Source organism: Oncorhynchus nerka, linkage group LG2 (genome assembly GCF_034236695.1).
Source record: "Oncorhynchus nerka isolate Pitt River linkage group LG2, Oner_Uvic_2.0, whole genome shotgun sequence".
NCBI lineage: Eukaryota > Metazoa > Chordata > Actinopteri > Salmoniformes > Salmonidae > Oncorhynchus > Oncorhynchus nerka.
The window spans coordinates 41857028-42001206 of NC_088397.1; the positions used below are offsets into that span (position 1 = coordinate 41857028).

Genomic DNA, 144179 nt, shown 5'->3' on the forward strand with positions numbered 1-144179 from the left:
CATTCGGGACAGGTGAGAGGGGAGGACGGGCTCTGTGCTGTAATCCTCTGTGTACCTGGGTGGTTTATACCTGCTCTACTGGAAGAAGGCTAGAAATACTGTCTTTCCCTCTCACTAGGAATCTCGCTCTCTCTCTTTCTCGCTCTCAATCTTTCTCCCTCTCTTTCAATCTCTCTCTCTCTTTCTGCTCCTCTGTCTCTCTCCTCTCTCCAGATCTTTATCTCCCATGCACACTTTTGCTCTAGGCCCTCTCCTATTCTCGCTATACACCAAGTCACTTGGCTCTGTCATAACCTCACATGGTCTCTCCTATCATTGCTATGCAGACGACACACAATTAATCTTCTCCTTTCCCCCTTCTGATGACCAGGTGGCGAATCGCATCTCTGCATGTCTGGCAGACATATCAGTGTGGATGACGGATCACCACCTCAAGCTGAACCTCGGCAAGACGGAGCTGCTCTTCCTCCCGGGGAAGGACTGCCCGTTCCATGATCTCGCCATCACGGTTGACAACTCCATTGTGTCCTCCTCCCAGAGCGCTAAGAACCTTGGCGTGATCCTGGACAACACCCTGTCGTTCTCAACTAACATCAAGGCGGTGGCCCGTTCTTGTAGGTTCATGCTCTACAACATCCGCAGAGTACGACCCTGCCTCACACAGGAAGCAGCGCAGGTCCTAATCCAGGCACTTGTCATCTCCGTCTGGATTACTGCAACTCGCTGTTGGCTGGGCTCCCTGCCTGTGCCATTAAACCCCTACAACTCATCCAGAACGCCGCAGCCCGTCTGGTGTTCAACCTTCCCAAGTTCTCTCACGTCACCCCGCTCCTCCGCTCTCTCCACTGGCTTCCAGTTGAAGCTCGCATCCGCTACAAGACCATGGTGCTTGCCTACGGAGCTGTGAGGGGAACGGCACCTCAGTACCTCCAGGCTCTGATCAGGCCCTACACCCAAACAAGGGCACTGCGTTCATCCACCTCTGGCCTGCTCGCCTCCCTACCACTGAGGAAGTACAGTTCCCGCGCAGCCCAGTCAAAACTGTTCGCTGCTCTGGCCCCCCAATGGTGGAACAAACTCCCTCACGACGCCAGGACAGCGGAGTCAATCACCACCTTCCGGAGACACCTGAAACCCCACCTCTTTCAGGAATACCTAGGATAGGATAAAGTAATCCTTCTCACCCCCCTTAAAAGATTTAGATGCACTATTGTAAAGTGGCTGTTCCACTGGATGTCTTAAGGTGAATGCACCAATTTGTAAGTCGCTCTGGATAAGAGCGTCTGCTAAATGACTTAAATGTAAAATGTAAATGTGTGTCTTGTACACTATTTCAAATATTGTACTAGGGTAAATGGGATTCTGTAAATGAACTGATCCTACCATTGTTCCCTATGTTGTAGGAGAGAGGCATTGCTCTGTCTGTCTGTCTGTCGTGTGTGTGTGTGTGTGTGTGTGTGTGTGTGTGTGTGTGTGTGTGTGTGTGTGTGTGTGTGTGTGTGTGTGTGTGTGTGTGTGTGTGTGTGTGTGTGTGTGTGTGTGTGTGTGTGTGTGTGCGTGTGCGTGTGCATGCATGCTTATGTTGTGTGGGATGTGTAGCTGAGATAGTGTTTATGTAATTAGTGATGTGCCAGATTGGTCTGTCCTGTCTGTGTGATTTACTGCTGCTATCTACCTGCTACTGTTGTTCCTCTCGACTTCACTGGTAGTCTACACAAAAACAAGGCACTCTAAATGCTGACTGTACTGCCTACTACTCTGGAGTCCACACTGGAGGACCACTCCGGTCCACGCTGCCACTCCAGTCCACGCTGGAAACAAGTGTTTTGTTGTATATGTTTTTTACCCAAATAAATTCAATTCACACTGGGAGTCCACACACATACAAGACATCCTGAACACTGTATGTGCCTGTTTCTAAGCAAACACAGTAAGCAGTTAACAGCTAGCACATGGCCCAATAATACAGTATGATGTCATAATTGGCCTACGATAGAGGGTTACTGAAACTGAGACAAGAGTTGGAATTGCATTCCCTTTCATCGTTCCCTTTCATCATTCTTGAATAGCTATGCAGTTTGGGAGTGGTGACTGAGGACTAAGGGGGAGGGGCTAAATTATGTGGAGATTATATAGCAAATGGTTCTCATTCTCCCCGAGCATGTTCCTTCATTAGCCCTAACCACGCAGCGCTAAGCAGCGCAGTGTGTCGTGTGGAGCAGAGAGGGACCAGAGTAGAGCAGGAGTGGCTGTACTAAGTGGTACAGAGCTCATCAGCAGTTGGGTGAAATTCAACTGCCACTTTCAATGTTGATCACATATTGCAACTCGCAGCAACCCGCAACCCCGCAAGGCCGTAGTCTCGCACCGCGTCTGGGAAAGAGATGAAATGAAAGAAGAAGAGACATTTGTTTGTAATCCTACAAAGCAACACGGCAGAGAGAGATAGAATAAATAAATGCATAGTTGTATTGCAAATTGAGACTACGAGAAATGAGAAATAGGCCCAGGCCAGGGTTGCGAAACATAAATAACTCCAACTGTCATTTGGAATATAACTTTGAAGTCAAATCAGGGTTGATAGAAAAATGTTCTGTCACTCTGTCTGTCACTACTACATTTTGAGTCTACTTTAGTATTCCAATAGAGCTTCTCCATAGATATTTGAAGACAAATCAGGATTGATAGAAGAATTCTGTTACATAAGACTGCCACTGAAGTGTCTGTCACCGAATTGTCTGTCACTTCATCACATTATCATGGAGAGTGAAGTTGTGAAGACGTATTAGGATGATGTGAGTGATATAGCCTATTTGAGCAAATGCCTAAATTATGTTAAGTGAAGTTCATCTTCTTTTCCTTTCTTGTGCAACAATAGGCCTCTCTATTGACTGGTATCAGTCACATGGTGTACAGTAATCGCCAAGGAGACCTGACACTGCCATCTCACTTTTCTTGTCTTTACTTAAAAAAAAAAAGAAGTTAAATACTGCCAACATTTTAGGTGCTAAAAAGTTCAAAGCTTGTATTGGTTTGTTGTTTTTCTCACGGTATTGGAGGGTATGCGCTATGCAGCTGTACCGTCATCTACCCTATTACAGTTTTTTACGATTGCTTACACACTAAAATTGAACTTTTCCCACAATTAGCAAAACCTTACACTCAAGGAGCAAAACACAAGGCTAGATTTGCACAACTGTAAGCACATTGTCAGCTTCACACTATTTGCAAAAAATTACACACAGTGATTTGCAAAACACTAAACACACTTGTATACATCAGACACAGAAGTATATCATGATGTCACTTCCTTGCAATTCCAAAGCACTGACTATCAAATTACCACACCTATGAGCCAATCTGTTAAACACAGCCATCAGGTGCACAAACACATGATTGCTAAATTGTAGACACACCAATCAGGTTTAAGCACTATAAAAATGCAGCAGGTAGGTTCACCTGCCTTCAACCACAATGGAAGTCAGAAGAAGAGTGAGGGTGAGAGGAGGAGTACACAGAGGAGGAGGAGGAGGAGGAGGAGAAGGAGGTAGAGGAGGAGAAGGAGGTAGAGGAAGAGGAAGAGGCAGAGGCAGAGCCAGAGGTCGAGGAAGACCTGAAGCAGGAGGAGAACGTGCACAAAGAAGAAGAGGACCAAACTTATCAAATGACATTCGTGCAACACTAGTGGACCATGTTGTGAACCACGGATTGACGCTGAGGGAGGCTGGACTGAGAGTTCAGCCTAATCTTAGCAGATATACAGCGGCATCTGTCATAAGGACTTTTCGACAGGAAAACAGGTAGATCTGTCTACAGTTACAGTAATCAGCCGCTTATTGTCTGCACCATATCAGCACTTGTGATACCCCTTCCTGTGACATTGTACAGTAAGTTACATGTATTATTCTCTACACAGGATTGAGGGTCGGGAACGAAAAGGAGGAAGGGGGCCCATATTCCCGGAAGAACAAGAGCGAGGGATAATAAACATGGTTTTGGCCAATAATGCTATCAGGCTCAGAGAACTACAAGCCAACATTATCGGTGACCATGCCATTTTCAATAATGTCCATCAGGTCTCTGTCAACACTGGCACGCATCCTGAAAAGACATCAGGTTCAAATGAAACAACTTTATCGAGTGCCTTTTGAGCGGAATTCAGAGGGTCAAACGGCTGCGGCATGAGTATGTGGAGGTTTGTAATTGTTCACTTTAGCACTGATGTTGCATACTGCACACCTTTTTTTTACATTGACTGTATACTAGACCTGAACTACACAATCTTGTCTTTCACTGTATTTCAGGGAGTTTTGCAGATGGATGCTGAGGAAATCCTGCATGAATTCATATATATTGATGAGGCAGGGTTCAACCTCACAAAAGCAAGAAGGAGAGGCAGAAATATCATTGGCCACAGGGCTATAATCAATGTCCCAGGGCAACGTGGGGGTAACATCACCCTTTGCGCTGCCATTTCACAGCATGGGGTTGTCCTCCGTCATGCCAAAATGGGCCCTTACAACACACCTCACATTCTCGCATTTTTGGACCGATTGCTCCACATCTTCACAGCAGGTAATGAAATGCACCAGATGCAATACACGGTCATCTGGGACAATGCGTCATTCCACCTCTCTGCTTTGGTCCAGAACTGGTTTCAACACCATCCACAGTTGACAGTACTATACCTTCCACCATGCTCTCCGTTTCTAAACCCTATCGAAGAGTTTTTCTCTGCATGGCGGTTGAAGTTTTATCTCCAGCCCCAAGCTTAGGTACCCCTCATTCAGGCCATGGAGGTTTACGATCTCCAGCCCCAGGCTTAGGTACCCCTCATTCAGGCCATGGAGGTTTACGATCTCCAGCCCCAAGCTTAGGTACCCCTCATTCAGGCCATGGAGGTTTACGATCTCCAGCCCCAGGCTTAGGTACCCCTCATTCAGGCCATGGAGGTTTACGATCTCCAGCCCCAGGCTTAGGTACCCCTCATTCAGGCCATGGAGGTTTACGATCTCCAGCCCCAGGCTTAGGTACCCCTCATTCAGGCCATGGAGGTTTACGATCTCCAGCCCCAGGCTTAGGTACCCCTCATTCAGGCCATGGAGGTTTACGACCTCCAGCCCCACGCTTAGGTACCCCTCATTCAGGCCATGGAGGTTTACAATCTCCAGCCCCAGGCTTAGGTACCCCTCATTCAGGCCATGGAGGTTTACGATCTCCAGCCCCAGGCTTAGGTACCCCTCATTCAGGCCATGGAGGTTTACGATCTCCAGCCCCAGGCTTAGGTACCCCTCATTCAGGCCATGGAGGTTTACGATCTCCAGCCCCATGCTTAGGTACCCCTCATTCAAGCCATGGAGGTTTACGATCTCCAGCCCCAGGCTTAGGTACCCCTCATTCAGGCCATGGAGGTTTACGATCTCCAGCCCCATGCTTAGGTACCCCTCATTCAGGCCATGGAGGTTTACGATCTCCAGCCCCATGCTTAGGTACCCCTCATTCAAGCCATGGAGGTTTACGATCTCCAGCCCCAGGCTTAGGTACCCCTCATTCAGGCCATGGAGGTTTACGATCTCCAGCCCCAGGCTTAGGTACCCCTCATTCAGGCCATGGAGGTTTACGATCTCCAGCCCCAGGCTTAGGTACCCCTCATTCAGGCCATGGAGGTTTACGATCTCCAGCCCCAGGCTTAGGTACCCCTCATTCAGGCCATGGAGGTCGCCTGTGACCAAGTCCCGCGTTGTCTTGCTAATGACGATATTGCTTGTGATGTTGATGAAATTCTCTGGCCAGATCCAGCTAGGCGAAGAGATAATGTATAGTATGTTTACTGTAGTATTTTCTGTACAATTTTCTTCAGATTTTTTTGTTATTTACTGTAATTGTAACCTGTACTGGATAGTATTTTACGTTTGTCTGCTTGCTGAGCTAACAGGGACATGTTTTGTTGTGATTTTCCATGTTGACTGATTTGGGTATATAAAGAGAAATAAATGATATTTTCCTGTCTGCAGCATTGGTCTTGTGTAGTGTTTATAGTTGCACTTTCTCTGTACTTCATTTACAGTACTCTAATCACTGACAATTAGACTTGCTAAAAGTGTTTTAGGTTAGTAACAGCAGTGTGTAACTGGTTCATATGAAATGTGTGTTTCGTATGGTAACAAAATATTATTTTTATGAAGTCGTGTATAGTTTTGACAAAAGTGTTCCATTTGGCAAATGATCTGAAGTGTTGTGCTACATTGGTGTAGGGTGGTGCTAATTGTGTGTAGTGTTTTGACAAACCGGGCCCTGTTTTCAAAATTGTGCTTAAACAATTGAAAAAAACTAACAAATGGCATGTTTCCTTCACCAGGTGGCAGTAAAGAGCCACATTGTCAGTACGGGGAGATGCACTGGCCTTTCACGCTCCATAGTCAAGCAAGCAACAGATCCAACAAAATACACTTTTGGCCTACAATTTCAGAAATGAAATCATTTCTATCAGTCTGTCACTCCCCTCTCCATCTAAGAGTTGCTCTCCATGCACCCCTGCTCCTCCCATGCTAGCTCAAACTCTGGCCCCCACTGTCTCTGACATGGCACTCCAATTCCCTTTCCCAGTGCACTGCTTTTGAAAAGTAGTGCACTGTGTATGTGGTGCACTACGTATGGAAACGAGTGCCACGTCGGACGAGTTGAGTTCATCGACATGCTGTGCACTTTGGCCAGGGGTAACCTGGCTGGGGGTTGACACATACTGCATCATGCCGTGCCGTGAGGCTGAGCCATGTTCTCCATCACAGTCACTAAGGAACAGTAAGACAGGCCGTAAGTGCTTTACATACACCAAAGACCCGTATCAATATTGTAAAATTAGAAAGTGGCTTCAGGTCTGTAAGGGCCTGTGTGTGTGTTGGTTTGTGTGTGTGTGTGTGTGTTAACAGACAGACATGGATGGTAAAACTGCAAATAGCTTGACTGTAAATGAAGAGAGATCTGAGGTCACCATGCCCTATACCCATTGAACATTAATATTTCAAAATTGTTTACAGAGAATGGAGTTTTGAATCATCCTCTCAGGGTGATGTGGAGTTCCTTCCTGTATTTACCACAGCTTTTAAAGCAACACTACCGACTGCAAGCCGAGATACTGCTAATTTTGTATAGCCTTCTCTACATATTAGTTAATTGCGAACAAAGATAAATAATCAGTCAAATCTGTCCTAAAATTGAACATTTCTTGATATGTTATAGTTTTTTTTTGAAGATTGAGGTGCCAAATTGCATTTCAGAAGGTGGCAAATTTAGTTAGACAAAAAACACTTTGTTCTCCCTCTTTTTCATGAGATAACTGTACATGATCAATAACACTAGAAAGAGAAATTGAGAAAGACAGAAAGAATGAAAGGGATGGGCTGTTGTGCATAAGACAGACAGCAGGCCAAGGTGATGGCGAACAAGGAACAAGGAAATAAAGGAATAACAAGGAAATAAAGGAATAACAAGGAAATAAAGGAATAACAAGGAAATAAAGGGATAACAAGGAAATAAAGGAATAACAATGAAATAAAGGAATAACAAGGAAATAAAGGAATAACAAGGAAATAAAGGGATAACAAGGAAATAAAGGAATAACAAGGAAATAAAGGAATAACAAGGAAATAAAGGGATAACAAGGAAATAAAGGAATAAAGGTTGAAGGGACAAAAGGGAAAGAAAATTCTCTCACCTCACATTTTCTACTCAAACTAATGATCTCATAGTAGCCTAAAGTATAAATGTTTATATAAATGTTAACATTAGCCCTACTGGCTTGCTTGCTTTATTATTTCCATGTGTAATTGTAAGTGTGTCATTTCAATAAAAGCTATAGTTTACAGACATGCAGAGTGGCCTAGTGTCAAGCAGGACTAAGGTCTGAGATAATTAGAATATCGTGGTCTGCTGACTGCAAACATCGAGAAAACGAATGTGCACAACCTAACAATCATCTCGGCCATAACCTCCCATGATGACTAACTAGTGTGAACCAAGATCCTCTTCCAGTATTTGGGGGGTGCAATTCAAACTAAATAAATGTGTAAATGATATAATAAAACGTTTGAAACATTAAAGGAGAACTGCACACTCTAGGAGCTCAGATGCAATAATTGAATAACTTAACCGCCATCGTTTCGACAAACATATATATATATATATATATATATATATATATATATATATATATATATATATATACCCCGATGAAGACAGCTTGTCTGTCGAAACGTTGGTTATTCAATTATTGCATCTGAGCTCCTAGAGTGTGCGGCTCTCCTTTAATAGTTCAAGTGTTCTTTCGCCTCCAGATTTATGCCAACTTTTACCGACAGTTCTGTGAATATATTTGTAAAAAGCACACACCAGTTCAGTTGGCTACACAAGGCTGGTATTTTGTATTTGCATACAGGTGAGGGAGAAGTAAAACGTTAGGCTACCTGTCGAATCGAGAGAGAAGGAGAGAGAGAGAGAGAGAGAGAGAGAGAGAGAGAGAGAGAGAGAGAGAGAGAGAGAGAGAAGGAGAGAGAGGAGAGAGAGAAAGAGAGAGAGAGCAAACAAACCAACGGCATTTTCTCTCTAGCTTTGAGTGGAACAGAAGATGCTCTCGTGATCTTCACTCTCGTAGCCTATGCGTTCTCTTCTTGCGAAGGTGACTTTGCCTCTGCACGCAAACTTCCCGACTTCCGTCAGCATCCATCCTTCTAAACTATGGATATGCATTACACTAACGAAACGGACCGGAGAAGCTAAGCCTGCAACTAGTTGTTCGTGTCGAAAACACTGTAAAAGACTGATAAATACCGAAACTGATAATATCGAAACTTTTTGTGATTTTTTTGTGTGTGCGCTCCCTGCCTGCTGTTGCTGCTGTGTGTATGTTAAACCAAGGAGGCTCGTAGTGTCAGGGTGGTCCGCAACGGAAGGTGTGCTGCGATGAAGGTACTCGGTTGGACCATTGTGATCCTCTCCCAGTGGATTTTACGAAAGGTAAGCGAGTCGGATAACGGCTGGTTAGGCTACTGAACCTTAACGTATTGAATTAACAGAAAGTTGTTGCACCGTTCTCACTAATGTTCTTGTAAAATGTCAAACATGTTGTCTGTAAATGGTGTTTATCAAAAGACTTTCAGAAGGTAATGGACCCCATCACCACGAGAACATTTTCAAATACATTCATAGACGAGTAACGTTTAGCCAATAGAGATGTTAGGTCGGGCTCATCTCTAAAATCTACCAAAGAGGATAACCTACTATTTGACATTCCACCTGTGTGACCTGCCAGTCCAGCTACTACGTGAGAAGCGATGAGATGTCCAGATACATAAGCGCGCTTTTCAACCCCACTTTTTTTTCAAGTTTTTTTTTTTTTTTGACAGTTGCTTGTATCTCATGACGAAGCAGCATATGTTTCCGAGGATAGTGTTTTTAACAGTTCGGGAGAATGGTGAGCTTCTCTGGAATGGAAGAGCGAGCGCATTACTTTTCCGCACACACCCTGCCACGCGCGGAGGCTCGCTTGGCCGATTTTCAACCGTAAAGCAGCATGCAGACAAACAGCTCCAGATCCTTACTGGCTCACAGCCCCGCGCTTCGCTGACTCAATTATTCCGTCTGAGCGTTTCCCTTCCCCCCACTTAAGCATCCCGCCATTATCTATTTATCTATTTGCGCTGGCAGCAACTTCCTTCAAATTTCTTCAGAAGTTAAAAATGCCTTGGGCTTGTTTTATCTTCACATCGTTTTACTAAGCAAATAGTTTGTGTGTTTATTATAGTTGGAATTTACTGTGTGTGTGTGTGTGTGTGTGTGTGTGTGTGTGTGTGTGTGTGTGTACGTGTGTGTGCGCGTGTGTGTGTGTGTGTGTGTGTGTATAGAGGCAGTATAGAATGTACTGCGTGAAAATTCTTGGAACTTGGGAGGAGTAGTTGTTTTTTATTGTGGACTGAACAAACGTGTTGTTTGCCACCTTGATCCATAAATACCGTTCAATCCTAGGTCATAGGAATGGTCTACATGTGATCAACCATCAAACCCACTCATTCATATAGAGGGGCAATGTTTTTGAAGAAAGGTACAATGGAAGGTTTGGTTAGAAGTGCTTGTGGATTAGTAGTAAGGGTCACACCTCAAGTCTCTCAAGTTCACCATGTGATCTGCATCATAGGAAGGGTCATGACTCATGACCTATGCACCAACCTTACTATAAAACCTTTTAGGAAAACAAACCCCTCTCAACCAGATAAGACATACAGTGCATCACGCAAACAGGCCTGCATTTCTTTTGGTGTGCAGGTATGAAAATATGCATTTCGGTGACCTTGTGAATATTGAAATGCCACACCTCAAATTCTCTTATTATTCTAACATTATTTGTAATATTGATGTCAGTATATTTTACATTATATTACCCTAATTCTCATGATTGTGTTTGTTTATCATCACATGAAAACATGTATCAGAGACAAAAAGAACAGACTCACTCAAACGTTAGTAGCCATGGCGACAGCTCAGTAGCTTTTTAGCTATTTTTAAAACGACTTAAAAGCAGCCATGAAGTGTAAAACAAGTCTTTCTTTTTAGTCTGGAATCCAACAGAATAAATTGTTTCAAAGTGACAAACCTTAGTGTTACTAGGGCTGTGAGAAGAGGCTGAGGCGATCATTTTCAGCAGTTTGTGTGTGTGCGTGTGTGCGCCTGCCCGTCTGTCTGTCTGCCTACGTCCCTGTGTGTATCTGTGTTTGTTCGTGTGTGTGTGGGTATGTGTGTGCTTACAGACAAGTTTACAGTTGACTTTTCAGACATGTTGGGGATGTTAAAAACACCCTGTCATCTGGCAGATTGAGGTTACGCCAACTATTGTGACAGATGACACTTAGTTCTTTTGAGGATTTGAAAACAAACGGAAACATTTTACTGGTCATAAATTATACCTGTATTCTGCTCTCACATCAGCGTAAACTCAACTGCCACTGTATTGGTTTCACTTAATGTTGGAGTTAAAACCATAATGTAATAATGTGTCTTGAAACACTATTCCAATACATGTCTTCAGGACATTTATAGTATAGAGAGAACATTAAGTAATTGCTAGGTTGAAATCAAGTTATTATTATAAGCCTATGGGCATGTAGATTAGGGGGAGAGAGAGAGAGAGAGAGAGAGAGAGAGAGAGAGAGAGAGAGAGAGAGAGAGAGAGAGAGAGAGAGAGAGAGGGGACCGGAAAGAAGCAGAATATGTGTGAAAAAGAGATTGTTTAGACTCCAGGCACTACGCAGCGTTGAAGAGGGATGATCACACATTTTCATGGTGGATGTAAAATGGCCCATCGCCGTTAGCTGATATGGAATTATGTTTTAGTCATATTTTTATGAGTAGTATTAAAATCGGATTATTATTATTACATTTTGATGACCATTTTATGTTACATAGCCTATCTAATATTGTATACACTGACAAAAAATATAAATTCAACATGTAAAGTGTGGGTCCTATGTTTCATGAGTTGAAATAAAAGATCCCAGAAATATTCCATACACACAAAAACCTCATTTCTTTCAAATGTTGTGCACAAATTTGTTTACATCACTTTTAGTGAACATTTCTTCTTTGCCAAGAAAATCCATCCACATGAAAGGTGTGGCTTATCAAGAAGCTGATTAAATAGCATGGTAATTGCACAGGTGCACCTTGTGCTGCGTACAATAATATATTATTGTACCACTCTAAAATGTGCAGTCACACAACACAATGACACAGATGTCTCAAGTTTTGAGGGAGCATGCAATTGGCATGCTGACTGCAGGAATGTCCAATAAAGCTTTTGTCAAAGAAGTGAATGTGAATTACCATAAGCCGCTTCCAACGTCGTTTTTAGAGAATTTGGCATTACGTCCGAACCGACCTCACAACAGCACGCCACGTGTAACCACGCCAGCCCAGAACCTCCACATCCAGTTTCTTCACCTGTGGGATCATCTGAGACCAGCCACCAGCCACAGACAGCTGATGGAACTGAATCAAATCAAATCCAATCAAATTGTATTTGTCACATGCGCCTAAATACAACCTTACAGTGAAATGCTTACTTACAAACTCTTAACCTATAATGCTTTAAGAAGTTTTACGAATAAATAAGTGTTAAGTAAAATATAGATAAGTAAAAAATGTAAAATAAAAGTTGGAGACTAGTCAGGATCAAGGGAAAGATGAACAGTGAAAAGTGCTGCTCCAGAGCGCTCAGGACCTCAGCCTGGGGCCAAGTTTTACTTTCCAACAGGTCAACGACCCTAAGCACACAGCCAAGACAATGCAGGAGTGGCTTCGGGAAAAGTCTCTGAAGGTCCTTCAGGGGCCCAGCCAGAGCCCGGACTTGAACCCTGTCGAACATCTCTGGAGAGACCTGAAAATAGCTGTGCAGCGACACTCCCCATCCAACCTGACAGAGCTTGAGATGATCTGCAGAGAAGAATGGGAGAAACACCCCAATTTCAGGTGTGCCAAGCTTGTAGTGTCATACCCAAGAAAACTTGAGGCTGTAATCGCTGCAAAAGGTGCTTCAACAAAGTCCTGAGTAAAGGGTCTGAATATTTACAGTATGTAAATGTGATATTTCAGTTGATTTATTTTTATACATTTATACAAAAGTCAAGGGATCTGAATATTTTCCAAATGCACTGTATTTAAAAAATATATATATTTTCCTTTATAATTTTCCCAAAACCCTACCACCCCTCCATAAATTGGAATACAGTAACGGAAAACAACACGTAGACTTCTACTTCCAGGTTATGCATACTTTATATTTATGGACACAGTATATTTGACAAGAGTCCTTTTTTTTGTTTTTAGTCCCATCTTTCAGCTACCCTCAATCCCTCCCATCTATCTGAAGACCATCCAGTTTTCATTTGTATTTGCCATATATTTTTCAACTGTGCTGTTTCACAAAAGTTCTGAACCTATATACATTTTACGGACACATTGTATTTTGTAGTCCCACCATTCAACTCCACTCAACCCATCCCATCTATCTCTGAACACCATCTAGTTTTGATTTCTATTTGCCATGTATTTTCCAGCTGTGCTGTGATGTTTCACAAAAGTTCTGAACCTTTCTAGTCTCATAGTTTCTACAGATTGTAAATTAAAGATAAACATGTTTGCTATAAGTATAATTATACTATTGATTGATTGAATATTACTTTTCAAATCACCCAGCAGTGCTATTTGCAGAGTTAGCTCCAGGCATACGTTGCAATTCTTTAGCCATTCCTGGACCTGTAACCAAAAACAAGCTACATATGGACAGGACCAAAGCAAATGATCTAATGATTCTCTCACAGCAAAATTTTCAGAGCTGGGATGGTTGCAATAATTTTTTATATTAATTTGAATAGAATAACTCTAGGTTTTGAATCCGGCTTCGTTTTGTGTATCAGTTCCATGTGCCATGGAATCGGTAGATCGAAAATCTCTTCCCAACTATTTTGCAGTTGCAAAGCGTAGTCTGGCTTTTTTTATGGCGGTTTTGGAGCAGTGGCTTCTTCCTTGCTGAGCGGCCTTTCAGGTTATGTCGAAATAGGAATCGTTTTACTGTGGATATAGATACTTTTGTACCGGTTTCCTCCAGCATCGTTACAAGGTACTTTGCTGTTGTTCTGGGAATGATTTGCACTTTTCACACCAAAGTACGTTCATCTCTAGGAGACAGAATGCATCTTCTTCTTGAGCGGTATGATGGCTGCGTGGTCCCATGGCGTTTATACTTGCGTACTATTGTTTGTACAGATGAACGTGGTACCTTCAGGCGTTTGGAAATTGCTCCCAAGGAGGTCTTGGCTGATTTATTTTGATTTTCCCATGATGTCAAGCAAAGAGGCACTGAGTTTGAAGGTCGGTCTTGAAATACATCCACAGGTACACCTCCAATTGACTGGAATTATGTCAATTAGCCTATCATAAGCTTCTAAAGCCATGACATCATTTTCTGGAATTTCCCAAGCTGTTTAAAGGCACAGTCAACCTAGTGTATGCAAACTTCTGACCCACTGGAATTGTAATACAGTGAATTATAAGTGAAATAATCTGTCTGTAAACAATTGTTGGAAAAATTACTTGTGTCATGCACAAAGTATATATCCTAACCCACATGTCAAAACTATAGTTTGTTAACAAGAAATTTGTGGAGTGGTTGAAAAACGAGTTTTAATGACTCCAACCAAAGTGTATGTAAACTTCCGACTTCAACTGTCCACCAGTCCTATTAATTATATAGTTTACAAAGATTATCCTTCTTTTTTTTTCTCCAAACATCATGTGTTTTCTTAATCTATAATATTTGTTGATGTCCGGCTTCATTTTGTCATGTAAAAGTTGTATTTTTGGTGGATTAAACTGAAATTGCAACCAACTTTCTAATAGCGATATTTTGGAGATAATTTTATTTTCAAATAACCGAAAGTGAGAGGTTGTAATCTGAATAAAGATAAAAAGGCCATTCTTGAACATGGTGTGAGACATCCTTACTAATCTGCTAGAGAAACAGTTTGGATTTAAGTCTAACCTTTTTATGACTGAAGCTTTAGTGAGAGGTCTAATGCTTAAATATTGAATAATTTCTGCCCTCTGATTTCATATTCATTATATAAATAGGACTTAAAAAACATTTTTGTCTAGCTTACCGTTCCAAATCAAATTGAATATTTTTTGCGAATAGAATTTAAAAAACAAGGTGTAGGAAAGGCAATAAGCAAATAGGTAACAAGGGGTGTGGCTAAAGAGTTAATCAGTGTGATTTTTGCGCAAATAGACAGGTGTTTTCCTTTCCATGGTAGCAAGATTTGATCTATTTTTGCTAACTTTCTATTAAAATGTATTGTAGTGATATAATGTCTTTCTTTTGGGATATGAACACCGATTATGTCCACTTCCCTGTCAGACTTTTTTATTGGTAAACTACACGGTAATGTAAAAATATATATTTTTTATGATCAATGCAAAATAAAATACACTTATCATGATTTGGTTGTAAGAATTACCTAGATCCTCTTTGAGGCTGTGGAGGATCCAAATTGTGGATTTAAAAGAAAACATGAATCATCAGGGTACAGTGACACCTTTGTTTTTAAGCCCTGAATTTCTAGCCCCATGATATTATTGTTGGATCTGATATTAATAGCTAACATTTCTATGGCCATATTAAATAGATATGCCAATAGTGGACAACCTTGTTTTACTTCTCTTGACAGTTTAATACTTTCTAAGAAGTAGCCATTATTTACTATTTCACTATACATAACTTTAAACCATTGTATAAGAGATTCTCCAGAATTGAAATTCCAGGCATTTATATATAAATTCTAGTCGTACTTTATCAAAAGCCTTTTCAAAGTCAGCTACAGTATGAATCCCGGGCCTGGTTTCCCAGATTTTTCATAGTGTTCTATTGTTTCCAGTAATTGTTTTATATTATCTCCAATGTATCGTCCATAAAAAAACATGTCTGATTAGGATGAAGTCTGAGGTCCTGAGCACTCTAGAGCAGGTTTTCATCAAGGATCTCTCTGTACTTTGCTCCGTTCATCTTTCCCTCGACCCTGACTAGTCGCCCAGTCCCTGCCACTGAAAAAATATCCCCACAGTATGATGCTGCCTCCACCATGCTTCACTGTAGGGATGGTGCCAGGTTTCCTCCAGACGTGATGCTTGGCATTCAGGCCAAAGAGTTTCATCAGACCAGAGAATCTTGTTTCTCATGGTCTTTTGGCAAACTCCAAGCAGGCTATCATGTGCCTTTTACTGAGGACTGACTTCTGTCTGGCCACTGTACTATGAAGGCCTGATTGGTGCAGAGATGGTTGTCAATCTGAAAGGTTCTTCCATCTCCACAGAGGAACTCTGGAGCTCTGGAGCTCTGTCAAAGTGACCATCTGGTTCTTGGTCACCTCCCTGACCAAGGCCCTTCTCCCCCGATTGCTCAGTTAGGCCGGGCGACCAGCTCTTGGAAGAGTCTTGGTAGTTCCAAAATTCTTCCATTTAAGAGGAGGCTACTGTTCTTGGGGACCTTCAATGCTGCTGAAATGTTTTGGTACCCTGCCCCAGATCTGTCCCTCAACACAATCCTGTCTCGGAGCTCTACGGACAATTCCTTCGACCTCATGGCTTGGTTTTTGCCCTGACATGCACTGTCAACTGTGGGACCTTATATGACAGGTGTGTGCCCTTCCAAATCATGTCCAATCAATAGAATTTACTATAGGCGGACTCCAATCAAGATCATCTCAAGGATGATAAATGGAAACAGGATGCACCTGAGCTCAATTTCGAGTCTCATAGCAAAGGGTCTGAATACTTATGTAAATAAGGTATTTATTTTTATTTTTATATATATACATTTGCTCACATTTCTAAAAACCTGTTTTCACTTTGTCATTATTGGGTATTGTGTGTAGATTGATGAGGGGAAAAACATTTAGTCCATTTTAGAATAAGACTGTAACGTAGCCTGTTTATTGGGGAGTTTCTCCCATTCTTCTCATACTTTTCAAATGCATTGAATGTTATGTCGGAAAAAGTAAGTAATAAATTATTTTGTTGTGGTTAAAAACAAGTAGGTCATCCAATAGACTTTGATACATTATTTGATGGTCCGACCCCATTCTGTCCCCTATCAATACTTTTTATGACATAAGAATGTATTCAAGACAATTAGCTTGATTGAGCTTTCGCCATGTATATCTCACTAGGTCAGGATATTTAAGCCTCCATACTTGTTCCAATATATCCATGATATTCGTGATTTCCTTAAGTGCACGAAGTTTGTAGGGATTTCCTTTACGGTCCATTGAGGTATTTAAAACCATATTGTAGTCTCCCACCATAGTAACAGAGTCTTGTATTTAATTCTTTCTCGCATCTATCTACGTGCTCCCACCTTTTTCCTTCACTTGTGGACTTCAGTGCAGTTTAGCAGTTATACCGGCTGGCCCCGTTGGCAATACATTTATAAAACCAAAAGCTTCCCTTGACTTGGAAGAGTTACAGTTTTGGATAGCCATAGCCAGCTAGCTAACATAACATCCCTCTCTGTTTGAGCCGGGTGTTTGAGTAGGCTAAACTAGCTAGCTGCAGTCAATGCTAGCTAAGTAAGTGAATGTGAAATCTATGAAATCTCTCTCTCATCTCCTTAATTTTGGAAGAAATGTATTTGTTAAAAACTGTTAAACTATTGTCTTTCTCTCTCTTTGAGTCAACTACTCACCACATTTTATGCACTGCAGTGCTAGCTAGCTGTAGTTTATGCTTTCAGTACTTGATTCATTCTCAGGTCCTTTGATTGGGTGCATATGTCAGTTCAATGCGTGTATACAACTACAGCTTGCCCACTCCATAGAAAGCTCCTATATCCGCACTGATTGGTGAAGTAATGTAATGTTGATCTAAATGTAAAACAAATAATAATAATTCAGAGGTTTAAAAAGGAACAGAAAGGAACGATATAAACCGTTACTTGTTTTGAGATTAAACGGTTCAGAACTTTATTTTGCTGGTCAGAACAATGGAACAGAACGAAAAAAAATAATGCTTCTGTTCAGAACCAAACAATTGGAAAGTAATTTTGGTTCCAACCTCTCCTTCTGAAGCATGTGCTCATTCTATTGTCAGTCAGAAACCTGAGCCAGCCACTAGAGTAGAACTGTTCCTCTCCCTGCCAGGTCATATGGCTCTCTCTGAGGGGGAGAGAGGGCAGGGTAGAAGGGGAAGGGTGTGTGTGTGTGTGTTTGTGTGTGTGTGTGTGTGTGTGTGTGTGTGTGTGTGTGTGTGTGTGTGTGTGTGTGTGTGTGTGTGTGTGTGTGTGTGTGTGTGTGATTACGTTAGTGTGTGTGGTGGTGGTGGTGGTGGTTGGTAGGTAGGTATGAGTGTATGACTGGCAGCCCAGAATCATCCACAATAGGTCCCCTAATCTGTCAAATTATATTCTATGTTCACTAACCCATAATCTGTCGTGTAATCTGTTGCATGATGAAAAAAGCAATCACATTACTGGTATACCAGACGAGTAAGTATCTATCTATGCCTAGTGTATATTTATCATGGCTACTGTATTCCCTCTGAAACAGCATTAATTCCCATTGGCCAGATCAAACTATAGCCACCAGGATTTTTATTTTATTTTTTACATTTGGCCTACCTACAATTATTAATTTCCGTCCCAATTAAGTTTTTGACATTTGTATCAACATTTAGGCTATGACAAACTCCTGGTTTTATATTACTCATTGCAGACTACCAAAGACCTTTCTTACAACGAGTACAAAATACCTTGGCCATGGTGCTAAATATTTTCTGTGGTTTTCTTTTGGATTGTCTAGAGATACAACCAGGAGGTTATCAATAATTTCAGACATGCCAGAATGTTCTATTCATTGATCTCAAGGCCTCCTTCAGACCTCTGGCTGGTTGGACACACACAGCCTTAGCATTGTGGATTCATTGTAGTGTAGCAAGCAAATACGTGTGTTGTTGTTTGTACATAAAACATTTTTTTTTAACTTAAACCAATTTCCATTAAGATCAAGAACACTGCAAACATATTTCTCATTCAGACTGGAAGTACAACATGTAGAAGTTGCCCCTGAGATGCATGTGGACTTCTCATTTTACCCTACCCCCAATCTAAGCCTCAACCATTGACCATTAATCAGCAATAATTAATTTACTGTCCAGCAGAAAATGTCCTATGGAATTGTATCACAACCAACTTTTACCAGTGCTCTGGTTCGACCTCTCCTCTCTTCTTTTCTCTTCTCCTTTCCTCAAACTCAACTCTTCTCTCCACCCACTTATTATCTCTCTCCTGTCTTATCCTTCTCTCCTCTCGTTTCTTCCTTTTCTCACCTCTCCTCTGTCTTTTCTTCCCCTCTCCTCTTCTCTCCCCCTGCCTCCCCTCCGCTCCTACCTTCCTCCCTAACCCTCATATTTCTTCCCTCCCTTCCCCTTCTACCCTGCCCTCTCTCCCCCACCCCTCCTGCCTCCCCCACCTCCCCTCCCTCTCTGCCAGTGCTCTGGTTCCTCCTGGGGAGTCCTGGTCTACTTCTTCTTCACTTCTTTAAAAAAAACTAGCCCCATCTGTTCAGGCTCTCTGCTGGTGGGCCATGGTTGTTAAATTAGATGGCTTCTGATCCATCCATCTATCTGGCCTGATCTGGACACTCCTCACAACTCTCTCCCCTACGTCCACAGGGGGGCACACCTCAGGTCATTAACTATCAGACACTATGGTTGGACTACGGATCGGATGGTGAGGGGAGGAGGGGCTGCCATCATTACTGGTGGTGTTAATGGTTGCTCTCTGTGATCTTATTCGGTATCTCCTCTCCCCACCCTACTGCCTTCCTGCCTCCCAGTAGGGTGGGGAGAGGAGAGGCAGAACGAGAGCACTGGGCTCCAGATCAGACCTCAGCCTGTTTGGATTGGCCAGGTCTGGGTGTATGGTGCCCTACAGTACATGGTCCCAGCCTGCTCTGGAGCTGACCATAGCCAGCTGCTGCCCTACTCCTCCAGGACGCCCTTCTCTCTCTGCCCAGCCCGAGGCTGGGTCCAGCGGGGAGGGGTCTCCTCTGTACTGGGGCCAGCCTGGTAGTGGTGAAGGTGTGGTGGTGGAGGGGTGCTTCCAGGACTAGTCTCCGCCAGAGAGGCCAACAAATGCTGATGCCAAGATGACGTAAGGATGCCTGAAACCTGCCGTGTCTAGCTAGTCTACTCTGGCCCCATGTGTGGTGTAGCTAGCACATGCCTGGCATTTCAATTCACTCACAAAGCCCACACAGACACACAGGCCTGATAACAGTCCAGATCACCGACGACGACGATGAAACAGCTTTTAGGGAGGATGTCAGAGACCTGGCAGTGTGGTGTCAGGACAACAACTTCTCCCTCAATGTGGGCAAGGCAAACAAGCTTATCGTTGACTACAGGACACGGAGGGCTGAACACATCCCCATTGAAATCGACGCAGCTGTAGTGGAGTAGGTCGAGAGCTTCAAGTTCCTCGGTGTCCACGTCGCTAAGGACCTATCATGGTCCAAACACGCCAACACAGTTGTGAAGAAGGCACAACAAAGTTCTACAGCTGCACCAATGAGAGCATGTTGACTGGCTGCATCACCGCAGAGTATGGCAACTGCACGGCATCTGAACGCAAGGCGCTACAGAGGGTGCGTACGGCCCAGGTGGTGTCAGAGGAAGGCCCTAGAAATTGTTAAAGAATCCAGCCACCCGGCAAACGGTACTGGAGCGCCTAGTCTGGGACCAAAGGCTCCTAAACAGCTTTTACCCCCAAATCATAAGACCGCAGAACAGTTAATCAAATGCCTACCCGGACTATTTACATTGAACCCCTTTATTATTTACATTTTTATTTGCACTGAATCTCTTGCAATGGCTCTATGCACACTCACTAGACTCTAGCCACACACTCACACATACTACACTGACACTCCAACACACACACACACACACACACACACACACACACACACACACACACACACACACACACACACACACACACACACACACACACACACACACACACACACACACACACACACACTCTCACACACAGTCACTCTTCGACACTCTTCACACACACTGCTTGTACTATGTTTATTATATATCCTGATTGCCTAGTCACTTTTACCCCTACCTACATGTACATACTGTATTACCTCAATTACCTTGTACCCCTGCACATTGAATTGACTTCAAATCATCTAATCAAATCAAAGGTCACATACACATGGTTAGCAGATGTAAATGCGAGTGTAGCAAAATGCTTGTGCTATTATAGCCTTGCTATTGTTATTTTATTGTGTTACTATTTCCTTCTTTTATATATATATATATATATATATATTTCTCACTTTTTAAATCTGCATTGTTGGGTGAGTAAGCATTTCACGGTAAAGTCCACGCCTGTTGTATACGGTGCGTGTAACCAATAAAATTTGATTTGATTTGACACACACATTCCTTGCTCAATGGATGGGTGACTGAGCATCACAATGGCATTGTGTTTGTGTAATTATTCGGCATACAACTGCTCCCCGGAAAGAAAAAATGTCAGGAGAAAAAATTCAGACTAGATGATAATGTCTAAAAAGGAATCAATTTCAGAATATCCTTGGCAATACACTCATCCCAAGTAAAAATCTGTGTGACAGATACAGCTATATATCACCACGCAACCAGCAGAGCACACTGGAAATGAATAGGCCAAAAGAGAAATATATTACAGACGCTAAGGCATGGAAAGCCATGGAAAATGAGGAAACGCTCGCATATACTGTGCCTCTGTTGTCAGGGTGCGAGGGGGGTAGACAAAGAGTGTATTTATTACACTGCAATTACCATTGAGGTATCACAGGCGTAATGGCAGTGGAGAAAATGAACACTTTGCGGGAACCGATAAAGGGGACATTATAGCAGGGTTTGTCATGCCCTGTGAGCCTCTCTTCCTGGTGGTCCACTATCCATCACAACCACCATACCACATCTGCCTTTAGAATGCACCTGCAGAGAGAGAGGAGGAGAGAGGGAGGGAGGCAGATGGAGGGAGAGGGGAGAGAGAAATAGATAGGAAGAAAAAGAAAGAGGGAGAGTGTCCCCACAATACAGAAGAGAAGAGTGAGGACTATAAGAGGCATCCTCATCATCATCATCACTTATGTTAACTCTGTGTGGTGAGTCTGCCTTCGTCGTAGTGGTGTCTCTTTTAAGTGCCTCTTTGCATGTATCTAATAATGCCGAAAGAGGGGAGTTTATTGTCTTTAGCAGATGAAGTGGTCAGCCCTACTTTAGATTGGGAGTGTAGTGTGTAGGGTGTTCAGCAGATAAAGTGGTCATCCCTACTTTAGATTGGGAGTGTAGGGTGTTCAGCAGATGAAGAGGTCAGCCCTACTTTAGATTGGGAGTGTAGTGTGTAGGATGTTCAGCAGATGAAGTGGTCAGCCCTACTTTAGATTGGGAGTGTAGTGTGTAGGGTGTTCAGCAGATGAAGGGGTCAGCCCTACTTTAGATTGCTCTGATGCTCCAGTTAGAGAGGTCCCCAGTCGTGGCTGAGATGTGAAATGTGAGCAGTGAATAAATGTGTTCCCCTCTATAGCTCTGAGGAAGGCTATGAAATAGATCACATCATAAGGGACGGAAGGACTGGTTGGCACTGATCGTCTTAGCACCACTCTTGTTGGTTTTTATCTTAGTTACTTGTACAGTGCCTTCAGAAAATATTCAACCTTCTTGACTTTTTCAACATTTTGTTGTGTTACAAGATGGGATTCAAATTGATTTAATTGAAATTTTTCATCAAAGATTTACTAAAAATACTTCCTAAGGTCGAAGTGGAAGGAAAATAATATATTTTTTATTGTTTTTATAGAAAATATAACACAAATATATGTTAATTAATAGATAAGTGTTCATATTCAACCCCCTGAGATCATATATGTTAGAATCACCTTTGGCAGCAATTAGAGCTGTGAGCCCTTTTGGGTAAGTCTCTAAGAGCTTTGCAATACCTGGATTGTACAATATTTGCCCGTTATTCTTTTTTAAACTCTTCAACCTCTGTCAATTTGGTAGTTGATCAATGCTAGACAGCCATTTTCAAGTTTTGCCCTAGATTTTCAAGCTGATTTAAATCAAAAGTGTAACTAGGCCACTCAGGAACATTTAATGTAATCTTGGTAACTAATTCTTGTAGGGCTGGGCGATATGGCCAAAATATAATTTCACGGTATGTAAAAAAAATTGATGGTATGACGGTATTATATGGTATTTTATGTTTTCGAATAATAAACGTTCAATATTTGCTTTATGAGTAGTGCATGACTCTACAGTGGCAGCACATACATTCTAAGTGACTTCATTTTGATTGGTTTTATACTGTACAATTCAACTTCAACCCAAAATGTTAGCATTTTCTGCAATCGTTTGAGATCATTCTACACTGCAACGTAGATGAATGAAAATGCCAGGGAGGAGTTACTCTGACATGGTAGGAAACAAAGTGTTTTGTAGGGGACCCTATAATCTATAATGAATGTTTTGACTTAGATACTTTATGTAGCTAACATATTCACGCTTTGTGTATTCCTCTTCGATTTAGAAGATACTGTTGCACAAACAACATGATGATTTAGGTCTACACCATCACTGGTATTATCAAGCCATGTAGCTAATTACGTTTGCTCTGACTCAGTACATTCATTAGCTAGCTAGCGATTAGCATTAGATGCGAACACAATTTAGGCCCAACTTGCTAAGAAAAGACCAAATATACTGTTTGCAGATGTAAGAAACACAAACTAATAGTGTAATTATAGAACACATGTGGATTTATATTAACCCTTGTGTAGTCTTAGCATTCTGTATACTCCCCTTGTCCTAAGGGTAAAAAATGACCCTCCTTCACTAAAACCCCTAAAATAAAGCAGCTTAATTGATTTTTTTTTACCCTAAATCTATTTTGCATGAAGAAACAACCCGTCATTCATCACAAACTTTGTGAATATCTGCATTTAATCAGTGGACGCCACTCATTTTAATTACAACACACCTGTCATAATTGTTTTCTTTACTAAAGTAGAGGTTTATTGTTATTATTATTACCAAACATACTGCATAGGTGTAAACACATTTGTATAGCCTAAGAAAGTAGCAGAAATGTGCAGAAAGTCGTTTTGAATGCATTTTATTAACAGTCTTGAACTTTTTTGGCAACAGTGATATATTCTTATATACTGTACAATGAGGAATTCAACTACAAAATATTAGTCTTCTCACATTTTGTTAACCATTGCCCCCACCAACAAGGTGTATAAACTACAACAATAAATAAGAATAAAATAAGATAATAGATACAAAACAAAATGTGAAGAACATAAATCAATCAACTCTAATTAGCACATGTAGGACAGTAAGCAAGTGTGTGTGCATGGACTTTGCAGATGTATTTCTCACGTGCAGCACATAGCATTTGTTTTACAGTCCTTCTTTGCACCAGCTGCAACCTCAGGTGAATCAGAACAAGATCCAGCCCCCTGAACAGCTTTCACAAGTGCTGCAGTGGCTGCTTCTTTTAATGTATGGGGTTACAAGTATCTTTTCTCAGCTGCTCCAGAAACACCCTCCTCTTGTTCCACTTATCAGGCATCCAGGTAGGGTTGATCTTGTTCCATATCACGAAGGCATTGAATGAGGACACATCAATGATGTTATGGAAGATGACCAGGGGCCAGCGGGCAGTCATCCTCCTGCAGCTGTACGTTCCAATCACCTTGTCCAGGTTGTCCATGCTTCCTTTGTTGTGGTTGTAGTCCAGGATGATGGCTGGCTTCCTGTCCTCACGACCACTGATCTCAGCCGTTTTGTGCAGTGTGCTCAGGAGGACCACATTCTTGTTCCACTTTGGGAGGTAAGAAACTAGAGTGGGGATGAGGGTGGGGGTGAAGGCAAACTTTGATAAGAAGGCCTCTCTCCCCCTTGTTGTGAGGAGTGCAGGGGGGAGCTCAGGCTTGTTCTTTCTAACTGTGCCACCCATGATCTTTCTTTCTAACTGTGCCACCCTCTTCAGGAGCTGCTGGCTGAGTTCAATCAGTAGCACACCATCTCAATTTCTCATTGCGTGTGTGTGTGTCTTTGTGATGTGTAAATGATTTTATAACTGCCGGGTCAAAAATGACCCTAAGACAATATTTGTACCCTGGTGGTGTACAGCTGTCATGGAAATATGAACAAAGGCGATGTTTCACTTTTTCCAATGTTGTTGTCACTCTAGGAAAAGTCATGCAATTTCAAGATGAAAAGAACATAATTTGGAGGGTATTCTCTGCCATTAAACATAGTGGCTGGTCATTTTTATCCTTAAGGCAACACAAGGGTTAAGAAACAAAGTGAAAACAGCAACATTGTCATGAACATTGTTGCATGTTCTGCATTGACCATTCATACTGAAAGCAAGTGTCTCGTGGTTGAGGAACAACAAATGTGATGGGTGCGGGGCTAAGTCTGTGTGGAAAGCAGCATGGAGAGAGAGCGGAGAGAGATGACTCAAGTAGCGAAGTAAGCTATAAAAATGGACATGGCGTATCACATTTAACAAACCAAACATTCAAATACCATTATAGAAGGTAAAGTAAAAACCCAAACCGTGCATAAATACCGGTATAACGTAAAATACCACCCAGCCCTAAACTCTAGTGTATATTTGGCCTTGTGTTTTAGGTTATTGTCCTGCTGAAAGGTGAATTTGTCTCCCTGTGTCTGTTGGAAAGCAGACTGAACCAGGTTGTCCTCTAGGATTTTGTCAGTGCTTAGCTATATTCCGTTTCTTTTTATCCTAAAAAACGCCCATCCTTATTGATGAAAAGCATACCTATAACATGATGCAGCCACCACCATGCTTGAAAATATGAGGAGTGGTACTCAGTAATGTGTTGGATTTGCCCCAAGCATAACACTTTGTATCCAGGACAAAAAGTTTGTTTCTTTTCCACTTTTTTTTCTGTATTACTTTAGTGCCTATAATGCAAACAGGATGCATTATTCTGTACCAGCTTCCTTCTTCACTCTGTCATTTAGGTTAGTATTGTGGAGTAACTACAATGTTGTTGATCCTTCTTCAGGTTTTTCCTATCACAGCCATTAAACTCTGTAACTGTTAATTAAATCACCATTGGCGAAATCCCAGAGTGGTTTCTTTCCTCTCCAGCAACTGAGTTAGGAAGGACGCCTGCATCTTTATAGTTACAGTGTCTATTGATATACCATCCAAAGAGTGATTAACTTCATCATTCTCGAAGTGATATTCACTTCGATGTTGTTTCCATCTACCAATAGGTGCCAATAGGTGCTGAAGAATGTGTGTACTATGTGTGTGTACCTAGGTGGTCTGAGTTATTAGACAGCCTTGGGTTTTCACAATGTTGTTGGTGATTAATAGTGACACACCTGGGAGAGATATATAGAGGACGATTTTGTGCATGTAATGAAATATTAAAGTGTAATCCCAGAGACACCAAATATCATAACTCATACTGCACACGGGAGTGCTCAGGGTCAGGCCGAACCATGTGTGTGTGTGTGTGTGTGTGTGTGTGTAAGTGTGTATGTGTTTCTCGGTGTGTTCGTGTCTGTATTTTGTTTGTGTGTTTGTGTGTGTGTGTGTGTGTGCATGCGAGTGCCCGTGTACGGCTGGCTACAGATGTGACCGGGCTATTAGGATTAGTTTCTATCATTTTTTAATATCTCTACCATCGTGCCTTGTAATGCATTAATTCAGACACGCATTGAATGTATTAGAGAGAGAAAAGTCAGTGGTCCACAGCTGAAATGATGACCCTGCTAAGCCAGACGGAAAGCACTGTACCTTTTGAAATACACACAATAAATACAGAAGAGATTGGAAATCATTTCTAAAATCCGTATTAGACAGACATATACAAGTCTCTAGGTTTTTATTAAGATAGATGCAGTATGTAATAATAATAGATATGGTGTATTGCCTGAAATCAGAGGATAAATAGTAGTGCTGGGAATTGCTAGGGACCTCTCGACACAATATTATCACGATACTAAGGTGCCAATATGATATGTATTATGATTTTCACGGTTCTCCTGATTCTATGTCTGTTGCGATTCAATACTGTGATTTGATGTTCCAAACGTATTTCTCACCATATGTCTGCTGCAGAGGGACAAGAGAGAGCATGACAAAATGAGTTTTGATCTGTCATGGCTCACTATGTAAAAAGAAGATGAAGAACAAGCTATGAAGGAAAAATACTGTAATCTTGGTGCAGGTACAGCTGACTAGCACAAAAATAATATTGCAATATTGTCCAAAATACTATCCCGAAATGTAATTGTATTAATGTTTTTGCACATAACTAATAAATTAGTAGAAAATGTTAAAGAAAAGGGAAGACTTTTTGTTATTTTAGAATTATAATGTCCAGGAAAATATTTTGTCCATAAAGCCTTTATGTACATTTTCTGTTGGCAAGACTGTATGGCAAGCATATCATTTACCTGAAGAGAGCACAAGCAGTATTTGAACACCAATATATCTGACTCATCTTCTGCACCTGCCTTTCAATCCTGGCCAAACTGTCACATCCTGCTATCCTTCCTTCTTTCCTGTTGCTCTCTCTTTTCTTTCTCTTTTTTTTGCTTCCTTGTTCTCCACCATCTTCCTTGTCCCCCACCTATTCCTCGTCCTCTACCTATTCCTCGCCCTCCACCTATTCCTCGTCCTCCACCATCTTCCTTGTCCCCCACCTATTCCTCGTCCCCCACCTATTCCTCGTCCTCCACCTATTCCTATTCCTCGTTCTCCACCTAATCCTTTTCCTGTTCCTCTTTTTTTCTCTTCCTCTACCTCTCTTTTTCTTTCTCTTCTACTATAACTCCTAGTACTACTGGTCTCTGATTGTAGCCTGGCTAACCTACCCTACTTTGGTGCCATGTGTCTCCTCAGCCTTTTGCAAGTGAAGCTGATGAACATGTAGGCATTGTAGATATGAAATGTGTTAGGCAAATTATGTATCTATGGTGTTGTAGTGTGTAGCCTACTGGTGCTATTACTGTGTGCACTGGTGTTTAGTCTGTACTGTAGTGTGTAGTGTTTAGTGGTGTGTGTAGTATTTAGTCTGGTACTCTGTGCTGGAGTTGTGTTGGTTATGTGTACAGTATGTGGTGGTTCTCTGGCTCCTGTAGTGTTGTGAGCCTCTCAGGGTGTTAGTGGAACAGACAGCAATGGCAAACACACACACGTGCACACCCACTCACTCACTCACTCACACACACACACACACACACACACACACACACACACACACACACACACACACACACACACACACACACACACACACACACACACACACACACAGACACACACACACACACAGATATGAATCACACAGTATATTCACTGTTGAATAATATAAAATCTCAGCTTGGGTTTTAGTTAATTAGTCGTAAGGAGGGGGGATGAAGGGGGGGGATTGGATTCTCTCTCCTTTAACTTGTTCCAAGTTTGCCCAAAGGAGGTTATTGGGGATGGGGTCAGAGCTGTGCAAGGAGAGGGAGAGGAACAAACAGAAATTGTGATTTAGCAGGAGGAGAGGAAAAGACAACACTGCAAGGAAAGGGAAGGAAAGGAGAAGAGACGAGAGAAGAGGAGAGGAGAAGACATTTTTCACCACCAGGACAGATTTAAAGTGCTCTTCTGCTCAAGCTGCACTTGAACTGTCTGAATGAATTAGAATGACTGTGACAGATCTTTTCAGCGTAATGCTTTTTGGGGGGTTGTTAAATGTTCACACTTCAGACATCTCCTTCTGCGTGGGCCTTGCGTAACTTTGCAAGAGTTTAACTTGACATGTTCTGAAAACAATGTTGAGAACACGGAGAGCTAGAATATTTGGACTACTGCCTTGGCTAAAATGTCATCACGTCATAACAGAGCCATCCCAGACAGAGGATTTGTCTGAAATGGCAACCTATTCCCTACCTAGTGCACTACTTTTTACTAGAACCCTACCGGCTCCTGGTCAAAACTAGTGTACTATATAGGGACTATATAGGGTTCCATTCCAGACATCCCCAGATTGTGTCTAAAGACGTCTGCCATCTTGTAGTCCAGGGAACTGTGCAGATGGAACATACAGTAGCTCCCCTGTATTCCCAGATCACTTAACCTACCAGATGTCATCCTTCTGTTGGTTAGCTCCTAGATCACATAGATAGATCCAATAGAGACACAGTCAGTCCTCTGTAGTAACAACAACATGACCACTCAGAGGAGAGGAGAGGAAGGGAAGAGGGCAAGGGAGGAGAGGATGGGAGGGCAAGAGAGGAGAGGAGTCCACGAAAGGAAGAGAAAAGGCAATACAGTGCAGTTCACCGTAGAAAAGAGTGAACAATGCAACGCTGCATGAACCAAATGATGTACCGTAAGCAGAGTATCTACCCCCCCACGGCACCAGCAGGGGAGTGCTGATGTGCTGTTCTTACTCTCAATGATTGGGGAGAAAAGCTCCAGTTATCCACAATATTATAGTAACAGTTAAAGGAGGTAAATGTAGTGATGTTGTGTTGTAGTCCAGCTGTGTATTTAGTGAGGTGAAATTCAACATTCAGACAGCTGACTCACTTCGCTATTCTATATCTGTTCTACACTGAACATTGTTTTGAACGTGGTTTCACCCTCAGCAGGCCCCAGTTGACAATGACTGTAAAGCTCTTTAGAGAATGTAGCAACAGAGAAAAGGGACTGAAATCTTGTCTTTGGTGCGTGAATTGAAACAAGTACCCCTGATAGACAGTGTGGAAGAGGCTATAGGCGTATTTAAACAAACCCCAGTGGAGCCGAGACTAGTCTGGGGGTCAACCAGATCTAGAAGGCCAGGTGATTCTAGAAGGCCTGTCTGACAACATCAATCACTGGAGAGATGGACAGAAGGATGAGAGGGGGCAGAAAGATCGAGAGAGATTAAAAAATAGATTAATGGCCCTGTAAACCAGAATTGCTACCAAAGAAATCCTTGTAGTTGTTGTACCGTCAACCCCCAGGACCTTGAAGCAGTAAGCAACTAGTGTACCACAAACGCACACATGTACACACACATGCATACACCTACTGTACCATAAGAAATGCTGTTGCACTGCCTGCCTGGAATTCATTGCATTTCAATCCTTGGTTTTAATTTAAGGAAATCATCTATCAAGATTCGGGCCTACAAAATGTGTTCCAATTTATTTCATGACACATTTTGTTTGTTAGTGTCCTGAAAGCATTATTTTATTGACACATTTAGTCAGTAAATTAGAATGCTTTGCCTGTGATTGTTAGTGTCTGTGATTGTTAGTGTCCTGAAAGCATTATTTTATTGACATATGTTGTCAGTAAATTAGAATGCTTTGCCTGTGATTGTTAGTGTCTGTGGTTGTTAGTGTCCCGAAAGCATTATTTTATTGACACATGTTGTCAGTAAATTAGAATGCTTTGCCTGTGATTGTTAGTGTCTGTGATTGTTAGTGTCCTGAAAGCATTGTAAAATGTAGATGTAGCAGATGCCGAAAGAAATAAGCTAAGAGGTACATGCATGGTACAGTACCTTAGGCCTGTATCAGTGCTGTAATACTGCAGTTTTATGTTCATGAATGGTTTCAACTGTAATTCTCTGGGATTACCTACTAACCCTGGTTCAAACTGGGTGAACACACTACCCCCCGCCCCCTGACATGCATGGGTATTGCACAATCTCCAAGTAATATATAACTTAGGAAAATACAAGCATCACAGACATACAGTGAGCTCCAAAAGTATTGGGACAGTGACACATTTTAAAAAAAAAATTGGGGCTCTGTACTCCAGCACTTTGGCTCTGTACTCCAGCACTACTTTTGACTAGAGCCCATAGGGATGCCATTTGGGATCCAGTCATAGTCTGAATCAGGGAAACACACAGCCTGGAGGGCAGACAGGCAATGAAGCACATTGATAGACTCACTGAGGCAGGCAGGCAGTGAGCCAGTCAGAGGTATAGTATAAGCCTATAGACTGTACCAGGCAGGCTAGCAGGCAGTCAGTCAGGGGTATAGTATAACAGGCAGATTGCTCAAGAGTGACTTCAAATTTGGATGTCTATCCATGTCATGAGGACATTGGGAAGTCACTTCAAAACCCGACCACTAGGGGCAACATTGAGCACTATTTCAATCAAGTTGGCTTGGGTTTTTCAAGGGCATTGTGGACAGGGGTGGTGAATAGGTTCTGGGACTCTGGATCAGAAGGTTGTATGTTCAATCCCAGCGGTGAACATTTTTTAATATATATTTTTTACCTTATTTCAAACCTTAACCTTATCAAATTGTATTTGTCCTATGCTTCGTAACAACAGGTGTAGACTAACAGTGCTTATTTACAGGTCCTATTCCAACAATGCAAAGTTAAAGGTAAACATTTATAAAAAAAATAAAAAAATAGAAATAGTGACATGAGGAATAAATACACAGTGAATAACAAATACAACATGGCTATATACAGGGAGTACCAGTACCGAGTCAATGGGCAGGGGTACGAGGTAATTGAGGTAGCTACTGTATGTACATACAGTGTCAGTCAAAAGTTTGGACACACCTACTCATTCCACAGTTTTTCTTTATTTTTTATTATTTTCTACATTGTTGGAGAATAATAGTGAAGACATCAAAACTGTGAAATTATGAATCATGTAGTAACCAAAAAAGTGTTAGTGTACTGAAAGTATGTGTGAGCGTGTGGGTAGAGTCCATTGTGTGTGCATAGAGTCAGTGCAAGAAAGTTAGAGCAAACCGTGCAACCATTTTATTAGCTATTTAGCAGTCTTGTGGCTTGGGGGTAGAAGCTGTTCAGTGTCCTGTTGGTTCCAGACTTGGTGCACAGGTACCACTTGCTGTGCGGTAGCATAGAGAACAGTCTATGGCGTGGGTGACTGGAGTCTTTGACCATTTTTGTACTGGGCCGTACTCACCACCCTCTGTAGCGCCTTGCGGTCGGGTGCCTTGCAGTTGCTATACCAAGCGGTCATAAAGCCAGTCAAGATGCTCTTAATCAGGGCCTTAAACTAGCTTCTTTGTCTACCAGCGACCACCAGCCACTGTGGCAGCCACTCAGATATATATTTTTTTAATCGACCAGGCACTGAGGTTTTTTACCAGCCCAAATATTTTTTGTACTTTCTAAAACAAGGATTGTATTACTAGCAGTGGTGACCCGTCATTCATGGCAGGTTATTTCGGCATTAATTCATGTTACATATCAGTTTGTAAACAATGTATTTTAAAAAATAATAAAGTTAATAAAGCTGCATACACTCTGGGTTCGCGCCCAGGCTCTGTCGTAACCGGCCGCGACCTAGCGTCGTCCGGGTTAGGGAGGGCTTGGCAGGTAGGGATATCCTTGTCTCATCGCGCACCAGCGACTCCTGTGGCGGGCCGGGCGCAGTGCACGCTAACCAAGGTCGCCAGGTGCACGGTGTTTCCTCCGACACATTGGTGCGGCTGGCTTCCGGGTTGGATGCGCGCTGTGTTATGAAGCAGTGCGGCTTGGTTGGGTTGTGTATCGGAGGACGCATGACTTTCAACCTTCGTCTCTCCCGAGCCCGTACGGGAGTTGTAGCGATGAGACAAGATAGTAGCTACTAACAATTGGATACCACGAAATTGGGGGGAAAAAGGGGTAACCCCCCCCCCCTCCAATTAAAATAAATAAATAAAGCCGCATTCAACTGGTCTCTTTCTTGAGTAAGGCAGCTCCAAAATGAAAGCATTTCAGCCTAGCTCAGTGCTTTCTGTGGTGGAGGGGCAGCCAGTGAAAGCAAAAAAGTGTAGACATAGGTAATCTTCGCTAGTTGCACCGTGATTGGCTCAGTGTTCTGTCACTCATTGACAGGGAAAGCTAGACAGTTCAAGCCCCTTTGGGTGCTGCCATAAATTGACTGATCATGTCAACATCATACTTTCAAAATCTTAGCTAGCAGTCATCATCATGAATCATGTCTACAATCTACTGGTAAATACTTTTCAATCCTTATCATTAAGCTTGAGACCATGGGTCTCGATGCCACCCTGTGCAACTGGGTCCTGGACTTTCTGACGGGCTGCCCCCATGTAGTGAAGGTAAGAAACAACATCTCCACCCGCTGATCCTCAACACTGGGGCCCCACAAGGGTGCGTTCTCAGTCCTCTCCCGTACTCCCTGTTAACCCATGACTGCTTGGCCATGCACGCCTCCAACTCAATCATCTAGTAGGCAGACGACACAACAGTGGTAGATTTGTTTAGCAACAATGAAGAGACAGCCTACAGGGAGGAGTTGAGGGCCCTCGGAGTGTGGTGTCAGGAAAATAACCTCTCACTCATTGTCAACAAAACAAAGGAGATTATTGTGGACTTCAGGAAACAGCAGAGGGAGCACCCCCCTATCCACATCGAAGGGACAGTAGTGGAGAAGGTAGACATTTTTAAGTTCTTTGGTGTACACATCACGGACAAACTGAAATGGTCCACCCACACAGACAGCGTGTGGTACGACAACTCCTGTCGGTCTGTACAACGCATCACCGGGGGCAAACTACCTGCCCTCCAGGACACCGACAGCACCTGATGTCACAGGAAGGCCAAAAAGATAATCAAGGACAACAACCACCCGAGCCACTGCCTGTTCACCCCGCTATCATCCAGAAGGCGAGATCAGTACAGGTGCATCAAAGCTGGGACCGAGAGACTGAAAAACAGCTTCTATCTCAAGGCCATCAGACTGTTAAACAGCCATCCCTTACATAGAGAGGCTGCTGCAACACACAGCCTCAAATCACTGGCACTTTAATACATGAATTTAATAATGGTATCGCTAGTCACTTTAAATAATGGCACTTTAATAATGTTTACATATCCTACATTACTCATCTCATATGTACAGTATTTATACCATCTATTTCATATTGCCTATGCCACACGGCCATCGCGCATCCATAATATTTATATGTACATATTCTTATTCCATCCCCTTACATTGTGTGTATAAGGTAGTCATTGTGAATTTGTTAGATTACTTGTTAGATATTATTGCACTGTCAGAACTAGAAGCACAAGCATTTCGCTACACTTGCATTAACATCTGCTAACCAAGTGTATGTGACCAATAACATTTGATTTGATTTAATATGAAGAGAAACGATAGACAAAACGTATTGGTGCTCATGGGCCATTGAACCTTACACAACAAGTCGGAAATTGCAACTTTAACATTGAGTGGTTTGGAAGAAATCAGTGGCTAATTGCAAAAGTTACAAAGCAATCACTATTTTGCTTCCCCTACCTGCTATTCGGTGGTGAGGGTGTGTGGTTAGAGATTTAAAACATCTGTCTGAAAGGGTCTATTTTCCAAGCTTAAACAAATAAACTTTGGTTGAATACATTGGCCATGCTGTCAATCCAGCATGACTTCTGCTGCATCCAAAACAACTGGGAACTTGGAACTCGGAAATCTCCCACTTCCAACTTAAGTGCGTTCAAGACAACTGAGAATTCTGAAAAGAAACGAGCTCCGACTATGAAAATACGCTTTGAACGGTCATCCAACTCGGAATTCCAAGTCGGGAACTCGGGCCTCTTTCTAGAACTCAGACTGAAGATCACTGACGTCGTGATTCAAAGTAGAGGTTAGAACGTCTACTTTGTGCATGACACAAGTCATTTTTCCAACAATTGTTTACAGACAGATTATTTCACTTATCATTCATTCACTGTATCACAATTCCAGTATGTCAGAAGTTTACATACACTAACTTAACTGTGCCTTTAAACAGTTTGGAAAATTCCAGAAAATGATGTCATGGCTTTAGAAGCTTCTGTTAGGCTAATTGACAACATTTGAGTCAATTGGATGTGCACCTTTGGATGTATTTCAAGGCCTACCTTCAAACTCAGTGCCTCTTTGCTTGACATCATGGGAAAATCAAAAGAAATCAGACAATACCTCAGAAAAAGAACTGTAGAAGTCCACAAGTCTGGTTCATCCTTGGGAAGGTACCACATTCATCTGTACAAACAATAGTACGCAAGTATAAACACCATAGGACCACACAGCCGTCATACCGCTCAGGAAGGAGATGCGTTCTGTCTCCTAGAGATGAACGTACTTTGGCAAATCACTCCCAGAACAACAGCAAAGGACCTTGTGAAGATGCTGTAGGAAACAGGTACAAAAATATCTATATCCACTGTAAAACGATTCCTATATCGACATAACCTGAAACACCGCTCAGCAAGGAAGAAGCCACTGCTCCAAAACCGCCATAAAAAAGACAGACTATGGTTTGCAACTGCACATGGGGACAAAGATCGTACTTTTTGGAGAAATGTCCTCTGGTCTGATGAAACAAAAATAGAAGACTTTGGCCATAATGACCATCGTTATGTTTGGAGGAAGCAGGGGGAGGCTTGCAAGCCGATGAACACCATCCCATCTGTGAAGTACGGGGGTGGCAGCATCATGTTGTGGGGGTGCTTTGTTGCAGGAGGGACTGGTGCGCTTCACAAAATAGGTGGCATCATGAGGTAGGGAAATGATGTGGATATATTGAAGCAACATCTCAAGACATCAGTTAAAGCTTGGTCGCAAATGTTTCTTCCAAATGGACAATGACTTCAAGCATATTTCCAAAGCTGTGTCAAAATGGCTTAAGGACAACAAAGTCAAGGTATTGGAGTGGCCATCACAAAGCCTTGACCTCAATCCTATAGAAAATGTGTGGGCAGACCTGAAAAAGCGTGTGCGAACAAGGAGGCCTACAAACCTGACTCAGTTACACCAGCTCTGTCATGAGGAATGGGCAAAAATACACCCAACTTATTGTGGGAAGCTTGTGAAAGGCAACCCAAAACTTTTGACCCAAGATAAAAATGTTAAAGGCTATGCAACCAAATACTAATTGAGTGTATGTAATCTTCTGATCCACTGGGAATGTGATGAAAGAAATAAAAGCTGAAGTAAATCATTCTCTCTGACATTTCACATTCTTAAAATAAAGTGGTGATCCTAACTGACCTAAAACAGGGATTTTTTACTAGGATTAAAAGTCAATTGAGAAAAACTGAGTTTAAATGTACTTAGCTAAGGTGTATGTTAACTTCCGTCTTCAACTGTATGTCTTCCATTCTGCTGCATAAAGGAAGTAATATGCCATGGAGATATTTATACTGTTGCTAAGAAATTAATACTAATTGTATGTTGTGTAGTAGCCCATGTGTCTCACCCTAAAAATGTGGTCCCTCCCCCCCTCAGAACCTAGCCTACTGTTCTGACTTGGTGGTGCACATGTAGCCTATAACCTGTTTTTTGAGAATTGTCCTCATCAAATACTGTAAATGCTTTCATTGTCTGCTAATATATGCAGAGAATACTGTAAGAACGGCCCATTTTCTGAATTCTGTCGCTGTCCATTTCAAAAGTGCCCAGCAAATAGGCATATCACCACGTTCGTTTTAGCTCGCGCTCATTATTAATGTCTTCATTGAAGTTACTGCTTGCCTCTTATCCACTTGTGATTCCTCTATGCCAAAGTTTGTACATCTCAATTGATGTATTGCATATACTGTAGGTTTATCTCAGTATCTTATTCATCATTTTAGGCAATGTTGGAATGATCAATTTCATTGTTTCGCTTACCTTGAGTATTATAATTAGCTCATGTGCTTCTCTCCACGATGAGGGGACACTATATATTGTTGTTGGGTCCGTAACCATGCTTGCCATTATTTTTTCAACAACAAGTTCAATAATAGGCCGATGTATTTCCAGTTGACATTGCAAGGGTTGTTTTGTTTGCACACTGCGCTGTCTGTGCATCAGTATGTTGTCTATAAAAGTAGATGTATTTTGTGTACACAATACAAATACAATACTGATTGTAATTTCCCTTCCTTTTTACACCATATAGGCCTAATTAAATACTTAAAATGGTATGCTAAATGAATCTCTCTCATCTCTCTCTCTCCCTCTTTCTGTGTGTGGTGACTTAAAGAAAGGTTAAGTTAAGACCTCATCATCTTTCTGAATTTATCTGAGGTAACATCTTTCTGAATTTCTTTTGGTGTCCATTTTGAAAGTGTTGAACAAAGGCCTGCCTCGTTGCAGCTTATTTGCTTGCACTTGCTTATACTTAGAGCTAAGTGTTAATGATATAAGAACAAGCATTATGGATTTACTGAACGTAAACGTAATAATATTTGTGTAAAAGTCAAAACTCATGTCGCCATTCATTATTGTTGAAGGAGAATGCGGTTCTTAATGAGTTACGCAAGTCCAGTAGAAACCATATTTATTGAAGCAAGTCAGAAATATCATCTATGGTTCATAAAAAGCCAGTAAATGAGGCTGAAAGAACTGTTTCCACTGACAGACGATGCTCCAGGTATAGCGTTGGTAAGAATTCACTCCATGGTGATGAAAAGAAAGCTCTGCTGTTGGGAAAGCTTTATGTATGCCCTAACAGTTTGAAGGCACTGTTTGTCGCCGCAAGAGCATTAGTGAGGTCGGGGACTAATGTTGGACGATTAGGCCTGGCTTGCAGTCGGACTTCCAATTAATCCTAAAGGTGTTTGATGGGATTGAGGTCAGGGCTCTGTGTAGGCCAGTCAAGTTCTTCCACACTGAATTCCAAAAAAACATTTCTGTATGGACCTCGCTTTGTGCACGGGGGCATTGTCATGCTGAAACAGGAAAGGGCCTTCCCCAAACTGTTGCCACAAAGTTGGAAGCACAGAATCGTCTAGAACGTCATTGTATACTGTAGCGTTAAGATTTCACTTCAATGGAACTAAGGGGCCAAGCCCGAACCATGAAAAACAGCCCCACCAAACTTTACAGTTTGCACTGTGCCTTGGGGCAGGCACTATGCCTTAGCAGTCTCCTGGCATCCGCCATCTGTCTGTCGGACTGCCAGATGGTTAAGCTTGAATCATCATGCCAGAGAACATATTTCCACTGCAATTAATGTGTGGTTTAGTGTTGTGTTTGGTAGCGTCTTTGCTGGCATGCATCTAAAAAAAATGTTGTCTTCGTTTGCCTCACCAAGATTTACATTCTAAAATCGGCACTGATTACTAGCAAGAAGTAATGTGGTATATTGTTCCATTTAATTTAATATTTTGTGACTTGAGTTTTTTAACCAAAATATCACAGATGAGACAAAAATGTTCAACTGCCCCTTTAAGGTTAACGTGGTAAAGGGCCACTCGAGTCCTCATCATGTGTGCCACTCGAGTGTGTGCCAGTGACAATCTGACTAGTAGAGGCTGACAACATCTCTTTGCTAGCAGTGGAAGCAAACACAAACATTGAAAAACAACCTGATTGGGTGAACAAAACAATGGAAATATCCAAGAAACACGAGGATAGAGTCTCACTTAGTTAGACCTACTTCTATGCCTGTGTGCATTGCTTCTAAAAACGTATATTTTAGCACTTCACACACAGCAGCCCACCAGCCAGGCAGTGTGGCTGCACGATAGCTATAACGTTAGGATTCCTATTTTTATGTGCATACCAGATATGAAACCAAATGGCATAAATACTTAGAAAACAGCTATTGCAGGATTTATTTAGCTATAAATCTCTACTCACACATGTGCCCAGACTTGACTTTTGACTAATTTGAGGAAATGCTCACATGTTAGAGCCCTGAGTGTGACCACCTGCAAGTGTGGCTGGTGAATTAGACATTCTTACCTGCCAATGCCAAAATCTTCTGGCATTTGGCAAGTGGCAGGTGTTAATTTTAGGCCCTGCTCTCAATGGTGCAGCTGTATACCTTTTTGAGGATCTGAGGGCCCATTCCAAATCTTTTCAGCCTCCCGAGGGGCTAGCATTCTAAATGTAATGTTCGGAGCAACTTTGAATTTTGATGTAATCCCATGACTCTGGATCAGGTTGCATGTTCGATCCCAGTGGAGGGCAGTTTACATTATTATTCTTTTTTTAACCCCAATCCAAAACCTTAACTGTTAACTTTCTAAATGTGATGTTTTGAGCAACTTCGGAATTTGAGGCTTGGAGAACGGAACAATACTGAGCAGGATTTTGTATATACTGTGTTCTAGTCAAGGCCTATCCTATTGAACTATTGCTGTTCATATACTATTCTTCACATACATTCTATCCATATACTGTCTAAAATGTCTATACATCTTATCACATACATACAGAGCATCCGGAAAGTATTCAAAGCCATTAATTTTTTCCACATTTTGTTACTTTACAGCCTTATTCTAAAATGTATTTGATTATATTTCCCCTCATCAATCTACACACAATATACCAAAAATGACAATGTGAAAACAGGTTTATAGAAATGTTTGCAATTGTATATTAAAAAAACCCAGAAATACCTTTATTTACAGAAGTATTCAGACCCTTTTCTATGACACTTGAAATTGAGCTAAGGCGCATCCTGTTTCCATTGATCATCCTTGAGATGTTTCTACCAGTTGATTGGAGTCCACTTGTGGTACATTCAATAGATTGGACATGATTTGGAAAGACACACACCTGTCTATATAAGGTCCCACAGTTGACTGTACATGTCAGAGCAAAAAGCAAGCCATGAGGTTCGAATGAACTACAATCAAATCCATTTTTATTAGTCACATGCGCCGAATACAACAGGTCTTACAGTGAAATGCTTACTTAACCAACAAAAAATCCCCTAAACAACAAATACAGATGAGAATAAGAAATAAAAGAAACAAGTAATTAAAGAGCAGCAGTAAAACAACAATAGCGAGACTATATAAAGGAGGGTACCGGTACATTGTCAATGTGCGGGGGCACCGGTTAGTTGAGGTAATATGTACATGTAGGTAGAGTTATTAAAGTGACTATGCATAGATGATAACAACAGAGAGTAGCAGCGGTGTAAAATTGTCCATAGAGCTCTGAGACAGGATTGTAATCGAGGCACAGATCTGGGGAAGGATACCAACAAATGTCTTTAGAATTGAAGGTCCCCAAGAACACAGTTCCCTCCATCATTCTTAAATGGAAGAAGTTTGGAACCACACCTGACACACCTGTAGGGAGGTGACCAAGAACACGATGGTCACTCTGACAGAGCTCCTTCTAGAAGGACAACCATCTCTGCAGCACTCCACCAATCAGGCCTTTATGGTAGAGTGGCCAGACAGAAGCCACTCCCCAGTAAAAGGCACATGACAGCCAGCTTGGAGTTTGCCAAAAGGCACCTAAAGGACTCTCATACAATGAGAAACAAGATTCCCTGGTCTGATGAAACCAAGATGGAACTCTTTGCCCTGAATGCCAAGCGTCAGGTCTGGAGGAAACCTGGCACCATCCCTATGGTGAAGCATGGTGGTGGCAGCATCATGCTGTGGTTTTTCAGTGGCAGGGACTGGGAGACTAGTCAAGATTGATGTAAAGATGAACTGAGCAAGTACAGAGAGATCCTTGATGAAACCCTACTCCAGTGGCTCTCAGGACCTCAGACTGGGGCCAAGTTTTACCTTCAACCCTAAGTGGACCCAAAGCACACAGCTAAGACAACACAGGAGTGGCTTCTGTACAAGTCTCTGAATGTCCTTTTTTATATATTTTTTTATTGAACCTTTTTTTAACTACAGGTGTGCCAGGTGTGTCCTTGAGTGGCCCAGCCAGTGCCTGGGCTTAAACCCAATCAAACATATCTGGAGAGACCTGAAAATAGCTGTGACGCTCCCCATCCAACCTGACAGAGCTTGAGATGATCTGCATAAAAGAATGGGAGAAACTCCCCAAATACAGGTGTGCTAAGCTTGTAGCATCATACTCAAGAAGACTCAAGGCTGTAATTGCTGCCAAAGGTGCTTTAACAAAGTACTGAGTATAGGATCTGAATACTTATGTAAATGTCATATTTCAGTTGTTGTTGTTTTATTAAGAAATATAACATTTCTAAAAACCTGTTTTTGCTTAATCGTTATAGGGTATTATGTGTAGATTGATGAGAGAAAACAACATTTTAATAAATTTTAGAATAAGGCTCTAATGTAACAAAATGTGGAAAATGTCATGGGGTCTGAATAGTTTCTGAATGCATATATCACAGGAGGCTGCTGAAGGGAGAACCACTCATCATAATGTCTGGAACGGAGAAAATGGAATGGCATTGAACACCTGGAAACCATGTGTTTGATGCATTTGATACCGTTCCACTGATTCCACTCCAGTCATTACCATGAGCTGTTCTTCCCAATTAAGGTGCCACCAACCTCCAGTGACATTTATACTTCGGACTCCGACATTGCTCGTCCTAATATTTATATATATATATATTAATTCCATTCTTTTGCTTTTTAGATGTGTGTGTATTGTTGTGTATCGTCAGATATTACTGCACTGTTGGAGCTAGGAACACAAGCAATTCTGTCACGCACTGACCGTAGAGAGCCTTTTTATTCCCTATTTGGTTAGGTCAGGGTGTGACTAGGGTAGGCAATCTATGTTTTATTTTCTATGTTGGCCTGGTATGGTTCCCAATCAGAGGCAGCTGTCTGTCGTTGTCTCTGATTGGGGATAATACTTAGGCAGCCTTTTTCCCACCTTAGTTTGTGGGATCTTGATTTTGTATAGTTGCTGTGTAGCCTGCAGAACTTTACGTTCATTTTGTATTTAGTTGTTTTTCGGTGTTCATTTGAATAAAAGTAAGATGGTCGCCTACCACGCTGCACCTTGGTCTCCTCATTCCGACGACGAGCGTAACAGTTTCGCTACACCCATAAAACATCTGCTAAATGTGTATTGCAACCAATAACAAACAAACAACTAACTAACACCCTTGTCTTTCGTGAACTAATACTTCTTTCACATAGGATTCACGGTATGTTGCCTGTAAAAAAGGCAATGTGTTTTAGAACCCAATTCATATAGTCCCATTTTTACCATATTCTTGCCGGGATAAGCCTTTTTTACCTGCTTTAGAGTCCAATGGTGGCAAGCTTTACACCACTGCAGCCTATGCTGAGCATTGTGCATGGTGATATTAGGCTTGTGTGCAGCTGCTCAGCCATGTAAACCCATTTCATGAAGCTCCCAATGAACAGTTCTTGCGCTGACGTTTCTTCCAGAGGCAGTTTGGAACTCGGTAAGGAGTGTTGCAACCGAGGAGATACGACTTTTACGCACTACATGCTTCAGCACTTGCCGGTCCCGTTCAGTAAGTTTGTGTGGCCTACCACTTCGCGGCTGATCCGTTGTTGCTCCTAGACGTTTCCACTTCACAATAACAGCACTTACAGTTGACCGGGACAGCTCTAGCAGAGCAGAAGTTTTACGAACTGATTTGTTGGAAAGGTGGCATGCTGAGGTGCCTAGGAACCATCAAGAGCAAAGACCTAGTGTGGGCCAATGCCGCCTCAGCATTATGTCTACGTGCGTATTAAGCCGTATGCAGAACTTTACTGCAATCATGACTAGGTCGGTTGGTGGAAATTAAAGTACAGGCTTTGATGCTGGCAATACCTTTCAGATATAAAGAAATGTCTGCAAAAAGTGGGCGGCAAGCTAAAGCGGAAAAAAGCTTGGAAGGAGTTTAACACTCACATTTGACTTTTTGCTCCTAGCACTGACTTTGAAGTTAGCTACTTCCTTGAGGACAAATGCACTTACTATGACTGAAATAGTGTATGTGGTTGTCTCACCTAGCTATCTTAAGATAAACACACAAACTGTAAAGTCACTCTGGATAAGAGCGTCTGCTAAAGGACTGAAATGTAAATGTATAACCATATAGACTTAGCAGCGGGCAGGCAGTCAGTCAGCGGTATATTATAAGTCTATAGCTTTGGAAACAGGGGAACAGTTATGGTGACCTGCTAATTAGCTAAAGTACAGAGCGCTGTAAATAGAGATTGGAGACCAGACAAAAATGTGTAAACAATGAGGCCTGGCCACGGGGGATTGCTATGGAGTTTTCCAATATAGCACCATTGTGTAGCCAATGAATATGTTTATGTAGGCTCTATACTGTTTCCATATAGCTATTGTCAGCACACTGAGGACCTGTGAAATGCAAATTTAACAACCTCTGCCATCCTCAAGACAATTATTTGTGAGGTGAAAGTGTAACGAATCTCTTCGTCATCTGAGGAGGAGTAGGAAATATCAGACCAATATGCAGCGTGGTAACTGTTCGTCATATTTAATACACTGAACACAGGAAACAAACAAACAAGCGAATAAAGAAAAAACGAAACAGTCCCGAATGGTGAAAAACACTGAAACGGAAAATAACCACCCACAAACAAGAGTAGGAAAATAGGCTACCTAAGTATGGTTCTCAATCAGAGATAATAATTGACAGCTGCCTCTGATTGGGAACCATACCAGGCCAAACACATAGAAATATAAACACAAGAACAAAACATAGAATGCCCACCCCAACTCACGCCCTGACAAACCCAAAATAAAAGACTCTGGAAGCGCTGAACAGGAGGGAAACTCTGGAAGCGCTGGACAGGAGGGAGCACCTGGAGGGAGGAGATGGAGAGACAGCCTGGTGCATGGGGATGCCACCGGAGGCCTGGTGCATGGAGGAGGCACCGGATGGACTGGACCGTGGAGGCGCACTGGAGGTCTCGAGCACCGAGCCTGCACAACCCGTCCTGGCTGGATACTCCCCGTAGCCCGGCAAGTGCGGCGGGGTGGAACAGACCGCACTGGGCTGTGCTGGCGAACCGGGGACACCATGCGTAGGGCTGGTGCCATATAACCCGGGCCGAGGAGACACACTGAAGACCAGATGCGCTGAGCCGGTTTCATTCCTCCTGGCTCGATGACCACTCTAGCACGCCGATACGAGGAGCTGCGATGTAAGCGCACCGGGCTATGCCTGCGTACTGGGGACACCGTGCGCCTCAAGGCATAACACGGTGCCTGCCCGGTCCAACTCTCGCCACTGTAAGCACGGAGAGTTGGCTCAGGTCTCCTACCTGACTTAGCCATACTCCACATGTGCTCCCCCCACAAGACATTTTTGGGGCTGCCTCTCGTCCCTGTTGCGCTGCCGTGCTAACTCCTCATAACGCCGCCGCTCGGCTTTAGCTGCCTCCAGCTCCCAGGGTCCCTTACCTTCCAAAATCTCCTCCCATGTCCAGGAGTCCAGAACCCTCTGCTCCTGGTTATCACGCTGCTTGAGCCGGTTGTGGTGGGTGGTTCTGTAACGGTTGTCGTCTTCCTCTTCTGAGGAGGAGTAGGAAATGTCGGACCAATATGCAGCGTGATAAGTGTTCGTCATATTTATTACACTGAACACAGGAAACAAACGAACAAGCGAATAAAGAAAAAACAAAACAGTCCCGAATGGTGAAAAACACTGAAACGGAAAATAACCACCCACAAACAAGAGTGGGAAAACAGGGTACCTAAGTATGGTTCTCAATCAGAGACAACGATTGACAGCTGCCTCTGATTGGGAACCATGCCAGGCCAAACACATAGAAATATAAACACAAGAACAAAACATAGAATGCCCACCCCAACTCACGCCCTGACCAACGTAAAATAGAAACATACAAAAGGAACTAAGGTCAGGATGTGACAGAATGGTGTTAACCTTTTACTGCAGTGGGCTAAATCAGGGTCACACAGAGTGTTTCTTTGTAGTCTTAAATAGATCTACTTTGAAACAAAAGTATATACCTCACACACATGGTTATGGGCTTAAAAAAAGAAGACATTGTACCATGTGAGTTTTGCATTCCAATATTACACATCATATACCTATATGATATCACAGGAGACTGAAATATAGCAAAATAGTTTGACATAGAAACATGCAGTTTTTTTTTAAATAATGATTTTTCTTTGTGAAATTATGAAAAATATGAATAACATTCCACCAATGAGGCCACTAGAGGGCGTTGTTATGTAAATGCACGCGAAAATGAACCAGTGGCTGGACTTGGCCCCAAGTCAGAGCATGTCCGCCGGAGCCAGGCTCAGTGAGACACGGGTGCCGGCCCACGTAGATGGAAACAGAAAAGTCTGAGCCTTTTTGGTAAAACACCAGGGTAAATCCTCAGAGGAAATGCTCCATTAATGTGTGTTTTATCTATAGCTCATGTGTGTGATGTGTATGTGTGTGTGTGTGTGTTGATGGGCTAAGCTCCCTCCCCAGAGAAAAAGAGAGAGACAGGGGAGATAATGAGTGCTCATGATCTTAAAAAGCACCATTGAGTGAAGAAGGGAGGTGCGATAGAGGGGTTAAAATAAGAAAATACAAAATCTAAACAGCATCTCAAAATTAAAAACATTCCAAAATGAAATAAAGATGAGTGCCTGTTTTGAGCCGCCCGTCTTAATCTAAAAGTCAAGTAGATTAAATATATATACAGTGAGGAGCTCCACAGAATGCTAAGCCTGGTCTATGCCTTCTCCCTGCAACACGGACTCTGCTCTTGGATTGTTCAATATCACAGAACATAGTATTGGATCAAAGCCATGCTGCTCTCCTGTGCTCCCTCCCTCTCTCTCTGTCCAAGGAGAAGGGAAATCCCTTCTCTTCTCCTCCACCCCCTCACTCCATCTCCTCTCTCTCTCGTACTTTTATCTAATTTTCTCTTTTTCTCTCTCCACTTTTTCTTTCTCTTCCTCTCTCTCTCTCACTCATTCTCCTTTCCCTCTCATAGGAGGAGAAAGGGGAGCAGATCTCCCATATTTAATACAATTCGGTGTTATTTCCTACTCAAACCTATAATGCTTTTATTATTGCAGATTTGCTTAGTGCCCAAGTATTGATCAAGAGCCAGATCCCCAGCTGTGTTCAAAGTACAGGAAGAGAGAGGAATAGAGGCAGTCGGTGTTTCCGAATATGCACACTACCGTGCTGTGATTAAGCATGCATCAGTCCGATTGAGGCCAAATCAAATGCTTCAATCAAAGTATGCGAAATGGAGCATGGACGGCACTTTGCGGATGCATACTCCTTTTTTACACATTTTGAAGCATGTATTGATACAAGTTTCAATGGAATGTATGCACAGAAAAACGATGCAACATTTCTTGAAATCAATGGCAGTGGTTTTCTTGTGTCAAAGGAGAGGAGGACCAAAATGCAGCATGGTTGAAATTCATGTTTATTTTTAATAAGAAAACTATACATGAATAAACTACAAAAACAACAAACGTGTAAACCCGAAACAGTCCCGTGTGGCACAAACACTGACACAGGAGACAATCACCCACAAAACCCAACACCAAACAGGCTACCTAAATATGATTCCCAATCAGAGACAATGACTAACACCTGCCTCTGATTGAGAACCATATCAGGCCAAACACAGAAACAGACAAACTAGACACACAACATAGAATGCCCACTCAGATCACACCCTGACCAAACAAAACATAGAAACATAAAAAGCAAACTATGGTCAGGGTGTGACAGGCAGACATTATTTGGGCTGAAGCGAGAGAAAATAAGGAGAGAGAGACAGACAGAGAGAGAGAGAAAGAGAGAGAGAGAGAGTTGGAGGGTGTATCTTGACATGCTGTAGAGAGGGCAATGGTTATCTGAGAAGCCAGAGAAAGAAATTGTATTCCAATGCGTTATTGACCAGAGGAGTTGTCTCCAGTTTCACATCTGTAATGGGAAGATCCAAGGAGACAAACCCTCACTGCCATAATGTCCACCACCTACACCAAACTACTTTCTGTAGTTAAGTGGTTAGATATCCGTTGGGGTGTCCATCCATCTGTGTATTTTAAGACATTTATAGCCAGGTTTGTTCTAGCTCTTTATCAAATTGTGTTTTCACACTGTTTTTCATTTACCTTTCTTGCAAATAGTCATTCTCAGTGGAAATAAAATAAATAACACTGAATATTGAAAAGCATAATGAGAAAAACAATGTTTCACCACCTCTCAGGTGTTTATCATCGCCCTCAAGATGGTGGAAGCTTGGTTGCATATTTTGAAACATTTTCTTTTACAGAAACAGATGTCTGTCTGTCTGTGTGAGTGAATGTGTCAGGGCCTCAGAAGAACCCAGTTCCTATTCTTGTCCCCTGTGGCTGAAAACAGTCGCACACACACACACACACACACGCACGGACACACGTGCAGTAGAGTAACTATGCTAGCTAACGACTGTTCCTGAAGGTCACCAATCCCTGGAGAGGTGTATTGTGGGAAAGGTGTCTCCGCCACGTGAGGGATGCCAGAGTGGATGGGATTGTCTTCTTTGACTTTGTTGTCCCCAAATTCATCACCGCTCCCTCTTTGTATATGTTTTTTGCACTCTTGCTCTTCCTCTGTCTTTTTCTCTTTCTCTTTCCTCTCTCTCTCATACACATTTTCCTTCTTTCCTCTCTCTCTTACCTATAACTGAGAACGGGGGTCTCCAACAACAACCGTATACTCTACAAGACACTCCTCCATCATTTTGTACCACTAAGTACCGGAAGTATGCAGGTTGAGAATAAGACGGGGAGAGTCAGAGATTCAGAGAGAGAGAGAGACAGAGAATCAGAGACAGAGAGTGTAAAAGATACAGAGAGAGAGATACACACACACAAAACAAAGAAAGAGTGTGAGAGAGAGAGAGAGAGAGAGAGAGAGAGAGAGAGAGAGAGAGAGATAGAGAGAGAGGGAGCGTGTGTCTCATCCTCTCCAGTCTTTGTTTGCCTTGGATCATTAACTAGTGATATAATTAGCAGGAATGCCTGGCGGCCACAGTAGGAATACTGGCAGGGAGGTGTCGGGGTGAAGTGTGTGTGTGTTTGTGTGAGTATATTTGTGTGAGTGTGTTTGTGTGTTCATCTGTACGTCCGTGCACATGTGTGTGTGTGTCAAAGTGAAGAGTGTGTGTCCTCCTGTCCTGTGACACTGACCTGGCCCTGCCTGGCTCACAGTCTCACAGCTTGTTAGAAATTACAGATAGATATACTCCCTCCTCCCCTCCTCCCTCCAATCCCTCCATCCCCCACTAGCCTCCCATCTGCTCTACACCAATACTGGCACCAGTCCACATTCTAAATGGGGGGGTGGGTATAAGGGCTGTGTGTGTGGGATGTGCATGTCCACAGTTTTACATTTGAAATATCTACCTGTTGTTCCTATCTACGTCTTTGATTATGTTTCTTATGTTACACAAAATGAAATATATTTGAACTACACTGTAAAACTCATCCTGCTGTTTTTACTGTAACTTACATGCATCCAGTTGCCTGTAAGTTACCGTAAAACAACAATACAATGCATTACTTGGGGTTGGGGTTTGTATTTTACAGTATTTTACCGAGATTGCATGGGATTGGTTCCAGCAGGTTGGCTGCTAGCTAATGTGTTTATATATACAGCATATCAATGAATGCCAGTTTGGTCTCAAAGACTAGACGTAACATAGTAAAGTAAATCCGGGACCCTCAAATTAGTATGATATGTTACGTATGGTTTTGTAAAAAAAAAAAACACAGTAGGGAACATAAGGCAAAACGAAAGGAGGGTGGTTGGTCAGGGGGTATAACGTGGTCCAATCTCATCACATACAATTTGAGCTAATTAGTAACTTTGCAACTACTTGCTACTTTTTTAGCTAGGGTAGGGTTAGGGTATGAATACTTTCTGAAGGCACTGTATTTTTCTTTAGATGATTTAATTAACCTACATCATGTTATTTCAAGTTATCCCTTTTGAGCGCACTAACACATTGTTGGCCCTTTGACGCGTATGATCACATATTTGTGATCATTGTTGAGTGGTCCCTGCATTGTGCCATCGCAAATATGTGATTGGAACAGTAGAAACGTATGACGCGACAAACACGTCTAAACAGGATTGTTGTGTCACGCCCTGACCTTCGAGAGCCGTTTTATTTCTCTATTTGGTTAGGTCAGGGTGTGATATGGGGTGGGCATTCTATGTTTTGTTTTCTATGTTTCTTTATTTCTATGTTTTGGCCGGGTATGGTTCTCAATCAGGGACAACTGTCTATCGTTGTCTCTGATTGGTAATCATACTTAGGTAGCCCTTTTTCCCTCCTTTCAGTGTGGGTAGTTAATTTTGTTAGTGGCACTTTGCCCAGTAAGCTTCACGGTTGTGTCTTTCTTTCGTTTGTTGTTTTGTTGGCGACATTTTAAAATAACGTACGCTCACAACACTGCACTTTGGTCCACTTCTTACTACGCCCATGACATGTTGCCTGAAAACCATAGAAACAATGTTTGGTACTGATTGGAAATAAAAGTCTTCACAAGTTTATTTCTAAATTTCACCATTTATTGTAAAAGATAAATGCGAACTTCGTCATCATAACATCAAACGGAACACATTCACAGCCAAACTTATTCCATAAACCAGTCTAAATAACAGGTTGAGCTGACAAAAAAACTAAACATAACTAAGCAACCTAAAAGCTAGACTTGTTTACAATGTACCACATTTCTGGTGAGCACAAGGGAGAAATGTAATATTGTTTAAAAAGAGATGCATGTCAGCTAAGCTAACAGCAGGTACATTCTTGATGATGGCACACATGTTTGTTTATATTTGACAAGCGAAAACCTAATCCCGGAATGCCATTCACTATAAGAGGCAAATAAACAAAAGCTGTGTTCGAATACTCATACTAACTGCACTAACCGTACTATTTGTGATGTAAATCGAGTATGTAGTATGCTTATTGGTCATACTATGGATATAGTTAGTATACCAAAAGTTCCCGGATGCCGTACTACATTCACCAAAATCCGAAGTATGCAAGCACTATTTCCGTGCTTTCAGGGCCCATAATGCAACTCTTCCGAAAATGGGCGTGGCTTCAACGTTTTCAGATTTGAAGAATCTGTTGGAAAATGTTGGAAAATATGCAACCGAAGTCTGACGAGAACGGATACAAATGAATTTCTTTAACTAATTATGTTGAGCAATGTAATAAAGTAATGACTTTTCAAATAACGTTATACATTATGTTGGCTGACAATTTGTTAGCTATTCTATCCTTACTAGCCCACCTATAATTTTAGCCCAAACAACTACCTCTTTCCCTACTGTATTTATTTTATTTATTTATTTATTTATTTTGCTCCTTTGCATCCCATTATTTTTATTTCTACTTTGCACATTCTTCCACTGCAAATCTACCATTCCAACCATACCATTCCACTTGCTATATTGTATTTACTTTGCCACCATGGCCTTTTTTTGCCTTTACCTCCCTTATCTCACCTCATTTGCTCACATCGTATATAGACTTGTTTCTACTGTATTATTGACTGTATGTTTGTTTTACTCCATGTGTAACTCTGTGTCGTTGTATGTGTCGAACTGCTTTGCTTTATCTTGGCCAGGTCGCAATTGTAAATGAGAACTTGTTCTCAACTTGCCTACCTGGTTAAATAAAGGTGAAAAAAAAATGAAAAAAAAAACGCATAGCATATCATTACAGCAGAATGTTAGCTAGCTACCTAACGTCAGTTGGCTACTAATACATCGGACTTGCCATTATAATAAATATATTTTTATTTATTTATCCGTTATTTTACCAGGTAAGTTGACTGAGAACACGTTCTCATTTACAGCAACAACCTGGGGAATAGTTACAGGGGAGACGAAGGGGGTGAATGAGCCAATTGTAAACTGGGGATTATCAGGTGACCATGATGGTTTAAGGGCCAGATTGGGAATTTAGCCAGGACACCGGGGTTGACACCGGGGTAAACACCCCTACTCTTACGACAAGTGCCATGGGATCTTTAATGACCTATTCTTAGCTTAGTTAAGTGGTATAGTCGTTGTGCATTCTCAATGGATATTGTTAATTCGGGTGCGTTCGTAAATTCGCTCTGGCTATCTAATCTGATTTCAGAACACTCCCATCTGAGTGTACCAGAGCGCAGAATAACTGATGAATTTTATGGACACTCAAACACCCGTTGAATATGGATGGTGTCAGTTAAGTACAGCAAAAAAGGGCATTTAAATAGTTGCCAGCAGCACAGTTAGTCACCAATGCTCTGGATAACAGCCTAACCAGCTCTGTTAGGGCGAGTAAAAGGGTCAGAGTGAGGTGTTCTCTCATTTGTGTCTGGAAGTAGCTAGCAAGCTAGCCAACGTTAGCCAGTTAGCTTGGGTGCTTGACTGCTTTTGTGAGGTCAGAATGCTCAGAATAACCCTACTACTCTGCCAGAGCATCCAGTGTGCACTCTGAATACTCCGAGAGGGAAACACTCTGAATTTACAAGCGGACAAACTGACAACGCTCTGAATTTACGAATGCACAGGGTGCACTCTGAGCGCATTCTGGCCCTCCGTATTGAATTGACAAACACACCCAAAGTCGTAAGATGGCCAGCTAGTAATTTGTTATGCTAACAAGCTAGCAAGAGGTTGCATAGCAACAGCGTCAACTTCCGGTAGACAGGCGTAGCGCTAGTACGCTCAACTGAAAGGGTACCATTCATTTACAGTATACTAAAATGAACTAATAGTACATAGTATGTAGTATATACTCATTAAGTATGTAGTATACAGTATGTTAGTATGGGTATTCGAACACAGCTAAAAGTCAAAGTCAAAGATGTCTGCGCCCATTGCCTGAAAAATATTAACTTAGTTTGGCCACTTTTCAGCACATGACTTGACAAGTTGTTACCCGTTTTTGACAAATCACAAAGCATGTCAAATGTTATCACCTCACAGATCATCAACCAAATCCAAGCCTACTGCGTATCCTAACCGTAGTATGAAAGCTAAACAGGGATGAAACCATTTTAGGGGGGTTTCTGGGGGGTATAATTACATTTGTGAGGGGGTTTCAAGTCCATATGTCGTAGAAATGGGAGAAGGTATCATGGGGGGATATGATGCAGGAAATATTACTATGATGGGGGTTTTATCAATAAATGGAGGGGCAAACACAGAATAAGTTAATACGCTAAATAAAAATAAAACCCCGGGAAAGGGGGGTCTAAACTGGCAACCCCGAAATTACAATCTGATGATGCGTTCAAAACAACTTGGAACTGGAAACACGGAAATCTCAGACTTCCAACCTAAATGCGTTCATGACAACTGGGAACTCGGAAAAAACGAGCTCCGACTTGTAAAAAACTTTTTGAACGGTAAATCCAAGTCGGAATTCCAACTCGGGAACTTGGGCCTCTAATTATAAATTGACAAGTTTAAACATAAACTATAGATAATTAGCAGGCAGCGTGACTTGGTTTGAGGGCAGCGTGGGTTAACTCTCCTGCTGCGTAACAATCACATTTTGGATCAGTGAGTGCATTCTGATATCACTCACATAAAAAAAACTAGTGCTGGAGGAAGCATTAGAGATATTTGGAACTGACACTTGAAAGTATTAAAAAATATGCCTAAATTAGGCATGCCTATACAGTGCCTTCAAAAATTATTCATACAGCCTGAATTCGAAATTAATGAAATATTTTTTTTTCTCTCACCTATCTACACACAATAGCCCATAATGACAAATTGAAAACCTATTTTTAGAAACGTTTACACATTTATTGAAAATTAAATACAGCAATACAGTCAGAAGTTTACATACACCTTAGCCAAATACATTTAAACTCAGTTTTTCACAATTCCTGACATTTAATTCTAGTAAAAATTCCCTGTTTTAGGTCAGTTGGGATCACCACTTTATTTTAAGAATGTGAAATGTCAGAATAATAGAGTAGAGTGTTACAACTTCTAACGATGGTGAGTGGAGGAGACAAGCGCAGAGAGCAGGTAATTCAGTACGTGGATATTTTATTCCATAGACTGTGGAACCACGACATGCAAAACACCAGGGCGCATGAAACAACCCGTCCCAAAATACAACGGACTAAAAACTGTCCGGAAAAATACTGATAACACTCATACATAGATAACAGGAAACAAGCCCGCACAAATACCCAGCGGGCCTAGTGCCCTTAAATAGCCTACAAACAAACACTAACTCAAAACAGGTGTCCCCAATTAAACCCAATAAACAGAAACAAACTGAAAGGGAATCGATGGCAGCTAATAGCCAGGCGACGACGACCGCCGAGCACCGCCCGAACAGGAAGAGGCACCATCTTCGGCGAGATTCATGACATAGAGAGTATTATTTATTTCAGCTTTTATTTCTTTCATCACGTTCCCAGTCAGAAGTTTACATACACTCAATTAGTATTTGGTAGCATTGCCTTTAAATGGTTTAACTTGGGTCAAAGTCGGCCTAACCGACTTGCCAAAACTATAGTTAGTCAACAAGACATTTGTGGAGTGGTTGAAAAATGTGTTTTAATGACTGCAACCTCAGTGTATGTAAACTTCCGACTTCAACTGTATCTTATTTCATACCCTTTAGTCAATACTTTGTGGAAACACCTTTGGCAGCGATTACAGCTGTGAGTCTTTCTGGGTAAGTCTCTAAGAGCTATCCACACCTGGATTGTGCAACATTTGCCAATAATTTTTTTTATTCTTCAAGCTCTGTTAAATTGGTTGTTGATCATTGCTAGACTACCATTTTCAAGTCTTGGTTTAGGTCAATACTATAACTCGGCCACTCAGGAATATTCACTTTCTTCTTGGTAATCAACTCCAGTGTAGATTTGGCCTTGTGTTTTAGGTTATTGTCCTGCTGAAAGGTGAATTCATCTCCCAATGTCTGGTGGAAGCAGACTGAACCAGGTTTTCATCTAGGATTTTGCCTGCGCTTAGCACCTTTCAGTTGATTTTTTCCTGAAAAACTCCTCAGTCCTTCATGATTACAAGCATACCCATAACATGATGCAGCCACCACTGTGCTTGAAAATATGGAGAGTGGTAATAAGTAATGTGTTGTGTTGGATTTGCCCCAAATATAACACTTTGTATTCAGGACATGAAGTTAATTTCTTTGCCACATTTTTTGCACTATTACAGGGTTCCTTCTTTTCACTCTGTCAAATAGGTTAGTATTGTGGAGAAACTACAATGTTGTTGATCCATCCTCAGTTTTCTCCTATCACAGCTATTAAACTCTGTAAGTGTTTTAAAGTCATCCTTTGGCTTCATGGTGAAATCCCTGAGCGGTGTACTTCCTCTCCGGCAGTTAGGAAGGACGCCTGTATCTTTGTAGTGACTGGGTGTATTGATACACCATCCAAAGTGTAATTAATAACTTCACCATACTCAAAAGGATATTAAATGTCTGCTCTTTTATTTTTACCAATCTACCCATAGGTGCCCTTCTTTGCGAGGCATTGGAAAACCTCCCTGGTCTTTGTGGTTTAATCTGCGTTGGGTACAGAGATGAAGTAGTCCTTAAAAAAACATGTTTAACATTATTATTGCACACAGAGTGAGTCTATGCAACTAATTATGTAACTTGTTAAGCAATTTACATAACTTTTCTCCTCGACTTATTTGTACTTGCCAATGGGGTTGAATACTTGTTGACTCAAGACATTTCAGCATTTAAACATTACATCAATTTAGAGTTGTTAAATGGGAGTGAAGAGTGTGTTGACAAGCACCATAATTTGTAATAAAATATTATGCATACCAACATATTAGCAAAGAATTAAGAGTGATCAATGTGCTTGTGTCAGGCGAAAATTAAATAAAACGTTTTACCATTGCAACATTTGATGTACAGTCACGTTCATTGGTGGTTGTCTGAAGCTTGCACGAATGTCGATGCCTCAATTGCGATTGGTTATTCCCCATCATTGGCAACAATGTCAATGAGTAATGTCAATAAGCACAATTCATCACAATGGTCAGTACATTTACATTTGATATAATCCTCAGAGAAATCTGAAAACATATTGATGTCACAAATACATACTTTTTATACAGTTCTTTATTAAAAATGTAGTAATTTGTTACATTGGATTGTGTAAAACCTAGCAGTACTACTTATTTCACTGAGTGTGAGGTGGATGTATAGCATTTTGCACAAAAAACATGATTATTTGTCTCTTTGAAATTTAACCCATCAAGTGATAGATTTGTCATTGAACAATGCCATGATTGGATAGTGAAAAAAATAACCAATATCTTTCATAATTTCTTTAAACAATAAAAGCTAATTTACCAACAATTCTGAAAATGGATATATAGCATTTTGAAATGAAATGCTTCAAATGTACAAATTTAACATAGAAATCCTTGAATGAGATGGCCAGTATCTAGGTATTCCACAAACTGCAGCATTTTCCATCAATGGAGAAAATCCTTCAAAGTCTTTAAATTATTACGTATTGTTATTATTACGTATATTTTAACAGGGACAATGTACAGTACAACAAAACAGTCTCAGGATCATGACTCAGGATATGACACAGATGCAGACACTGGAGACGGATAGTACAGTTCTCCTATTATTTATTAGAGACACAGGGCAGGCAAAGGGCAGGTCGAGGGCAGGCAGAGGTTTGTAATCAGGTCAGAGTCAGGCAGGTACAGGACGGCAGGCAGGCTCGCGGTCAGGGCTGGCAGAGGTTCGTAATCAGGTCAGAATCAGGCAGGTACAGGACGGCAGGCAGGCTCAGGGTCAGGGCAGGCAGAATGGTCAGAACCAGGTAAAACTAGGAATCAGAACTAGAGAAACAGGATGGTGGGAAAGAACGCATGTAAGACCTGACAATACAAGACGAACTGGCAACAGACAAACAGAGAACACAGATTTAAATACACAGGGGATACTGGGAAGATGGGCCACAGCTGGAGGGGGGTGGAGACAAGAAAAAAGACAGGTAAAACAGATTAGGGTGTGACATGACACTCAGTGCACTTGAGAACAGATGTGTCAGACCAGATTTAGCCAACAGCTAATTTCTATCTGCAGTACCTGGAAAGGTGAACATATAAACAAGTAAGCATCTGACATTAATAAAACTAGGTGAATCTAGGTGAATATATATATATATATATATTGTTGGCCTATTGTTCCCAATCAGAGGCAGCTGTTTATCGTTGTCTCTGATTGGGTATCATATTTAGGCAGCCATTTCCCCATTGTGCTTTGTGGGATGTTGTCTAGGTATAGTTGCCTGTGAGCACTACTTTGAGCTTCACGTTTCGTTTTTCGCTTTATTGTTTTTCTTTGAGTTTCTTTTCCTAATAAAGAGGATGGAAACATACCACGCTGCATCTTGGTCCACTCCTTATAACGATCGTTGACACAGAAACGTTACCACACAGTAGTAAAGACGTTGTACATAATAATCATCGGACACATTGCTATTGGAAATATAAGTTGTAAAAACAGTAAAAAAAAAACATCACCAAACCACACAGGAAAAAAAGGTTAATAATGGCTACAACTCTACTGTTCTTTTAAGCACTGTTTCAGTCTTTGTGTAAACGCACTGACAATAGCTATACATTCTACGTTTTTCGGGAAGTTGGTTGCAGTGGTGAACAGCTTTTACAGAAAATGCTGATTGGGCAAAAGCTGTTCTACACACTGGAATTCTACTGTTGCCATTCACTATGTGACCCTATAGATAGTAGTCACTTGACTAAACATTTAAAAAACAGCTTTACATTTCAACATGTACAAAATTGAAATCCAAGTGAAACTGGGTGAAACTGCCACGTCCGTTTGTGATATAACAACAACAAAGAAGTTACTGCAAACAACAAACATTCATTTTGTTCTCTCTGACATTATTGCACAACGACGGAACAGCAGAATCTATACTGCAATTTTTTTTGACCACACTGCTCGACGCACCTCACCTCCATTTTGTCCACAAAACAAAAACAATAGCAAAGGTTTTGGGGTGGACAGTGGTGCTGTTTCCCCTAATGTGGATTCCATCTTTAACAAATTGTGTTTCTTGAGAATTAAACAGTGGCGATGATCATTTGGTTGTTGATCAAAAAATGTTCAATGCCTTTCAGCAAACTCCAGGCGCTTACATTTGTTGGATGACATGAAAATAGAGCTCTTTGGATTGCAAATACATTCATTCAAAAACATGACTGCCCACAAAAAGACTAACACAACCATTCTTCTCTCTTGAGTGCAAGCAGACAAAAAATAACATGTGTCTGTTCTAAAAGTCAGAATAGATCAATACATTTTCTTTGCAATCACTAAATCATGATCAAAATTGGAAGTACAACTATCCAAAGGTCTAGAATTCTGGGCAATTGCTCTCTTTGTATGCATATTTTACCAAACATTTTCATACAGCTCAAATCCAAAATGATTCCTGAGGAAAAAATATGTATGAAATAATAAGCACATTGTGTGCAGGATTTATTCATCAGTATCATCACAATCCAATTCCATGTATTCAATACAAAGGTTGGTTTATGTATAGTTTTGTAGACTTTCAATTGGTGTACAGTCCACAATAGAAATAAGGTGAATACAATGGAGGAACACAACTGATATGAATGTACAGGCCTAAATCCACATCTAAGCAAAGCTCTATAGTGGAAGGCCACAATGATGGAGATGATAACTTAGGAGTAACCCAATGTCATGTATAAGTAACCTAACTTCATTTTCTGCATCTCTGCATGCAAAAAAAAATCATAACAATATGACAGTCCCCGTTGACTAGATCTTTCCATTTTACAAAGTAATACACTGATGGAGTGATTTTGAATTCAGTGCAGTAAGCATTGATTATTAACACAATTGCACAGATTTCTCCTCTGATGAAAACAATGTGTTCATATTCTGTGAACAAAACATTTAACAGTACATTTTGTATTCAATGACATTTGCAAAAGGTGGTCTAAGATATCCAAGTCAGGTACTAAGAAAATGTGTTTGGTAAATGTATTTGAGCATTTGATCATTGCTGTTCTGCTTTAGATACGTTTCGAAACAGATCCAACAATTGCTTGTACGCGAATGAGAAAAACTGTAAATATGAATGTGAATGACAAAGTAATAACACTGGACATTCTAGGCATGGAAACCCACATGTTTGAATTAATGAAGCTTGCACTTTTTAGCAGAAAATCTTTGAGGCGTCTGTGAAATGGCATATATTTTACAACAGTGACCAGCTGGGATCATATGTCATTGTTCATTTCCTGTATCTTTTATTACAAAGGTCAAGGTGGATAATTCTGTCCGGCTATCTCTTCTCTTTAAAGACCAGACACGACAGTGAGGAAAACTCCTTAGGGCTGGAAAACATAAATTAGAGGTAGTAGTACCAATATCCAATCTCGTAAATATGAAGAGTTTATTTTCGAAACGCGATAAACACAATTTTTTCCACGTTTGCATTTTTTCATCTGAAATTAAGGCTCATGGGTCCCTTTCTATGTGTATGAATTATTGCAAACTTTTAAAACATTTACTTCAGGTGTGCTTTATTTTTATTCCACTAAATGCAATATCCAAAATGCGCTATGTCCATTGTTTAGATGAATGGAAAATTCCATATGGTTTTTGCATCTGGCGCAAAAGTGAGTCATTTAGCAAATCATTTCCATTATATTTCTCTATTCAGTTGTAAGCTAGGTTTCTCTAAATATTTTTTCCCACACACGTAATCAGAACCTTATCTTAATAATTTAGGCTAACCCCTGACTTAGTCAGCCAGATGTGGTGATATACAGCTGCCAACACTAAAAAATATTACAGTTTACGAATACTACAGCATAGGCTTGGGCGATTTACCGTTTATACCGTAAACCAGGGTATTTCGAAATACCGTATGACAGTATGAAAATCTGGATACTACCCAACACACCTACAATACTTACTATAGAATTGTATTTTATAAGAGAATTCATACTTTCTCGTCTTTTGGTCACTAGAGACACGGCTCAGTCGTTTGGTTGATTAGTTCGATTTTCATGGATGTGACCCAGTTGTTCGTTCTTTATGTTCCGTATACGTAATACGTAGTATACGTAAGGGATAAACACAGACATTCTGTACATTACCTTGGCAATAATGGACGCTGAGTCCCTTTGCATTGTAACGTACAGAACAAAGATGTTTATACCACAGTTGCAAATCTTAGATTTTTTTTTAATAGTATAATTCAGACTTTCTCATCTTTTTGTTGCTAGATTTTTTTTTTTTCGATTAGTCAGATACAGTACAATTGGAAAGTATTCAGACCCCTTGACTTTTTCCACATTTTGTTACGTTGCAACATTATTCAAAAATGTATAAAATCTTTTTTTTCCCTCATCAATCTACACACAATACCCCATAATGATAAAGCGAAAACAGGTTTTTAGATTTTTTTGCAAATGTATTAAACATACAAAACAGGAATACCTTATTACATAAGTATTCAGAACCTTTGCTATTAGACTCGAAGTTGAGCTCAGGTGCATCCAGCTTCCATTGATCATCCTTGAGATGTTTCAACAACTTGATTGGAGTCCACCTGTGGTAAATTCAATTGAATGGACATGATTTGGAAAGGCACACACCTGTCTATATAAAGTCCCACAGTTGACAGTGCGTGTCAGAGCAAAAACCAAGACATGAGGTCGAAGGAATTGTCCCTAGAGCTCAGAGACAGGATTGTGTCAAGGCACAGATATGGGGAAGGGTACCAAAAAATGTATGCAGCATTGAAGGTCCCCTAGAACACATTGGCCTCCATCAAGTATCCCCCTTTCCTTTCCCTTTCATAAATGGAAGAAGTTTGGAACCACCAAGACTCTTCCTAGAGCTGGCCGCCCGGTAAAAATGAGAATTTGGGGAAAACGGCCTTGGTCACAGACGTGATGGTCACTCTGACAGAGCTCCAGAGTTCCTCTGTGGAGAGGGAGAACCTTCCAGAAGCACAACCATCTCTGCAGTACTCCACCAAACAGGCCAGACGGAAGCCACTCCTCAGTAAAAGGCACTTGACAGCCCACTTGGAGTTTGCCAACAGATGCCTAAAGGACTCTCAGACCATGAGACACAATATTCTCCGGTCTGATGAAGGCTGAACTCAAGGCTGTAATCACTGCCAAAGGTGCTTCAACAAAGTACTGAGTAAAGGGTCTGAATACTTATGTAAATGTGATATCATTTTGTTTATATTTTTATACATTTACAAATCTTTCTGAAAACCTGTTTTTGCTTTGCCATTATGGGGTATTGTTGATATTGATGAGCCAACTAGCTATGGCTAACACAGTCATGACCTCTGCAGTCAAAACAACAGCAAAGTAGCTGCATTTGTGTTTATTTAAGCTGTTTTCTATTGACATTAATTTGGATACAACCATAACAATGAGCTGATGATGCCCGATTTTTCCTGGCGTAGCTAGAAAAGTTTGCCTTCTCGTCAGGACACTTGACACTGTTCATTACAAGGAGATCACATTGCATTTCAAACACTAGGCTTACATAGGGACCGGAGAAATTCACGTTCATCACTCACCGCGTTAACAAATCAATGCTAGCTCGGTAAGTTTTCCCCAGTTGGACCTGTGGTTACAATGTAACCAATTTCGGTTTGTGTGGTTGTTGGTTTAGCTTTCTGTAACAAGTGCGGTCTACATGCGCATATTGCGTCATGATTGCAAGGTGTCCCGATATCTTTTCCAACTGTCCCGATGTCTTTTCCAACTGTCCCATTATTCAATGTCCATTCTAAAATTGAGATTTTGTTTCACTGGCCTATATCAAAGTGGAATTATGTTTTTATCCATTTTTACTAATTCATTAAAAATTAAAGGCTAAAATGTCTTGAGTCCACAGGTATTCAACCCCTTTGTTATGGCAGGCTTAAATAAGTGCAAGAGTAAAAATGTGCTTAACAAGTAACATGACATGTTGCATGGACTCATTCTGTTTGCAATAGTAGTGTTTAACATGATTTTTGAATGACTACCTCATCACTGTTCCCCACATACAATTACAGTGCATTGGGAAAGTATTCAGACCCCTTGACTTTTCCACATCGGTACGTTACAGCCTTATTCTAAATTTGATAAAATTGTTTATCTACACACAATACCCCAATAATGACAAAGCAGTAACATTTTTTTTTTTTAAACCTGACCCCTTGACTTTTTCAACATTTTGTTACATTAGTCTTATTTTAAAATAGATAAAAACAATAACTCATAATGACAGAGCAAAAACATTTATTTTATTTTTGCAAATTTATTACAAATAAAAAACTGAAATATCACATTTACATAACTATTCAGACCCTTTACTCAGTACTTTGTTGAAGCACCTTTGGCAGAAATTACAGCCTTGAGTCTTCTTGGGAATGACGCTACAATCTTTCCCTCAATCCTGACTAGTCTCCCAGTCCCTGCTGCTGAAAAACATCCCCACAGCATGATGCTGCCACCATCATGCTTCACCGTAGGGATGGTGCCAGGTTTCCTCCAGGCGTGAAGCTTGGCATTCAGGCCAAAGAGGTCAATCTTGGTTTCATCAGACCAGAGAATCTTGTTTCTCATGATCTGTGAGTCCTTTAGGTGCCCTTTGACAAACTTCAAGTGGGCTGTTATGTGCCTTTTACTGAGGAGTGGCTTCTGTCTGGCCACCCTACCATAAAGACCTGATTGGTGGTGCTGCAGAGATGGCTGTCCTTCTGGAAAGTTCTCCCATCTCCACAGAGGAACTCTGGAGCTCTGTCAGAGTGACCATTTGGGTCTTGGTCACCACCCTGACCAAGGCCCTTCTCCCCCGATTGCTCAGATTGGCTGGGCGGCCAGCTCTAGGAAGAATCTTGGTGGTTCCAAACTTCTTCCATTTAAGAATGATGGAGGCCACTGTGTTCTTTGGGACCTATAATGCTTATATGCTTTATAGCCAGCAGAATACCACCCTGCATACCACTGCTAGCTTGCTTCTGAAGCTAAGCAGGGTTGGTCCTGATCAGTCCCTGTATGGGATACCAGATGCTGCTGGAAGTGGTTTTGGAGGGCCAGTAGGAGGCACTCTTTCCTCTGGTCTAAAACATATCCCAATACCCCAGGGCAGTGATTGGGGACACTGCCCTGTGTAGGGTGCCGTCTTTTAGATGGGATGTTAAACGGCGTCCTGACTCTCTGCGGTCATTAAAGATCCCATGGCACTAATTGTAAGAGTAGGGGTGTTAACCCTGGTGTTCTGGCTAAATTCCCAATCTGGCCATCAAACCATCACGGTCACCTAATAATCCCCAGTTTACAATTGGCTCATTCATCCCCCTCCTCTCCCCTGTAACTATTTCCCAGGTTGTTGCTGCAAATGAGAATGTGTTCTCAGTCAACTTACCTGGTAAAATAACGGATTAAAAAAACATTTTAAAAATGCTGCCGAAATGTGTGCCTCGACACAATCCTGACTTGGAACGCTACGGACATGCTCATGGCTTGGTTTTTGCTCTGACATGCACAGTCAACTGTGGGTCCATATATAGACAGGTGTGTGCCTTTCCAAGTCATGTCCAATCAATTGAATTTAGCACAGGTGTATTCGAATGAAGTTGTAGAAACATCTCAAGGATGATCAATGAAAACAGCTCAACTTCGAGTCTCAAGCAAATAGTCTGAATACTTATGTAAATAAGGTATTTCTGTTTTTCTTTTTTTTCTCTTTATTTGCAATAACCTGTTTTTGTCATTATGTGTTATTGTGTGTAGATTGATTAGGTGGAAAAATGATTTAATATATTCTAGAATAAGGCTGTAAGGTAATATAATGTGGGGTAAAATGCACTGTATCTGTAAGGTCTCTCAGTCGAGCAATGAATTTCAAACACAGATTAAACCACAAAGACCAGGTAGGTTTTCCAATGCCTCGCATAGATGGGCACCTATTGGTAGGTGGATAAAAAAATAAACAGACATTGAATATCCCTTTGAGCATGGTGTAGTTGTTAATTACTTAATGGATACACCCAGTCACTACAACGATACAGGCTTCCTTCCTAACTAAGTTGCTGGAGAGGAAGGAAACCGCTCAGGGATTTCATCATAAGGCCAATGGTGACTTTAAAACAGATACAGAGTTTAAAGGCTGTGATAGGAGAAAACAGGATGGATTAACCACATTGTAGTTACTCCACAATGCTAACCTTAAATCACAGAGTGAAAAGAAGGAAGCTTGTACAGAATAAAAATATTCCAAAACATGCATTCTGTTTGCAATAAGCACTAAAGTAAAACGGCCAAAAAATTGGTAAAGAAATAACCTTTATGTCCTGAATAGAAAGTGTTATGTTTGGGGCAAATCCAACATAACACATCACTGAGTACCACTTTTCAAATGCTTTAAGTTCCTCAGCATACACATCACGGACAAACTGAAATGGTCCACCCACACAGACAGTGTGGCGAAGAAGGCGCAACAGTGCCTCTTCAACTTCAGGAGGCTGAATAAATTTCTCGTCCCCTAAAACCCTCCGAAAATTTTACAGTTTCACAATTGAGAGCATCCTGTCGGACTGTATCACAGCCTGGTATGGCAACTGCACCGCCCACAACCACAGGGCTCTCCAGAGGGTGGTGCGGTCTGCACAACGCATCACTGGGGACATCCAGATAGCGAGGTCAGTACAGGTGCATCAAAGCTGGGACTGAGAGATTGAAAAACAGGTTCTATCTCAAGTCCATCAGACTGTTAAACAGCCATCACTAGCACAGAGAGGCTGCTACCTTCTTCTTATTATTTGACCTTTTATGCTACCTTCATACAGACTTGAAATCATTGGTCACTTTAATAAATGGAACACTAGTCACTTTAATGATGCCACTTTAATAATGTTTACATATCTTGCATTACTCATCTCATATGTATATACTGTATTATTTACTATCTATTGCATCTTAGTCTATGCCGTGGTCATTGCTCATCCATATATTTATATAGTCTTATTCCATTCCTTTACTTAGATATGTGTGCATTAGTTATTTGTTATGGAATTGCTAGAAATGACTTGTTAGATATTTCTGCACTGTCGGAACTAGAAGCACAAGCATTTTGCTACACTCGGAATAACATCTGCTAACCATGTGTATGTGACCAATAAAATTTGATTTGATCATGTTATGGTTATGCTTGTCATCGGCAAGGACTAGGGAGTTTTTTAGGATAAAAAGAAAGGAATTAAGCTATACACAGGCAAAATCCTAGAGAAAAACCTGGTACAGTCTGCTTTCCAACAGGCACTGGGAGACAAATTAACCTTTCAGCAGGACAATAACCTAAAAGACAATGCCAAATATACAGTGGAGTTGCTTACCAGGACAACATTGAATGTTCCTGAGTGGCCTAGTTACAGTTTTGACCTATATCGGCTTGAAAATCTATGGCAAGACTAGAAAATGACTGTCTAGCAATTATCAGCAACCAACTTGACAAAGCTTGAAGAATTTAAAAATATTGTGCAAATATTGTACAATCCAGGTTTGCAAAGTTCTTAGAGACGTACCCAGAAAGACTCACAGCTGTAATTGCTGCCAAAGGTGATTCTAACTTGTATTGACTCAGGGGTGTGAATAGTTATGTACATTTGATATCTGTTTTTAATTTGAAATACATTTGCAAACATTTCAAAAAATATGTTTTACTGTCATTATTGGGTATTGTGTGTAGATGGGTGAGAGAAAAAGCATATTTAATCCATTTTTTATTCAGGCTATAACACAACTAAATGTGGAATAAGTCAAGGGATGTGAATACTTTCTGAAGGTACTGTAAATATACTACAGTATTTCATTTGCAAATACCCTGCACATTCAACTCCTGTGTATTGCAATTTGTGCCACCCATAAGTAACAAACCTACATGCCAAGTATAGACCATGTATTATGTTTCCTACAGATTATAGAAAAGAGCAGAAGCGCAGTCTTACCTGCCCACAGGTTATGGAAATGTGTTGTTTTAATATTTCACCAGTAGGTTTCCTGAAGGAGAAAGCCTCAATTTCTATGTTGACAATAATTCAACCTAAACACTACAGTATACTACAGTCCGCAAAAACGCTACAGTAAATACTACAGTATATACTACAGTTTTATTTTACCATGTTATTTATTCTATAGGTAACTGTAAATACTACAATATACCACAGTAAATACTACATACCATAGTATATGATCATATTTTTTCATGCACGTGTCACTTTCAGCTGTTCGCGTGCTGACTACCTCGGGTCATACTTTGAGCTCTTGCGTGTCATGGAGTTTTTGGTTACCAGTTTGGAGCCTGTGGTATCTGATCCTGTTGGTCAAAATAGGAAACTTTCTAAACAACCTCATGAAAAGGAGAGAGCCAAGATCCAGTAATGGGAAACGATAATAGGCTACTTGCTGCAAACATATAGAGGCTGCAAACATCCTAACAGAAAAACCTGTAAAAACCCCATAAGATTGTTCCAAAAGTTGCTTAAATGTCCAAATAGAAAACACACATTGTATACACTGTTCACCCTCTGAATACAACAAATTAGTTATGTTATATTGGCACAATATTGTTGAAACAAAGGAATCATTTTTAAATGTATTTATTTATGTATCGATACTTTATTACATGCAACTGTTTAAAACCCAATCGGGATACTTTTTCTATCGGAGTTCTGTTCTTACTTAGGAGAATGGGGGGAGGAGACCCTTTGCCTGGTCTAGTCAGTGTTCCCCCTCCGCAAAATACAGCTGGAAGATTTTTTCATTAATAATTCTGATAAAACGTGGGCTTAAAAACTATGTTCAGTAATTAATTTAACGTTTAACATTTTAATAACAAGGGCAAATCTGAGGGGGCACGTGCCCTTTGTTCCCCCTATGTCATGTCACCTCTGGGTGAGAGTGTGTGTGCGTGCCTGGATGCATGTGTACGGGCGTGTCTGTGTGTTATTATAAAGCTGTGTGTGTATTTACTAAAGCTATTAGACCTACCCATCTAGTCAACAGGCAGACAGAGGGACACACACAGTAATTGAACCAGCGATACTGCTGCCCTGCAGTATCGAAATGTGAATCCCTTTGTAAGAAATGTGAATCGCTTCGCTAGCTAACTAGCTCAGCTATGCTGATCTTGAACTACTGTTAGTACACTGCTCAAAAAAATAAAGGGAACACTTAAACAACACAATGTAACTCCAAGTCAATCACACTTCTGTGAAATCAAACTGTCAACTTAGGAAGCAACACTGATTGACAATACATTTCACAGTGTTGTGCAAATGGAAATTATAGGCAATTAGCAAGACACCCCCAATAAAGGAGTGGTTCTGCAGGTGATAACCACAGACCACTTCTCAGTTCCTATGCTTCCTGGCTGATGTTCCTGCAAGAGGAAGGCATTGATGCTATGGACTGGCCCGCCCGTTCCCCAGACCTGAATCCAATTGAGCACATCTGGGACATCATGTCTCGCTCCATCCACCAACAGACTGTCCAGAAGTTGGCGGATGCTTTAGTCCAGGTCTGGGAGGAGATCCCTCAGGAGACCATCCGCCACCTCATCAGGAGCATGCCCAGGCGTTGTAGGGAGGTCATACAGGCACGTGGAGGCCACACACACTACTGAGCCTCATTTTGACTTGTTTTAAGGACATTACATCAAAGTTGGATCAGCCTTTAGTGTGGTTTTCCACTTTAATTTTGAGTGTGACTCCAAATCCAGACCTCCATGGGTTGATAAATTTGATTTCCATTGGTCATTTTTGTGTGGTTTTGTTGTCAGCACATTCAACTATGTAAAGAAAAAAAGTATTTAATAAGAATATTTCATTCATTCAGATCTAGGATGTGTTATTTTAGTGCTCCCTTTATTTTTTTAAGCAGTGTATATGTCTTTCTTTTGTAAATTCATTCTGGCTATCTACTCCAATTTTAGAGCACTCTCTGAGTGTGCCAGAGAGCAGAAAAACTGAATAATTTCCGAAATGCGCAACACCCGCTGAATATGACAGGTGTAATTAAAAGTCGGCAAAAAAAGTTACATTATTGCCAGTTATTATTATTATTATTATTATTGCCAGTTAGTCATTAACGCTCTAGATAACATGTGAACAGCCTAACCAGCTCTGCTAGGGTGAGTAAAATGGTCAGAGTAAGATGTTCTCTCATTTGTGTCTGGAAATAGGTAGCAAGCTAGCCAACTTTAGCCAGTTAGCTTGGGTGCTTGACTGCCGTTGTGCGGAATGCTAGAATCTACCCTACTCCTCGGGTCAGATCTTCCAGTTTAAATAGTGCGGTGTGCGCTCAGAATGCTCGGAGAGTGAACTGCTCTGAATTTACAAAAACACAATCTGACATTTACGAACCACCCAGAGCACACTCTGACACACTGAAGGCAATTTATGAACTCACACTTAGTTGTCAGTCAAATGTATTTAGCATCGATCAAATGGGCAGGCAGGTTCCCATTCAGTTGTCAAAACGTGGGTTGGGACAAGCATGCATTTGCAGGGAAGCTGCAGAAGGATGAGCAGGCTACTATTCCCCATTGTTTATCAGTGCAATTTTGACGGCCAGCTAGCTGAAAAAGTTTGAGAGGGTTTATCTAATGTTCCCTCGTTAGATTTGAGCTCATCTCACTCAGGCTAGCATTAGTTGTTGATCTTGTTGTGGTTGATGTGAATAACTGAGGGGGAGCAACCTTTTCATGGTTGTTTGATCAATAGGACTGTATATTTCACAAAAGAGGAATCCCATGGTGTTTACATATTTGCCGAAATCAATTCAGGTGTATTTTATGGCAGTTGGTGAATGTGTTCTAATGATCTAAATTTGCGGTGTTGCAACTACCTGTAAACACACAGTCCAGTTCAAAGTGAATGGTGGCAGGCCTTTGTGGCCAAAAGCTTATTTGCATAAAGGCCTACTGTAGCTCTGATTGGCTATGGCACACGGGTCTACATAGACTCTGGTTCTGGACGAGACAGATGGGTTTTATTTACGGCAGTGTCTATTAATTGTCCAAATGCACGGTCGCTTTCCCACTCTATATTGCTATAGAATTTTCACAAATGGCTTAATTCCCAAACATTCTATGAATTTATGAAGATGTGAAAATGACCAAATCCAAGTTCTTGCTTGTCAGAAAATGTAAAAAAAATAAATAAAAAAAAATAAAAAGAAGGTGTCATATTCTTCCTGTGGGTGTATATAAACAGATAAGAATAAGAATAAGATTTTGTGTAGCTAAAACGCGGTCAGTTCCACTTTAATTCATTAATCCATTCATTCCGATTACCGTATGTTATTACAGTGGGTCTCCTCTGATATGAAATACAACATGTTACTTGCCACTAGGCTACCTATAAGTTCTTTTTATTTTTACATTTTTAAATTTTTTAATATATATTGACTTTCAATGTTTGTTTTTTTTTGTTTTTTTTTATATATATATTGACTTTCAATGTTTATTTAATTTTTGTATTTTTTTTTTATATATATTGACTTTCACGTTTTCTCTGTTCACATCTGTCACATATTGGACTTGTGAGAATGAAACTAAGTGGAATGGTGATGGAAGAGGTGCTCGGTCAGTCTCGGGAGCGGATGGAGGGATCTCCCTCTCTCTGTCTCTCACTCTTTCCCTCTCTGGCCAGTTCTGGAGGAGTAAAGACACTGACATACATCACATATCTCCCTCTATACGCCTCTATACGCCCTCACTCCCAATCCAACTCTTCTGTGGATTTACCACTCTCATTCCAGGAGAACTATCTAGCTACACTGGATCGATTAGCCTGTTCTGTAGCTACCCCACATCAGACCTGGGTTCAGATACTGTCTCACATCATTTCATATTTGTTTTCATATTTTATCAGAGCTTTATTTAGATTGTCTGGTTACAATGTAACCAATAGTATAGTCCCAAAATGGCCCCAATCTGGCACTCCGGGCAGGCTAGAGCAAATGTACTGTTTGAAAGTTGTTGAATAGTATCAAATAGTATTTGAACCCAGGTCTGCTCCACATCTCCACATCTAGCAGTTTCTCTCCAGGAGAGAGGAGAGCAGTAGAGGAGAAGAGATGTGGTCAGCACTACTGCCTTTATGTCCAGATGGTGTGGATTGTAGAGAGCCCAGTAAGGGGTCCCTATGCTATGTCCTTGGGCAGACACAGTGATTCAGTACATACAGGACATACAGCCAGACATTCAGTGGTAAAGCAAAAGCATCCAAAATGCGTGAGAGGAAGACCTCACTGTACAGAAAGCACTGCACTGTGTATTCAGCTCTGTATTCAGAGTCCAGACCACAGGAAAGCGTTGGGATAATAACTGAAAGTGGTAGCTACAGTGATTACTGTTATTTGTGAAGGATATTACACTATTTAGATATCTATAGTAACAAATTGTTGACATTAGTGTACCATTTTCTGGCCCCATCGGAAACCGAGCCTTAGCCAAAGGAATTGTGCTCCTCTGCTGTAGTTTAGTAGGTGATAGTGTAATGGCTGTGTGTGCCCATAGATCGGCCAGACCAGCACAGAGGGGAATCAGGGACATATTCATAAGCACCATCCATTGCCTCAGCTCCAACTAACCACCATCAGCCATCTCTCCATTTCTGAGCCAGCAAAAAATAATAAGTCCGAGAGAGAGGGAGAGAGAGAGAGAGAGAGAGGGGGGAGAGGGAGAGAGAGGGGGGGGAAGAGAGAGAGGGAGGGAGAGAGAGAAGGAAAGGGAGCCAGCTAGCGAGAGAGAACGAGAGAGAGAGAGAGAGAAGGTCAGAGAGGAAAAGAGAAACTCGTCTGAAACACAGAGAGAACAGCTCACAGGAGGAAGAAAGACATGAAACGTTTAGTCTTTTCATCATTTTCTAATCAGCCAATTACATCCCGCCTAGCGCTCCTGCCTGCCTTACAAACCACTCCAATTCCTTTGATACCCACTTTGCTCTGTGAGGAATTGGAAGGCGAAGACCAGATCGCACAGCTCTGGCAATGCATTGGAAGAAGGAATGGAGGGAGATGGAGAAAAATGGGAAAGAACAAGAAAAAGAAGGAAGCCTCGACCGACCACCCAACTTACTGGCAATGCAGTAGGGAGAATGAAGGGAGGAAGGGCGACAAAAAGAAAAGTGGGTCTTTATTAGTGCGAGTAACTTTGACACTTTGGGCAGACCGCAGAGCACCCAGCGCCAGTCCATCCGTCATCCAGCTTTCCCACTGATGAGCTGGGGAAACAAATCACAGGCAGACCAGGCTTTGCCTGCAGACCAGGCTTTACTGCAGCCCAAACGGCACCCTATTCCCTACCCTGGTCAAAATTAGTGCACTATGTAGGGAATAGAGTCCCATTTGGGACACAACCTTTATTTTGCCGCCTGGGTGACTTGCTTGTCTGCGTTGTCAGAAGCAAGGCCCATGTGTTCCCGGCATCCCAATCCCAATCCCGCTGATGTCTCCCCCCAACCTGCTACGCGCCATCTTCCCCTCACCCGCTGGGACTTCTCTCTTCTTCTCTTCCTTCTCTCTTCTTCTCTTCCATTTCTCCCCCTCCTTTTCTCTACCCCTTCTCCCTTTACTCCCATATCTTCTCCCCCCTCTCATCTCCCCTCTGCTCCTTCTCCTCTACTTCTTTCCTCTTTCCCCCCACTACCCCTCTCTCTCTCCCTCTCCCCCATTCCCCTATTTTTCTATTCATTATGTAGATAGGTCTCTCCGTTTTACCCCCATCCCTGGTGTTTATTTTATTCTTTATTCATCGCTGATATACAAGTATATTTCTGCTATTTATCTCTTATGGAGTGGCAGCGTCATTGCTTATACTGCTTGATAAGTTGAGAACACAGAGAGCATCAATCACTGTCACTTAGCGCCTCAACGCAACGACGCGTCAACGATTCCCGTCTCTCATTCTGCCACCATACGCTCCCTCTCTCCTATCTGCCTCTCTTTCTCTCACTATATCTCTCTTTCTCTGTCTCTCGCTCTCCTCCCTCTCCTCCTTTAACTGCCATGAACTCAACCAATACATAAATCTGCAAAGGGGGCACGGTTTGGCGTCGGCAATCTGAGTCAAATATATGTTTACACATTTACAAATGAGAAATTCAGCAGCGCGACGTCGGTTCTTATTCCGCTTTGCCTTTTTCGCCCCCTGGGAGGCTGCCTAGCTCTCCACCCTCCGCCTAGCGCCCGGCTTCTAGCCTCCAACTCCGAGAGTTTCTCTGTGCAACTTATTTAGATGAATGATTAAACTTAAAGCACAGCCAGGAGTCTTGCTACTCTTATTTAAAGAAGAATGGGAAAGCTGTCATCTTTTGATGCATTGCCTGCCATCCGGCATGCAAAAGAGATGCCCCCACCCACCCACCTCTCACTACCTCCCTCTCTCTGCCTCTCTCTACCTCTCTCTCTTTCTCTCGCTCTGTGCCTCTCTCTCTCTCTCTCTCTATCTACCTCCCTTGCTCTACCTTTGCTTCTCCTCCTCCCTCTCTCCCCCTATCTCTACTCTGAAAACAGTGTGATTGATCAGGGTGGAGCGGCATCAGTGACAACATCGTAGTCCACCCGCCCAACCGCCACCCGAGCAGGGCATGCTGATCTGAGAGATAGATAGAAGATTGCTTACTTCTCGCTGATCTATCAGTCACTGAAGTTACTCCAGAAAGAAAGAAAGAAAGAAAGAAAGAAAGAAAGAAAGAAAGAAAGAAAGAAAGAAAGAAAGAAAGGTTCCAATGGCTTTGGCTCTTCCACATCAAGCATGCACAGTCACACTCACACTGTAGAAGAAAGCATTCTAGCATCATCATCACCTGTCTCTGTTAGAGTTATAATTATGTTGGAAGGAATGCTGAAACATTGAGAACACACACACACACACACAGAGAAATGCTGAATTCCCCCAAAACCGTATCTCTAGATGGAAGAGTTACTGTGTTGATTGATGAGGTAATAAAAAAAATACTAAAAGTTGACTATAGAGTACTTACTATAGGATGCTGTAGTAAACTGTAGTATACTGCACATTGTAGTATCCCTTGATCATGGGTACAGAATTGTGTAGTATACTGTAGAATACTCTAGTAAATACTAAAGTATTATCCACACAAAAAACACCATAGTAAATACCAAAGTAATGTCAGAAAAAGCACTACCGTCCGCTAAAACACCATTTTTTTAAACTATTGTAAATACTACAGTATTTAATTTGCAAATACCATGCCCATTCCCCTCCCCTGTATCCCAATTTGTGCCACCTGTAAGTTAGAAAGCGACATGCCAAGTATAGACCATTTAGTGTGTTCCCTATGGTTATAAAAAAGAGCAGGAGCTCTGAACTCTCTGTTCAGAACCAAGTCCGACCTGCCTACAGGATATGGGAAATTTGCTCTTTTAGTATTTCTCCAGTAGGTTTCCTAAAGGAGAAAGCCCCCCACTTTTTTGTTGAAGTTAATAAAACAAAAACACTTTAACAAATACTACAGTAATGTCCCCAAAAACACGCCAGTAACTACTACAGTGTACCATACTACAATCTACAAAAACACTACAGTAAATACCACTGCAGGGGTACTCAAATACTATTTGAGAAGGTCCGGTCACACACATTTCTTAGGTGGTAAAGGTCCGGATGGATAATGTAATTTATCGGTGTAAATAACAAACCCCCACCTTACAAACCGTGCGACCCCAAACTTTTCACACCCCTCTTGTTGGACGAGAGGACAATTACATTAGAGTGTCTAGTTTGAGAAACAGACACCTCACATGTCCTCAACTGGCAGCTTCATTAAATAGTACCAGCAAAACACCAGTCTCAACGTCAACAGTGAAGAGGTGACTCCGGAATGCTGGCCTTCTAGGCAGAGAAAAGATTAAGATGGTCAAAAGAACACAGACACTGGACAGAGGAACACCTGCCTAGAAAGCCAGCATCCCGGAGTGGCCTCTTCTCTGTTGACGTTGAGACTTGTGTTTTGTGGGTACTATTTAATGAAGCTGCCAGTTGAGGACATGTGAGGTGTCTGTTTCTCAAACTAGACACTCTAATGTAATTGTCCTCTTGCTCAGTTGTGCACCGGGGCCTCCCACTCCTCTTTCTATTCTGGCTAGAGTCAGTCTGCGCTGTTCTGTGAAGGTATAAAGCTTGTTTTAGTTTAGTTTATTAATTCAACCATTTAAAAAAACAAGCACACATAAACTTGAAAAAGCCATACATGCACATTAATAAAATCATGGAGGATAACACACAATAAAGTTTGGGACTTTTTCCCATTGTGGTCCTCCTGAGACAAGATGGCTAGACAAGATCGAACACAGTATGGCAGTGAAATAATAAAACAAAAACAGAGAAGAAGAACATCTACTGTGCCTTGCGAAAGTATTCGGCCCCCTTGAACTTTGCTTTTAACAAATCTTTAACAAAAACTTTTTTAACAAATCAAAAACTGAAAAATTGGGCGTGCAAAATTATTCAGCCCCTTTACTTTCAGTGCAGCAAACTCTCTCCAGAAGTTCAGTGAGGATCTCTGAATGATCCAATGTTGACCTAAATGACTAATGATGATAAATACAATCCACCTGTGTGTAATCAAGTCTCCGTATAAATGCACCTGCACTGTGATAGTCTCAGAGGTCCGTTAAAAGCGCAGAGAGCATCATGAAGAACAAGGAACACACCAGGCAGGTCCGAGATACTGTTGTGAAGAAGTTTAAAGCCGGATTTGGATACAAAAAGATTTCCCAAGCTTTAAACATCCCAAGGAGCACTGTGCAAGCGATAATATTGAAATGGAAGGAGTATCAGACCACTGCAAATCTACCAAGACCTGGCCGTCCCTCTAAACTTTCAGCTCATACAAGGAGAAGACTGATCAGAGATGCAGCCAAGAGGCCCATGATCACTCTGGATGAACTGCAGAGATCTACAGCTGAGGTGGGAGACTCTGTCCATAGGACAACAATCAGTCGTATATTGCACAAATCTGGCCTTTATGGAAGAGTGGCAAGAAGAAAGCCATTTCTTAAAGATATCCATAAAAAGTGTCGTTTAAAGTTTGCCACAAGCCACCTGGGAGACACACCAAACATGTGGAAGAAGGTGCTCTGGTCAGATGAAACCAAAATTGAACTTTTTGGCAACAATGCAAAACGTTATGTTTGGCGTAAAAGCAACACAGCTCATCACCCTGAACACACCATCCCCACTGTCAAACATGGTGGTGGCAGCATCATGGTTTCGGCCTGCTTTTCTTCAGCAGGGACAGCGAAGATGGTTAAAATTGATGGGAAGATGGATGGAGCCAAATACAGGACCATTCTGGAAGAAAACCTGATGGAGTCTGCAAAAGACCTGAGACTGGGACGGAGATTTGTCTTCCAACAAGACAATGATCCAAAACATAAAGCAAAATCTACAATGGAATGGTTCAAAAATAAACATATCCAGGTGTTAGAATGGCCAAGTCAAAGTCCAGACCTGAATCCAATCGAGAATCTGTGGAAAGAACTGAAAACTGCTGTTCACAAATGCTCTCCATCCAACCTCACTGAGCTCGAGCTGTTTTGCAAGGAGGAATGGGAAAAATGTCAGTCTCTCGATGTGCAAAACTGATAGAGACATACCCCAAGCGACTTACAGCTGTAATCACAGCAAAAGGTGGCGCTACAAAGTATTAACTTAAGGGGGCTGAATAATTTTGCACGCCCAATTTTTCAGTTTTTGATTTGTTAAAAAAGTTTGAAATATCCAATAAATGTCGTTCCACTTCATGATTGTGTCCCACTTGTTGTTGATTCTTCACAAAAAAATACAGTTTTATATCTTTATGTTTGAAGCCTGAAATGTGGCAAAAGGTCGCAAAGTTCAAGGGGGCCGAATACTTTCGCAAGGCACTGTATATCGTCATTCCAGTTACATCATAGGGGTTATTCATATGGGCACAGAAGACATCAAACATATTTGTACTTTATTTTTAAAGCTGCCCAGAGAGGACGTTGTTTTTATAGGCAGAGGCAACTCATTCCATTCTGATGCTCCCGTATACAAGAAAGTACCTTTCCCAGCATTACTCCTGAACCTGTATAAGCACACATCAGCAACACCTGCTCTGGTGCTGTGATTGTGTGCATCCCTATCACGAGGAAAGTAATCACTTAGATATCTGGGCGCAGGACCATAAATACTCCTGTAAACCAAACCTAGTCTAATCTGGGACACCCTAGCCTCAACAGGCAGCCAGTTTAGTTCCTGAAAGCAGCTCCTGCCTATGTGAGTACGTGGACCAACCTTCAATACTACCCTGACCAGCTTATTCTGGGCTATCTGGAGCTTCCCCTTCATAAATTTAGATACGCCCCCAAACTAGGATGTGCTAGCATAGTCAAAATTGCATTGAATGTGGGCAGTAGCAAGCACTTTCATGGAGTACTTATTAAGCAGCTTGGAGTTTCTAGCCAAAAACTTAGTCCTGGCATTAACCTTCCCTAGCACCTTATTGGTCATGCTCACACCTCCCAAGCTTCCATCAAGGATACATCCCAAGTAGCTAACAGAGGTTTTAGAAGTCTGCACCTCACCCCCTAACTCCACTCTGATTTCATACAACCTACACAATTTAGGTCTGGATCCAAAAATAATTGCTTCAGTTTTCTCTAAGTGCAGAGATAGCTTATTATCTCCAAGCCATTTGCTAATGTTAGTAAGCTCTGTGCTAAGTATGCTCTCCAACATAGTTTTACTTTTGTGAGACACCAGAAGTGTAGAGTCATCTGCATAAAGAAAAAGACGGCAAGAACAATCATTTTTCAAATCGTTAATATACAATAAAAACAGCAGAGGCCCAAGCACGCTCCCCTGCGGAACGCCACAACTCATTGGTTTTGCCTGAGACAGTGAACCATTAACCTCTACCACTTGCTCCTTTCCTAATACATAGGACTTTACCCAGCCTAGAGGGATAGTGCTTAACCCCAGTGCCTCCAGTTTGAAGATTAGGAGAGAGTGGATAACTGTAGGTAAAAAGGTATAAAGAGGAGGAGAGCTCTAGGAAATTGTCTACTAACCCTCCAACCCTCCAGCCCTATTAGAGAGACAGACCTTTAGTCTACACTGTATATCTATCTCCTGACTCACTGCCAAAACACAACACAGGCCAAGTCAGCCACAAGAAATACAATACAGGAGTTATAGCTTTGTCTTCTCTCTCTGAGTTAAGTGTGTGTGTCTTGAATCCCGTTGGCTTTGTAAGGAAGAGAAGACTTGCATCCCAAATGACTATGTACTAAATGGCACCCTATTCCCCTATGGGCCCTGGTAAAAAGTAGTGCACTATAGGGAATAGGGTGCCATTTGGGATGCAGACAATACCATGTATTCATTCATTTTGAAGGAATTGTTATTCTAACAAACCATACTTTTTTACTTTACCGAGCTCAGTTATTGACATCATCTGTCTATCCATAAACTATTTTGAATATTTTATAGCTCATACTCGTACCCTGGGTCATTGATTTATTTTTCTCTCTTGTTGAAGCCTCAGTGCAACACTCATATTGTACTATGCAACACATGCTGCATATTACAGTTAAACCAGTCTACTAAGAGAATAGTAGCAATGGAATGGAAGGTTTCAATCTTACTGTACAGGCATGCTTTATTGTTCTCATTCATTAATTCATTCATTTACATGATTACATTTATTATTTGTTTCAAATTTATGTTTATACAGTACATAACTGTGTGAAGGCAGGCAAGGAAAGCCATAAACAAACATTCCGGCTCGTCTATACAGATGCAAGCAACAATAAAATATGTAAATAGCAGGCTACTGTTTTTCATTTGTTCCTCATTCTAGTGATGAAAAGTACACGGTGTGTTTCAAATCAACCAGCCATTATACCTAATGATCAAGCAGCTGTTTTAAAAATGATTCTATCATGATTTACAGATAAATTATTGTTGACTACGCCTATCAGTCCTCCAGCCAAAATCACAGTCCCAGAACTACCTTAAAATTGCATTTGAGATATTACTGCTGTAGAAGCTACAGTAAGATTATTCATTATTGGGTGAAGAGATCCTCATTTCTCTGTTATTATGCTCTCATAATCTCTCTTTGTGTCATATATTGTTTGTATTTGGCCTGTCTTTCTCTTTTCTTTCTTGCAATCTCCCTTGATATTCTCTTGTATGTCTTATTAGACCTCTCACTCTCCCTTTCTACTCTTTCTTCCTTACACCCCTCTCTGCCTCTCCCTCTTCTCCCCCTCTCTCTCCCTCTCTTCCATCTATTTCTCTCTCTCCCACTCTCTCTCTCATTCCCCACACTCCTCTCATTCGTTCTCTCTGTCCCCCGTCCCCCCTTACTGTGGTTATGTGTTATCTGCCACGGCTCCATTTCCCTGCTGACTGATACTCCCTGACTCAGTCGCTTTCATTTTCATGATAATCCAGCAACACCACTAGACTGCCAAATCGCGTTTACTGCCTTTTCTTTTTTTTCTTCCTATTTTTTCCCAACTGGTTTATCTCTTTTCCTTGGGGCTTTATTTTGCTCTCTGTAATTAAATGTCATTTCCAGCTCTCCCTTCTTCTTCAGCGAATGAAAAAAAGTGTATTATTTTGTTATGAGATCATTGTCAAAATGGAATGGATGGATACGTCCTTGCCCTGTATCTGTAGTATGCATCCCAAATTCCATCCCATTCCCTTTATTGTGCACTACTTTTGACCAGAGACCCATGGGAATACGCACAAAAATAGGAGAACACTTTTTGTTCCAGGTAGGACCTTTTTGAGTTTCATGTAGGCTTCTAACTGGAACTAAAAGTGTTCTTCAAAAGGTTCTCTTATGGGGACAGTCGAATAACCCTTTTAGGTTCTAGATAGCACCTTTTTTTTCCCCCTAAGAGTATAGATTGCCATTTGGGATGCAGACTCTGTGACTTGGCAGTACACTGAAGCCCCACCACCAGCTATCTTTGGAGTGAAAACAATATAATTCTAAATTTCTGAAAGCCTTTTTATTAATTTGAATGAAAACAGTATCTGTCATCCTGTGTGTGACCCATATAGTGCTGTAACTTCAGTTTCATATTCTACTCCATTCAAGTTAATTTCCATGGTAATAAGATTGTTTTATCTCATATCATATATCCAGTAAGCTAGCAACCTGTACTATTACACTAATCAAGACTGACAGAACTATGCCATTTCAATTTGTGAGAATCATTTTAGATACTTCTTACTACTCTTGTTTATAGCTACGTTTGTAGCTCAAATGTAATGTAGTGTAGTGTAACATACGATTATATCAAACACAGCATGTGCAGGTGTTGTTTGTTGGATTCTCTCTTACAAGATCAAACCTTACTTGCTTGTCTTGATTTGAATGGTTGGTTGATTTGAAACACACCGTGTACTTTTCATCACTAGAATGAAGAACAAATGAAAAACAGTAGCCTGCTATTTACAAATTCATTGTGAATTTCAGACATAGGGTTTATCAAAAAAAATGTGTGCTGTTTTGCTTGAAAAGGAAATCGAACAGTAGAGCGAGCAAAAGGCAGAAATGTTGAGGTATAGCTACCAAATGTAAAAGTATGCTCGCTCAAACGAACACGAGAAGAGTAATATGTGGAGTACCCAAAAAGTAAAAAATCCAAACTCCAGCCGGCCCATTGCTCATCTCTAGTGCATGTGGGGTGGTCGGTGTGGTGGTGGTAGATGCTTAGGGGGGATAAAATGTTCCGATGTTCCCTTTTTGGAAGATGAGGGTTCTTTGTAAGACAAAGGATTCTACCTAGAACCTTAAACATCCTAAGAACCGTTTTTGTGGGGAAAAAAATATTTGAGGATTCTTTGGAAGGCAAGAAGGTTCTACATGAATCTGAACACAGTAAATTAGCCAGTGAGAGAGTAAAACTTTTGCAGATTTTTATTGATTGTTTTTGTTTTTTCCATTTATGTATTTATTAATAGTTAATGTATTATTAATTTATTAATGCTACCTCATGATAAATAACATACAAAATCAAATCAGTCACATACACATGGTTAGCAGATGTTAATGTGAGTGTAGTGAAATGCTTGTGCTTCTAGTTCCAACAGTGCAGTAATATCTAACAAGTAATATCTAACAATTCCCAACAACTACCTACTACACGCAAATCTAACAAGTAATCTAACAATTTCTCACCAAATACCTAATGCACACAAATCTAAAGGGGTGAATGAAAATATGTATGTATAAATATATGGATGAGCGATGGCCGAGCAGCATAGGCAAGGTGCAGTAGATGTTGTTTCCTACCGTCACCACCTGGGGGTGGCCCGCCAGAAAGTCCAGGACCCAATTGCACAGGGAGGGGTGGAGACCCAGGGCCTCCAGCTTGATGATGAGCTTGGAGGGTACTATGGTGTTGAATGCTGAGCTGTAGTCAATGAACAGCATTCTTACATAGGTATTATTTTTGTCCAGATGGGATAGTGAAGTGTGCAGTGTTATGGAGGTAGTGTCATCTGTGGACCTGTTGGGGTGGTATGAAAACTGAAGAGTGTCTAGGGTGGCCGGTAAGGTGGCGGTGACATGATCCTTGACTTGCCTCTCAAAGCACTTCATGATGACAGGAGTGAGTGCTCCGGGGCGGTAGTCATTCAGTTCAGTTATCTTTGCCTTTTTGGGTACAGGAACAATGGTAGCCATCTTGAAGCATGTGGGGAAGATAGACTGGGATATGGAGCAATTAAATATGTCTGTAAACACACTAGCCAGCTGGTCTGTGCATGCTCTGAGGACACGGCTAGGGATGCCGTCTGGGCCAGCAGCCTGCGAGGGTTAACATGTTTAAATGTTTTACTCACGTCAGCCACTGAGAAGGAGAGGGAGGGCCACAGACTTTGTTAGCGAGCCGAGACGGTGGCACTGTATTATCCTCAAAGCGGGCAAAGACGGTGTTTAGTTTGTCTGGAAGCGTGACATTGGTATCCGTGACGTGGTTGTTTTTGTTTTTGTAGTCTTTGATTTCTTGTAGAACCTTCCACATACGTCTCGTATCTGAGCCGTTGAATTGAGACTCCACCTTGTCCCTGTACCGGCATTACACTTGTTTGATTGCCTTGCGGAGGGAATAACTACAGTGTTTATATTCAGCCATATCTCCAGACCTCTTTCCATGGTTAAATGCGATGGATTGCGCTTTCAGTTTTACGCGAATGCCGCCATCCATCCACGGTTTCTGGTTAGGGTAGGTTTAATGGTCACAGTGGGTACGACGTCTCCAATGCACTTATTTATAAACACACTCACTGAGTCAGCGTATAGGTCAATATTGTCCTCTGAGGCTGATCGGAACATATTCCAGTCTGCGTGATCAAAACAATCTTGGAGCGTGGCTTCCGATTGGTCAGACCATTGTTGAAATGGTTCTCGTCACTGGTACATCATGTTTGAGTTTCTGCCTATAAGCCGGGATGAACAAGATGGCGTCATGGTCGGATTTGCTGAAGGGAGGGCGGGGGGGCTTTGTATGCATCACAGAAGTTAGAGTAGCAGTGGTCAAGAGTATTAGCCCTACGTGTCGTGCAATCAATATGCTGATTGTCACAAACGTCGTCAGGGAAATGACCGGACCAAGGTGCAGCGTGATGAGCGTACATTCTTCTTTAATGTTATAAATGTCGCCAAGAAAACACCAAAATACGACCGTGAAGCGGACTAGGGCTATACAGGCCACTAACACAGACAACTACCCACAACTAAGGTGGCAAAACAGGCTGCCTAAGTATGATTCCTAATCAGAGACAACGATAGACAGCTGCCTCTGATTGGGAACCACATTCGGCCAAACACACAGAAATACAAAACATAGAATGCCCACCCCACATCACACCCTGACCTAACCAAATAGAGAAATAAAATGGCTCTCTAAGGTCAGGGCGTGACACTGATACATTTGAGGTAGCATTGTTCTCAAATTTGCTTTGTTAAATTCCCCAGCTACAATAAATTCAGCCTCCGGATATATAGTTTCCAGTTTACATAGAGTTCAGGGAAGTTCCTTGAGGGCCCTCTTGGTGTTCACTTGAGGCGGGATGTCCACAGCTGCAACTGTAACTGACGAGAATTCTCTTGGTAGGTAGAATGGCCGACATTTGATTGTAAGAAATTCTAGGTCGGGTGAACAGAAGGACTTGAGTTCCTGCATGTTGTTATGATTGCGCCACCTTCCTCTTCCCAGAGAGGTGTTTATCTCTGTCGGCGCGATGCATGGAGAAGCCCGGTGGCTGAACCGATTCCGAAAACATATCCTGAGAGAGCCATGTTTCCGTGAAACAGAGAATGTTACAATCTCTGATGTCTCTCTGGAAGGCAACCCTTGCTCGAATTTCGTCTACCTTGTTGTCGAGAGACTGGATATTGGCGAGTAGTATACTCGGGAGCGGTGAGCGATGTGCCCATTTACGAAGCCTGACCAGAAGACCGCTCCGTCTGCCCCTTGTAGTGTTGGTAAGTTGCTCTTATATCCAATAGTTCTTCTTATTAAGTCTTATTACATAACTCTGGCTGAATCCCAATAGAAATTATACATCACTTTGCAAGCTAGTATAATAGTACTTGCAGGCCTGATGTGACCTGTAACAAAGGATTTTTCTACCCCCTCTTCTACCCCCGATTCTCGGTAGAACCGTTCGTATAGGGTTCTAGGTAAAAACATATACAGGATTTTTATGAAGAACCATACATAGAGGATTGTAAGTACAACCCTCTGCAAAGGGTTCATCCTAGCACCAAAAAGGGTTCCCCTGTTGGGAAAAATCGAAGAACCCTACATGGTTCTACTTAGCACTTTTTTAAAATGAAAGTGTAGTGTGTGTGTGCAGGGGCAGACTTGGACAACATAGTCCTACTCCTTTTTTAACCAGTTATTTTCAACCAGCTCCTGATTAAGACAAATACAACATGTAAAAGCACCACTTGAGATACAACTCAACACCAGAACTGTGCCCCTGCTGCCTCCCTGTTGTGCAGCCTGTCTCTGCGTCTTCACTGCTGTCACTCTCTGTCGGTCTGTCTATGCTTCTCCTTGTGCTCCTCTGTTGACACTGTCTGTCTGACTGTCTGTCTGACTGTCTGTCACTCTGTCTGTCTGTCACTCCTAAGTGTTAATTGCTATAACATATAGAGCCAACAAATTAGGGACTAGTAGTACATCTGTGTCTCTCTGTTTTACTCCAACCTCCACTGCACTCACCCCTGAGCGGTCTCTGCTAGCATCCTTTTCCACAGCACTGGTCCCAGAAGGCCAAGGGACAACGTTGCCGGTGCTGTGCGCAGCAACATCCTAGGGTAAAACTGTATTTTAAGGGTCCATTTTAATAAACCATTTATAAGGCATTTACAAACCGTTCGCTCACCATTTATTAATAATTACTCCCACATTTGTAAATGTTAGTAAGCTAGTTATTATTATTCACATGAACCTTGCAAAAGTCTTCATACCCCTTCTTGGGTAAGAGCTTTACACTCCTGGATTGTGCAATATTAGTCCATTATTCTTTTTATAATTCTACAAGCTCTGTCAAGATGCTGGGGATCATGGCTAGACAGCAATTTTCAAGTCTTGTCATAGATTTTCATGCATATTTAAAACTGTATCTTGACCACTCAGGAACATTCACTGTCTTCTTGGTAAGCAACTCCAATGTATATTTGGCTTTGATTTGCTCTAAACATTTTTCCGGGTGTACGCCAGGTTATGTTTTTGATTTGTTATTGTTACCCATCTTTAAGAAGCGTTTGAAAAGATCCCTGGTCTTTGTAGTTGAATCTGTGTTTGAAATGCAATACTTGACTTAGGGACCTTACAGATGTTGTATGTATGGGGGACAAAGGAAGGGTTAGTGTTGCTACATGCATTTTGTATTTATATTTTGATGTGTGTATTTTCTGTAATATATGTAATTCAGGGCTCATCTGTAAAAGAGACCTTGGTCTCAGTAAGACTCCCTGATAAAATAAAAGTTAAATCAAATTTTAACATTTAAAAAATACAATGTATTGTGAAAGTGAAAGAAAATGTATATATTTTTTAAAGATTAATACACATTTGATAACAAAAATATTATTATAAAATACAGTGCATTCAGAAAGTATTCAGACCCCTCCCCTTTTGACATTTTGTTACATTACAGCCTTATTCTAAAATTGATTAAGTGAAAACATTTCCTCATCAATCGATGCACAAAACCCCATAACGACAAAGTGAAGACAGGTTTTTAGACATTTTTGCAAATGTATAAAAAAAAACAGAAATAACTTATTAACATAACTATTCAGATTCTGGGCCTCCCGAGTGGCGCAGTGGTCTAAGGCACTGCATTGCTGTGGAATATCAAGGACAAAATAAAAGTCTGCCTCTCTTAGTAGTGGAAGGTAATGGCCCTAGCTTACTAGGGAGAGGGTGGTTGGAGGAAATAAAATTAAATCAAACATGTCACCACAGAGACATTGACACTGCAGCAGGAGCTTTCAAAGCATGAGTGTGTGTTTAAAGAAGAGCTAGGGACATTAAAAGGGGTCCAAGCTACCATTGATGTTGCTACTGATGCTACTCCCAGATTCTATATGCCTTGATCAGTTCCATGTGCCATGAAGCCTAAAGTGGATGTGGAAATTGGCCAACTCTTAGCAGAGGATATAATTATACCTGTCAAGTTCTCTGAGTGGGCAACACCAGTTGTTCCCATACTCTAACCAGATGGTTCAGTCAGATTATTCGGTGACCATAAACTGACTGTAAATAGAGTTTCCTCTGGAGCAGTACCCCATACCCAAAGTGTAGGATTTGCTTTCAACGTTAACCGGAGGGCAACAGTTCACAAAACTGGACATGAGTGACGCATATCAGCAAGTGCTAATGATAAAGCTTCACAGAAGTACCTGACCATAAACACCCACAGAGGGATGTTTACCTACAAATGCTTACCTTCGGGGTGTCTTCTGCACCAGCTATCTTCCAAAGAACCATGGATGGAGTTCTGCAGGGGATACCCAAGTAGCGGTTTACCTCAACAACATTCTTGTCACGGGAGTCACGAAGGACGGACATCTCAGAAACTTGGGTGAAGTTTTGAGGAGGATAGAGGAGGCCGGTCTCCGGCTGAAGAGGAACAAGTGTACACTGTTAGCTGATGAAGTGCAGTACCTGGGTCACAAGGTGGATGCCAAGGGGTTACACACTGTCAAAGCTAAAGTGAGGGCTGTTGTGGAAGCTTCAGCTCCGACAAACTTTACAGAATTGAAAGCCTATCTAGGCTTACTGAAGTATTATAATCGCTTCCTCCCTAACCTCTCTACCCTCTTAGCTCCTCTGCATCAACTGTTAAGGAAGGATGTGGCCTGGAAATTGTCAGAAAGACAGGAAGAATCTTTTGCAAAGTCAAAGGTGTTACTGCAATCAGCAGAAGTGCTCGTGCACTACTCAGCAGACAGAGACCTCATCTTATCGTGTGATGCCTCATCGTATGGTGTGGGGGCGGTGCTATCACACAGGATGGAGAATAGTGCAGAGAAACGTATCGGGTTCATGTCAAGAACGTTGTCGCCAGAGGAGAAAAAGTACTCTCAGCTGGACAAGGAATGATTGGCTGTCATATTCGGAATACAGAGAGTCCACAAGTACTTATACAAGAGAACATTCACTATTGTGACTGACCATAAGCCTCTGATCTCTCTGTTCCATGAACAAAAGCCAGTACCACAAATGGTCTCTCCAAGAGTTCAACATTGGGCTGTGTGGCTCAGGGCCTACGAGTACAGAATAATTTACAAACCAGGTAGATACCATGGGAATGCAGATGCTCTGAGTAGGCTGCCTGTTCCAGAAATCATCATTCAGGAAGAAGAAAATGACCAGGTCTTGATGATCAATGAGTTGGATGATGTACCGTTGAGCACCGCACAAATCAGGCAATGAACTTCAAAGGATGTGACATTATCACAAGTGCATGAATTTATCCTGAAAGGATGGCCTACAGTGACAGAGCCTCAGATGATACCTTACTACACTCGTCGCTTGGCCTTGAGTGTTCAAGATGGATGTGTTCTGTATGGCTAGTAGTTATCCCACCACAAGGGCGAGGTATGCTACAGAAGTTGTTGCATCAGTCGCATCCAGGAATGTCGAGAATGAAAGGCCTAGCAAGGTCATACGTCTGGTGGCCAAAGATGGACCAGGATGTGGAAAATGAGGTTAGCCGGTGTGCAGATTGTCAGAGTAACAGGAAGTCACCCCCCCCCCACCACGCCATTACATCCATGGGAATTGCCATAAAAACCATGGACACGACTACATGTGGACTACGCTGGACCTTTCCTAGGAACATTTTTCCTTGTTCTGATTGATTCTCATTCAAAGTGGATGGATGTTTACCCCATGAATATGTCCACATCGTAAGCTACGATTGAGAAGCTGAAACAAAGCTTCAGTGTTATGGGATTGCCTCAAATGTTGGTTAGCGACAATGCTACTTGTTTTACAAGCCCTGAATTCACATTTCATGAAACAAAATGGAATTCAGCACTTAACGTCGGCCCCTTTTCACCCATCTTCAAATGGATTAGCAGAACGGCAGTTCAGACCTTGAACGAGGGGATGAGGAAGATGCAAGGGCCCAGTATTGAAACAAGTTGTCAAGATTCTTGTTTAGCTGCAGGATTACTCCTCAAGCAACAACAGGGTTGTCAACTGCAGAAATGTTGATGTCATGGAGGTTAAGGTCAACCTTGGAACTCATCAGTCCAGACTTGAAAGTGAAAATACACCAACACTGAGACGTCCTATTAGAGAGAGATGTTTGATCAGATGTAAATATGAAAATAGAATAGCTCAGAAAGGAATTAAGTTGGGTTATTAGCTTTAAAGGGGGGTATGTAGTAACCTGGTATATTTATGTTTACCAGTAGATGGCAGTATTGACTCAAGATGGTGGTTTGCTTTCTGCTATCCGTAGCCGTTTCCTATGTCTGCCTATATAACCGTGATTTAAGAAAGCTTCAGGTAGCTTAAGCCAGGTGCATTAGAGAATGTTATTCTAAGTTACAATTAAATACTAAACCGTACTTACGTGTCATGAGTCATCAATCTAAGAAGCCTCTAAGGATACTACAGGTACAAAAACATTTCTGCAGCATTGAAGGTCCCCAAGAACACAGTGGCCTCCATTATTCTTAAATGGAAGAAGTTTGGAACCACCAACAAGACTCTTCCTAGAGCTGTCCGCCCAGACAAATTGACCAATCGGGGGAGAAGGGTCTGAGGTGACACTCAGACCATGACAAACATCTGGTCTGATGAAACCAAGCTTGAACTTTTTGGCCTGAATGCCAAGTGCCACGTCTGGATGAAACCTGGCACCATCCCTACGGTGAAGCATGGTGGTGGCAGCATCATGCTGTGGGGATGTTTTTCAACGGCAGGGACTGGAAGACTAGTCAGGATCGAGGGAAAGATGAACGGAGCAAAGTACAGATGGAAACCTTCTGTAAGGGCTATTTGACCAAGAAGGAGAGTGATGGAGTGCTGCATCAGATGACCTGGACCCCACAATCACTCGACATCCACCCAGTTGAGATGGTTTAGGATGAGTTGGACCGCAGAGTGAAGGAAAAGCAAACAACAAGTGCTCAGCATATGTGGGAACTCCTTCAATACGGTTGGAAAATCATTCCAGGTGAAGCTGGTTGAGAGACTGCCAAGAGTGTGCAACGCTGTCATCAAGGCAAAGGGTGGGCTGTGTGCTTGTTCTTTTACCTGGTACTGCAGGAATGGCATGCCCATCTTTTTGTCAGAAATTAGAATGGTCACTCAAAACATTTTATAAAATATTTATAAAGAATAAATAGAACTAACTTTAGATTAAGGCCGGCAAAACTACTTTAGTAATGATTAATACATGTATTTTTGGTTTATTAATGACCCTTAAAATAAAGTGTTACACTCCTAGTTGTGAATTAATAAACAGATATATTAGACAAAAAATAAAATCACTGAATAAATGCCTTATAGATGACCATTCTGCATTTGTAACTTTCTCACTCATCATCATTCACGATTCACTCAGGATTATCCATAATCGTGGTAGCATACACATTAATGTAGAAGTATTTCTAAGTATATTATATTCTTATTTACAAAGTGACTCTAAAATTACATAACACATCCTATTGTAACGCTCGAAGAGTGATGGGTGTTGCGTCAGGCGCAGAGAGCAGAGGATTTGGGAAACCGCTTTAATGTCCGTACAGGAATAGCGCACAAACGGGTGACGCTGAACACAGGCTTAAAACATTCTACCCAAGTACAAACTGGTACATAGGGACAGCGAAAATCCCAACAATAAACAGGAACACCTCTTGACATAACAGCAAACAAGCCCACACAAACACAGGCGGGCTAATAGAACTTAAATATCCCCAACCCAAAAACCCCAACAAGGAACAGCTGAAACCAGACGAAACCAAACGAAAAGTGGAAAAAGGGATCGGTGGCAGCTAGTAGACCAGCGACGACGACGGCCAAGCGCCACTCGAACGGGAAGGGGAGCCACCTTCGTGATATTCGTGACACCTATACCCTTCATTTCTATTGGGCACAAAATAATCTGAACACAACCAAAACAAACAGAAAATGCTTCCAACAAATGTGTAGTCAGAAGCTTGATGTAGTCATTGCGGGTAATGAATATGGGACCAAATACTTTCTACTACTTTAATACACATAAGTGAATTTGTCCCAATACTTTTGGTCCCCTTAAATTACTATGTATTAAAGGTGCTGTAATGTCTAAACGGTTCACCCGATATGGATGAAAATACCCTCAAATTTAAGCTAACAGTCTTCCCTTTAACCTCATAGTCATGGTATCATTTCAATGCCTCATCATAGTCATGGTATCATTTCAAACCTCACAGTCATGGTATCATATCATGCCAAGAAGTGATGGGTTTTCAGTGTACGAAATAAGTGGGATATAGGCTGGACTTTTCAGCATTCAGTGGTGGTGGTTATGTAATGTAATCCGCCCCTAGTCTCTGGTCTGGAACCTGATGTCATGAGCTCTGCTGATTGGCTACTGCGTAGCAACCTAACGGCGCCAAAAGCCTGGGCCTACCCTAGAAAACTCATGTAAATTACGATCGCAAGAAAGGCCAAACAAAAACATTTTAGATTGCCGCTTTGGCCGTTAAATTGAATTTATTTATCAAGTTCAATCCCCACAGTGAATTATTTTCAATTTAGCTACAAATCAAGATATTTAATTAAATAGTGATCCATTCAGACTACCACATTTATCGTCACACAGGACCACATGCTGACACAGATCAATCACAGGCTAGCAGGAGGCTTGCGCCCTCATGGGATATTTTATTTCACCTCATGGAACATGTGACCAACACTTCACATGTTGCGTTTATATTTTTGTTCAGTATATTTCATACAATATACTGCCAAAATATTAGCCCTAACTGGCAGCATTAGGCTACATACATGAGGCTACATACATGATCTGTGTCAGTGTGCGTAAAGTGTCTTTCTCTGTTTTCTTCCTACCTTGACTGCACCAAAGCATCTGATCTGTCATTTCTCAGAGACATGGACACAGCATTGGACCAGCAGAAGCTGAACTTTAAGCAAATAAGTCGGTTAATTTCACACATTTAGCAGCCTCAATCCTTTTTTCGTCTCTCTACCTTTCTGTGTTTCTGTTCTAACTGAGTGACTGACAAAGAGTCAGAGTGGGTCTCACTCCCTTTGATGAGGCGCGTTTGACTTTGAATGTGAGTTTGCGCCACCTCAGTTCAGCCCACTTATCCCCGAAGCCAGCCACACCAATGTGTCAGAGGAAACACAGTACACCTGGCGACCGTGTCAGCATGCATGCGCCAGGCGCACCACAGGAGTCGCTAGAGCGCGATGGGACAAGGACATCCCTGCCCGGCCAAACCCTCCCCTAAACTGGATGACGCTGGGCCGATTGTGCATGAGTCTCCCGGTCGCGGCCGGTTGCGACAGAGCCTGGACTCAAACCAGGATCTCTAGTGGCACAACTAGTGCCTTAGACCACTGTGCCACTCGGGAGGCCGTGTGTGTGTGTGTGTGTGTGTGTGTGTGTGTGTGTGTGTGTGTGTGTGTGTGTGTGTGTGTGTGTGTGTGTGTGTGTGTGTGTGTGTGAGAGCGAGAGGATGGGGGGGTCAATTTGACTCTTCTCAGTGACAGCAGATCAATGGTAGATGAGAGGGCAGTGGGAGAGATAGAAATGAATTGATTGTCACAAATAAAACTCCAATTAAGCAAACGAACAGCCTGGTGGGTCAAGTGATCCAAGATGGGCTGCACTCATCCTCCTACTATCAATCCTATGGGGGGGAGAGTCACGTATCCTCATATTACTCTTCTGGGAGAGAGAGCAATGTCAGCCATGGGATGGTGGGCAGGCAGGGCAGGCCACATCCCCTGGCCACACAGTCACTTACTCACTCAATCTATCTCTCTCTAGGAGGAGGATAGGTTTTAAAGGATAAATGTAAGTATGAGTGAACTGTAGATCAAGGATCAGACCATTGCAGCTGCCAGCTCATTGATCCAAAGCTTCCTAATGATGAAAATAGATCTTAATTGTAACAGTCATTGACACATCAGAAGTCAATTTCACCTGACACCCTAACCCTCTGGCATTTGATAAGTGAGTATGAACCTACTATCTTCCTGCTGCACCGAACATGCTCTGGCTTTCCAATCACTGCAAGTGCTTCCCAAATGGCACCCTCTTCCATATATAGTGCATTGCTCACGACCAGAGCTCGATAGGCCCTGGTCAAAATACCCTGGAATAGTAGTGCAAAACACAGAGAGTAGGGTACCATTTGGGACAGAGCCTGCTTCTCTCTGTATGCACTTACAGTTGATCTGCTAGCTCTGCGCTCCTCTTTCCTAAACAGTGTACTAAGATGCTTTTTGCTCGTAGACCCACCAAATGAAGTTAAAGTGTTATTAATGTTTCAACATCCCCTAGAGAAAGTGCATGTTCTTGCTCTTCTCTCTCATCTCACCTCTTCAGTAATAACATTTTCCTTGGCTTATTCTCTCTCCTGTAATGTCTCGTAATTCAATTCTCTTCCTGGTAAATTTCTTGCCTGTATCATACAAATGTATACAAGATTTTACCAGAAAAAAAATCACTCCATCTTTATCTGTTCCCTTCCCAAACCATAAGCTTGACAAATAAATGGGGGGGGCTGAGAGAGAATCTTGTGTAAAATCATCTTAGCTGTGAAACGTTGCTGACATATATCATGCTGGCATGCCAAATAACACAGATGCATTACTTCAATTGACCACCTGTCCCTTAGAGGTGAACTGAGTTTGGTGAATGAGATTATTGGGTTGATTCGAAGTGCTTGTACAGTGTGAAGAAACCTATTTATGTCAGAGAAGAGGGAAAGATTGCTTCACTCCGTTTTATGATTATTATCTGAGGGAGTCAGAGGGATGGCTATATTTGTCAGGTTTACAGGTGTAGGCCTACAGTACTTAAGTCTTTTTTTAATGGTACTGCGGAATTACTTTGTGTATTTACGGTACCTTAAGAAAGTATTCATACCCCTTGACCTATTCCATATTTTGTTGTGTTACAGCCTGAATTCAAAAGTGATTAAATAGATATTGTTTCTCACCCATCTACTCACACAATACCCCATAGTGACATAAGTATTTACACCCCTGAGTCAATACTTTGTAGAAGCACCGTTGGCAGCGATTACAGCTGTGAGTCTTTCTGGTTAAGTCTCTAAGATCTTTCCAAACCTGGACTGTGCAACATTTGCGCATTATTCTTTTCAAAATTGTAATTGGTTGTTGATCATTGCTAGACAACCATGTTCAGGTCTTGCCATAGATTTTCAAGTAGATTTAAGACAAAACTGTTACTCGGCCACTCCGGAACATTCACTGTCTACTTGGTAAGCAACTCCAGTGTAGATCTGGCCTTGTGTTCCTCTAGGGTTTTGACACGGCTTAGCTCCATTCCACTTCTTTTTATCCTGACAACCTCCCCAGTCCTTAAGGATTACAAGCATACAAGATTACAAGCATACCCATAACATGATGTTGCCACCACTACGCTTGAATATCTGGAGAGTGGTACTCAGTACCACTCTCCAGATGTTGTGTTGTGTTGTATTTGCCCCAAACATAATGCTTTGTATTCAGGACAAAAAGTTCATTTGTTTGCCACGTTTTTTTAGTGCCTTGTTGCAAACAGGATGCAGGTTTCGGAATAGTTCTATTCTGTACAGGATTCCTTCTTTTCACTCCATAGGCCAATTATGTTATTTATGTGGAGTACTTTAACTACAATGATATTGATCCATCCTCAGTTTTCTCCTACCACAGTCATTAAACTCTGCAACTGTTTTAAAGTCACCATTGGCCTCATGGTGAAATCCCTGAGTGGTTTCCTTCCTCTCCGGCAACTGAGTTAGGAAGGATGCCTGTATCTCTGTAGTGACTGGGTGTATTGTATCAATGTAATCAATTTTAAATTCATGCTGTAACACAACAACATTTGGAAAAGGTCAAGAGGTGTGAATACTTTCCGAAGGCTCTGCATGTAGCTAATGCGGATTTATGCACCTCCACTGGTCTGGATTTTCCAGTCTGTGAAAAGTGGAATATACTGTGTATGTGTTTAATTTAGATTTCAACAAATAGCTGTAGGCCTACTGTGTATATACATTTCTGGACATATACATTTTTATTTATTTTATTTATTCCGCATAGTCCTTTTCAGCAACAACCAGCATTGATTTTAAAAGGATCGTATAGGTATACCCTCCCTTTCCTGCCGTTGACTCCATACTTTGCTGACTCCATACTTTCAACCCTAATCTTTGACCTCACTGTGATCTCTTGGCGTGTGGCTAATTTGCTGAAACATTATCTGCTCCCCATGTGAGAGAAGCCATTTCACCCTTTACCAACCTCTACCCAGTGTGTCTTTGATTTAAAATATGAACCATATCTTTAGCTTACCAACCTCGGCGCAGTGTCCTTACTAGGGCTGTGGCGGTCACGAAATTTCATCAGCCGGTGATTGTCAAGCAAATATCTTGTAATTGACCGTTAATTAACATAAACACATTTAGCATCTCCTGACTTCCACACATAGCCTTTACAATCAACTGATGCAGAGCTTTGGAACGTCTACATTTTAAAATGTCTAATAAATCCATGTAAAATAACCTACACCCTCACAATAAATCCATTATCTATTTTAGACAGATCTAAAGAAACATGAAATGAAGAAAATGTAGTCTCTTTCAGAAGAACAGAATAGTGTTGTCCTTATGTTAGGTCCTGATCTGGCTATGTGATATGGCTGTGGGCTACACTCATTTAACAGCCAAGATTTGCTTAGAATTTGGTGGCATTATTTCATATTATTATATAGTATGAAGAATACAATTGAACAAAGCTGAAAAAAATAGAAAGGATATTTTCTCCGCACATGCGGCTATTCTGTATCGAGCAGTTAACAAAGAAACAGGGACTTTATGCTTCATTTAGAGTTACTAATGTAACTTTAGTTGTGATATCCATGCCTTTTGCGGCCAGTGGCCATTTTGCCCTTGGGCTGAATATAATAATTTGTATTCCATTCTCCCTGTGTGCTGCATGCTCTGAAGCACCTCTCACTCACATGGCTCTCTGATCGAGTCTTTCTCACAGGCTACAAGTGAAGACAGACACATCAGGGACTCAACTGCGCACATCCTTATCCAATTCCGAGGCGCATATTGAAGATATTGGAAGACCTGTCCACATGTACTTTTCGTCAGCCAACAAGATGAGTAGGCTGTCACGGTCGCTATCCTCAAACTCCCTGTCATAAATCAAGGCGCAGCGTGCATGTAGTTCCACATCTTTTAATGAAAGTGAAACCGAAATAACCAAAAAAACAAACAGGTAAACAGCAAAGCACGTGACGCAACCGAGGTGCACACAAACAAATAATTACACACAAAACACAGGTGGGAAAAGGCTACCTAAGTATGGTTCTCAATCAGAGACAACGATTGACAGCTGCCTCTGATTGGGAACCATACCAGGCCAAACACATAGAAATAGAAAACATAGAAAAAACACAGAATGCCCACCCCAACTCACGCCCTGACCAAACCAAAATAGAGACGTAAAAAGGAAACTAAGGTCAGGACGTGACATAGGCCTAATGAACAGCTAAAGCACTAGCCTATGTCAATCTACTATCCCCCGTAGTACAAAAGTTGACCTATTCTGTGCGAGAAATAAATATTCCAACAAACATAGTCTGGGACCGATGTGGGATGCGATAGATCCCAAAATAATACAACCACTAGCATCAAATACACTTTTTTTACTAAATGAGGCTGACGCAACAGATTAGCTTAAAATGTTGATAAACTATTAGGCTATTTTTTTCACATTATAAGCGCAACAATGCACACACGGTAGTAGGCCGTGCAAATGTTCCATTAGCGGGAAAACACCATTATCAAAAGTGACCGCAAATGTGATTATGTATGTAATACTTTTATTATAAAGGTGCATTTTTATGGTGATTTTTTTCTCCCAAACTTGAAACTCACACACATGCTTATATATGCCAGTTAGGCTCTACACCCATTGTAAAGTGGATTAATGTGCTTAATTTTAAGAAGTTATTTGGCCACTTTAGTTGAAATACAAACCTTATCAAAACATATAGGCCTATGGGCTAGGCTACATGAGGTGTGGAACTATGATTTGAAAAAGAAAGGTATGCAATTGTTTCTTGCCTTATGCTGGGCATTATTCGCAAGTGATAATATATCATTTAAAAGTGCAAGGCTAAAAATGTCACCCATCAGACTATTCTTGTCTTTAAATATACTAAATAATGTGTGAAATTTGTTTTAATTTAGAATAGGCCATTATCATGCATCTGTATCGAAACAGGGGCAGGGGGAAAAGAATACATGTCATTTAGGCACTTAAATAGCATTTTCATGCCAGCCAGGTAGACTATACTCCTGTTGTAAAGACAACCAATGTGCTTAATACTAGGAAAGTTGAGGTATAAATATAGTAGGCCTAGCTTATAGAAAGCTGATGGGATCCCACTCTTTTTAAAGGTCTTCACTCTGTTTTCTCACACAATTGCATAGCCTATAGAAATGTTGCACAACATGAGCTCATGGGCTCTCATGAAGTGTTTGATTGGATTGTCGATGACATTTGCATTGATGTCAGAGTGATTAGAGGGACAATAGCGTACTGAGTACCAGGCGGTTAGCAAGTTTTGTAGGTTACTCATGACCACCAGCAGCAGCAGAGCTTGGAGTAGCCCAATTATTGTGAATAAACGGTCACATGGAATTTGACTTTCTTCATGACTCAGTGACCGCCGGTGTAGTTGTAATATGGTCACCGTAACAGCCCTAGTCCTTACCAACCTCTATCTAGTGTGTGTCTTTGATTCAAGATAGTCACTTTTGATGGACAGATGTAGCTTAAATCTCTCTGTAAGGATGAATATCCTGGACTGACTCCACATATAAAATAGGAGTATTTAGGACTCCTCCTCACTGACGCATTCAAAGGGGGTACTCTGTCTGTTTTATACTTCAACCGTTTTCTGTTTCGGGATCCAGCTTCGGCTGCTGAAATGGGAATGACAAATCCAGGTTATCACGTGGATATTGTATCTGCTGTGAGGTGTATGCAAGGGTGAAAGTAAGGCGGTACGATCCGGTACGACATCCAAGCAAAATAATTATTTACCATACCGGTTAAATATGAGCCTATAACAATAACTGAAACAAAATGTCAAGAAGGCTTTAGGCTATTTCATCACATTTTATCATTACCGCACAGGATTGGGGAGTAACTGATTACATGTAATCCTTTACATGTAAGGGATTACACACAAAAAATGTAACTGTAATCCGTTACATTACCAGCACAAATATTGTGATCAGATTACAGATATTTTTGAAAAACTAGATGATTACTTCATGGATTACTTTTAAATTCAGAAAGGATGTTAGTGATAAAAAAATCTTTGACACTTCTCTGTTTTCTCAATGACATTCAAATCATAACTGGAAAAGGCGCAAGTTTAAATTCGTTCCACCTGAGCGACTCTAACCACAAGTTAGAGACCGCTATGTGTTTGATGGATCGCGGGAAAAGAACAGGAGAAGGAATTTTGTAGGCTACAGTCTAAGTTATGTCTTCCAATGGTGCGACTGCTGTCGGCATCCAAAGATTACCCAACTTGAATAAACGCTTGGAGGTAAGGATGACAGCAGTGGTGTAGTCTACGGCGATATGGATATAAATTATTATTATCATTATCTACATAGCACATTGATGTGAATCACACTGCTGCTCTCTCATTTAGCTATTTGCGCCTTACGTATTTTGGTTGTTGTGGATGGCTATTCACTAGTCTAAATGGGTATTTGAACCCAATAATAGTTGAATTCAAGAAGTTTTGGCTGCCTATCAATCATTGTTTTTGAAACCAGTGGACAGCCAGTGAAAATGTGCTCATTGAACAGCTGCGGATCCCAGCCTATGCGGATGGTGCGGATCCCAGCCTATGGAATAAAAATAGGGCTTTTATTACTCAAATTCATGCTGACAAAAATACACCCTTAGGCCTAATGGACACATGCTCAAAGACGCACACTTTTGATAGACTTAAAGGGGCAATCTGTAGTGGCTACATCAATTTTTGGACATATAAATTATATATATTAATGTAAAGATATCATTTAATCCTATTATTATATGTAGTAGAAAGCGATGGGTTAGAATAAGTCTTACATAACCAACCCATGAAGTAAAATTTGACATCGATATGGCCAGCTATGTAAACTTTAACATTGATTTATCCTGCAATAGATGTCGTTCAATTGGTAACATACATTTTGTCTTCTTCGAATGCCTCTTAAGGGGGAAGTAATCTAAAAGTAACTGAATGTAATCAGATTAAGTTTGGGTAATCCAAAAGTTACGTTACTGATGACAATTTTGGACAGGTAACTAGTAACTGTAGCTGATTACATTTAGAAAGTAACCTACCCAACCCTGTCACCGCATGTCAGAAGCATAAAAAATGTGTGAATGGACTCCAAAATGCGGTTCGATGAGTTCACTAAGCTTACCCTAAAGTAAATTGAATTAAATTGCCGAAATGATGTAACCTAATTAGCCTATACATGTCTATACATAAATGAATATGAATCATTCAAAATAGTCTACTACACCAAAAATCATGATTCGGCCACAGAGGATCGATCATTAGCTTATTTTTTTTTTTAAATAACTGTGGATTGTTTTTAATCACATTGTATGTATCATAAAATCATTCTGAAATATTGTGCTATAAACATATATACAGTGAACATACATCATTGAACTAATTGGATATTTTAATTGGAGTGCAGTGAATCAAAAACTATTCATACCCGACCACATTTTGTTGTGTTACAAAGTGGGATTTTGCTCCCTAGTGGCACAGTGGTTTAAGGCACTGTATCTCAGTGCTAAGAGGCATCACTACAGACCCTGGTTTGATCCCGGGCTGCATCATGGGCTGTATCAGTCCCATAGGGCGGCGCACAATTGGCCCAGTGTCGTCCGGTTAAGGGAGGGTTTGGCCGGGGTAGGCCGTGTAAAATGAGAATTTGTCCTTAACTGACTTAATTGTATGTTTTGTCAGTGATCTACTCAGCATACAGTGTAATGTCAAAGTGGAATAAAAATGTATCAACAAAAAAGTATTAATTGAAAATAAAACACAAATATATTTTGATTAGATAAGTATTCAACCCCCTGAGTCAATTCATGTTAGAATCACCTTTGGCAGCCATTAAAGCCGTGAGTCTTTTTGGGTAAGTCTTTAAGAGTGCTGCAAATCTGGATTGTACAATATTTGCCCATTATTCTTCTTAAAATTCTTCAAGCTCTGTCAAGTTTGTTGTTGATCATTGCTAGACAGCCATTTTAAAGTGTTGTTTTAGATTTCCAAACCAATTTAACTACGCCACTCCGGAACAATCAATGTTGTCTTGGTGAGTAACGTTATCGTCCTGCTGAAAGGTAGATTTTTCTCCCCGTGTCTGTTGGAAAGCCTGTGCTTATCTCTACTCCTCTTCTTTTTATCCTAAAAAACTCCCCAGTTCTTGCCGATGACAAGCATACCCATTAGATGATGCAGCCACCACAATGCTTGAAAATATGAAGAGTGGTACTGAGTGATGTGTTGGATATGCCCCAAACATAATGCTTTGTATTTAGGGCAAAAAGTTAATTTCTTTGCTATATTTTTTGCAGTATTACTTTAGTGCCTTATTGCAAACAGGATGCATGTTTTGGAATATTTTTATTCTGTACAGGCTTCCTTCTTTTCACTCCATCATTTAGGTCAGTATTGTTAAGGTTCTACAATGTTGTTGATCCATCCTTAGTTTTTGTCCTATCACAGATAATTGTATGTTTGGGGTATAGAGATGGGGTAATCGTTCAAAAATCATGTTAAACACCATTATTGCAGAAAGAGTTAATCCATGCAATTTATTATCTGACTTGTTAAGCAAATTCTTCAGTTTTTCTCAGGTTGACATGTTTTATTAATTTGTAAACATTTCTAAAAACATAATTCCACTTTGACATTATTTGGTATTGTGTGTAGATCAGTGACACAACATCTAAATGTAATACATTTTAAATTCAGGCTGTAACACAACAACATTTGTAAAAAGTCCAGGGGTCTGAATACTTTCTGAAGGCACCGTACATCCTATGTAGGCTGGATATTGTAGTGAGGTGTATGATTTAGCTGACCTCTTAGCTGAGCTCCAATTTTGAGTTCAGGCTCCTTGCTGGTGTGATGATCATGGAGCCATAATAACATAATAACCACTATGTTCATCACACACACACACACACACACAAGACCATGGAGCCTCTGCATAACACCATGTTAACAGAGCTGTGATGATTAGGTCTAATAATTAGTCTGAGAGATTGCCACACATGGCGATACCTGACAGCACTGCTGACATGGCTGTCAGAGAAGGTTAAACTCTGCATGCATGTGTTACATGTACATTCATTACAGGGCATACATGTATAATGTATTATTGTAATTATGCTAAAACCTACATGTCATGTAACAAAATACAATGGAAATACACTACACCTACGTACAGTTGAAGTCGGAGGTTTACGTACACCTTAGCCAAATACATTTAAACTCAGTTTTTCACAATTCCTGGCATTTAATCCTAGTAAAACGACCCTGTTTTAGGTCAGTTAGGATCACCACTTTATTTGAAGAATGTGAAATGTCAGAATAATAGTAGAGACAATTATTTATTTCAGCATTTATTTCTTTAATCACATTCCCAGTGCGTCAGAAGTTTACATACACTCAGTTAGTATTTGGTAGCATTGCCTTTAAATTGTTTAACTTGGGTCAAACAGGTTCCACAAGTTTCCCACAATAAGTTGGGTGAATGTTGGCCCATTCCTCCTGACAGAGCTGGTATAACTGAGTCAGGTTTGTAGGCCACACTTTTTCAGTTCTGGCCACAAATGTTCAATAAGATTGAAGTCAGGGCTTTGTGTTTACTTTGTTGTCCTTAAGCCATTTTGCCACAACTTGGGGTCATTGAAGAATGTTTTGGGTCATTGTCCATTTGGAAGACCCATTTGCGACCAAGCCTTAAAATCCTGACTGATGTCTTGAGATGTTGCTTCAATATATCCACATAACTGTCCTACCTCAGGATGCCATCTATTTTATGAAGTGCACCAGTCCCTCCAGCAGCAAAGCACCCTCAGAACATGATGATGCCACCCCCGTGCTTCATGGTTGGGATGGTGTTCTTTGGCTTGCAAGCTTCCCCCTTTTTCCTCCAAACATAACAATGGTCATTATGGCCAAGCAGTTCTATTTTTGTTTCATCAGACCAGAAGACATTTCTCCAAAAAGTATGATCTTTGTCCCCATGTGCTGTTGCAAACCGTAAACCGGCTTTTTTATGGCGGTTTTGGAGCAGTGACTTCTTCCTTGATGAGCGGTCTTTGGGGTTATGTCGAAATATGACTCGTTTTACTGTGGATATAGATACTGTTGTGCCTGTTTCCTCCAGCATCTTCACAAGGTCCTTTGCTGTTGTTCTGGGATTAATTTGCACTTTTCTCACCAAAGTACGCTCATCTCTAGGAGACAGAACGCGTCTCCTTCCTGAGTGGTATGACGGCTGCCTGGTCCCATGGTGTTTATACTTGTGTAATTGTAACGGCTTTCTTTATGCAGCGTGGTGGTTATTCATGTTCTTTAATTTATAAAGAAACTACACATGAGATAACTAACAAAAACAACAAACGTGAGAAAACCTAAAACAGTCCCATCTGGTGCAAACACAAAGACAGGAACAATCACGCACAAACACACAGTGAAACCCAGGCTAGCTAAATATGGTTCCCAATCAGAGACAATGACTAACACCTGCCTCTGATTGAGAACCATATCAGGCCAGACATAGAAATAGACAAACAAGACATCCAACATAGAATGCCCACTCAGATCACACCCTGACCAACCAAAACATAGAAACATACAAAGCAAACTATGGTCAGGGTGTGACAGTAATATTGTTTGTACAGATGAACGTGGTACCTTCAGGCGTTTGGAAATTGCTCCCAAGGATTAACCAGACTTGTGGAGGTCTACAATTTATTTTCTGCGGTCTTGACTGATTTCTTTTGATTTTCCCATGATGTCAAGCAAAGAGGCACTGAATTTGAAGGTAGGTCTTGAAATACATCCACGGGTACACCTCCAATTGACTGAAATGATGTCAATTAGCATATCAGAAGTTTCTAAAGCCGTGACATCATTTTCTGGAATTTTCCAGGCTATTTAAAGGCACAGTCAACTTAGTGGAATTGTGATACAGTGAATTATAAGTGAAATCATTTGTCTGTAAACAATTTTTGGAAAAATTACTTGTGTCATGCGCAAAGTTCAGACTTTTACTGTGTCTTTCTATGCAAATTATGTTTAAATAGGTTTTTAGACACTTACTGACTTTCTCGGTCATCTCGCAGTCAAGTCCATGTTACCTATCTTTGATTTAGATTCTGTGAGTTCACTGCCCCCCCCCTCCCTTCCTCAGACACACACACATAGCAACCCACCCAGGGGACTCCAGCGACTGTTAAAAATCCACCAGCAACTCGTTATCAGATCAATAGCCATTCATCAACATCTGTCTTTTAATTAATTCAGCCAGCGCTCAATATACTTCCAGTCATTTCACCCCGATCAATTCACCTTAAAACCAGACTGCTGAGGCCCGCTTGGCCCCATGTTAATGAATGAGCAGGAGAAATGCATACATTCATTGAATGAGTGGCTGCGTCCCACATGGTACCCTATATCCCCTATACAGTGCACTACTTTTGACCAGAGCCCTATGGCCAAACCCTATGGGCCCTGGTCAAAAGTAATGCACCATATAGTGCCAGTTGGAACGCAGACATAGATACATTAATGTGTGTATTGAGTACTGTATTAGGAGTCTGAGACAAATGGCAACATTAGGTTATTATTGGGATTAATGATTGATAGCAAATGAGCAGAATTTTGGCACAAACCTGTCTGTTCTACTTCGCTGGTTTGGTCAGATAGAATTAGGAGACAAAAATCATTCTTGCATGACTATTTACGCTGACGTCTGACTGTGGGGGGTGTTGCTCTCTTTTTTGAGTTTTGGTTTAGCTTGTTTGATGGTTTGTTTATCTATTAGGATATTTTTTTTACTGTAGCTGGATTGCGATGTGTCTCTGTTGTTGGGGAGCTTGTGTTGGTGTTATAACCCTTTAAAAAAAGCTGTAATTTTAAATGTCAAATCGTCATCTTCTGGGGTGTGTGGCAGAATGTGTGTATGTGACAGTGCTTCATAGTCTATGTGTTTGGCAGTGACATGATTGATGAGACATGAAGGGAGAACAAGAGAAGATGTCTAGTCAATCACCTCTGTGAATAACCACTTACTAGACTGGATTAAAGCTGTGTCGCCTGTCTGAACAAAACCGTCCATTATCTTCACATGTAAAATCTGCTTTACTGTGTAAAACAACATCCACAACAAATTATGTTATTATAAAAATAGATGCTTTGTGTCTGGTTGGAATCGGGGGATGAAGAAAAGCCATCCAAGTCATCTAACAACCTGCATAGTGTATGAGATGAATGATAATCAATATTCCTTGACACTAACTCTCTCCCCCCTCTCTCTTTCTCTCTCCCTCTCTCTCTCCTCAGGTGCAGGGACTGGAGAAGCAGGTGGCCAAGGGCTACCCTGGACTAGACCTGGGTCCAGCAGGCTCAGTGATGAAGACCCTACCGTATGGCATGGGAGAGGGAGCCGTCGCCACCGGCGGAGGGGCCACAGGGGGAGTCAAACCCCCATACCAAACCACCTCCCGCATCTTCTCCACCGGCATGGACGGGGTCGGCAACCCGCCCATGAAGCCTCCTCTGAAAACCCCCACCTACAGCTTCTTTAACCCCTACGACTGGGCTCGTAATCAGTCGCTCCTACTCGACCAGACAGGCTACCGCAACAAACGCAAACCCTCACTTAAGACGGCCCAGAAGACCAAGAAGATCTTCGGCTGGGGGGATTTCTACTTCAACGTGAAGACCATGAAGTTCAGCCTCTTGGTCACGGGGAAGATCGTGGACCACATCAACGGCACGTTCACCGTCTACTTCCGCCACAACTCGTCCAGTCTCGGTAACGTCTCTGTCAGTATTGTCCCTCCCACCAAGGTGGTGGAGTTTGAGGTGTTGCAGCACCACCAACCAGGCCTCCACGCTCAGCTCCACCCAGAGCTCACCCAGATCACCCAACAACAGACCCCGCACCAGTCCACCATTGACCCCAAAGAGATAAAGACCTTCAACTGCCGGGTGGAGTACGAGAAGACCAACCGTTCCAAGAAGCCCAAGCCCTGCCTCTACGACCCCTCCCAGACCTGCTTCTCAGAGCACACTCAGTCCCATGCCGCCTGGCTCTGCGCCAAACCATTTAAAGTCATCTGCATCTTCATCTCCTTCTTCAGTATCGATTATAAGCTCGTGCAGAAAGTGTGTCCAGACTACAACTTCCAGAGTGATCATCCTTACCTTGGATAAGAGAGGAGGGATGAGGAGAGGAGAGGGGAGGGGAGAGAATCTTAAGCGCATTTGAGGGGATCAGTTTGAGAAAGGCTCCAGATGCAGAATCGCTAATATTGATCAGAGAATGTGTAGTTATTTGGGATGCAAGGTGATTTGTAGATCAGTGATCCGGTGAAGTCCGACTCCAATGTATTGTAGTCGATCTCAAACACTCACAATGACAGGACTGATGACCACAGGGATGGTATTTTTCTGCTCTCAACCTCCTGTTGGATTGTGGATATTATAAATGAGAAGTACGGCTAGTCGGCGTCATGGATGAAATACATTATATGGCGGATTTTTCAAAATGACCTAAAAACCCTTGTATTAGTTAACTTTAATTTCTATGTAAATAATGTTTTAAAAAATCTATACAGCTCTGCTCTTTAGACATTGGTTATCAATTTTAAATAATTTCTGTCTGTTCGATTTAAACTTTCAAAACAAGCTGGGAAGTATGGACGTTTGATTTTGATGATGTCATATTCTATCTGATGATCTGAATGTGTCATGCTGTCCCTATTATACTATCATGCAGTCCAGAATCTTGGAACCCGGAACCAAATCGTGCGTGTGCAACAGTCTGCCGCAAGAGTCTAGACCTTGTATGGATTTATAGGTTCTAGAAGACTGTTATGTTTTCATTCAAACTTTTCAAATCCTGGATTCAAGAGAATATATAGTCCTGGAGTTATATGTATGAGAAATGATACGCTGGATATGCATACAATATATGAGCAAAGCACATTAAAATGATCTGTTTCAAGTCATTGAATAATGGTCAACGTACTGGGATTTATTTTCACATTATATTATATTTTACGTTCACTGAACACATTTATTAGGCATTGTATGAGTCAAGAGCATTGTACGAGGCATTATCTAAAAAATAAAGGAATCTTAAATTAATCTTCAGTTGGACATCATGATTTGTATTTATTTGCTTGAAAATAATCTTCATTCAGATGTTTGTGTCTTTCTTACTCACCTTCCCTATACCGGTCTTCTTATACTATGTATCACTGTGAGCTCTCTCTCTGTCTTGCTACACTTTCAGGGATAGACCAGGGTTTTTTGCCCTAGCACGACACAGCTGATTCAAATAACCAACTCATCATCAAGCTTTGATGATTTGAATCAGCTGTGTAATGCTAGGGCAAACAACTAAACGTGCACCCAGGGGTAAGATTGGAATCTGCTGCAGGTTTTCATTAAATAACCCATTGCTAGTGCTTAATTGAATTGTGCTCGATATCCTATTATGTTCTTGATCAATGATGTTCAGGTGGAATGGAAGACCCCGGAGCTCTACTACCCATGTATCTTCTGGATCTGCTCAGGACACACACACACACAAAATGTACTGTTTCTTCTGGAGCTTTTTAGGACACACAGGACACAGAGATTTATGTAGTTCTACGTCCCAGGAGAGCACCTCTTTATCACGTCTCACTGTTGTGGTTGGGAAGCGTCTCCATGTTATGCTCCATCTCCTTGACACTGACTCTGACACTCTCTCCCAGAAGAGTAATATGAGGATACATGTGTGTATGTCTCTCTAGCTTTCTGTGTCACGATCTCTCGCTCTCTCTCTCTCTCTCTCTCTCTCTGTGTGCATGCACGTGTATGTGCATCTGTGTGTGTGTGTTTAATCAATAATAAATCAGCCATGTTAGAAGTAACTACACAGGTCATGCAACAATATGTTCTGCAGCGAGGACATTGCTTTGATATTGCATTCTCTTAATCCTACTTGTCCACATTGAGAGTGAGCAGCCTGTGTCAAGGCCCTGAGGACTGGGGATGAACCCGACCAGACAGACTGCATCGCCAGCCCCGTAGTCTATATTGCCAATTGTTGTATTTAAAGAGCACATTTATTTTTAAGAATCTTTAGAGAAGTAAACATATAGTCTACAATGAATGAAGGAGCCCTGCATGTTGAATGATTATGATATGTAGAAAGTAAGTATAAGTTAAATATTTTACAGCTTCAAAATGTAAAGTAAGTGTCCATCAGTCTGGTTTCAGGCCAAGTCATTTGGCCTGCAGTAGTATTTCTGCTGCTTCTTTGGTGCAAAATTACACTGTAAATTGCATGGACAAAAGGCAGCATTGTACTGCCCATTTTTATAGACCTGTTAAAGCATTCAACTCTATTGATCATTCATTATTAATTTGTAGACTATTTGCAATTGGCCTGCATTTGGTTTGAAAACAACCTGAAAGATAACAACCTGTGTTTAAAAATGCATACTTGTGTTCTATCTAGGGTGTATAGCAAGTACAGAACACAACTGTCATTTTTCAAATTCAATTCCAACATAGAGATAGAGGACATAGAGATAGAAGACTCATCTGTGTATCCATGCCATTTTACCGTCCATGATGAGTCCTCCATTTATCACTATGGATTCCAAAACATATGAACGTGAAAAGGCAAGTATGTACTAAGCTTACTAGAAGTTCTATACCCTTACTTGTGAGGTCTGGAAAACAGCACACAGGGGTGCATACTTGTACTGTCTTTGCTTTTCCGTTCCCTATCCCGTAACATAGGCTATCCCATAAAACCTTGGGTCGCTGCGAAAATTCCCAAAATTCTGAATTAATGGAGGACTGAAGTCCCACCTTGGGAGAAAATAAGGAATATCTTAAATGTAAGTATTACGTTTATTTATTCATCAAATGATGTTAAAATGCTCAACAAATTACTTCCACATTAATTTTTTTAATTCAAATGTTGAGTCACTGCTGTTTATAAGCCCGCTAGCTCGTAAGTTAGCTCGTCGGACACAGGCTAGCCCAAGATGGACTCTTAAAAACCTCTTGAAACTAGGGGGCACTATTTTATTTTTTGAAAAATAACGTTCCCAAAGTAAACCGCCTATTTCTCAGGACCAGATGCTAGAATATGCATATAATTGACAGCTCAGGATAGAAAACACTCTAAAGTGTCCAAAACTGCAAAAATATTGTCTGTGACAAACAAAAGGAGGTATTTTGGGTATAAAAATAATCTTCATGGAACAAAAGGAACATTTGCTGTCTAACTGGGAGTCTCGTCAGTGAAAACATCCGAAGATCATCAAAGGTAAACGGTAAATTTGATTGCTTTTCTGATTTTCGTGACATGCTATGCTAGGCTATCGATAAACTTACACAAACGCTTGTCTGGCTTTGGCTGTAAAGCATAATTTCAAAATCTGAGATGACAGGGTTATTAACAAAAGGCTAAGCTGTGTTTCACTATATTTCACTTGTGATTTCATGAATATGAATATTTCTAGTAATATTTTTTGGGACCATTGGGCTATGCTAATTAGTGTAGTTGATGACAATTCTCCCGGATCCGGGATGGGTAGTTCCAAGAGGTTTTAAAGGAAGCAGCGTGGTCAAAGACTTAGTAATTTAGCTGTATTCACAATCTGGTTACCTATAACTACAAAGATAGTTGTATTTTTTATGCAGTGGTGTAAAAATACTTTAAAGTACTACTTAAGACATTTTTGGGGGTATCTGTACTTTACTATGTATATTTTTGACAAATTTAACTTTACTACATTGCTAAAGGAAATTATGTACTTTTTACTCCATACATTTTCCCTGACACCCAACAGTACACATTACATTTTGAATGCTTAGCAGAACAGAAATGGTCCCATTTACACACTTATCAAGAGAACATGGTCATGTCTTCTACCTCTGGTCTGGCGGACTTGTCACGACTTCTACCGAAGTCGGTTCCTCTCCTTGTTCGGGCGGTGTTCGGCGGTCGACGTCACCGGTCTAGCCATTGTCATGACTTTGGCCTGGGGGATAGGTTTATGACAGTCATAAATACCTATTTCCCCCTTAGGAAGGAACAGACAGAGTATCCCACCCAAAGACGTTACTACAACGTATCCAATTGACAACCAGAGACATTCTTCAAAGGACTCGGTTTGGCAACACGGCCTTCCATCTACCACCAACCTACCGAAGCGCAGCTCAGAGTAAATATTTATTGCATTTTCCTTTTCCAAATGGGCGGTAACTTAGAATGCATCAGATATTGCATTTACGATAGCACAGCTTCTCCCTGTATCCCTCAGTCTTCCCGCTCTTTCACACAAACCCAGCCCTTTTCCTTTGTGTAACAAGTGGTCATATCTGTTCCGCCCGCTAGGGACGTTTTCCTTTATGACGTCATTTGTAAACAAGTTATGATTTAAATATATATATGTGTAATTCTGCGTGATTAGTTAGGTGTTTAGTAAATAAATAATTAAAACACAATTTTGTATTGCTGTTTCAAATTGTTAGCCAGGGTTCGTGCAGATGACTAAGAATTTACAACTTTCAGATGAGACTGAATTAAGGTGGCGATTGATATTGACTGCTATTGATGTAAAATATTACTAGGTCTTTAAGAGTTTATTTGGAAGATAACAGCTCTATAAATATTATTTCGTGGTGCCCGACTCTCTAGTTAATTACATTTACATGATTAGCTCAATCAGGTGATATTAATTACCGATAAATTATTTTATAAAATAGCATGTCATATCACTTAATCCGGCATAGCCAAAGACACGACACCATCAATCAATCTATTTGTTTTGTCTGGTTGTCGCACTCACCTGGTTTCAATACCCTAATTACATGTTGTATATGTTCCCTCTGTTTCCCCCATGTCCTTGTCGGGAATTGTTTATTGTAAGTACGTGTGCTTTATGTGACTGGTGCGATACGGGTTTTTGTGCCCATGTGTTTTGTTACTTTTGTATGCCGGTAGTTATGTACATTAAACGGCTCCGGCTATTTACCAAGTTCTGCTCTCCTGCATTTGACTTCCATGCCACCAGTTACGCACCCCTTGACAGGACTCAATAAACACAAATGCTTTGTTTCGGAATGTCTGAGGGTTGGAGTGTGACCCTGGCTATCCGCAAATGTCAAAATAATTAACAATTGTGCCATCTGGTTTGCTTAATATTTGAATTTGAAATTATTTATACTTTTACTTTTGATACTAAAGTACCGTTTTGCAATTACATTTACTTTTGATACTTAAGTATATTTAAAACCAAATACTTTGACTTTTACTCAAGTAGTATTTTACTGGGTAACTTTTACTTGAGTCATTTCCTATTAAGGTATCTTTACTTTTACTCAAGTATGTCAATTTGGTATTTTTTTCACCACTATATCTTTAGAATAATAATAATAGAATAATAGTGACATATAATAGAGACATCAAAAATGTGAAATAACACATATGTAATCATGTATTAACCAAAAATCTTTTAAACAAATCTAAATATATTCTCTATTCGAGATTCTTCAAAGTAGCCACCCTTTGCCTTGATGACAACTTTGCACATTCTTGGCATTCTCTCAACCAGCTTCATGAGGAATGCTTTTCCAACAGTCTTGAAGGATTTCAGACATATGCTGAGAACTTGTTGGCTGCTTTTAATTCACTCTGCGATCCAACTCATCCCAAACCATCTCAACTGGGTTGAGGTCGGGGGATTGCGGAGACCAGGTCATCTGATGCAGCACTCAATCACGCTCCTTCTTGGTCCAATAGCTCTTACACAGCCTTGAGGTGTGTTGGGTCATTGTCCTGTTGAAAAACACATTATATTCCCACTAAGAGCAAACCAGATGGGATGGCGTATTGCTGCAGAATGCTGTGGTAGCCCTGCTGGTTAAGTTTGCCTCGAATCCTAAATAAATCACCAACAGCGTAACCAGCAAAGCACCCCCACACCACCTTCTCCATGCTTCACGGTGGGAACCACAAGAGGAGATCATCCATTCTCCTACTCTGCGTCTCACAAAGACACGGCGGTTGGAATCAAAAATCTCAAATCAGACCAAAAGACAGATTTCCACCGGTCTACTGTCCATTGCTCTCATTTCTTGGCCCAAGCAAGTCTCTTCTTATTATTGGTGTCCTTTAGTAGTGGTGTCCATTTACAGCAATCGACCATGAAGGCCTGATTCACGCAGTCATCTTCAAACAGTTGATGGTGAGATGTGTCTTGAACTCTGTGAAGCCTTTATTTGAGGCTGGTAATTCTAATGAACTTATCATCTGCAGCAGAGGTAACGCTGGGTCTTCCATTCCTGTGGCGGTCCTGATGAGGGCCAGTTTCATCATAACTCTGGATGGTTATTGAAATTTTCTGGATTAACTGACCTTCATTTTTATTTATTTCACCTTTATTTAACCAGTTAAGATAGTTGAGAACAAGTTCTCAATTACAACTGCGACCTGGCCAAGATAAAGAAAAGCAGTGCGACAGAAACAACAACACAGAGTTACATGGAATAAACAAGCGTACAGTCAATAACACAATAGAAAAAAAATTAAGTCATATACAGTGTGTGCAAATGGCATGAGGAGATATGGCAATAAATAGGCCATAGTAGCAAAGTAATTACAATTTAGCAGATTAACACTGGAGTGATAGATGAGCAGATGATGATGAGCAGATGATGGTGTGTAAGTAGTGATATTGGTGTGCAAAAGAGCAGAAAAATAAAAACAATATGGGGATGAGGTAGGTAGATTGGGTGGGCTATTTACAGATGGACTATGTACAGCTGCAGCGATTGGTTAGCTGCTCAGATAGCTGATGTTTAAAGTTAGTGAGGGAAATGTAAGTCTCCAGCTTCAGCTATTTTTTTGCAATTCATTCCAGTCAATGGCAGCAGAGAACAGGAAGGAAAGGCGGCCAAAGTAGGTGTTGGCTTTGGGGATGACCAGTGAGATATACCTGCTGGAGTGCATGCTATCGTGACCAGTGAGCTGAGATAAGGCAGAGCTTTACCTAGCATAGACTTGTAGATGACCTGGAGCCAGTGGGTCTGGCGACGAATATGTAGCGAGGGCCAGCCGACTAGAGCATACAGGTCGCGGTGGTGGGTGGTATAAGGTGTTTTGGTTTCAAAACAGATGGCACTGTGATAGACTGCATCCAATTTGCTGAGTAGAGTATTGGAAGCTATTGTGTAGATGACATCGCCGAAGTTGAGGATCGGTAGGATAGTTAGTTTTACGAGGGTAAATGTTTGGCGGCGCGAGTGAAGGAGGCTTTGTTGCGAAATAGAAAGCCGATTCTAGATTTGATTTTGGATTAGAGATGTTTGATATGAGTCTGGAAGGAGAGATTACAGTCTAGCCAACACCTAGGTATTTGTGGTTGTCCACGTAGTCGGGCGGGCGGGTGCGGACAACGAACGGTTGAAAAGCATGCATTTGGTTTTGCTAGCGTTTAAGAGCAGTTGGAGGCCACGGAAGGAGTGTTGTATGGCATTAAAGCTCGTTTAGAGGTTAGTTAACTTCTTAAGCTATAGGGGGCAGCATTTTCACTTTTGGATAAATAGCGTGCCAATTTCAACTTCCTGCTACTCATGCCAAGAATATAAGATATGCATACTATTAGTAGATTTGGATAGAAAGCACTCTGACGTTTCTAAAACTGTTTGAATCATGTCTGTGAGTATAACAGAACTTATGTAGCAGGCAAAACCCCGAGGACTGACAGTTCAGATTTGTTTTTTTAGGTCTCTGTCTGTTCAGTGACATCTAATTGGGAAATGATATTTCTTAGGCACTTATTTTCAGTTCCTACCGCTTCCACTGGATGTCACCAGTCTTTGGAATTTGGTTGAGGTTATTCCTTTGGGCAATGAAGTCGTACGGCCATCTAGGAACTGGGTAACACTGTTGAGAGTGCGCAAGACTTGAAAAGTAGCTTTGGTTTGTTGTCTTCCTGAATTGAACACAGATAGACCGGTCTTCAATTTGATCGATTATTAACGTTTAAAAATACCTAAAGTTGTATTACAGAAGTAGTTTGAAATGTTTTGGCAAAGTTTACAGGAAACTTTTGAGATATTTTGTAGTGACGTTGCGCAAATTGGAAGCTGTTTTTTTCTGGATCAAACGCACCAAATAAATGGACAGTCTGGATATATATGGACAGAATTAATCGAACAAAAGGACCAATTGTGATGTTTATGGGACATATTGGAGTGCCAACAAAAGAAGCTCGTCAAAGGTAAGGCATGTTTTATATTTTATTTCTGCGTTTTGTGTAAGACCTGCAGGGTTGAAATATGCTACTATCTTTGCTTACTGTTGTGCTATCATCAGATAATAGCTTGTTATGCATTCGCCGAAAAGCCTTTTTAAAATCTGACATATTGGCTGGATTCACAACGAGTGTAGCTTTAATTTAGTATCTTACATGTGTGATTTAATGAAAGTTTGATTTTTTATATAATTTTATTTGAATTTGCTGTGCTGCATTTTCCCTGGCTTTTGGCCAAGTGGGACGCAAGCGTCCCCTATACCTTAAGAACTTAACACAGTGTCCAATGAAGGGCCAGATGTATACAGAATGGTGTCATCTGCGTAGAGGTGGATCAGAGAATCACCCGCAGCAAGAGCGAAATCGTTGATATATACAGAGAAAAGAGTCGGCCCGAGAATTGCACCCCCATAGAGACTGCCAGAGGTCCGGACAACAGGCCTTCTGATTTTACATACTGAACTCTATCTGCAAAGTAGTTGGTGAACCAGACGAGGCAGTCATTTGAGAAACCAAGGCTATTGAGTCTGCCAATAAGAATACAGAGATTGACAGAGTCGAAAGCCTTGGCCAGGTCAATGAAGACGGCTGCACAGTACTGTCTTTTATCGATGGCGGTTATGATATCGTTTAGTACTTTGAGCGTGGCTGAGGTATACCCGTGACCAGCTCAGAAACCGAGCGGAGAAGGTACGGTGGGATTCTAAATGGTCAGTGATCTGTTTATTAACTTAGCTTTCAAAGACTTTAGAAAGGCAGGGCAGGATGGATATACTGTAGGTCTGTAACAGTTTGGGTCTAGAGTGTCACCCCCTTTGAAGAGGGGGATGACCGAGGCAGCTTTCCAATCTTTAGGGATCTTGGACGAAATGAAAGAGAGGTTGAACAGACTGCTAATAGGGGTTGCAACAACGGTGGCGGAAAATTTTAGAAAGAGAGGGTCCAGATTGTCTGGCCTAGCTTGTTTGTACGGGTCCAGGTTTTGCAGCACTTTCAGAACATCTGCGATCTGGATTTGGGTGACGGAGAAGGCTCAGGCAAGTAGCTGCGAGGGGTGCGAAGCTATTGGCCGGGTTTGGGGTAGCCAGGAGGAAAGCGTGGCCAGCCGTAGAGCAATGTTTATTAACATTTTCGATTATCATGGATTTATCGGTGGAGACCGTGTCTTAAAGTAATGATGGACTGTTGTTTCTCTTTGCTTATTTGAGCTGTTCTTGCCATAATATGGACTTGGTCTTTTACCAAATAGGGCTATCCTCTGTATACCACCCCTACTTTGTCACAACACAACTGATATGCTCAAATGCATTAAGAAGGAAATACATTTCAAAAATTAACATTTAACAAGGCACACCTGTAAAATGAAATGCATTCCAGGTATATAGACTACCAGTCAAAAGTTATTACAGGTTTTTCTTTATTTTTACTATTTTCTAATTGTAGAATAATTGTGAAGACATTAAAACTATTAAATAACACATATGGAATCATGTAGTAACCAAAAAAGTGTTAAACAAATCTAAATTTGGAGATTCTTGAAAGTTGCCCATCTTTGCCTTGATGACAACTTTGCACACTCTTGGCATTCTCTCAACCAGCTTAATGAGGTACAGTGGTTCTTCCTTTAACTTGTTGAGTATAGGGGGCAGTATTTTGATGTTTGGATGAAAAACGTACCCAAATGAAACTGCCTATTTCTCAGGCCCAGAATCTAGAATATGCATATGATTGTCAGATTAGGATAGAAAACACTCTAAAGTTTCCAAAACGGTCAAAATATTGTCTGTGAGTATAACAGAACTGATATTGCAGGCGAAAACCAGAGAAGTGCTATTTTTCCTGAAAGATCTCTGTTCCATTGCATGCCTTCACTCCATTTAAAGGGATCTCAACCAGATTCCTTTTCCTATGGCTTCCACATGGTGTGAACAGTCTTTAGACATCTTTTCAGGGTTTTATTCTGAAAAAATGAGCGAGAAACATCCCATCGCGTCAGTGGATGGTTGGGTGCCAGCAGCGTTTTTCATGCGCCAACAGAGTGGAGCAGACATTTTCTCTCTCTCTCTCTTATTGAAGAAGCTACTGTCCGGTTGAAATATTATCGATTATATATTGTAAAAACAACCTGAGGATTGATTATAAAAAACGTTTGACATGTTTCTACGAACTTTACGGATACTATTTAGAATTTTCGTCTGCCCCGTCGTGACCACTCGAGGCTGTGGATTTCTGAACATACCTCCAAATGGAGGTATTTTGGATATAAAAATAATCTTTATGGAACAAAAAGGAACATTTATTGTGTAACTGGGAGTCTCGTGAGTGCAAACATTTGCTTTTCTGACTTTCGTGACCAATCTACTTTGCTGCTAGCTGTTTGTAATGTTGTCTGCTGAGAGAGATGTCCTTACATACCTTAAGGGAAGATTTCGGCAGTACCTGTATGGTTAGTGAGAAAGTCCATATTGCAAATGTACGGTCCCTTACTAGACGTCCGAAATCGTTTGTAAAATTCGCGGACGGCGTCGGGCCGAGCGGTAGGGCCGGACCTACCAGGAAGTCATCAAATAAACTTTGTCGGACATTCGGTTTCCGTTTTACAAAAATAATACGATTTTGGTCATTTTTCCGCTGTCCCGGAAATTCCCACAAGAGGGCATAAGCAATCATATTGCTATTGGACAAAACATCACGATTCACGACGGGGCCTTATCTCGAAAACTGAAAATATTTAGAAGCCGAAACTCGGTGAGCGTAGGGGCGGCATAATGGGCAGTTGGCCCCGAACAAGATGGCGTCTAGGCCTCAACGGTTTTTGAGTTATGGCCATTTATCTGGGATTAAAGGTCCAAAATGAAAATAGAGAAATTATTTTTCCACTTCACGTCAAAGTCAAGGAGCCTCCAGTGTCAATAAAAAAAGAACCAGCCATTTATCTATCGTCATTTAAGAGAAATCGTACAACGACACCTAGGTGATGTTCACGGATAGGTGTTTTTTTTTTTCAACGGTTACAGATCCAGTGCAGGGTGTTCTTACGAATCTTTTTAAAGTGTGCTGTGGAGCTCTGCGAGATTTCTGTGATTTTCTATGATTTTCTGAAATAACACACACTCACTAAACCCTCCGTAAATAACTCAGTTCTTAACGTAAAGACTTCAAACTCAGGATTCTGTAAAGGCATACCCAAATCATGATATGAGTTTATTTATAACCTGCTTCCTGTGCCAACCGGAAATGCCTTAAATGGTGTCACAGTGGCAGTTTCCAAGGGTTAAAAAGGTCAGATCTTTTCAAAACTTCATATGTGTGATTAGGCAACCCCCATAAACTGTAAGTCAGTCATTTCTCCCAACAGATGTCAAAGAAAAGCTCTCTCTCACACACACACACACAGAAACACACACACAGCAAGGATGGAGTGACAAAGTGCGGTGCTTAAAGACACACAAAGCCTAAAAAGTGGGTTTGGTGTCAATTGGTATCAGTTCTGTGTCAGAATGACATCTAATTGACTGATGGACACTGACTTGCTAGTTGACTTTTGTACATTAGCAATATGTTTAAACGGAGAGGGACCATCACCAAAATGGCATTCTGAAATCAACACAAAAAATCGCTCTGAGTGCAGTGACCTTGAAAAAAAGCAGAACCAAAATGAAGCCTGGCCCTCAATGTCATTTGCTTTTGGGTGACAGTGAGAGAACCGTTAGGGTGAGAAGCACAATTCGACCTCAGGTACGTTCCTAAGGTCCTTTCGATCCGTGCAAGCCTAACCTTGACCGTGTGGCATTAACCCTTAATAGTTAAAAGAAGGTGTTTACTTCAAAGAGTTTGCATTGACTTCTCTCCCCATAGGAATACATTGCCTGCACCTCTAAATTCAACCTGAAGCCTATGTGGGTTATGAATGCCTTATGAACCTGTCTTCTATGACAGTCCATCAGACCACTATGAGGTCTACCTGTGCCAATTCTAAGCTTCCTGAAGCTACCGGAAGTGGTTGAAATCACCTTATCAGTGTTGATCCATACACTGCCTGCAGGTTGATAGACATAGTGCATTCAACCCTGTGTAGATCAGTCAATTCTTAACTTAAAGACTTAAAACTCAGGATTCTGTAAGTGGCTATGTCAATCAAGACATGGGTTTACTTATAGCTTCCTGTGCCAACCGGAAGTGCCTTTAATTGGGTCACACTGTCTGTTTTGAAGGGTTAAAAAAGTCACATCATTCCAAAACTTCATATGTGTGACTAGGTAAACCTCATGAACTGTAAATCAGTCATTTCTCCCAACAGATGTCAAAGAAAAGCTGTAACACACACACAGCAAGGATAGAGTTAAAAAGTGCGGTGCTCAAAGACACAGAGAGCAGGGAATGGCATAAACATAATCTCTAGGCCGTGCCGAGTTCAACGAGATATCCCGCTTGACCGTAGCTCGCTCGGTCTGAGCGCAGCGACCATGAGAAAAGTAGGCCCAAAATTAAGCCTGCCCCACCACGTCATTTGCTTTTGGGTGACAGTGAGAGAACCTTTAGGGTGAGAAGCACAATTCGACCTCAGGTATGTTCCTAAGGTCCTTTCGATCCGTGCAAGCCTAACGTTGACCATGTGGCATTAACCCTTAATAGTTAAAAGAAGGTGTTTACTTCAAAGAGTTTGCATTGACTTCTCTCCCCATAGGAATACATTGCCTGCACCCCTAAATTCAACCTGAAGTCTATATGGGTTATGAATGCCGTATGAACCTGTCTTTGGTAACAGTCCATCAGACCACTATGAGGTCTACCTGTGTCGATTCTAAGCTTCCTGGAGCAACCGGAAGTGGTTAAATTGACCCAAAAGGTGTTTTTTGATGTACATAACCTTCAAAGGTGAAAATGACTGCATTCAACACTGTGTAGATCGTAGATCAATCAATTCTTAACTTAAAGACTTAAAACTCAGGATTCTGTAAGTGTTTATGTCAATCAAGACATGTGTTTACTTATAGCTTCCTGTGCCACCCGGAAGTGCCTTTAATTGGATCACACTGTCTGTTTTGAAGGGTTAGAAAAGTCATATCTCTCCAAAACTTCATATGTGTGACTAGGTAACCCTCCTAAACTGTAAATCAGTCATTTCTCCCAATAGATGTCAAAGAAAAGCTCTCACACGCACACATAGCAAGGATGGAGTTAAAAAGTGCGGTTCTTAAAGACACAGAGAGCAGGCGATGGCATTACCATAATCTCTAGGCCGTGCCGAGTTCAACGAGATATCCCGCTTGACCGTAGCTCGCTCGGTCTAAGCGCAGTGACCATGAGAAAAAGTAGGCCCAAAATTAAGCCTAGCCCTAAATGTCATTTGTTTTGGGTGACAGTGAGAGAACTGTTAGGGTGAGAAGCACAATTCGACATCAGGTATGTTCCTAAGGTCCTCCCGATCCGTGCAAGCCTAACCTTGACCCTGTGGCATTAACCCTTAACAGTTAAAAGAAGGTGTTTACATCAAACAGTTTGCATTGACTTCTCTCCCCATAGGAATACATTGCCTGCACCTCTAAATTCAACCTGAAGTCTATATGGGTTATGAATGCCGTATGAACCTGTCTTTGGTAACAGTCCATCAGGCCAGTATGAGGTCTACCTGTGTTGATTCTAAGCTTCCTGGACCAACCGGAAGTGGTTAAAATCACCCTAAAAGTGTTTTTCCATACCCTGCCTGCAGTTTGATAGACATAGTGCATTCAACCCTGTGTAAATCAGTCAATTCTTAATGTAAGGACTTAAAACTCAGGATTCTGTAACAGCATACCCCAGTGAGGATATGTGTTGACTTATAGCTTCCTGTGCCAACCGGAAGTGCCATAATTGGTGTCTCAGGGGCTGTTTCGAGGGGTTAAAAAAGTCAGATCTGTCCAAAACTTCATATGTGTGATTAGGCAACCCCCATGAACTGTAAATCAGTCATTTTTCCCATAAAATTTCAAAGGAAAACTAAATCACACACACACACAGCTTGGAAGGAGGGACCCATTGGGGTGCGTAGAGACATACACTGCCTGCATTAGTTAACCTTGTTGGAACTTTTAAAGAACCGTCAGACCTAGAGTTCTGAAACTTTAGAATCCTGTTCTAGACCTCAGGTCAATAGTGCATGGTGAGTTGGGTGGCTCTAGACGGTTCTCGGACCGAGAAACAGCTTCGTACATTTGCAATGACTTCAATTCATTTTGACCATTACGAAAATGGTGACATTTAGAAATGTCTCAGGGACACAAGACTAGGTGCATTGCGACCGCCTCGGTCCATATAGACAGACCCCAACGTTTCGGTCCGATAGCTCATTCAAGGACCCCGTAGCAAGTCATAGAAAAAAGTTGATTTTCAGCACCAATTAGGGTTTTGCTCGGACACCAAATGACCGATCGAGCTGAAACTTGGGATTCGGGGTCGTCTCAGCTAGGCCTACACGTAACATAAGAAATGGACCCGCAGCTAGAACGTAACTATGTGTTTGATGTTTTTTAATGGTTTGAACCGAAGGCGTTGTGAATTTTGGGCCAGCTCTGAAGTATGTGATAGTTGGTTACTAAACAAGTTGGAAAAAGTGGGGTTAGTTGTCAGTTTGTATCAGTTTGGTGTCAGAATGATATCTAATTGACTGATGGACGGTGATTTGCTGGTGACTCTTGTCCATTTGCAATATGTTTAAACAGTGAGGTACCATCACCAAAAGTGACATTCTGAAATCAACCCTAACGAGCCATTGAGATGAACCAGAATCACTGCCCAGCCATCCCGAGTTCATCGGGCCAGTCAATTTCACATTCCTGCAGGATTTTTATAGCATGACAAATTCGTGATGGTACCTGCCCATTGAACCATATTGCAAATGCACAGTGACTTTGCAAAAGTAAGAAAACATAAACAAATGGACATATAGAAATCACCTTATTTTTATTTTTGGGTTACCAGTTGCACAACAATGCACGTGCATTTGCAATATGATTCTATAGTGAAAAAACACCACCTAATGGACATTCTGAAATCAACCCTAACGAGCGATTGAGATGAACCAGAATCACTGCCCAGCCATCCCGAGTTCATCGGGCCAGTCAATTTCACATTCCTGCAGGATTCTTATAGCATGACAAATTCGTGATGGTACCTGCCCATTGAACCATATTGCAAATGTACAGTGACTTTGCAAAAGTAAGAAAACATAAACAAATGGACATATAGAAATCACCATATTTTTATTTTTGGGTTACCAGTTGCACAACAATGCACGTGCATTTGCAATATGATTCTATAGTGAAAAACACCACCTAATGGACATTCTGAAATCAACCCTAACGAGCGATTGAGATGAACCAGAATCACTGCCCAGCCATCCCGAGTTCATCGGGCCAGTCAATTTCACATTCCTGCAGGATTTTTATAGCATGACAAATTCGTGATGGTACCTGCCCATTGAACCATATTGCAAATGCACAGTGACTTTGCCAAAGTAAGAAAACATAAACAAATGGACATATAGAAATCACCTTATTTTTATTTTTGGGTTACCAGTTGCACAACAATGCACGTGCATTTGCAATATGATTCTATAGTGAAAAAACATCACCTAATGGACATTCTGAAATCAACCCTAACGAGCGATTGAGATGAACCAGAATCACTGCCCAGCCATCCCGAGTTCATCGGGCCAGTCAATTTCACATTCCTGCAGGATTTTTATAGCATGACAAATTCGTGATGGTACCTGCCCATTGAACCATATTGCAAATGCACAGTGACTTTGCAAAAGTAAGAAAACATAAACAAATGGACATACAGAAATCACCTTATTTTTATGTTTGGGTTACCAGTTGCACAACAATGCACGTGCATTTGCAATATGATTCTATAGTGAAAAAACACCACCTAATGGACATTCTGAAATCAACCCTAACGAGCGATTGAGATTAACCAGAATCACTGCCCAGCCATCCTGAGTTCATCGGGCCAGTCAATTTCACATTCCTGCAGGATTTTTATAGCATGATAAATTCGTGATGGTACCTGCCCATTGAACCATATTGCAAATGCACAGTGACTTTGCAAAAGTGAGAAAACATAAACAAATGGACATGATGAAATCAACACAACGAGTGATGGAAAGGTACAACTATCACTGCTCGGCCATCCTGTGTTCATCAGACCAGTCAATTTAACATTTTTGAGCATGTCAAATTTCATATGGTAATTGTCCATTGAACCATATTGCAAATGCACGTGCACTTGCAATATGATTCTATAGTGAAAAAACATCACCTAATGGACATGATGAAATCAACACAACGAGTGATGGAAATGTACAACTATCACTGCTCGGCCATCCTGTGTTAATCAGACCAGTCAATTTTGCATTCCTGCAGGATTTTTATAGCATGACAAAATCGTGATGGTACATGCCCATTGAACCATATTGCAAATGCACTGTGACTTTGCAAAAGTGAGAAAACATAAACAAATGGACATGATGAAATCAACACAACGAGTGATGGAAAGGTACAACTATCACTGCTCGGCCATCCTGTGTTCATCAGACCAGTCAATTTTGCATTTTTGAGCATGTCAAATTTCATATGGTAAATGCCCATTGAAACATATTGCAAATGCACGTGCACTTGCAATATGATTCTATAGTGAAAAAACATCACCTAATGGACATGATGAAATCAACACAACGAGTGATGGAAAGGTACAACTATCACTGCTCGGCCACCCTGTGTTCATCAGGCAAGTCAATTTAGCATTTTTGAGCATGTCAAATTTCATATGGCATTTGGCCCCAAAAAAAGTGAATTTTGACTTTGACTTTTGACTTCCTATGAAATCATATTGTAAATGGACAAATCATATTCCTTATGCACAAGTAAAAAGAAAAATATATATATATGATATTAAAATACAACTAAAGTATGTTGATACAGTTCTTATACGTGTGTAATTGACACAAAATTTGAAAGAATTTCGAAAAACGGTCCAGAAAGCACTTTTTAAGGGTGTGTGAAGTTTTTTACAAAATTTTGACATTTTTGACTTTTGACTTCCTATGAAATCATATTGAAATTGGACAAAACATATTACTTATGCGCATGTAAAAAAAAAAAAAAAATTATGATAATAAAATTGGACAAAAGTATATTCATACAGTTCTTACACATGTGTAATTGATAAAAAAAATCAAAAGAATTTCGAAAAACGGTCCAGAAAGCACTTTTTTAAGGGGTGATACGTTTTTTACAAAAAATTCATTTTTTCAAAATTTTGCTTTTGGACGTTGACTTGGGTTACATATCCAATATGAAAAACCACGGTGGAGCGGATTCGCCACCTGTTGAATTTTTAACCTCATAGTCCGCCCAAACCCGTATGCGGTAGCGTAACTACAGCCTCAAGCTCATTACCATAACGCAACGTTAGCGATTTCTAAAAATCGCAAATGAAATGAAATAAATATGCCTGCTCTCAAGCTCAATCCTTTTCTTAACAATCCTGTCGTCTCAGATTTTCAAAATATGCTTTAGAACCAGAGAAAATCAATAATTTGTGTAAGAGTGGTGATAGCTAGCTTAGCATTTAGCGTTAGCATTTAGCACGCAACATATTCACAAAAACCAGCCAAGGAATCAAATAAAATAATTTACCTTTGAAGAACTTCAGATGGTTCAATGAGGAGACTCTCAGTTACATAGCAGATGTCCAGTGTTTCCTGAAAGATTCTTGTGTAGGACACATCGTTCCCTTTTGTTACTATGCATTTGGCTACCGAAACTAACCGAAAATTCAGTCACCTACACGTCGAACTTTTTTCCGAATTAACTCCATAATATCGACTGAAACATGGAAAACGTTGTTTGAATCAATCCTGAAGGTGTTTTGTCATATATCTCTTCATTGAAATGCCGTTGCTGGAAGCCTGCATTCTTCTGTGATTCGGATGGAAAAATACTGGGAGCTGACTTTTGCGCACCAAATGCCACGCAGACACCAAGCGGGACACTTGGCAATTGTAGTCTCTTATGGTCAATCTTCCAATGATATGCCTACAAATACGTCACAATGCTGCAGAGACCTTGGGGAAACAAGATAAAGTGTCCGTTGATTCCTGTCGCATTCACAGCCATATAAGGCGATCATGGAAAACGTAGCCTCAAAAATCCTGTTCATTTCCTGGTCGGTCATACATCTTGGTTTTGCCCGAAGCATTTGTTCTAAGGGACTCACAGTGAAAATCTTTGCAGTTCTGGAAACGTAAGACTCTCTTCTTTCCAAAACTATCAATTCCAAGCATATTCGAGCATCTTTTCGTGACAAAATATTGCGCTTAAAACGGGCACGTCTTTTTATCCAAAAATGAAATACTGCCCCTAGAGTACTAACAGGTTAAAGTGTTACAACTGGCAATAGCCATATGGCATTTGCAATATGCTTTGCATGAATCAACGCCGAATTGGGTGGTATTGGACAATGTATATATGGTTTGGCCACTGCCAATATCTTGCCATTCATTTTTGTCCAATACAGGGGGGTCTTCCCTTACATAAACGCTTGGTATGCTTTTGCCGAAAAGCTTTTTTGAAATCTGACACGCCAGGTGGATTAACAACAAGCTAAGCTGTGTTTTGCTATATTGACTTGTGATTTCATGAAAATTACACATTTTTTGTAATTAATTTGAATTTGTCGCTCTGCAATTCAGCGGATGTTGCGAAAATGATCCCACTTAACAGGATGGGTGTGTCAAGAAGTTAAAAGTTGCGTGATACTGCAGCACACCTTGCGGGCTCTCGCGGAATTCTATAGCATGTTTAATTGACAATTTAATTGTCAGCCATTGTTACTATTAATGCTAGTTAATGCTAGTTTGACTACCTGAGGGCATGTGATAGACTTCAACATTGACTGTACTAGAGAATTTAAAACCTTTTTGGTAAGAACATAGTATATATATGGAATTTATTTGAAATGTAGCTTAATTAATTTGATTAATATTATGGTGTTTCTATTCCAAGGAAAATGAAAAACAAAACATTCAAGGTTTCCATTAGGATGGAGCGGAAAATATGGCGCTGTACAAAGTGACGGTCGGGAGTAGGCTACAGTACTATGAGAATAACATTTCCACATGCTAATTGTAGTCTAACCAATACCCAAACAGAGATTCAGTGAAAATAAAATCTCATCGATTTATCAAGACCAGTTCCCCATGCTTGTCTCAGAGCAATGCGCAACGGTGCTGAAATAGCTGACCACAGCAGGTAGACTATTGCTTCAAATTGTCACGACTTCCGCCGAAGTCGGTCCCTCTCTTGTTCGTTTAGCTGTCGACGTCACCGGCTTTCTAGCCGCCGCCGATCCACTTTTCGTATTCCATTTGTTCTGTCTGTCTTTCACACCTGGCTTCGCTCAACCAATGACTTGTTTATTATTTAACCCTCTGTTCCCCATGTTTTGTTTGTGAGTGATTGTTCTTTGTACATCGGTCTGTTTTTGTGGGCTCGTTCTGTTAATTTGTATTTTTTGTAATTTTGAGTAAAGTTGATTGCTCATATCTGCTGTCCTGCGCTTGACTCTCTACACCAGCTACACACAGGACCATTACACAAATCCTATTGCTTCTAACTTCAATATGCTTTTTAAATATATAAGACCTACACCACTTTTAACAGCATATCACTCAACACTAGTGAGACTCAAGTTGCCTACGGTATGCCTACAGTATATTGAAAAATATTGACTCTCAGCCAATAATTAGATTTAGACGATTGGAGGATTCTAAATGAATATCTATGGGGCATTTTTCATTAGGGCAAATCTGATCTGTGAGAATATCTAAGGGGCTCTTATGTCATTCTAAATTAATTAATAATAATCGCTTTGTTTAAAAAAATAAAATATTTTGGAGATGATTTTGTTTTCAAATAATGTAAAGTGAGCGACAAAAAGGCCATTCTCGAACATAGGGTGAGGCATTGTTACTAATTTGTAAATATAGCCAAATTGTTTATTTCTGTTTTTGGAGGGAGAGTAATCAAAAGTCAACCGTCGCCTCATGGGTCTCCCGGTCGCAGCCGGCACAGGTATTGAACCAGCATCTTTAGCAACGCCAGTGTCTTAGACCACTGCACCACTCAGGCACTGTACAACATGACTGGTTGGGAGTAGGCTACTCTACTACGGTAAGGGCAAAATAATCATAATAAACATTTCCACACCCTAATTTGAGTCTAAGTTTCTCTTAGAATAAAAAACTTAGTGTAAAAGCAGTTTTAGTAAGTAATACTGATGAGTAGTAACAAAAAAAACAAGTGTTTTTTTCTGGGTGTGCGAGTGCAGGACAGAGGAATAGCGGTTCTTACACTATTGTTCTAAACTCAATCACCTTCTTCATCCTCATCATTCAGTTAATTGAAATTAAATTTTGAAGTCGCACACAATTATCAGTTTGTATTTGGTTTATGTCGCCCATTCATTGTCAGTCAGAGACACAGTAGCGCCTTGGGACCCAAAAGCATAATAAGTGCTCTAACTCCTCTTGCGCTGGTCTGGAGCAATGAAGTAGTGATGCAGGGTACTGTACTAAACCACACATTTCCTCTAAATCCCGCAGCATAATCACAAAACTTTTAGTTGAGCAACCACTGTAGTCAGCTGGAATGCATTTCAATTAACAGGTGTGTCTAATTAAACGTTAATATGTGGAATTTCTTCCCATCTAAATATGTTTGAGCCCATTAGTTGTGTTGTGACAAGGTAGGGGTGGTATACAGAAGATAGTCCTATTTGGTAAGACCAAGTCAATATTATGGCAAGAACAGCTCAAATAAGCAAAGAAAAATGACAGCCATTACTTTAAGACATGAAGGTCAGTCAATCCGGAAAATTTCAAGCTTTGTTAGGTTACAATCGCTAACCGTTAGCTAGCTAGCTAACTAACTATCGCATAGGCTAATGTGACTATGTGTTCTATTTAGAGTCCGATCCCATCAACTTCTGCAGATGCATCAACATCAAGCTCAGCACCAGGAAGTGGTGCAAGTCACCTTCTAAAACCAACTCAATATTTACATGATGAGCAAATAAATATACTGGAGCTAGGCATGAACATGGTTCGTGGCTTGTTGTCATAGTTGGTGTTTTTACAGGTAGGCTACAACTTCTATTGTAGTTCTTTCTGTATTATGCAGGTTCAGTTGATTATTCTAGTTTTTTTAAAGATGTTTTATTTTACCTTTATTTAACCAGGCAAGTCAGTTAAGAACAAATTCTTATTTTCAATGACGGCCTAGGAACAGCGTTAACTGCCTGGACCCATTGGTTGAAAGCTTTCAGCCTGGAATAAGCACAAGCTCAACATCCTCTGACTTTGAAACAAGCCAGGACAGGCAAAGGTATTTATGAAAGCAAAACACCATCTTGAGAATAAAATATCACCAATACACTAAACTGTCTAGTGCTCCTCAAACATTTCACACCCTTGCAGTCAGTTTTTTGGCATGGGGGAGAGTTACTGTTAGTATACTCTTCTAGCCTATTCATGCTATAGTTGGCAGTGTTTGTCTATTCAACAGCACAACTGTAGGTGCTTATACACAACAGCACACGACTAGACTGTCTACAAATCAAGCCCCCTTCAATCTTTGCTAACAGCCTATCTCAATGCCCCATTATTGACTGAGTGTAGCAAAACATACCAGTCTACTGCACCCTTTTTTGTTTACAGATGAACATGGTATATTGTATGGTTATCCTGTTTGGGATAGGGGGCAGCATTTTCACTTTTGGATGAAATGTGTGCCCAGAGTAAACTGCCTCATAGAAAACACTCTGAAGTTTCTAAAACTGTTTGAATGATGTCTGTGAGTATAACAGAACTCATATGGCAGGCGAAAACCTGAGAAAAATCCAACCAGGAAGTGGGAAATCTGAGGTTTGTAGTTTTTCAAAGCTTGGCCTAGTGAATACACAGTGTCTATGGGGTCAAGTTGCACTTCCCAAGGCTTCCACTAGATGTCAACCGTCTTTAAAAACATGTTTCAGGCTTCTGCTATAAAGGAAGGGGGAATGGGAGCTGAATGAGTCAGGCGTCTGGCAGAGTGTCTCAGGCTCGTGACGCGCGTTCCCGACAGAGTTAGCTCTCGTTCCAGGGCTTTTCTACAGACAATGGAATTGTCTGGTTGGAAGTTTTATGTTAAAAACATCCTAAAGATTGATTCCATACATCGTTTGACATGTTTCTACAACCTGTAATGGACTGTTTCGAGGTTTTTTCTGGACGTAGTGCTCGCGCCTCATGAAGATGGATTACTGGGCTGAACAAGCTAACAACAAGTGACTATTTGGACATAAATGATGGACTTCATGGAACTTTATGGAACAAATCAGTCATTTATTGTCGAACTGGGATTCCTGGGAGTGCATTCTGATGAAGATCAATGAAGATTTCTAACTTCTGTTGACTCCAACATGGCGGATATTTCTTTGGCTGGATTGGGCTCTGAGCGCCGTACTCAGGTGAGGCTTTTTCCGTAAAGTTTTTTAAAAATCTGACACAAGCGGTTGCATTAAGGAGAAGTCTATCTTTAATTAAATGAATAACACTTGTATCTTTTATCAATGTTTATTATAAGTATTTCTGGGATTTGATGTGGCTATCTGCAAAATCACCGGATGTTTTGGAATCAAAACATTACTGCACATTTCGTAAACTGAGATTTTTGGAAATAAATATGCACATTATCGAACAAAACATACATGTATTGTGTAACATGATGTCCTATGAGTGTCATCTGATAAAGATCATCAAAGGTTAGTGATTAATTTTATCTATACTTCTGCTTTTTGTGACTCACATCTTTGGCTGGAAATATGGCTGTGTGTTTTTGTGACTTGAGTCTGACCTAACATAATCATATGTTGTGCTTTCGCTGTAAATTGAAATTGGACACGATGGGTAGATTAACAAGACGTTTCTTTCATTTGCTGTATTGGACTTGTTAATGTGTGAAAGTTACATATTTAAGTAATATATTTTTGAATTTCGCGCGCTGCCTTTTCAGCGGAATGTTGTCGAGGGGTTCCGCTAGCGGAAAGGTTATACGTCTTCATGATCAGTCTTCATGTCTTTCCAGGAGACTTGCAGTACAAATCAAAGCAGTGGGAAGTGAAGAAAGTGTACGAGAGGCTTGTCCACCTGGCTGTGGAGTGCAGAAAAGGACCAGACAGTTATCTACAAGGAGCCTGAGTCACAGCTTCCCAAACCCAACATCCCTTCCAACATCGTCACAGCACCAAAGCCTGCTAAAACAGCTTCCATTACGCAGCACAGGAAGAAGTTCACCAGTTGACGAACATTCTGGAATGCAACAACAAGTCAACTACTTGATTGATGAAGGCATGTCATCCAGCAAAGGCAGCAGCGCAGTTATCAACTACATGCACAATTTCTTCACCAACTACGGAGTTGGGGAAATACGCGTGGACCTGAATTGTGATAACTGCAGTGTCCAAAACAAGAACAAGCGTGTGCTCTGGTATTTTGCCTGGCGGACCATGCACAAACTCCACCAGTCTGGACCTTCACTTCCTGATCACAGTCCACACCAAGTTTGCCCCCAACTGGTGTGTCGGCCTCAAAAAAGCAGAGATTCAGAAAGACCAGAGTGAACACCGTCTGACATTATTGGTGTTGTGAAGGACAGCACTGACAGGGGTCAACATCCCACAGCTGGTTGGACTGGAGGATGGTTCGATGCTGGTGGAAAGCTATGGCTGGCAACAACACCTGACTCCGTACTTCAGGCCAGTGCCACAGATCAAGCAGTACCAGTACCACTTCAGGTGAATATAATTTTGTCTTTTTGTCATTTCTTATTTTACAGCTTTGATGCTCTGGAGCCTGGTGTAGTCGCCAAGGAGCGTTCGGACTCAGTCGGGACCAGGTTTCAGCTGCTGCGAAATGCTGCCATCCTTCCTCCCATAGTTGGTCTGCTTGTACAAGCACCACCTGGACAGGACACAGCTAGACAAGCGTATCATTTGAGAAGACCTCTTTGTCGCAAAGGACATCACATGCCCTGCACCAAAGTCAAGGGCAGGACAGAAACAGGCTCTCCGAATATACAGTTGAAGTCAGAAGTTTACATAGCCAAATACATTTCAACTCAGTTTTTCACAATTACTGACATTTAATTCTAGTAAAAATTCCCTGTCTTAGGTCAGTTAGGATCACCACTTTATTTTAAGAATGTGAAATGTCAGAATAATAGTAGAGATAATTATTTTTTTCAGCTTTTATTTCTTTCATCACATTCCCAGTGGGTCAGAAGTTTATATACACTCAATTCATATTTGGTAGCATTGCCTTTAAATTGTTTAACTTGCATCAAACGTTTCGGGTAGCCTTCCACAAGCTTCCCACAATAAGTTGGGTGAATTTTGACCCATTCTCCTGACAGAGCTGTTGTAATCTTTGACTGATGTCTTGAGATGTTGCTTCAATATATCCACATAATGTTCCTCCCTCATGATGCCATCTATTTTGTGAAGTGCACCAGTCCTTCCTGCAGCAAAGCACCCCCACAGCATGATGCTGCCACCCCCGTGCTTCACGGTTGGGATATTATTCTTCGGCTTGCAAGCGTCCCCCTTTTTCCTCCAAACATAACAATGGTCATTTTAATGGCTGAACAGTTCCATTTGTTTCATCAGACCAGAGGACATTTCTCCAAAAAGTACAATATTTGACCCCGTGTGCAGTTGCAAACCGTAGTCAGGCTTTTTCATGGTGGTTTTGGAGCAGTGGCTTCTTCCTTGCTGAGCGGCATTTCAGGTGATTGATATTGGACTCGTTTTACTGTGGATATAGATACTTTTGTACCTGTTTCCTCCAGCACCTTCACAGGGTCCTTTGCTGTTGTTCTGGGAATGATTTGCACTTTTCTCACTAAAGTACGTTCATCTCTAGGAGACAGAACACGTCATATCACTCAGGAAAGAGACGACTGCCTGGTCCCGTGGTGTTTATACTTGCGTACTTGTCACGTTCGTTGAAATGAGCGCAGCGTGCATAGAGTTCCACGCTTATTAAAATGAAACTCACCAACAAAAACAATAAACAGCAAACGAGACGTAACAACTGGAGTGCTCACAGGCACAACACAAAACCAAGATCCCACAAACTAAAGGTGTAAAAAAGGATGCCTAAGTATGATCCCCAATCAGAGACAACAGCTGCCTCTGATTGGGAACCATACCCGGCCAACAAAGAAATAGAAAAACTAGAATTCCCACTCAAAACATACCCGACCTAACCAAATAGAGAAATAAAAAGGCACTCTAAAAGGTCAGGGCGTGATAGTACTATTGTTTGTACAGATAAACGTGGTACCTTCAGGCGTTTGGTAATTGCTCCCAAGGATGAACCAGACTTGTGGAGGTCTAATGGATAATAGTTCTGTGCACACAGAGTAACAGAGAACATCAAATATTTGGGAATATATTTTGTAGAACAGATTCTGTCTGCATTATGCTATGTCATCTCCAAAACAAAGACGATTCTAACATGTATTGACTCAGGGGTGTGAATACTTATGTAGATGAGATTTCTCTATTCATTTCCAATACATTAGCAAACATTTCTAAAAACATGTTTTCACTTTGTCATTTTGTGTTTAAAAAAAATCTATTTTGATTTCAGGCTGTAGCAAAACAAAATGTGGAATAAGTCAAGGGGTATGAATACTTTCTTCTTTCTGGCACTGTAACTAACTAACTAACAACATTATGCTTTTTGAAACACAGCTTTCCGTCAATCCATATACCCAGATATTCATAAGCAGGGACACGGTCAATCCAATGTACACTTGAGTAAATTATCAGACCAATCTTTTTGGTAGAAAACACATACTTTTATTTAACTAGGCAAGTCAGTTAAGAACATCATTATTTTACAATGACAGCCTACCCCGGCCAAACCATCCCTTAACCCAGACGATGCTGGGCCAATTTTCCTCCGCCCTATGGGACTCCCATTCATGGCTGGTTGTGATACAGCCCAGGATTGAACCAGGGACTGTAGTGACACCTCTAGCACTGAGATGTAGTGCCTTAGACCGCTGCGCAACTCGGGAGCCAGTTTTACCTGCGTTAAGTACCAATTTCAGTTCTACAAAGTCTTTCTGTGACGCAAAAGTATCGTCCGCATACAAGTGGTTACAATTTCTTACAGACAAACCAATATTAAAAAGTACAGGGCCCAAAATCGGCCCTTGGGGGACACCTTTAGTAATATCAAGGAAAGCTTACTTAACATCATCAGAAGAAACAGATTGACTGTGTTTCAAAATATGCACTTGCGTTCTGTTCTCCCATTCTTTCAGGGGTGATTTGCTAAGAACACCTGAGAGAGCATACTGTCTAGTATGGGAGAACGCAGAATGTGTACATCTGTTACATTTTAACTGTCTTCAACGTGACCTCTAACCTAAACAGGAGACCACATCACGCAGCCAGCGTCAACAAAACTAGCTCCAGGCACTTGATTGTTATGCTAGCCATCTGTGTCTGTTTACATTGTAGCCAATGTAGCAGCGTGAGCAACTACTGCTAGTAATTCAGTGGACAACTATTCCAGAATGGAAATACTTAACACAAATAACAAGTAACAGAATTGATCTCCTCAGTACCTGTTACTGAATTAAGCTAACACCAACTAGAATCATTATTTTGTTGGGTCCTCCTCCCGCACATTGCTTGGTCTGCTGCTACATCTTTGGACGTATGACTGGTAAGCTTGGATGCATGGTAGAGAGGCTGAAGCAACATTTTTTAAATTTTTAAATGTAATAGCTAAGCTATTTTGCTTACTGTTTAATGAATGATCGAGCCAGAATGGTGGTGTTTCTGGTGACACTAATATTTGTGAGATATTCATACAACGATATCACCCGTGCATATTATTAAATTAACCTGATGTTCAAGATGGCTTGATTTCATGTTCATCTTGTGCATAGGTAAATAATATTCATAGGTGATATGCAATGTAACTAGATTAGAAGGCCTAGGCTACTTCATCCTAAGCTAAATGCATTTGGATACAAAACAAACACTGACATATTATAAAGGAGGACATGTCCAATTTAATTATATGCATGCATATCAAACAGGAATATATTATGTTAAATGAATACACCATTGTAATAATAGTAATGGCTTTCTCTTTCCTTGCAGGGGATTAGACAGATGAACTGCAGCACCCAGATGCCCAAGCCTCAAAACAAGAACCGTGTGGAGACTTCAACACTTGTCATTGTTTATAAATTACCACTTTTTTATTGTTGCCCTTTAGTAGTGGTTTCTTTGCAGCAATTTTACCATGAAGGCCTGATTCAGGCTCCTCTGAACAGTTGATATTGAGATGTCTGTTACTTGAACTTCAAAGCATTTATTTGGGCTGCATTTTCTGAGGCTGGTAACTCGAATGAACATCTCCTCTGCAGCAGAGGTAACTCTGGGTCTTCCCTCCCGTATCCGGGAGCGTAATTATAGCCTCAAGCTCATTACCATAACGCAACGTTAACTATTCATGAAAATCGCAAATGAAATGAAATAAATATATTGGCTCACAAGCTTAGCCTTTTGTTAACAACACTGTCATCTCAGATTAAAAAAAATGCTTTTCAACCATAGCTACACAAGCATTTGTGTAAGAGTATTGATAGCTAGCATAGCATTAAGCCTAGCATTCAGCAGGCAACATTTTCACAAAAAACAAGAAAAGCATTCAAATAAAATCATTTACCTTTGAAGAACTTCGGATGTTTTCAATGAGGAGACTCTCAGATAGATAGCAAATGTTCAGTTTTTCCAAAAAGATTATTTGTGAAGGAGAAATCGCTCCGTTTTGTTCATCACGTTTGGCTAAGAAAAAAACCTGAAAATTCAGTCATTACAACGGCAAACTTTTTTCCAAATAACTCCATAATATCGACAGAAACATGGCAAACGTTGTTTAGAAGCAATCCTCAAGGTGTTTTTCACATATTTATTCGATGATAAATCACTCTTGGCAGTTTGGTTTCTCCTCTGAACAAAATGGAAAAATGCACGCACCTGGAGATTACGCAATAGTTTCGACGGAGGACACCGAGCGGACACCTGGTAAATGTAGTCTCTTTATGGTCAATTTTCCAATGATATGCCTACAAATACGTCACAATGCTGCAGACACCTTGGGGAAACGACAGAAAGTGTAGGCTCATTCCTTGCGCATTCACAGCCATATAAGGAGACATTGGAACACAGCGCATTCAAAATCTGTCTCACTTCCTGTATGAAATGTCATCTTGGTTTCGCCTGTAGCATTAGTTCTGGGGCACTCACAGACAATATCTTTGCAGTTTTGGAAACATCAGAGTGTTTTCTTTCCAAAGCCGTCAATTATATGCATAATCAAGCATCTTTTCGTGACAAAATATCTTGTTTAAAACGGGAATGTTTTTCATCCAAAAATGAAATACTGCCCCCAGAGGTTCAAGAGGTTAACGCAATCGCGGAAAAACACTTCTGAAAGCAGTTTTGCCAAATTTATTTTGAAAGCAGTTTTGGCCTTTGTTAAAAAATGGAGGGGATCCCAGTTTTACATTGCTACCATGTTTATGTCTCTACTCCCTCAATTGCACGTGTGGCATCGTTTAAACAAAATGCAGTTTTACAACATTTAGGTACAAGCATGGCACAACTTTGCAACAGAGATCTTAAAGAGGCAATGTCTCTTAAAAAGGGCAATGACATACTTTGTAATTGAAAACAAAAATAAACATTGAGAGATATTCATATGTATAATAAAATAATGAAAATCAGGATGTTGTGTCCAAAAAACATTCTTTTTTAAACATAGTGCATTCGGAAAGTATTCAGACCCCTTGACTTTTTCCACATTTTGTTACGTTATAGCCATATTCTAAAATGTATCAAATTAAATGTTTTCCTAATCAATCCACACACAACACCACATAATGACAAAGCAAAAACAGATGTTTTGTATTAAAAATGAATAAATATAAAACTGAAATATCACATTTACATAAGCATTCAGATCCTTTACTCAGTACTTTGCTGAAGCACCTTTTGCAGCGATTACAGCCTTGAGTCTTCTTGGGTATGACACTACAAGCTTGGCACACCTGTATTTGGAGGGTTTCTCCCATTCTTCTCTGCAGATCCTCAAGCTCAGTCAGGTTAGATGGGGAGCGTCGCTGCACAGCTATTTTCATGTCTCTCCAGAGATGTCAAGTCCAGGCTCTGGCTGAGCCACAGTCCCAAAGCCACTCCTGCGTTGTCTTGGCTGTGTGCTTAGGGTCATTGTCCTGTTGGAAGGTAAACCTTCACCCCATTCTGAGGTCCTGAGCACTCTGGAGCAGATTTTCATCAAGGATTTCTATATTTTGCTCCGTTCATCTTTCCCTCCATCCTGATTAGTTTCCCAGTCCCTACCGCTGAAAAACATCCCCACAGCATGATGCTGCCACCACCATGCTTCACCGTAGGTACGGTGCCAGGTTTCCTCCAGCCGTGATGCTTGGCATTCAGGCCAAAGAGTTCAATTTTGCTTTCATCAGACCAGAGAATCTTGATTCTCATTTTCGGGAGAGTCCTTTAGGTGCCTTTTGGCAAACTCCAAGCAGGCTGTCATGTGCCTTTTACTGAGGAGTGGCTTCCGTCTGGCCACTCTACCATTAAGGCCTGCTTGGTGATGTGCTGCACAGTTGGGAGAACCTTCCAGAAGGACAACCATCTCCACAGAGGAACTCTAAAGCTCTATCAGTGAGACCATCATGTTCTTGGTCACCTCCCGAACCAAGGCTTTTCTCCCCTGGTTGCTCAATTTGGCCAGGCGGTCAGCTCTTGGAAGTGTCTTGGTGATTCCAAACTTTTTCTATTTAAGAATGGAGGCCACTGTGTTCTTGGGGACCTTCAATGCTGCAGACATTTTTTGGTACCCTTCCCCAGATCTGTGCTTCGATACAATCCTGTCTCGGAGTGCTACAGACAATTCCTTTGACCACTTGGCTTGGTTTTTGCTCTGGCGTGCACTGTTAACTGTGGGACCTTATATAGACAGGTGTGTGCCTTTACAAATCATATTCAAACAATTTAATTTCCACAGGTGGATTCCAAACAAGTTTAAAAGCATCTCAAGGAGGATCAATGAAAACAGGAGCTCAATTTCGGGTCTCATGGCAAAGGGTGTCTATACTTATGTAAATCAGGTATCTGTTTTTTCTTTTCATACATTTTTCAAAAAATCTCATCTAAAAACCTGTTTTTGCTTTATCCTTATGGGATATTTTGTGTAGAGTGATGAGGAAACATTTTATGTAATCCATTTTAGAATAAGGCTGTCAAGTAACAACATGTGGAAAAAGTCAAGGGCTGTGAATAACTTCTTACAGTGCCTTCAGAAAGTAAGAATTAATATGGGCTTCCTTTATAGGAATAGGGCCTTCGTTAAATAGCACAAAACAAGTGATTCAGTAGACATTCATTCTGGCCTTAGACAATGACATTATCATCAATATGAATGCAGTTGCCACTAATGAATTCATTAGACAGTTTATCAAAGCGTACTGCACTTTATTACGGGCGATAGGGTCAGTACACATCACTGAATTCTGTATCAAAAAGTAGACTGGCCCTCTCTTAAGTTTCATGAATCAATGCTCTGCTCTTTTTTTTCATTAAGCCCCCTTGTGCAAACTTCCGCCATACCTTACTTCATTGTTAAATTACAGACATTCGAGTCACAAGACCTGATTACAGGGATGTCTAACTCCGGAGAGCCCTTCGCTCTCCACTGAGCTAGTCACTAGATCTACATTTAGTTTTTTTGCACCTTGTGGAATGATCTTCAGAACTCTAAAGTTGGATGAATTTTACTGAGAAGTATTTATTTATCATGGTCATGTTTTGTACATTTTTATCAAATGTGTATTGCATGTTTTTATTGCGAAATGTTAAATATTGTCAATTTGTACGACTGTGTGCAGATTCCCTTGTAAAATAGGCCTATTGCCACATTCACATGCTAGTCGTAACAAGGAAGCTCCGAATTTTTAGTACTGGCTGTTGTTTTACACGTGCCGTGTTCAACCAGTTAGCAGGTTGGAAATTTCAGAGTTCCGACTAGTTCCGACTAGCATGTGAAAGCGGCACTGGTCTCCATGGGATTTCACTTTTTAAATACATTTTTTAAAATAAGTCTGCTGTAGCGATAGTATTCATATTCAAGTGAAAATGTTTTACACATGGATCATAATCATGTAATATAATATGTATGTTTGCATTGTCTGATGACAAAATTGACAAATAACACAAAACACCCTCCAAAAGAAGGAAAGCTGCTCTTATTATAGCGCCGATCATTTACGACAAAAAAGTATATAATGATCACAGCTGATAATGTGAAAATATTACATGACTCTTGCCGAAACTACAACTCCTGAACACCCTTTTGGCAACGTAGGGAGGGAGGAGTCATAAAGGTTTCCGGAGTGGAGTACTATGGGAAGTGTTTTGACCTACAGAGTAGGGCACCTGTCAAGGGAGTCATTTCTGGAGTCTCGGAAGAAGTCAACATTAGAATGAATATACAGTTTTTTTTTTATTGTTTTTTTTATTTCACCTTTCTTTAACCAGGTAGGCTATTTGAGAACAAGTTCTCATTTGCAACTGCGACCTGGCCAAGATAAAGCGTAGCAATTTGACACATACAACAACACATAGTTACACATGGAATAAACCTAACATACAGTCAATAATACAGTAGAACAAAAGAAAACAAAAAGTCTATATACAGTGAGTGCAAATGAGGTAAGTTAAGGAAATAAATAGGCCATGGTGGCGAAGTAATTACAATATAGCAATTAAACACTGGAATGGTAGATCGGCAGAAGATGAATGTGCAGGTAGAGATACTGGGGTGCAAAGGAGCAGAATAAATAAATAAACACCAGTATGGGGATGAGGTAGGTAGATAGATGGGCTGTTTACAGATGGGCTATGTACAGGTGCAGTGATCAGTAAGCTGCTCTGACAGCTGGTGCTTAAAGCTAGTGAGGGAGATGTGAGTCTCCAGCTTCAGAGATTTTTGCAATTCGTTCCAGTCATGGTCAGCAGAGAACTGGAAGGAAAGACGACCAAAGGAGGAATTGGCTTTGGGGGTGACCAGTGAGATATACCTGCTAGAGCACGTGCTACGAGTGGGTGCTGCTATGGTGACCAGTGAGCTGAGATAAGGCAGGGCTTTACCTAGCAGAGACTTGTAGATAACCTGTAGCCAGTGGGTTTGGCGACGAGTATGAAGCGAGGGCCAACCAACGAGAGAATACAGGTCGCAATGGTGGGTAGTGTATGGGGCTTTGGTGACAAAACGGATGGCACTGTGATAGACTGCATCCAGTTTGTTGAGTAGAGTGTTGGAGGCTATTTTATAGATGACAAGGGTCGGTATGATGGTCCGTTTTACGAGGGTATGTTTGGCAGCATGAGTGAAGGATGCTTTGTTGCGATAAAGGAAGCCAATTCTAGATTTAACTTTGGATTGGAGATGTTTGATATGGGTCTGGAAGGAGAGTTTACAGTCTAACCAGACACCCAGGTATTTGTAGTTGTCCAGGTATTCTAAGTCAGAGCCATCCAGAGTAGTGATGCTGGACGGCGAGCACGTGCGGGCAGTGATTGATTGAAAAGCATGCATTTAGTTTCACTTGCGTTTAAGAGCAGTTGGAGGTCACGGAAGGAGAGTCGTATGGCAGTGAAGCTCGTCTGGAGGTTAGTTAACACAGTGTCCAAGGAGGGGCCAGAAGTATACAGAATGGTCTGCGTAGAGGTGGATCAGAGAATCACCAGCAGCAAGAGCAACATCATTGATGTATGCAGAAAAGAGAGTCGGCCCGAGATTTAAACTCTGTGGCACACCCATAGAGACTGTCAGAGGTCCGGACAACAGGCCCTCCGATTTGACACACTGAACTCTATCAGAGAAGTAGTTGGTAAACCAGGCGAGGCAATCATTTGAGAAACCAAGGCTGTCGAGTCTGCCAATAAGAATGTTGTGATTGACAGAGGCGAAAGCCTTGGCCAGGTCGATGAATACGGCTGCACAGTAATGTCTCTTACCGATGACGGTTATGATGTCGTTTAGAACCTTGAGTGTGGCTAAGGTGCACCCATGACCAGCTCTGAAACCAGATTGCATAGCGGAGAAGGTATGGTGGGATTCAAAGTGGTCAGTAATCTGTTTGTTAACTTGGCTTTCGAAGACCTTAGAAGGACAGGGTAGGATAGATATAGGTCTGTAGCAGTTTGGGTATAGAGTGTCACCGCCTTTGAAGAGGGGGATGACCGCGGCAGCTTTCCAATCTTTGGGAATCTCAGACGATATGAAAGAGAGGTTGAACAGGCTAGTAATAGGGGTTGCAACAATTTCGGCAGATAATTTTAGACAGAGAGGGTCCAGATTGTCTAGCCCGGCTGATTTGTAGGGGTCCAGATTTTGCAGCTCTTTCAGAACATCAGCTATCTGGATTTGGGTAAAGGAGAAATGGTGGGGACTTTGGCGGGTTGCTGTGGAGGGTGCTGGGCAGTTGATCGGGGTAGGGGTAGCCATGTGGAAAGCATGGCCAGCCGTAGAGAAATGCTTATTGAAATTCTCAATAATAGTGGATTCATCGATGGTGACAGTGTTTCCTAGCTTCAGAGCAGTGGGCAGCTGGGAGGAGGTGCTCTTATTCTTATTCTTATGACCATTCTGAGTGGTGGTCATTTGGTTGCAGACCCATTACGGATGCAGGCAATGAGGCAGTGATTGCTGAGATCTTGATTGAAAACAGGGAGGGCGAATTAGTTAGGATGACATCTATGAGGGTGCCCGTGTTTACTGATTTGGGGTTGTACCTGGTAGGTTCATTGATAATTTGTGTGAGATTGAGGGCATCAAGCTTAGTTTGTAGGATGGCCGGGGTGTTAAGCATGTCCCAGTTTAGGTCACCTAGTAGCACGAGCTCAGAAGATAGATGGGGGGGGGGGAATCAATTCACATATGGTATCGAGGGCACAGCTGGAGGCAGAGGGAGGTCTATAGCAAGTGGCAACAGTGAGAGACTTGTTTGTGGAAAGGTGAATTTTTAGAAGTAGAAGCTCAAATTGTTTTTTGTACAGACTTAGATAGTAATAAAGAACTCTGCAGGCTATCTTTGCAGTAGATTGCAACACAGCCCCCTTTGGCATTTCTATCTTGGCAGAAAACTTTATAGTTAGCAATGGAGATTTCAGGGTTTTTGGTGGTTTTCCTAAGCCAGGATTCAGACACTGCTAAGACATCTGCGTTGGCAGAGTGTGCTAAAGCAGCGAGTCAAACAAACGTAGGGAGGAGGCTTCTAATGTTAACATGCATGAAACCAAGGCTTTTATGTTTACAGAAGTCAACAAATGAGAGCACCTGGGGGGAGGGAGTGGAGCTAGGCATTGCAGGACCTGGATTAACCTCCACATCACCAAAGGAACAGAGGAGAAGTAGGATAAGGGTACGGCTAAAGACTATACGAACTGGCCGTCTGGCACGTTCAGAACAGAGAGTAAAAAGGAGCAGGTTTCTGGGCACGATAGCATAGATTCAAGGCATAGTGTACAGACAAAGGTAAGGTAGGATGTGAGTACATTGGAGGTAAACCTAGGCATTGAGTAATGAAGAGAGAGATATAGTCTCTAGAGATGTTTAAACCAGGTGATGTCATCCCATATGTAGAAGGTGGAACAACATGGTTGGTTAAGGCATATTGAGCAGGGCTAGAGGCTCTACAGTGAAATAAGTCAGTAATCACTAACCAGGACAGTAATGGACAAGGCATATTGATATTAGAGAGAGGCATGCATAGCCAAGTGAACATATGGGTCCAGTGAGTGGTTGGGCTGGCTAGGGATACAGCGATTCAGACAGTTAGCAGGCTAACAAGCTAGCAGTTAGCAGGCCGGGTTAGCAAGCAAGCAATTAGCATGGGCTAGCAGTTACAGACCGGGCAGGTAAGCTAGCAGTTAGCAGGCCGGGGCCGGCAGCTAGCAATTAGTAGACCGGGGCTAGCTAGCAGTTAGCAGGACGGGTTATCAAGCAGTTAGCAGGGGCTAGCAGATAGCAGACCGGGTTAGCAAGCAAGTAGTTAGCAAGGGCTAGCAGTTATCAGACCGGGCCCGGCAAGCTGATAGCAAGGGCTAGAAAGTTAGCCTTTGGGGGACGTCTCAATGGGGGTAAGTCTGTTCTTACCTCTTTGTGCCGTGACGTCGACAGACCAGTCGTGGAATTAGTAGGGTTCCAAGTAGCTCTAGGTAGCTAGCAGGCCTAGCTGGTTAGCGTGATGGGCCTTCAGCGGGCGTCGTGCCTGAGGGGCCTGTTGGAGTCCTCGGGCAGATTATGTCGGTATTCCGGTCGTAGGGGATCTGCGGGGTTCCATGCCCCGTACCGGCTGTAGAAGGGGTCCGGATATTGTAGCCCAGGAGTATGCTTCGGTGGTAGCACAGGAGCCCTGGCCGGGCTGGCTTCAAGCTAAGTGGTGCTTGCTCTGGGATGGAAACGCTAGCCAGGAGTAGTCATCCGGGATTGCGGTTAGCTAGTTTTGAAGATCCAGATGAAAATGTTCAGTTTGCGGTAGGAATCCGGGGATAAAAATAACAGGTCCGTTATGCTCTGGTTAGAGTCACGTTGTTCGAACTGACGAGAGCTTTCCGAGCTGAAAGGTTAGCTGGTGACCGCTGGAAATGGTTTGCTGACTGATAGCTGGTAGTTAGATGGCTAGCTTCAGTTGAGGGATTCCAGATCCGAAGTAAATATAAATACTTTAGGAAAAAAAGCAGATCCACGCCACATTGGGTGAGGCGGGTTGCAGGAGAGTATTTAGATGTTGAGGTTTAGTAGAATATTTTAAAGGATATGCGATGAAAAATATGTAAAACGATATATACAAGGGACACGACAGGACAAAGACGTCTGACTGCTATGCCATCTTGGAACGAGAAAGAGTAAGATCTAACCAGCTTTGCCACTCCTTAACACTTGAACTTCTTCCCTCAGGGCACTGTTTTCCTGCTGGAGTCTTTACATTTCTGCCCTGTCTTCCTTCAGCGATTTGTTTTCCTGCTGGAGTCTCGATTTCTAACCCGAAAAATTTAAAAAGGTAAAAAGGTTCAAAGTTACCATCGTGGACAATTACAGGTTACTTTTGTTAGGTTCTAATTCTCAGAGTAAATAACTCAACTATGAAAGCTTAACCAAGTTTATTTCTTCCCAGAGGGTCAAGACAGCTGCATTCAGACAAAACATGGTTCCACCACCACAGGTGGAACACTCCAATTTAGGCACTCCTCCTCTCCAATCCTTACATCAATTATGGTTTGACAGGAAGACAAAGTAATAGAGTAATAAACCATAATTTCTCCCTTAAGGGGATCTGACCTGACCTCAACCCCTCATTTGCCTAATCCACAGATGTCCATCTGTATCCCCTATAGCAATCCTGTGACTTCCTCCCGTCCACCAAGCACATTCCAAAGCCATCTGGCTCCTATAGATAACTATTAACTTCTGATGTAAGAACCAGTCTCTATCATTCCTCAGACATTACTTCTGAGTATAACAATGCTCCAAGTTTATCTCAGAATCTAACACTTTTTAATACAATGACATACTGTGCAAAAAAATTACAGATAGGCAAACTCATGTACTACATACCTCCATGGCTGTCCTCCAAATGCAGCTGTGGTTAATATGATACTGGAGAATATGACACTTGTCCTAATTAAAAGACAGATTACATTAATAAAGTGGCTCGTTTCCCCTCTGAATTTCCATTAGTTTAATGCCTCACTTACTTTGGACTCGTCCGCTTGAAGTGGCGTCCATTTCATAGAGGAGACAAATACATCTATGTAGAAAAAAGACTTACAGTTGAAGTCGGAAGTTTACATAAACCTTAGCCAAATACATTTAAACTCAGTTTCACAATTCCTGACGTTTAATCCTAGTAAAAATTCCCTGGCTTAGGTCAGTTAGGATCACCACTTTATTTTAAGAATGTGAAATGTCAGAATAATAGTAGAGAGAAATATTTACTTAATCTTTTAATTCTTTCATCACAGTCCCAGTGGGTCAGAAGTTTACATACACTCAATTAGTATTTGATAGCATTGCGCTTAAATTGTTTAACTTGGGGTAAACATTTTGGGTAGCCTTCCACAAGCTTCCCACAATAAATTGGGTGAATTTTGGGCCATTCTTCCTGACAGAGCTGGTGTAACTGAGTCAGGTTTGTAGGCCTCCTTGCTCGCACATGTTATTTCAGTTCTGCCCACAAATTTTCTATAAGATTGAGGTCAGGGCTTTGTGATGGCCACTCCAATACCTTGACTTTGTAGTCCTTAATCGATTTTTCCACAATCTTGGAAGTATGCTTGGGGTCATTGTCCATTTGGAAGACCCATTTGTGACCAAGCTTTAACTTCCTGACTGATGTCTTGAGATGTTGCTTCAATATATCCACATCATTGTCCTACCTCATGATGCCATCTATTTTGTGAAGTGCACCAGTTCCTCCTGTAGCAAATCACCCCCACAGCATGATGCTGCCACCCCCGTGCTTCACGGTTGGGATGGTGTTCTTCGGGTTGCAAGCCTCCCCCTTTTTATGGCCAAACAGTTCTATTTTTGTGTCATCAGACCAGAGGACATTTCTCCAAAAATTATGATCTTTGTCGCCATGTGCAGTTGCAAACCGTAGTCTGGCGTTTTTATGGCGGTTTAGGAGCAGTGGCTTCTTCCTTACTGGGCAGCCTTTCAGGTGATGTAGGACTAATTTTACTGTGGATATAGATACTTTTGTACCTGTCTCCTCCAGCATCTTCACAAAGGTCCTTTGCTGTTGTTCTGGGATTAGTTAGCACTTTTCGCAGCAAAGTACGTTCATCTCTAGGAGACATAATGCGTCTCCTTCCTGAGCGGTATGACGACTGCGTGGTCCCATGGTGCGTACTATTGTTTGTACAGATTAATGTGGTACCTTCAGGCGTTTGGAAATTGCTCCCAAGGATGAACAAGACTTGTGGAGGTCTACAGTATTTTTTTCTGAGGTCTTGGCTGATGTCTTTTGATTTTCCCATGATGTCAAGCAAAGAGGCACTGAGTTTGAAGGTAGGCCTTGAAATACATCCACAGGTACACCTCCAATTGACTCAAATTATTGTTAATTAGCATTTTAGAAGCTTCTAATTCAATTACATCATTTTCTGGAATTTTCCAAGCTGTTTAAAGGCACAGTCAACGTAGAGTATGTAAACTTCTGACCCACTGGAAATGTGATACAGTGAATTATATGTGAAATAATCTGTCTGTTAGCAGTTGCTGGAAAAATTACTTGTAGATTACAAAGTAGATGTACTAACTGACTTGCCAAAACTGTAGTTTGTTAACATGAAATTTGTGGAGTGGTTGAAAAACGAGTTTTAATGACTCCAACCTAAGTGTATGTAAACTTCCGACTTCAACTGTAAGTACATTTGGAAAATGACCATGATATCCAATTATGGTTCAAGCATTTTTAAAAACAATTTTCACGGTTCGATAAAAGTCCTGGTTTGGTGGGACTGGCGGCGCGTCTGAAATAGAAGTTTAACTTCTCTAGGGTAGAGTGCAGCATTTGGAATATTGGATGAAAAGCGTGCCCAAAGTAAATTACCTGATACTCAGGCCCAGAAGCTAGGATATGCATACAATTGGTAGATTTGGATAGAAAACAGTTTCCAAAACTGTTAAAATAATATCTGTGAGTATAACAAAACTGATTTGGCAGGGAAAAACCTGAGAAAAATCCATCCAGGAAGTATACATTTTTTTTGGTAGTTTTCTATTCAATGCCATTACAGTATCCATTGATTTAGGACTCAAATTACAGTTCCTATGCCTTCCACTAGATGTCAACAGTCTTTAGAAATTGTTTCAGGCTTGTATTCTGAAAAATTAGGGAGTAAGACCAGTCTTAATGACTGGACCCTAAAGTGTCACAGAGCTTTTTCATGCGCAATCCCGAGAGCGCGCCTTTCTTGTTACCTTTTATATTGAGAACGTTATTGTCCGGTTGAAATATTATCGATTATTTAGGCTAAAACAACCTGAGGATTGAATATAAACATGGTTTGACATGTTTCTATGAACTTTACTGATACAATTTGGATATTTTTGTCTTCCTGTTGTGACTGCGTTTGAGCCTTTGGATTACTGAAGAAAACGCGAACAAAACAGAGGTTTTTGGATATAAAGAGAGACTTTATTGAACAAAACTAACATTTATTGAGGAAAATGAATGTCTTCTGAGTGCAACCATATGAAGATCATCAAAGGTAAGTGATTAATTTTTATCTCCATTTCTGACTTGTGTAACTCTTCTACTTGGCTCGTTACTGTTTGTAATGATTTGTCTGCTGATGATGATGATGTTCTCAAATAATCGCATGGTATGCTTTCGCCGTAAAGCCTTTTTGAAATCTGACACTATGTTTAACACTTGTATATTTTCTGAATTTTTATAATCAGTATTTCTGTTTTTGAATTTGGAGCTCTGAAATTTCACTTGATGTTGGCCATGTGGGGATGCTACCGTCCCACATACCCTAGAGAGGTTTTAACATACCAACTCTATCGTCCACTGACACCTCAATGTTTGCATGTTACATCTGTGCCATCTCCCAAGTGTTTAGACCAGTGAATAATAAGGTAGAGGCATGAATTATACCGCAAAACACTGTCACATCAGGCAAATTAATTACACTAACAGTTCAAATGAGGGTATATCTGAGACATAAATTAGGCCAAATTACCTGCTCCCTTCATGAACTTAAAGCTACATCTTTCCTGCTAGTCAACTTATCACAACAAAACTGTTTAGCAACTAATGTTAGATAGCTAGCTAATATTAGGCTAGCAATGCCATACAAGCTGCTAGCTAGCAAGCTAACATACCGCCACACCAACGTTAGCAACTTGCGTTAACGTTGTCCTAAAAATAATGCAGTGAAAAACGTCAGCTAAGTTAGCATGTACTTCAACATCAAGTTGAGTTTACTTTGCTAGCTTATTAACCTGTTAAGGTTACTGTTTGAGCAGACATTACAGACAGACAATCGTAAATTATAAAAGTTTGTGTTATCTATGACAATAGTCGGAATGGTAACATGTAACAACAGAAGGAAAGATGTAATGTTACTTGATGTGTCGCAGTAAAAAACAATCTGCAGTAGAGAAGGTTTTTTTTACCTCGAAAATTGACGGTTGGCATCCAACAACAATGAAAATTGATGGATTGGAATTGGCAACAAGCCCACGAGCCAATCCCAGTAGACCTTTTCCTTTCTGTGAGATAACATGGGTCGGGGTTTTGCTCAAGGACCAATAGAATCGCTCTACATGATTCAAAATCCAGGCCAGCGAATTGGTGCTCCATCTATTGACTGACAGTGTGCCACTAGCATATATTCGGTATTTGAAAACGTCTGGTGGTGATAAATACAAACAATTGAACTGTTATTTTGTTCCAAAAGCCTACCATCATCATTTTTCTATAGCTTCTACCACGCCCGAGGGGCTATACTCACTTCTTGTTGATGAAATTGGTCTTTCCGGCTTCTTCTGTGAGGGTTTAAGAGGTATCGCCACCTACTGTACGTAGTGTGTAAGGTTGTAGGAGAGTATACATTATAGACTGTAGCAGCCTATGTATCTCTAATGCAATTAACATTACTTGGTAAAGGAGAGTAAAAAGGGGGGTAGTTTGAGTTTACTCTCCACTATTTGTGGTCACAGGCTGACATCCTGTGGCAGGGTTGCCTAGTGGTTAGAGCATTGGACTAGTAACCGAAAGGTTGCAAGTTCAAATCCCCGAGCTGACAAGGTACAAAATCTGTCGTTCTGCCCCTGAACAGGCAGTTAACCCACTGTTCCTAGGCCATCATTGAAAATAAGAATTTGTTCTTAACTGACTTGCCTAGTAAAATAAAGGTTAAAAAAATGGCTATGGGTTCCTAATGTTTAGTAATGCAAGGACATCCCGGCCGGCCAATTTTGCGTTAGCTTGATAGTATTTTTTATTGGGAAAATAAATCAAATTCAAAGCTCTGTCATAACACTGTTCCATAATACTGTGAGATTATTCTACTTACCCAGAGTCAGATGAACTCATGGGTACCATTTATTTTCTCTCTGTGTGCTGTTTGGAGATGATTGAAGTTAGCATATCGTTAGCTTAGCGTAATTGCTGGAAGTTTCCAGGTACAGTAATTGGCTCCTCTCAGAAGCAGTGAAATAGACCTAACTACTCCAAAGCTGGATGGCTATACATATAATTGAAGATGAAAAAAAAAAAAATTGCTTCTGGGCATTTCCATGTAAAGGCCCCATGAGCATTAACATGTGAAGTTCATAGGAGCACATCAAATTTTGTGTCAAATGAAACTGAAAAGTACATTTGTTTTTTAAATGAAGGCATTTACATTTCAACCATTTTCCATCCTAACAATTTGGAATAAGCAAAGGCTTTGATTTCTGGTCAAACAGATGGAAAAGGGGTCTTAGAAAACATGTAGAAGAAAAAGTCTTAAAAGGTATTAGAAATACATTAAAATACTATTGTTCAGCTAGAGATGCTTGCCAACTGATATCAACATTTACATTTAGTTTTGCAGAGATTATTTTCCTTCTGTAAATTTAAGAAATATTGCCTAGTGTCATGTCATTCTGTTACCATACCCCACATCTTTAAGATATTTTCACATTTCTCCCACAGAAGTAAAAAGGTAGATCTAACAATTAGTTAGTGTTTTTATTGATACATTTTATTTATGATTTATTAAGTGATTAAAACAGATCATTCTGTTACCAAATCAGTAACAGAAGGACCAGAAAATCGGTAACAGAATGACTGCAACTGAATTGGCTACAATGGGAATTCATAGTAGTTACACAAACCACAGTTGGGTCATCTGCTACTGACCTCTCTTCCATACTTGTGTTCAGCTCATAACTTTTCTTTCTCTTTCTGTTGACTAGTGGTCAAGCAAATGTGTGAAAACAGTCTCTCTCCCGCTCCAGTTAATGTCACCTCTCCTGGATCTTACTGACACCTACCCATGAGCCCCCTCTTTCCATTTACTGTAACCAGTCCTCTCACCCA

At 41.2% G+C, this 144179-nt stretch overlaps 1 protein-coding gene, 1 long non-coding RNA gene and 1 other non-coding gene across 3 annotated transcripts; 2 read left to right on the top strand and 1 right to left on the bottom strand.

Annotated features, from left to right (window-relative positions):
• Positions 1–8610: 8610 nt before the first annotated feature.
• Positions 8611–102694, top strand: LOC115135411 (neurexophilin-2-like). The gene is made up of 2 exons (XM_029670082.2): positions 8611–9012; positions 100883–102694. The coding sequence occupies exons 1-2, from the start codon at positions 8959–8961 to the stop codon at positions 101756–101758; spliced, it is 930 nt and encodes a 309-aa protein (XP_029525942.1). The 5' UTR covers positions 8611–8958; the 3' UTR covers positions 101759–102694.
• On the bottom strand, positions 54466–83819 carry LOC115135414 (uncharacterized). Its single transcript, XR_010464416.1, has 3 exons — positions 83443–83819; positions 81709–81798; positions 54466–55335 (listed from the first exon to the last, which is right to left on the bottom strand). It is a non-coding gene; the product is annotated as an uncharacterized LOC115135414 (long non-coding RNA).
• LOC115146399 (U7 small nuclear RNA) lies at positions 71835–71888 on the top strand. Its single transcript, XR_003866142.1, has one exon. It is a non-coding gene; the product is annotated as a U7 small nuclear RNA (small nuclear RNA).
• Positions 102695–144179: the final 41485 nt, after the last annotated feature.

Bases quoted from the DNA above. Each gene is read 5' to 3' on its own strand.
- LOC115135411 (XM_029670082.2), top strand. From the start codon at position 8,959: ATGAAGGTACTCGGTTGGACCATTGTGATCCTCTCCCAGTGGATTTTA. The intron at 9,013-100,882 runs GTAAGCGAGTCG...CTCTCTCCTCAG, and splicing joins CCCAGTGGATTTTACGAAAG to GTGCAGGGACTGGAGAAGCA.